At 44.1% G+C, this 138,324-nt stretch overlaps 19 protein-coding genes, 1 long non-coding RNA gene and 1 pseudogene across 27 annotated transcripts; 9 read left to right on the top strand and 12 right to left on the bottom strand.

Annotated features, from left to right (window-relative positions):
- Positions 1-1,112: 1,112 nt before the first annotated feature.
- LOC102711237 (laccase-10) lies at positions 1,113-3,900 on the top strand. The gene is made up of 6 exons (XM_040522761.1): positions 1,113-1,301; positions 1,470-1,621; positions 1,738-1,982; positions 2,100-2,228; positions 2,330-3,292; positions 3,453-3,900. Exons 1-6 carry the CDS (start codon positions 1,188-1,190, stop codon positions 3,581-3,583), a joined length of 1,734 nt encoding a protein of 577 aa, XP_040378695.1. The 5' UTR covers positions 1,113-1,187; the 3' UTR covers positions 3,584-3,900.
- A 9,464-nt stretch (positions 3,901-13,364) lies between these two features.
- LOC102710958 lies at positions 13,365-14,238 on the top strand. The gene has a single exon (XM_040522261.1). The coding sequence runs from the start codon at positions 13,450-13,452 to the stop codon at positions 13,735-13,737; it is 288 nt and encodes a 95-aa protein (XP_040378195.1). The 5' UTR covers positions 13,365-13,449; the 3' UTR covers positions 13,738-14,238.
- Positions 14,239-25,118: 10,880 nt separating this feature from the next.
- On the bottom strand, positions 25,119-29,028 carry LOC102710675. The gene is made up of 3 exons (XM_006649773.3): positions 28,797-29,028; positions 25,686-26,311; positions 25,119-25,573 (listed from the first exon to the last, which is right to left on the bottom strand). The coding sequence occupies exons 1-3, from the start codon at positions 28,952-28,954 to the stop codon at positions 25,509-25,511; spliced, it is 849 nt and encodes a 282-aa protein (XP_006649836.2). The 5' UTR covers positions 28,955-29,028; the 3' UTR covers positions 25,119-25,508.
- Positions 29,029-29,801: 773 nt separating this feature from the next.
- On the bottom strand, positions 29,802-33,365 carry LOC102710385 (E3 ubiquitin-protein ligase SDIR1). Its single transcript, XM_015835790.2, has 9 exons — positions 33,221-33,365; positions 32,799-33,002; positions 32,658-32,712; positions 32,517-32,569; positions 32,193-32,418; positions 31,968-32,100; positions 31,764-31,809; positions 31,287-31,412; positions 29,802-30,249 (listed from the first exon to the last, which is right to left on the bottom strand). Exons 2-9 carry the CDS (start codon positions 32,877-32,879, stop codon positions 30,136-30,138), a joined length of 834 nt encoding a protein of 277 aa, XP_015691276.1. The 5' UTR covers positions 32,880-33,002; positions 33,221-33,365; the 3' UTR covers positions 29,802-30,135.
- A 120-nt stretch (positions 33,366-33,485) lies between these two features.
- Positions 33,486-35,436, bottom strand: LOC102706271 (aspartic proteinase PCS1-like). Its single transcript, XM_006651185.3, has one exon. The coding sequence runs from the start codon at positions 35,377-35,379 to the stop codon at positions 33,841-33,843; it is 1,539 nt and encodes a 512-aa protein (XP_006651248.3). The 5' UTR covers positions 35,380-35,436; the 3' UTR covers positions 33,486-33,840.
- A 3,040-nt stretch (positions 35,437-38,476) lies between these two features.
- LOC107303912 lies at positions 38,477-39,085 on the bottom strand. Its single transcript, XR_001549882.1, has 3 exons — positions 39,025-39,085; positions 38,848-38,951; positions 38,477-38,772 (listed from the first exon to the last, which is right to left on the bottom strand). It is a non-coding gene; the product is annotated as an uncharacterized LOC107303912 (long non-coding RNA).
- Positions 39,086-41,564: 2,479 nt separating this feature from the next.
- On the bottom strand, positions 41,565-43,019 carry LOC102710103 (E3 ubiquitin-protein ligase RDUF2-like). Its single transcript, XM_006649772.2, has one exon. The coding sequence runs from the start codon at positions 42,797-42,799 to the stop codon at positions 41,963-41,965; it is 837 nt and encodes a 278-aa protein (XP_006649835.2). The 5' UTR covers positions 42,800-43,019; the 3' UTR covers positions 41,565-41,962.
- A 3,559-nt stretch (positions 43,020-46,578) lies between these two features.
- LOC102709820 lies at positions 46,579-48,004 on the bottom strand. The gene is made up of 3 exons (XM_040522484.1): positions 47,653-48,004; positions 47,367-47,533; positions 46,579-46,869 (listed from the first exon to the last, which is right to left on the bottom strand). The coding sequence occupies exons 1-2, from the start codon at positions 47,974-47,976 to the stop codon at positions 47,399-47,401; spliced, it is 459 nt and encodes a 152-aa protein (XP_040378418.1). The 5' UTR covers positions 47,977-48,004; the 3' UTR covers positions 46,579-46,869; positions 47,367-47,398.
- Positions 48,005-48,232: 228 nt separating this feature from the next.
- On the top strand, positions 48,233-51,708 carry LOC102709256. Its single transcript, XM_040522059.1, has 6 exons — positions 48,233-48,557; positions 48,671-48,842; positions 49,610-49,643; positions 50,457-50,678; positions 50,770-50,872; positions 50,967-51,708. Exons 1-6 carry the CDS (start codon positions 48,472-48,474, stop codon positions 51,508-51,510), a joined length of 1,161 nt encoding a protein of 386 aa, XP_040377993.1. The 5' UTR covers positions 48,233-48,471; the 3' UTR covers positions 51,511-51,708.
- On the bottom strand, positions 51,677-53,498 carry LOC102709542 (pentatricopeptide repeat-containing protein At5g59600-like). The gene has a single exon (XM_006649770.3). It carries the CDS (start codon positions 53,429-53,431, stop codon positions 51,971-51,973), a length of 1,461 nt encoding a protein of 486 aa, XP_006649833.2. The 5' UTR covers positions 53,432-53,498; the 3' UTR covers positions 51,677-51,970.
- Positions 53,499-54,065: 567 nt separating this feature from the next.
- Positions 54,066-58,727, bottom strand: LOC102708974 (protein TOC75, chloroplastic). The gene is made up of 7 exons (XM_006649768.3): positions 57,408-58,727; positions 56,718-56,939; positions 56,483-56,590; positions 55,809-56,003; positions 55,459-55,707; positions 54,881-55,135; positions 54,066-54,742 (listed from the first exon to the last, which is right to left on the bottom strand). The coding sequence occupies exons 1-7, from the start codon at positions 58,566-58,568 to the stop codon at positions 54,503-54,505; spliced, it is 2,430 nt and encodes an 809-aa protein (XP_006649831.2). The 5' UTR covers positions 58,569-58,727; the 3' UTR covers positions 54,066-54,502.
- A 3,434-nt stretch (positions 58,728-62,161) lies between these two features.
- Positions 62,162-65,649, bottom strand: LOC102705993 (RNA polymerase sigma factor sigB-like). Its single transcript, XM_006651184.3, has 6 exons — positions 65,241-65,649; positions 64,595-65,113; positions 63,810-64,040; positions 63,580-63,720; positions 62,749-62,946; positions 62,162-62,647 (listed from the first exon to the last, which is right to left on the bottom strand). The coding sequence occupies exons 1-6, from the start codon at positions 65,457-65,459 to the stop codon at positions 62,354-62,356; spliced, it is 1,602 nt and encodes a 533-aa protein (XP_006651247.2). The 5' UTR covers positions 65,460-65,649; the 3' UTR covers positions 62,162-62,353.
- Positions 65,650-75,271: 9,622 nt separating this feature from the next.
- LOC121053948 lies at positions 75,272-76,213 on the top strand. Its single transcript, XM_040522626.1, has one exon. The coding sequence runs from the start codon at positions 75,489-75,491 to the stop codon at positions 75,942-75,944; it is 456 nt and encodes a 151-aa protein (XP_040378560.1). The 5' UTR covers positions 75,272-75,488; the 3' UTR covers positions 75,945-76,213.
- A 1,591-nt stretch (positions 76,214-77,804) lies between these two features.
- Positions 77,805-84,663, top strand: LOC102708597 (serine/arginine repetitive matrix protein 1). Of its 7 annotated transcripts, none has more exons than XR_001549903.2 (14): positions 77,805-77,917; positions 78,022-78,111; positions 78,220-78,342; positions 79,220-79,387; positions 79,875-79,961; positions 80,101-80,198; positions 80,889-81,563; positions 81,695-81,766; positions 81,845-81,982; positions 82,084-82,164; positions 82,249-82,374; positions 82,812-83,748; positions 84,288-84,326; positions 84,439-84,662. XR_001549903.2 is itself a non-coding variant. In XM_006649767.3 (12 exons), exons 1-12 carry the CDS (start codon positions 77,897-77,899, stop codon positions 83,554-83,556), a joined length of 2,424 nt encoding a protein of 807 aa, XP_006649830.2. In that variant the 5' UTR covers positions 77,805-77,896; the 3' UTR covers positions 83,557-83,833. The 7 variants fall into 7 exon arrangements, 1 of the variants encoding a protein (XP_006649830.2); XR_001549902.2 differs by having other exon boundaries at positions 84,288-84,330; XR_001549900.2 differs by having other exon boundaries at positions 84,251-84,326.
- Positions 84,664-92,059: 7,396 nt separating this feature from the next.
- LOC102708317 (AT-hook motif nuclear-localized protein 22) lies at positions 92,060-93,268 on the bottom strand. Its single transcript, XM_006649766.3, has one exon. The coding sequence runs from the start codon at positions 93,056-93,058 to the stop codon at positions 92,276-92,278; it is 783 nt and encodes a 260-aa protein (XP_006649829.1). The 5' UTR covers positions 93,059-93,268; the 3' UTR covers positions 92,060-92,275.
- Positions 93,269-97,905: 4,637 nt separating this feature from the next.
- Positions 97,906-101,673, bottom strand: LOC102705421. The gene is made up of 3 exons (XM_040521607.1): positions 100,740-101,673; positions 98,712-99,296; positions 97,906-98,608 (listed from the first exon to the last, which is right to left on the bottom strand). Exons 1-3 carry the CDS (start codon positions 101,640-101,642, stop codon positions 98,507-98,509), a joined length of 1,590 nt encoding a protein of 529 aa, XP_040377541.1. The 5' UTR covers positions 101,643-101,673; the 3' UTR covers positions 97,906-98,506.
- A 4,912-nt stretch (positions 101,674-106,585) lies between these two features.
- On the bottom strand, positions 106,586-109,548 carry LOC102705148 (annotated as a pseudogene).
- Positions 109,549-113,916: 4,368 nt separating this feature from the next.
- LOC102704878 (proline-rich receptor-like protein kinase PERK1) lies at positions 113,917-116,707 on the top strand. The gene is made up of 8 exons (XM_040522630.1): positions 113,917-114,434; positions 114,529-114,999; positions 115,112-115,198; positions 115,301-115,371; positions 115,513-115,589; positions 115,801-115,948; positions 116,067-116,228; positions 116,382-116,707. The coding sequence occupies exons 1-8, from the start codon at positions 113,939-113,941 to the stop codon at positions 116,601-116,603; spliced, it is 1,734 nt and encodes a 577-aa protein (XP_040378564.1). The 5' UTR covers positions 113,917-113,938; the 3' UTR covers positions 116,604-116,707.
- A 375-nt stretch (positions 116,708-117,082) lies between these two features.
- LOC102708039 (tropinone reductase homolog At5g06060-like) lies at positions 117,083-119,796 on the top strand. The gene is made up of 5 exons (XM_040521872.1): positions 117,083-117,227; positions 117,345-117,552; positions 118,074-118,290; positions 118,401-118,507; positions 119,392-119,796. Exons 1-5 carry the CDS (start codon positions 117,139-117,141, stop codon positions 119,578-119,580), a joined length of 810 nt encoding a protein of 269 aa, XP_040377806.1. The 5' UTR covers positions 117,083-117,138; the 3' UTR covers positions 119,581-119,796.
- Positions 119,797-121,865: 2,069 nt separating this feature from the next.
- LOC102707565 (tropinone reductase homolog At5g06060-like) lies at positions 121,866-124,880 on the top strand. The gene is made up of 5 exons (XM_006649763.3): positions 121,866-122,050; positions 122,157-122,364; positions 123,406-123,622; positions 123,790-123,896; positions 124,541-124,880. The coding sequence occupies exons 1-5, from the start codon at positions 121,950-121,952 to the stop codon at positions 124,721-124,723; spliced, it is 816 nt and encodes a 271-aa protein (XP_006649826.1). The 5' UTR covers positions 121,866-121,949; the 3' UTR covers positions 124,724-124,880.
- A 2,470-nt stretch (positions 124,881-127,350) lies between these two features.
- Positions 127,351-131,738, top strand: LOC102707290 (tropinone reductase homolog At5g06060-like). 2 transcript variants are annotated; one of them, XR_001549768.2, is made up of 6 exons: positions 127,351-127,548; positions 127,651-127,858; positions 129,436-129,652; positions 129,759-129,865; positions 129,948-130,019; positions 131,287-131,359. XR_001549768.2 is itself a non-coding variant. In XM_006649762.3 (5 exons), exons 1-5 carry the CDS (start codon positions 127,451-127,453, stop codon positions 131,467-131,469), a joined length of 813 nt encoding a protein of 270 aa, XP_006649825.1. In that variant the 5' UTR covers positions 127,356-127,450; the 3' UTR covers positions 131,470-131,738. The 2 variants fall into 2 exon arrangements, 1 of the variants encoding a protein (XP_006649825.1); XM_006649762.3 differs by lacking the exon at positions 129,948-130,019 and having other exon boundaries at positions 127,356-127,548; positions 131,287-131,738.
- The last annotated feature ends 6,586 nt before the right edge of the window (positions 131,739-138,324 follow it).

Here is a 138,324-nt window from a genome sequence, read left to right as displayed (position 1 = left end):
CTACCAAATGGTTCGTTCATTGGACGTTTCAGCTACACTGGCCGGTACAGCCAAAGAAGCAGACCATGAGGATTGACGGTTGATATGAAGCTGGTTAATCAGTCACAGATGAGCAGAGCATTTTTTGCGCACAACGCACCAAACTTGCTTCTAATTGGAATGTGGATTGCGCTGAGTAATTTAGGGCTATGCATGCTACGACCATAAACGAACTTGTCTTGTATCTTGTTGGTTAGGTGCCTATATTCCAATATATGCTTCCTTTCATCTGATCTTTGTCACTGACCCCATGCACAGAGTCCTATAAGTTGCAATGTTCTAGTCCGTGTTTCGTCAGTCATTTCCGTGCGAGATTTGCTCCGATCCAACAAAAAGTATCTTGAGGTACCGATATCTCGATGTACCAAATCATTTTTACCATTAAATCTAGCTGAGTAGGATGTGCACTATTAGATCGAACGATCAGAAATGATTTGGTATCGCGAGGTACCGGTATCTCGAGATATTTTTTGTTATTTTTTGTTGGACCGAAGCAAATCTCTTTCCATGCACATTGATGAAAGCCCGGGGTTTAACCACCGAGGCGATCCAATCTTTTCCTACAGTTGATAAGGAAATCGTAACAAAGAATGTGAATGATCTGTCTATCTTTCACCCGACTGAAGTATATACTCTGAATATCTCGGATCATACTTAAGCTACAGGCTGCAAATTCCAGTCAGAAATACACTCAAAAGGACTGCATCATGATAACATGATTCGTGGGGTGTACTCCGATGGAACAGTTTTCACTTCCGAAATCAAAAGCTACGAATGAATGAACGCATGACAAAAGGCGACAAACGACATGTATTCGAGAATAAATGTGCTAAACAAATGCCGTGTCAGAAAAAGAAGAATCCCTTTGCCTGCACTCTAAAACCCAGCTCGACCCAACTCTTTGTACATGACCAGCAAAAGCGCCGGGCTGCTGCGACTTTTTTCTCTACTTCAATCTATTGTCGGGAAAAAAGAGCGAAGAATTATCATGTCATCACCTAATAAATTGCAACCACCAGAGGGAGTGTCCTCGCTATATAACTCTTTCTGGAGCATCTTATTGGCACTGGCCGTTCTACACCTAGCTTAACTGTTCCTGTACCTCTTCCCCTATATCATCTGCATTACTGCAGATCGACAAGAGAGAAATGGGAGCGCGCTGCCTCGCACTGCTCGTCCTCCATAGCACGCTGCTGCTGTTGCTGCTGCAGCTGCCACACCTGCCGCTCGCCGGCGCGGCGACGAGATACTACACCTTCAATGTGCGTACCGTATCTGTTCATGGATCTCGAGCAGCTTGATGTGTGCGTTCACGCGCCGGTTTTTGATAATGCGCTTCGTCTTCGAGGCTTGGAGCGTTGATGGAAACAATGGAGACATGGAGCATATATCGTTTTTGTCATCTCATCGATCGTGGTTGCTCTTTGCAGGTGAAGCTTCAGAACGTGACACGGCTGTGCAACACCCGGGCCATCCCGATGGTGAACGGCAAGTTCCCCGGCCCGAAAATCGTCACCAGGGAGGGCGACCGCGTCGTCGTCAAGGTGGTCAACAGCATCAAGGACAACATCACCATCCACTGGTCTGCACCCTGTTCTTGATCAACCCACAGATCTCATAGAGGAGAAACCATTACTGCTGGCTACAAATGCGATCACGCATAGTGACAATTCGTCGCGTCGTCCGCTGCGTGTGCAGGCACGGGGTGAGGCAGATGCAGACGGGGTGGTCGGACGGGCCGGCGTACGTGACGCAGTGCCCGATCCAGACGGGGCAGAGCTACGTGTACAACTTCACCATCGCCGGGCAGAGGGGCACCCTGTTCTGGCACGCGCACGTCTCCTGGATGCGATCCACGCTCTACGGCCCCATCGTCATCCTGCCCAGGGCCGGCCTGCCCTGCCCCTTCCCCAAACCACACAAGGACGTGCCCATCATCTTCGGTGCGATGCGTGCTCCGTTTCTTCTTGTTTTTTTTTCTTTTTTTGCAGCAGATGCACGTGTTTTTTCGGCTAATGTAGTAATGTGTGTGTGTTGTCGTTGCTGTGTCTACGGTGCAGGAGAGTGGTTTAATGCGGACCCGGAGGCGATCATCGCGCAGGCGCTCCAGACCGGAGGAGGGCCGAACGTGTCCGACGCGTTCACCATCAACGGGCTTCCCGGTCCATTGTATAACTGCTCAACTAAAGGTGAGTGCTAGCGCCCGTGAGTTTGGAAGGCCCATTTAGGGTTTTAGTTGTTTTATGGGCTATCGATAAACTGTTTGTGTATGTGGGGTGGTTGAGTGCAGACACGTTCCGGCTCAAGGTGCGTCCCGGGGAGACGTATTTGCTCCGGCTGATCAACGCTGCGCTCAACGACGAGCTCTTCTTCTCGATCGCCAACCACACGCTCACCGTCGTTGACGTGGACGCCTCCTACGTCAAGCCGTTCGACACGGACGTGGTGCTGATCACGCCGGGGCAGACCACCAACGTGCTGCTCCGCGCCAAGCCGGACGAGGGCTGCCCGCCGGCCACGCACCTCATGCTGGCGCGCCCCTACGCCACTGGGCGCCCCGGCACCTTCGACAACACCACCGTCGCCGCCGTCCTCGAGTACGCGCCGCCGGGCCACATCAAGAGCCACCCGCTCTTCCGCCCGTCGCTGCCGGTGCTAAACGACACGGCCTTCGCCACCAGCTTCGCCGCCAAGCTCCGCAGCCTGGCCAGCCCGGACTACCCGGCCAACGTGCCGCGGCGCGTCGACAAGCCATTCTTCTTCACCGTGGGGCTCGGCACCACCCCGTGCCCGGGAAACCAGACGTGCCAGGGCCCAACCAACACAACCAAGTTCACGGCGGCCATGAACAACGTGTCCTTCGACATGCCCACCACGGCGCTCCTGCAGGCGCACTACTCCGCCAACTCGGCCGGCGTGTACACCGCCGACTTCCCCGCCGTGCCGCTGGAGCCGTTCAACTACACGGGCACGCCGCCCAACAACACCAACGTGTCGAACGGGACCAAGGTGGCGGTGCTGCCGTACAACGCGAGCGTGGAGGTGGTGCTGCAGGACACCAGCATCCTGGGCGCCGAGAGCCACCCGCTGCACCTCCACGGCTTCGACTTCTTCGTCGTCGGCCAGGGCACCGGCAACTACGACCCCTCCAAGCACCCCGCGGAGTTCAACCTGGTCGACCCGGTGCAGAGGAACACGGTCGGCGTGCCGGCCGGAGGCTGGGTCGCCATCAGATTCTTCGCGGACAATCCTGGTGAGAAACTCCGCAGCAAATTGTACATGTTGTCCGAGGGTTTTTGTGATCGAATACCTCTCTTACTTTTTTTTTTCTCGAACGCTCAAAACACTTACACGTCAATATATTAGAAAAAAAAAACCTCTCTTACGAACGATACGATTCAATGATGTGGCAGGTGTCTGGTTCATGCATTGTCACCTGGAGGTGCACACTAGCTGGGGGTTGAAGATGGCATGGGTGGTCAACGACGGCCCATTGCCTGAACAGAAGCTGATGCCTCCGCCGTCCGATCTTCCCAAGTGCTAGAGATCGATCTACCGTTGACATTGACCGAGGCTGTGATTCGTTTCTCCCGTTTGGTTTGCTGCGCTTAATTATTTGTCGATGGATAATGCCGTACGTACATACAGCGCGCCAGGATTGAGGTCTTGTACGTTTTCCATTCTTCCAAATGTTAAAAGAGGGTTGTTTATTCTTGTAAGGGGTTGCCATTGCTTTCTTTTATTTCTTCAAAGTAATTTAGTTCGAAGATTTGGGGGTCCAGATCCCCTAAAGTTGGCTGTAACTCCACCGGGTAGATTTGGTTTAATCTATGTCATCTATTGTAGCAAGCTTAATTTCAATTTCGTTTAGGAATAATCTCAACTATAAGTAACCACTAATTAACATTGCAAATAAAATGGCCCGCATATGGTAAATAAGAATAGTTTCACGCTTACAATTTGACACCCACGGCCACGATGGGTTCAATTTCGATGAGCTGATTACTTATATACGCCATATGAAGCATTGCAGACTTGCAGTTGCTGGTTAGCGCTAGTTTTAGAGCGTGGACGATATATGATTCTGACCTGTACAAGAAAAATTCGTAGTCGAAATCAATCGAGAAAGCTGGTGTTATAAAAGTTAGCAACTGGAGTCTACAAGCCCATGTCCACACCGTCATTCTTTCATTGTGTACCTAGGCTACATGGTTATCGCCGTTGCTACATTTACGGTCCCCTTTCTATCTAAAAGATGTCTCGTTTACATAGTTTAACGCTAACTATACCCCTACTACCTAATTAGAGCAAGTATAATACTTCATACCAGTAGATTACAAGTTGACCATAAGCTGACGTGGAAAAAAATAATAAAAAAAAAGTGAGATTGGCTCATAGCTATACACATACTCAAAAAAACATTAAATGTAAACGTGAGAGAAATAGATAGGAGATAGAAAATATAGTCAATCTTATAGCCAATCTATTAAATAAAATATAAAGTTGACTTTACTGTTAGAGCATTTTTTCTATCTTTAAGAAAGTAACATGAAGAACTACCGTTTTCTATGTAAAATTTGGTACCTTCTAGTATCTAAGGTACCAACAGATACCAAATTTTAACTACAAAATAGTGATATCTTATGGTACTTTTTTAAGGATGGGAAAATTACTCTTAAAGTTAACTTGCTCTTACAACGTCATTTCTAATTGTAATTTAAAGAATTAGTATGATCTATTCTAATAAGGTAGTCATGCAATTTGATTGTGCTTGTGCATGTATCACACCGTACTTTGCATCACAGATTTACCGTAGGTGCCTATAAACATGTATCCATGTGTTGGTGCTTTGAGGTCATTTGACGTTTTTGATATTGCTAGTCACCAACCCGTGCAACCCATGGGTTAGCACTGTAATAATAAAAAAATACATTATGTAACAAACGCGTTGCTTATTTGGAATATACTCTTCCGTTCTATATTATAAGACTTTCTGAATTTACCTAGATTTATTCATATATTCATGTATATAGTTTGTATATGTGTCTAGATTTAGATTTATTAGCGTACGTATGAAATCTAGGTAATGACAGAAAGTCTTATAATATGGAACGGAAATAATATACACACTTACGATAAAAGAAGAGAGTCCATGTTAGGCACAATTTTCAAATTTATTACTTCCAAAATATAAAGTTATATAAAAACGAAAGCATCCAAATGTTCTTGATTATAGATATCTACTCCCTCCGTTTCACAATGTAAGTCTTTTTAACATTATCTAAATTCATATACATGCTAATAAATCTAGACATATATATAAATTATATACATTCATCTACGAATGAATTTAGACAAGGCTAGAAAGACTTACAATATGAAATGGAGATAGTATGATCTAATAAATTGAAACTTGGAACTAATCAGTTTTTACTATCGATTTATTCTAGTGTTTTCTCAATTTTTTATTTTCTTAATTTAATATCATAAAATATAATTAATAAGTATCGAGGTATTCTTTTAGATAACGAAAATGCATTACATCTTCTGGCATGTGCCCATTAGACGCACAACCAATGAGTATTTAGTACTAGAAATATAAATAAAGTGATGGGGCAAACACCCAACTCCTTCCAATATCTTTCCAATAAAAGATAGACTAAATAGCGTTTATACGATCACATCTATTCTAGCACGTAATTATGAAGGTGCCACGTTTATTCAAAATAGGATAAAAGATCATCGGCAACCATTCCAGCAGTATAGCTGCATTGTGCATAGTATCATGTTGTTTCACGATAGCATTGTACACCAAGAGTGGAGCCTATTAGAACATAGGTAGATAACTGCATAACGTAGATAACTACAAACAAATTTCACCTGTAGATGGTGTGATAGAGGTAGATAGCTAGACAGATTCAAGCACGTGTAGATGGTGTTCTTCCCTGTGTACATGTGGTGGTGTGTATACGTGTCACCTGTGCTGATTAAGGCTAAAAGTGCTAATGGTAACTACGTTCTCCCGTAATAAATATTTGACGTTTATAAAAAAATAAAATTTAGACCATTAATACATTCTAGGTACCTAATTCAAAAAAATAATATAGCGGTACGCGTAGATTTGGCTCAAAATGTACAGTCGCAGTACTGTAAATTTATGTTTTAAAAGTTTAAATAAATCTTACTCCTTCAGTCTCATAAAAAATCAATATAGTATGATTTTCTGTTTGTGGGCCGCCTTGATGGACCGAGGGTGTAAGAAGAGCTTCAGCCTTTTCACCTGCAGGTGATTGCAAACTTGCGATCACTACCCTCTGGACCTTAAGGATCACTGGGCCGAGATACCAACTACTCCTGTAGGAAGCATAACTAAAGAATTGGCTGTTTGCTTGTTTGTAGTCTTCAGAGTGTCAGTGCTGGGCTTCTGTAAAAAGAATGCCAGGATTGCACACTGGTTTTGAATGTCTAATATGTTATATGTTCTTTGTTTGTTCTAAACAATATTATGTCATATATGTACATGTTCTTTTTTAGATAATGCCCACTTTGTTTATGGTAAATAAAAGCATCTAGTTTCTATATAAAGTGCACTCGGTTAAAGCACCACAAAACACACCAAGAATAAAAATGAACACTACAGAGACACATGTTTATGTTCTGGAGGGAGATGTATTATAATAAGCCGGATGCAATTGTGCCAAGAAATGGATTTTGCAGATAAGTGTCAGTTGCTGCAAGGTTCTGTAATGATTCAGGTTGAATGGACCATAATCGATAGCCAATCAATCCCAACATTAAACTTTGCACAAGTTAGTGCCATATAACATATGGAAATAAAATTATTTCCGTGTGAAAATAAAAACTATTTCCCCCAGTAAGAATTTGGAGTGTCAGCTTGTGATCCGTGGCGCGTGCATGATGCATTCCATCACATTATTCTGGACTCGTCCGATAGGACTAGTAAGTTGCACAGTGTTTTCCATTGATGCAAATTATCACGAAGACTTGCAAAGCACATGGGGATTGTACTTGGTGATAGCGTTACAACAGTTGTTGGCCGCTATATTGAACTTGCTGGAAAGATTCTGCCCAGACCAGGTTTTCGATCGATGGACTTGTTCTTCAGTACAATTTTTAGATAAGGAAGATGGATCACATCTTGGGTCACTCACATCAAGTAAAGATAGGATATGACTAGACATAAAAACTTCAATTAGCCCCAGAACATGCTTAAGCTTTCAAGTTTCAAGTCATAAAGTCGCCATTCACCTCCAAATTAAATGCATTGCTTGAACACGATCAATCTACTCGTCTGTGAATTAATTAATGGGCATGACCTCTGTACGTAAAGGATAAGAAGCTCAGGATCTGTGGTGACCGGAGACAGCATTAGTCGGGGTCAGGCACAGGGAGGACGGTACGCCCGTGCGTAGACACGGTAGATCTCTCGCGAGTTACTCCCTCCGTATTATAATGTTTCTGTTTATAATGTTTAACTACTTATCTTATTTAAAAAATCAAAGTATTATTTATTTTTTATTATTAAAAATAGTTCAAGTATTACTTACAAATTTTTATATTTACACTAAATTTTTAAGTAAGACAAATAGTAAAAAATTATGAGTGAATAGTCTCAATCCGGGAGGGAGTACATCGTCTCCGGTGTGTTCGACCGTGGAGTCCCTCTCCTGGAGCACGGAGAAAGCAGGTCGCTCTCGGGGAGCTCGACCGGCTGACCGAAGCGACCAGGACCAAGCACGAGTGAGTCGGCGTCACACCCTACCAGTCCCACGTGCCGGCGCGTGGCCTCCCGTTTGTACCGAAGATGACACTCTCTCCTGTGTGCCGCTGTCGTGTAACAATGGGCGGATAATGACCGGTGTTGCTCTGGATCGAGTTTTGATCGTGTCGATGACAGCGCAGTTTGCAGCTGTTGTCTGGTGTTGTGTGTGTAGTAACAGCGAAGTCTGGTACTTTGGAGTTTGGACTCGTCTAGCTGGTCATCTCTTCATCCACACATTTGACAGCGGTATATTAACTACTGTTTCCTCGATCTGTAACCAGGTTTGGTAATCAACAGCTCATAATTAGCGACAAGTTGTCGGCACCTACTATAATTAGGGCTGGTTCGGTTTTTGGGAGATAGAATAAGTGGATGAACAGAAATACACACACTAATTTATAGAATTTTTTTAAGAGATTTGAATGGATATAAATTTTTCTTTACTTTTTTTCTCTGCAAGTTATAGAAAATGAAAAATTTTCAATGATTTTTCTATACTTTATTCCTACTAACCGAACTATACTTATAGCATTTATTTCTTAACAACCAAAATTCTTTGGTTTACCTCCAAAATGAATAAGCACTTATTTAGTTGTAGATTGTGAAAGAAATAAGTGGCTTCCAGCAAGTTGTGCTGGTACAAGGCCACAAGGGTGGACATAAAGGGTATGTTAGATATGCTCTGGTATACCATAGTTCCATACACTTCACAGATTATATACCTGGTATATATATACTACAGATTGTATTTAGTATTTAGTGCTAATTTTTAACTTAATTTATAAATTTAGCAAATTGTATACGGTAATTTTTAGACGGGCCTGCACTTACTCACCACTGCGCTGGTGAAAGGCACTGCCTATAGAAGCTGCAGACGGAGAAGCTCGTCCGTTTGGCAGTCCCGCTTTCCGGGAGGGGGAGGAAACGGTGGGATTTTGCTGGTGATCGACTAGAGAGAGAGGGAAGCTGATCAGGGAGGATCAGCGGCGTGCGCACTTGATCAGGGAGGCTGTGGCAACACGCGAAGGGGAGCAGCAGAAGGGCATCCGACGGAGGCCCAACTCTCCTGTGCATTACACGGATGTAACATCGATGTTTTGCTTTGATGTAGAGATGGACTTCGAAATACTGTCGCACGGTCACGTATACGGCAGAGCTTCAGAGAGACGAAAGCGATGGGTACGCATCATGTACGCACCGAATGACAGAAACAATTTCGTCGCGGAGAGGCCATATCATACGCCATGTGGCTCTTGATGGCCCCGGCCCGTCATCCGGACGGGTCGCGCTTGGGCAGGGTGCTTTTGTTGACTCCACCGATCCGACTATTCATACGACGCCATGCATGCATCCGATCCATCATCCATAGCTGCTCTTCTCGAAGAGCATGATCGGATAAGGCTAGGTCACAGGCTATACTCTCCGCCAGCTAGGGTGACGTTACCGACGTGCAAACCTACGATAACGAGGCAACGAGGAGTCAAGGATGCAGGCGCAGCAGCTACGCGGCATGGCCATGACGGGGGGCGTGATTCGGCAGGGTGGCCATCCCGTGCCGCCACGACGAGGAATCCCTCGCGTACACCCACCCATGCACGCACCAGCCGCCGGCCGGTACGTTGATCGATCCCTCCCTCGTGTTCGGGAACCAGCACAAGCCGACGAGGAGGATAATGCTTCCGCATCCATGCTGTCCGCGAGCCCACCTGTGGCCGCGTCCTCGGCCCAGTCCAATGGTCCGTCCCTCCTACCACGATCCCGGCCTCCCGCCGCGCGTCCATGCCGCCGTGCCCCCACCGCGCGGTCCTGGCTGTGGCTGGTCGCTGGTGGCAGCGAGTGCGAGCCGCGGAATCGGATGCCGCAGCCGCCCGGTCACCACTTCTAGCTGCTGAGGTGCGGGCGGCGGGGTGGGCGGCTCGGCGCCGCGACCCGCGACCGCGTGAGATTCGGCCGGCCGAATCCCGATAGGCGCGTGCGGAATCGCGCAAGGAAAAAATAACCGAGCGGACGCGCGTGCACGGCCGGTTGCACGCACGACGGGACGAGGGGCGCACGTCCGTCCACACGGCAAGCCAAACAACTCATCATCAAAACTCAAAAGAACTGCTCTCTTCCTCCTAAAATAAACAAATCTTTACATTTTACCTATAATATTAAACTCTTCGTTTTATTAAAAAAAATATGATTAACATTTTTGTTTTTATTAGATAATAAATCATGACAAGTACTTTATGTGTGATTAATTTTTTAAAATTTTTGAAAAAGTTTAAATAAGACATATGATCAATTGTTAGACACGAAAATCAAAAGTTTTTTTTACTTAGAGACGAATGGAGTACTCTTAAATGATCGAATCATTCGGAGCCAGAAATGCAAGAAGCCAACAATTTGCACAGCGTTCGCTCAAAGTACCATCCCCATTTCCATAAAACTTTCTCCTGTGTTATATCCATTGTCTTTCTTAAATAGTTATTACAGCGAAGTTTGGTAAGCAGAGATAAATGCATTTGTAGTTTCAAAATGTGGAGATCGTTTTAAATTTTAGAACACGCTAAAAATAAAGTTTTTTTGTAAAAAAGAAGGAGGAATAGTGTTTTCAAGCAGTGAAAATCACCACTGTTGGCTGCAACACTAATCCAACCATGCGTAACAGTGTAAGCAAACGTTTGACGGTACTGGACCATAAACAAACGGATCTCTCACGTAGGGCTGGACAGATTCACCGAAAACCGAACATAATAACCAAAACCGAACCAAATAACCAATTTATACTGTTATTTTGGTTTTCGGTTTTAAAAATTAGTTAATTCGGTTTCGATTTTTTAATCGCATTTTATTTTTAAAAAACCGAAATCACCAAATTAACCGAACTCAACTCTTTGACTCCTCGCTGCCTCGGTCTCACGACCTGTGCGGCCGTACCTCCTCATTATTCGATTCTAATCTCCCATGATTCGAGAAGAAGCCCTAGTGCCTCCTTGTCTTCTTGAGTTCTTGTCCACGGTGGACGGCGGCGGCGCGGCACTCCTCACCTCCTCGATGCCGCACACCTCGATTTATAAAGATCTGTTAATAACTTTGGTTTTTAACCGATAACCGAAATAATTCGGTTATTTAGGATCGGTTAATAATTCTTCGGTGTAAATTTCTGTTTTCAATATTAAAAATCAAAATATTAAAAAATCAAATAGATCGAAACCGAACTGACCAGCTCTACTCTCTCGACATGTCTATTGGACGGGAACGAGATGAAGAGACGGCGGTGGTTCCGGGGCTACGCGCCTACGCCACCAAGCGACATGCGCAATAAATCCCCTGCTGACTTGGCCCCTGTGTACGTGGGGGAACAAGCGGGGCCCCGTCTCTAGGCCCATCTGACTCAGCCCAGATTGGACTGCAAAGCCATCCGTAAAGAACACCGCAAAACCGAAAGCATCACGCCTCATCTTCCCTCTCCCTCCCACGGGAGCTCATCTGGGACACCCCGAGGGAGAAAGACACCAAGATGCAGAAGCAATGATCTCGCATGGCCTTTCGATTCTTGCAAGGGGTTGAAGACACCGGCGCTTGACGCCAAACAGTATGGTTGCAATGCCTCCGTATCGCGCACGGGGGAAGCGATCAGCGAGGCAAAAGGCAGCGGCGCGTAGTGCGCTCTCTCTCTCTCTGTCCCGGCGAAATCGGCCATGTATTAGCCTGGGGATTGCATCATGCGTCATATGATTACATGCATGATTGTGTATAATGGCACTACGGTCTCGCGGTCGAGATTGATCGGCCTCTAGAAAGGATCAGGGCGTCATAGTCCTTGCGTTGATTAAACTCACATGGAAATCGGGTCCGCCAAATTACGGGTTTTGACCTCTTTTTACCCGTGCTGACCAAGTGCACTACATGGCGGTACGGCCGTGAAATTGCGCCAATTCTGATACTATCTTCGTCCGAAATAAGTTTTTTTTTAATTTTTAAATATAAAGTTTTGACTCTTCATCTTATTTAAATTCTTTTTGCCATTACTATTTTTATTGTTACTAGATGATAAAACATGAATACTACTTTATGTGTGATAATTTTTTTAAATTTTGCACGGAATTTTCAAATAAGACGAATGGTTAAACTTTGGACAAAAATCAAAAAATGAGATTATTATGGGACAGAGGTAGTAAAATAATTATGATTGATTAAGATGATAGGACATGTGAAGAAATAACTATATTTTAGATAAAGGTGAAGGGGCAGAAATGTCATCGTTTTTTGGGTATATAGACATGACATTCTACTCTTTCATATAAAATTTTTGATTTCAGATTCATTATATTTTAACAGTGATAACATTTAAAAAAATGATGCTTTAAATAGTATAATTAGATTTTTAGGGGGCCATCTTTTGGTTTTTTCAAAAAAATATCAAGTGACATACTTGCAAACAAAAATATTTTACGGATAAAATTTTTATATAATGTTAGTAATATAAAAGTCAAGGCTAGAAAATAAACCTGAAGCTAGTATTTAATATACAGGTGAAATAGTATCAGACGTACATGCATAATTTTTTTTGAGTTTTTTTAATGTTTGTAATAAGTTGGTGTGCACAGTAAGTACACACAAAGTATTTTCTTAACATTTGGGAGCTTGATATGGTTGAAGCATGCTCCCGGTGTCTAAGATGAGATACAAGCAGGGATCATTTTTTGGGTTTTTAAAAAGAAAAGGCAAACGACATATTTACAAATAAAAATAAATTTTAAATAATATTTTTATATATGTCTTTATAGCGATCTAAAAGTCAATGTTCTAAAATAAACTTCAGTGAAAAAACCTTAAAACCAATTCAAAATTTAAGATGAGAAATTCAATTTTGGCTTAAAGTATAAACAAAAGCGAAAAGATTAGGGTGGAGTAAAAATTATGATTTCTTTTAGCTTCGGTCAATCTTGTAAACACTATAATATCATTTTAAAAACAAAGTTTGGGCACATCGTATATAATATCAATAACATGTCTGGACACAACAGTCAGACTGTTAAATTTATGTAAGTAACTTACCCAAAAATAGAACTTGAAGAATGTAATGAGCACAAAACAATTTCAGGCTTCAGCTGGTATATATTATAAAAAACAATTACCACTATTTTTGCTTTTATAAGCCAAAATTTAAATTTTCAACCATAAATTCAGATATGATTTAGATTTTTTTTCAATGAAGTTTATTATATATATATATATAATTCACAACACTATTTTTTTAAATATAACGTTTGATTTTTTATTAAAAACCCTAAACAACTCCCAATCGATTTGGTGGGCAATCTACACCGGATAAAATGATTTCCCGACCATTTGATCAACGCAGCAAATGCCTATAGACAGTGACCAGGAATGACTAGAAATTTTAGGGATGTAAAGTACTCCAGTAGGAACCCAACCCAACCCAAGCCTCCATCAAAATGGTCCAGGCCCTCCATTTCGTCCATCCCCCATCAGTGACCCGCTATAAATAATACGAGAGTCCTCAAGTCTCCCCCACAACCGTGCTCTCCTCCCACCCTTCTCTCTCCCTCTCTCTGTATCTACAGCGTCCTCTCTCTCTCTCGCTCGCTCGCTCGCTCGCTCGGTGAGCCGAATCCATGGAGTTCTACGTGGACGAGAAGTGGAAGTTCTCCAAGAAGAGCCGGAACAACGGCAGCAGGCGCGTCCCCGGCGGCAGCGGCGCGGGCGGCGACCCGTTCCTCAAGAGGTCGGCCAGCTCCAGGGAGCAGGTGATCGGCCGGGGGCGCGTGGGCGGCGGCGGCGGGGCGGCCGCCGCGCCGTCGTTCTCGAGCCGGTGCGCGGGGCTGGTGAAGGAGCAGCGGGCGCGCTTCTACATCATGCGCCGCTGCGTGACCATGCTCGTCTGCTGGAAGGACTGCTCGTAGCCGTACGTAGCCTCCCCTCCCTCTCGCCGCCGGCCGGCGCTGGAAGATCTCCCCTCCTCCACGCTGCTCCGCCTCCAGATTAGCCGCTGGGCAGAAGAATGAGAGGGGGCACTGAGAAAATGGCCAATTAGGTGAAGTATGTATAGATCAGAGTGTTCATTAGGAGCCCTTTCCTTTCCTTTTTTTTTACCTCCCATCAATTCGTGGGGTGTTTCTTGATCATTGCTAGTGCTTGATTAGTTAGTGATTAGTAGAGTGTTTAGTACTACAAGCTAGATGTGGTATTGTGCACAAGTTTTGGGATCTCCTCCTCCTCAAAGGAGCTGGGGATCTGGTAGTTGTTGAGGCGCTGGAAGGGGGAGCTGGGCGGTTAGCAGCTAGCTGAAGTGAAATCTAGTGGATCTCCTACTATTGTACCACGACAAGGCCGAACAGTTGTCAGTCACTACCGATGTATAGCTAAAGAAATGAGACGCAACAAGATACTATGATGTCACGAAATCTTGTTCCTAGCTTCTTACGCGCTATATATTTTCCCCCTTCCTTTTTCTTGGCATGTTCCTTCTGTGCTTAATCGGTGGCGACAAGGATGCTGCCTAAATTAAGAGAGAGATCCAGCCGAACACAATAGAAATGGAATGGACAGAGATGGAGATGATGAGGAAGGCCGACGAAAGGCGAAGAAGAAGAAGAAGAAGAGGAGAAGATGTTTGTGGTGGTGAGCAAATGCGTTGGGATGAGCAAGGAAGGGGCAGGCAGCCAGAGGCAGTAAATGGGGATGGCGACGGTGATGGCATCCTTTCCTTTGTCCTCACCCTTCTGGGACTGCCATTTCCGGCGTGGCCATCTGACGCCCTCCATTATTGCACCTGGTGCTCCCCACTCCCCTCTCCCTCGGCTCGGAGGAAGCACACGCACACATGCGTTGCATCGTGTAGACGGCGAGCTCAAAGACGACGCAGCTGCTGGCTGCAGAGAGCCTCCTTCCCTCGCGTACTAATTAATGTGCAGCACATTTCGTCAGTCATCCTACGCATTGAACCCATTGTTAATTGCAGCGAGCCAGCGAGTGAGCTGGAGCGGTGGTCGTTTGGAGCATCAAACAATGTGCAGGAGTGTGCATGAGAGAGAAGACGACAGTAGGAAGCGAGAGAGAGATAGTGCCACTGCTTTGGCTTTGTTCGGATTTTTACAATCTGGTCCTTTCTTGAAAAATATTTTCTCTGGATTTATTTTTATCCCTGTTATTTGCTCCGTGAAAAACGTTATTTTTAACAACAACTACCTGTCCCAGTGTATATAAGATTCTCACTATTCACTTATAACTTTTAACCATTCATCTTATTCAAAAATTAGTACAAATATAAAAATTTATAAGTAATAATTAAACTATTTTTAATAATAAAGAAAATAATAAACAAAATAAATAAATTTTTAATTTTTTTTAATAAGACGAGTGGTCAAACATTACAAACAGAAAGTCAAAATCCCTTATAATGTGAGATGAAGAGAGTATTACATTAAAATTTATTAAATTGAAGGATAGATACCTTAGGGTTTGAAAAGTCAAAATAATTCCATTGAAGTTTGAACAAATAAATGATATTTTAATATATAGCTTTGTATTTGGTATAGGTGAGGTTGATTTAGAAATACTAACACGGTCTCAAATAAGTTCTACAAATACTAACAGTCTCAAATAAGTTCATTTTTTGTTTTAACTTGTTTATCCAGGAATAAGTTTGAGCAATCATTGGAATTAGATAAAGTAGAGAACGATTCATTGAGATTTAATAAAGTGGGGGATATTTAGTCTTTTTATTTCTTTATTGTTATGATGGGTGAAAACAAAATTATTTTAGAACATATGGAATAGAACTTACAAGAAACTTGTTGAAAAATTGGACCTGAAACTATGTAGTAACCATCATGATGCTAATGTTGAACGCCTCGATACATATGAGTATGACTTTGGCACCAAAACATAGTACCCGTGATATAGGGTGGAGCGTTCATCGACGCCGACCCTATGCACCCTTACCTTAGATGGTCATCGTTTTGTTTTTTTAGAAAAAAAGTAAATATTATATTTAAAAATAAAAAATAATTTGTGAAAATAATTTTATATATGTATTCATAGCGACGAAACAAAGGTTGAAGAATATGCTACGATAAAAGAACTTCAAAATCAATTTCGAATTTAAGGTTGAAAATTTAAATTTTTACTTATAAGTAGAACTGGAAAAAATGGGAAAAAAGTTGTTAGTTTTGTCGGATCAAAAGGAAAAAACGGCAAAATGAAATATGGCATCTGCTTCATGAAATATATACGAAATCAAATGCAAAGTCAATAATTTGATTAAAAAATATTTAGCAATAAATCAAAACACAACAAAATAATTGATATTTTTTTAATTTTTTAATAAGATAAATGTTCAAACGTAAACTATTTGATACCGACTAAACTATTTTGGCGCAATGATATTTGGCGTCAAGCTTATCTCCAGGGATGGAGGGGGAACCCAAGATATCTGTTTGCTTCACCGTTTTTCTAGTCATTTTGTTGTAATAGCGTGGCTACTGGCTAACTAGTAGTAGTCCGAGCGACAAAAATGTGTAGTTAGGCCACGTTCGCCAGTGAGGAGGGTAAGTTAATTTAGCATGTGTGAAAAACGTAGTAATAGATTAATATATGATTAATTAATTATTAATTATTAAAAATATATTAATATGTTTTTTAAAACATATAGAATTTTTTTAAAAAATACCCTCTTTTAAGTAGTTTGGAAAACGTACGTGCGGAAAACGAGAGAGGTGAGTTATCTTATGGGCTCAGACGAACGCGGCCTTAGTATTGTTACAGATGTCCAGGTAGGATTTTTTTTATAAAAAAAGTAAACCTCAGTATATGCAGGGATTAATACTATGGAGTAAGAAAAACATTTCGAGGAGTGAGATCAAGCTAAAATCATGGGAATAAAAATTAAAGTACGTAGAAAATTTCTTTAAATTGACATAGCTTTGCTAAATAAATAAAACTTTAATAATATCCTACATGGTAATGTCTAAGTTCTGTCCCCGCCAATGTGCTTGTGCCAAGCAAGCTGCATATCTATGTTCACAGTAAGTTTTGTGGAGGGATTATTTCTAAATTTTTTTTTAAAAAAGACCAAACTGTAAAAGATCCAATTGGCTCTGCTCCTCCGCGTTGTTGCAGGTGAATTGGGCCACACCACACCCGTCGCTGCGAGAGACGGTGATGCTCAGGCGCGAGCTACTCCACAGAGACAAGGGCAAAGCGCTCGATCGGCGCTGCCATCGCTCGCACGGCGAGGCCCGCCATTGGCCACCGCCCGCGAGCGGGGTACTAGCTAGCTAGCTCCTGCGGTTAGGCGTACGTTCCCCTGCAGTCGCCGTCGCCTGTGCGCTCGTGCAGAGGCGCCTGGCCCCATCGATCGTCCTGTGCGTGTACGGGCGACGTGTCGTCGCAGCCAACCACGACGACGGCCCGTGATGCGGCTGAGGCCAGGCCAGGAAGAGAGAGGGTGCATAGCTAGCTTTACCTAGCTACAGCTTCGAGGCTCTTCAGCTGGTGTTTAGTTTACAAAATTTTTTTAAAAAACATCACATTAAGTTTTCGGATAAATATCTAAAGTATTAAACGTAGTCTAATTACAAAACAAATTTCAGATTTTGGTTGGAAACCGCGAGATGAATTTTTTAAGCCTAATTAATCCGTCAATAGCATATGTTGGTTACTGTAGCACTTATAGCTAATCACTTTCTAATTAGGCTCAAAAGATTCGTCTCAACATTTCTTCCGTAACTGTGCAATTAGTTTTTTGATTTATCTATGTTTAATACTTTATTTAGGTGTCCAAAGATTTGATGTGATATTTTTGGAAAAAAAATTTAGGAACTAAACAAGGCCTAGGGGATGTTTAGTTGGTGAAACGAAAATTTTTACATGTTACATCAGACGTTTGATCGGATGTCGGAAGGGGTTTTTGTACACGAATGAAAAAACGAGTTTTATGACTGGCGTGGAAACGACGAGACGAATCTTTTGAGCCTAATTAATCCGCCATTAGCGCATGTGGGTTACTGTAGCAGTTATGGCTAATCAGGTATTAATTAGGCTCAAAAGATTCCTCTTATGATTTCTCACATAACTGTACAATTAGTTTTTCGATTTATCTATGTTTAATACTCTATTTAAACGTCCAAAGATTTGATGTGATGTTTTTGGGTGAAAATTTTTGGGAACTAAACAGGGCCTTAAATGCACCTGAAATCGAAAACCACCCAGGCGCACTGTGCTCCAATTCGCCAGAGAGTTCTGTAGTCGGAATCTTTGCGAAATCTGATGTTCAGATCGATCCACGCTGTCCACTTATGCTCTCTCGTTTCATTTGGAAACGCACTTACCCAAATCTCAGCAGATCGCTGCTTGTCCAATTAAGTTATTCTCACTACCCCCAAAATCCCAAATCTTCACGGTACTAAACTACTAATTAAAAGGACTTGGTGCGGCGATAGGGGTTAGAAACATGATAAGGACCTAACGATGAACAAGCAGGTCCAAAACTTAGGCTCTTAAGCAGCAAACCGAGAAGGGACAAGCATTAGTCTGCTGTTAGTAGTTGGTGATGGCTGGGGTTAGCGTGGGCATTTGCAACTGTAGTGGCAAATTAAACGGTCCTCCGCTGCACTGCCCTACTCCACCTTCTTCTTTGGATCACGCGAAGCTAATTTCTCTATGCCAGGACCCATGCCAGTTGATCAACTAGTTTACGATATCTAGCACTCCTGCCCCGATTTCCCAAGGGACAAACCGAATCATCTTGCAGAATGTAGCAAAGTCAGGTCAAGACGTGCACTTTTAGGGTTAACCTAGATCAGGGCGACATGCATGGATCCGGGTTCCCTCGGTTATATATACGCCAAGAGTATTGAAAATAGTCTAAGCACTCAAGCAGTTGCAATTGTTATTTTTATAGTTCATTCATGTAATATCTACTCCTAGATAGTATATAATAAGGCTTCTATTTAGTTACCTGTAACATATTGATATATATATATAATAAATAATTTTATTTTATAGATATATCTGATTTAAGCGATATATTAAAGAGATTTGCTTCAGTCAAAAAAAAATACCGGTACCAAATCATTTCTTATCGTTGGATCTAACAGTACATATCCTACTTAGCTAGATCCAATGATGAGAAACGATTTAGTACCTCGAGACAGGGTTTGCGTTACTGCGGTTACCGCCGCGGTAACCGTGTCCTCCGCGGAGGTACGGCTTCGGTAAGCCACGATAACCGAGTTTAAATTTGAGGAGAATTTAAAAAAATTGAGAAAATTTAATAAAAAATACATGTTATATATGTTGATATATAATGTAGTTTTGTCAAAGAAATTAATGAAAAAATGTATTCCCGGCGTAATTAAAAATTATAAACGAGTATTTCGGAAAATAAAATTAAAAAATAACCTATTGCAAGTAATATTTCATAGGAAGATGGTCAAGAATATTTGGTGTTGAGTCATTATTTAATTACACTAGATACTAGCGTACATAATGTTAAAATACAAATATGTAGCGATAGATATATGAAAAGTATGTATTTAGAAAAATTGTACGTGCATCTTAGTACATACATAATAGTTTTATTCGTAATAATGGGTAGTAGGTATAGTTGTGACGCAGCAATCAAAATGAAGTTGTTGTTACTTGTTATTGGAGTGAATTATTTCGTGAAGGGTGATATGCCGGTATATGTTGGTATGTTGCAATATCAAGAATTTAGAAAATGTCACGTGAAGTTTTCTTGTTTTCCCTATAACATGTCCTACTGTCATAAATATAGTCACAAAATATTTTCCTATTTTCTATGTATTATTTTTAGATTTGTTAAAGTTTTTTTTTCATTTGACATCACACCCACGGTAACCGCGGTTTCGGCTAAAAAAACGTGCGGTAAACCGCGGTAACCGCCGTTCTCATGTGTTGTTCCAGCAAGTAGTTACTGCGGTTTTCGCGGCTTACCACGTGGTAACCGCGGTAAGCTGCGAAAACCGCGCGAGTTTAAATTCAATTTTTTTATTCAAATTCATCACGGTTTTTGCGGTTTTTGTGGTTACCGTGCGGGATCCGCGGTAGCGCGGTACCACAGTTTTGGCGGCTTGCGTGGTAAGAGAAACCCTGCCTCGAGATATTGGTACCTCGAGATATTTTTTATTGGACCAGAACAAATCTATGTACTGAAACATCTTTGAATCAACATGCGTCAATCTTATCTCTTTTCATGCTTGCCATTCCACATATTAAAAAATCCTATATATAACGTCCCGTTCTATACATACGCACGGTAACGTCACGCCGTTATTCATATTAGCATCTTCGACTTCAAGAGTGCCTAAAGCAGATTTCCTATATGTAAATTTCATGAATTTAGTTTAAAAAACATGCCTTCAATAGACTCCTAAAGGCCCTCCTAATTTTTATACACGCCCAATCTGGATTCCCAGTCCTGCTAGCCCTATGTGCCGCGCATGCCACCGTGGCAAATCGCAATAATCGTATAGGAGAAATTAGGAAATAAGGTCTTAGCCAACAAACTATTTTTGACTCATTGGATTGCTCCAAGATATGTGTCCCTATTTTACAAACTTGATTTTACCCCCTCTCCCTCACCTTATTCCACTGGTTCACCCAATTCCAATGCCCATGTTAGTTGGACCCATGAGTCGTTCCCTCCGTTCTCCACCTAAAAATTTGATGGGTCTATGCAATCGATCGGATTACGTAGATATCCCTTCAACACAGTATAGGTCATAAAAAGATTTTGGATAACTCATCAAAGCACCTAAGCCAGTTGGAAAATAGGTTCTATGGGCAATCTCACATTAACCCATTAATTTTGGTTCCAGTTCAATATTTTTCTTGAAAAGTTTTGAGAAGAAATTGAAAGAAAACAATGTTAGTTATTCTACAATATTATCTATTGATAATAAAATTATAGAACTAATATAGACGTTTATTTTTCTAATCCAACAAGTTAGATATATTTATACTACTGTCTCATTTACCGATAGTAGAAAGACCTACTAGTAATATAATTGTAAATCAACGTTAAGGATATTTCTACTGATGATAATATACTAGCAATAGAAAGGGTTGTACCAAGCTCCTACAATATAGATTCATACAGAGAAAAGTTCTGGCAGCTTGCCGCATGGATAATTTCACATTAACCCATCTCTGGCATCTTGCTACCAGCCTACCACCGCCCTCACTATCAAGGGAAAAAAAAGTAGCAAAAAAGAGCACGAGAACACGATGCGCCATAAGGAAAAAGGGGGGCATCCTCCGGTAATAGCACGGCTGATGCTGGGACTGTAGGGCTATTACATCGCCATCATCAACTAAGAACACCGTCACCTTGTTTAGTCCACGAGCGTGGAGCAAAAGAGCTCAAGCGCTTCAACACTGTTCTCCCCTGGCCCCTTAACCCCTCTGCTAGCAAGACAGTCCATGTGCCTGCACCAAACACTTGATGTGATGCTCCTCCCTTTTCATGCCTGGTAGGGGGGGGGGGGGGCGAAGGGAGTAAGAAAATATTCAGAAGATGTGTGACGTCAAATATTTGATCAGATATCAAAAGGGGTTTTTGGCCACGAATGAATAAACGAATTTTACGGCTAGCCTAGAAACCGCGAGACGAATCTTTTGAGCCTAGTTAATCCATCATAGCATATGTTGGTTACTGTAGCACTTATGGCTAATTATAGGCTAATTAGGCTTAAAAGATTTGTTCAAGATTTCTTCTATAACTGTGCAATTAGTTTTTTTTGGTTCATCTATGCTTAATGTTTTATTTAGGTGTCCAAAAATTTGATGCGATGTTTTTAGAAATTTTTTTGGAACTAAGTAGTACGTAGGAAATTGTACTGGTAAGCATATAGACGCGTATGCTTCTCACTACTGTACGGTTTTGTCCCGGAAAAAAAGGAGGAGGAAAGCAAGAGAGATTAGCATCAACAAGCCAACAACCAATGAATGGATCATTGGATCAGCTGGAGGATCAATACGACGCAGAGAAGCGCCAACGGCGAATTGGCGATCTTCAGTTCTGGTCACGGTCATTCGGTCATACTATGCGTTCTTGTCAAGTTTCACGATTTGACGGCGTGCGGTTTGTTCTGAAGCCTGTGTGTGTGTGTGCTGGTTAACTGGTTATGGTATGTAAGTTTGGATTAGTTGTTTCACCGTTTTGCTGCTGAGTGGTGCCGACTGCTCGCAGGTCGCAGGTGCGTGCTGCTAATGATCTGATCTTGCCCGCCAGCCTAAAATGCTTTTGGCAATGCTTAAAAATGGCATCCTTTTTTTTGCTTTTGGTAACGGGAAACATTGTCGCCTAGCGTATCAGAATCTTTGAAAATTCTCTAGCCAGAGCCTGAGCAAAATTATGTCGCGTTCATCTTCCTCTGTCAGTGCGTGCGCTGCGCTACGTACGTAGGAACTGTGACGAATTTAACTGCTCCCGGTGAAAAAGACCTATGTATCACTCATTGCAAACACATCAGCGATACATATGAGCATCGATCGGCAGTACGGCAGCCAAGCACGGAGTGCCCATCTGGACGCCGCCAAGTACTACTGAACGGAACGAGCCAACAACCAAACCCGGCCGTGCGCGAGCGAGGAGACCGCCAAGATTTTTCCACTCACTCGCGTTAAGCCGCACGGGGGCCGATCGGCCGGTGGAGCCCGAGACCCCACGAAGCCGTGCGAACAGATCGATCTCCTCCCAAGTCGCAACGACGCGGCGCGCGCGCGCGCGCGGAATCCCCAGGCACGAAAGGCCGGCGCGGGCACATGGACGCACGCATGCGGGCACGTTGCGGTCCACTCCTGGGAGGACTCTGGCCGAGCCGAGTGACCGCGCGCGCTCGGTCGAGTTGTGCGAGAGTTGAGACACCGGGTCTCTCCTCACCGAAAAAAAATATGTATATGTAAACTTTTTATTTATGTAAATTTTATATATAATTTTTATGTGAAATTTGTATAGATGTATTTTTCTAAGATGAATGTTTAATGTAGATATTTTCAACTATATGCATTATACATTAAATTTGTTTCCACGAACAATTTTTTTATATAACTTTTATGCATGTACATGTCTACGCGGGAAAATATGGGCAAGTCTATCTAGCGGACTTTCTTAATTTACTAGCGAACACTTTATTTAACTTACGTATATAAGCTTTATGCATATAAATTTTATACATATAAACTTTAAATATATAAATTTTATGTGTATAAAGTTTAAGTATATAAACTTTTTTAATATAGTTATATAAACATATGGATTTTAAATTAAAAAATCAAATCCTACTTTACATTAGAGTTAAATATGTAAACTCCACACGTATAAGCAATGACGATATAAACTTTATATGTATAATTTTTTTTAAAAAAGTTGTATGAAAAAAAGAAAATAAGGAGTATTCCTGGTCCTGGGAAAGCGAATTGGACCCACGCTCTTCTCTCAGCAAGCTGCACCGGCGCCATTTCTGTTTTGTCGTCGCCCGTGCGCGTCGGGATGCAGTAGGGCCGTAGGGGCCAGCCCAGAGAGCACTGTAGCGCCGTACCACCGGTGCAACTGGAGGCCGAAACGTGCGCGGGGCGCGCGACAGGAGGAGGGATATGAATGGCAACGAGTTCCTGGCGCGACGGCGACCGACGACCTTCCTCCCCGCGGTGGTAGCCCGGCGGCGAGGCAGGCTCGGCACCGCACGTGGGGGTGGCTGGGCCCGGCGCCACCCTTCCCACCGGACCCCGGGTCCATCCCATCCATCCATCCACCGCCGACCTGACGCTCCCCCTCCTCCGGCGAGCATACGTGCGCGCGCGTCTACGTCCTCTCCCGTTGAGGTGTCGCGCGTCCGGACACGGCGACGCGCGGCGTGGGATACACGGCGGCGGCAGCAACAGCAGGTGCGGGGAGCCGGCCCACGTGCGGCGGGTCCCAGCGGCCTCTGTCTCTGTACAGCGGCCGCGGCACACCTGCTCACGCCAACAACGACGTTTTCCTCTCTTTTTTTTCAGCTTTCACACCATCCTGAGCACTATTCCCGTTTTGCTAATTGCGAGTAGTATATCGTTTTCTTGCCTGTTCCGCTTGAAAATCTGCCGGCAGATTCAGAAAAGTAGGCTGCATGACCGTGGAAATCAGCTCAGATACCACACTCCTACTAGTAGTACAGTACTAGAGTGGATCCATACGAGTGTGTGCGAATATAGTTCCTAAAATTTTTTTCTAAAAACATCATATCGAATTTTTAATATCTAAATAAAATATTAAAAATAAATAAACCAAAAAACTAATTATATGGTTATAAAAGAAATCTTGAGACGAATCCTTTAAGCCTAATTAGCCTATGATTAGCTATAATTGCTACAGTAACCAACATGTGCTAATGACGGATTAATTAGGCTTAAAAGATTTGTCTCGCGGTTTCTAGGCTAGCCGTGAAATTCGTTTTTTCATTTGTGTCCGAAAACCCCTTCCGATATCTGGTCAAACATTTGACATGACACTTCTCCCAAAAATTTTCTCAATCTAAGGTGGTGTTTAGATCGAGAAAATTTTTGGGAGAAGTGTCACGTCAAACGTTTGACCGGATGTCGGAAGGGGTTTTCGGACACGAATGAAAAAACGAATTTCACGGCTACCCTCGAAACCGCGAGACGAATCTTTTGAGCCTAATTAATCTATCATTAGCACATGTTGGTTACTGTAGCACTTATGGCTAATTATAGGCTAATGAGGCTCAAAAGATTCGTCTTAAGATTTCTTTTATAACTGTGTAATTAGTTTTTTGATTCTATGTTTAATGTTTTTTAGATGTCCAAAAATTCGATATGATATTTTTGGAGAAAAATTTTAGGAACTAAACAAGGCCTAAACACCACCGTAATACTGCTGCGAATTGCCAGTAACTCTGAAGCCCCTGCAGCTGCAGGCGTGCAGGGCGGTCATACATAGCTGTGGCGATAAGAGGGAAATTGGTGTACTCCTTTGACCATAATAACACCCAACAGGCAAAAGATGCCGCAGCCCGCAGGTGAGTCGAACTTGGGCACACGCACGGGATACGGCTTTGTTTAACGCTTGTTTCTTGTGCTGCACCGTGGAAACTCTCGACGACCATGCGTGCAAGCTCATGCGAGCGAATGGCTGCAAGGCTGGAACCATCGACCGCGTAGCTAGCTTGGAAAGGCCAAAGGGCACACACAGGTTACATTCTGGCAGACTTGCTTGTGCAGTTGTACACGCGGGAAAGAGAGCAGCAACCCGAGTAGAGAGCAAGAAGCAAATTCCCTCTGAATTCCTCCGCACTGCCAAGTCCAGGCACCACAGACAGCACTAATGTGGATGAATTCACAACACCGAGGGGGGAATGGCAGTATGGCACCCATTATTTGCACATACAAACTAGGCACAGGCACCCACATTAAGGAGAGGGATCTTTTTTATGCACTCAAGAGTTGAGAGTGATCAGGCTTCAGAGGGGTACATTTGTCTGTTCAGAAGACATATACATAGCATGGAAAAAGTGTACAAAAATAGGCAACTAGCTCCCATAGCAGCAAACACTCGCATTTGCTTGTGCAGGGCTGAGCTCAAACCGCATGACTGCAGGAAGCAAGCATCTTCGGATGTTCAACAGAGCAGAGAATTATGACATCATCAATGCTAAAGCATGAGCCTTGTAAAATACTGCTCAAACTCTTGATCGATCGTCAGCTTATTCTTCTCATCTGCTCGATCGATCGCCGTCCAGATGGGCACACACAATATATTAGTATCTCTATGACTGTATCTAGCAAGCAATGCAAGAATAAGCAAAGTATGGTACTCTTGAATGCTCACCGTGAATGCTATTCTGGCCTCTTGGCAATATGAGTAAATCCTCTATTCCATTCGAGTAAAGCTTCTCATCCATAATACGAGCTGCAGATTCATCGACATCGCCACTCGCAAGCTCATTTTTCATTACAACATCATATTGTCCAAGTACATCGTATGCCCCCTCTATATCATCATCATATGGTAGCAGCATCAGACCAGGGTGATCATACTCCAGGTGTTGCATATCCCAACTGTCAGTATCTTTGGTGCCGCTGCTACGGGAAGAAGTAAAAGCTTCAGATGAAATGTTGTTGCTTGAGCTGCTGGATGAAAATGCCTGGACCTTCAGCATTTTGTGGTTCTCGATTCCATTTATAGAGTCCACTTCAATACAACCACCAAAAAGGCTTTGAGTGTTATCACAAGATTCCAATTCTTCAACTCTGTTGGCCATATAGATGTCACAGTTCTTGTTGACGAAAATGCTGTTGTGTCCTAAGCTTTCTGTTCTTGAAGATTCTTCTTCCTGCCAAGTTAATCTATTCCGGAATTTGTATTTCAGTGATGAAACCCTAGGATCACTCAGCTCATACTGTGACTTCCTTTTCTTGTGGGGACTCTCATTATAGTAAAATTTCTCTGAAATACTGAAATTAGAACAAACTTTAGCAATAATATCACAAACATTTACCTCAAAAAAAATATAACAAACATGATATTCACTTTACATAAAATTAACAAATAAAAAACATCAAAGTAACAAAACAGGTGTCAGAATTTTCTGTATGCCCACATGAGAAGATTTTGGAGTTTGGTGGTTATATCATAGTCTTGTACATCTCACACCTGATAAGTAACATAGTTTATAATGAGTCATAAAATAAACATAATCCAATGTATCTAAGTGGAACATACCTTAGCTAGTTTCAGTCCAAAACTACTAAAACATATCAGAGGCATGGAATTAGAAGGTTAAGTACTGATAGTTGAAATTAACGGTATATGCAATTCAGTTATGTGTTTCAACTGACGACAACATACTACATATAAAGTACAAAAAAATAGTACACGCCTAAAAAACACCAGATTGAATTGCAACCTACATCAACCAATGTTGTTTAAACAATTTGGCACTAACTTCTTTGCGTGTCCAACAATAACATAATTCCACGCATTGCTTACATGGCATACCTCAATTCCTTTAAAACTTTTGTCAATCTTGTTGTTATAACCGTATAATCTTGCTTACAAATCTATTTCTGTATCCTGTCAGTATTGCTGTTGTTGAATATAACTCAAGGTAGGAAGTAGTGGCTTCAAGGCACGCCTTCACAACACTCTTTGGGTAATAGAAGCAACATTGTATAAAAAGATGAGCCGGCAGGTTGTTATGAATGGTTACAAGGTGGCAGGCAACAGGGTTAGTGACTTAGCCAGGACGATCCGATTATCCAGTTCACAAAGAGGGGATACTTAGTGCCTTCTCCCCTTTCATTTACAGCAATAATTTCATGAGTTTTTCCTTTTGCAAGCAAGTAGATCACCCTAAATTGTTAAACTGGTGGCACTCAGCTAAGATGAGATTCCTCAAATAGCATTGAAATACAAACTCTTTGGGCGATAATAGTTGCATATGATTGTGCCACATCTGGCCAGTGGCCTCTGAACCATGATGACAATATAATATGTCATTTTGACCTTGGCTGATTGCAATAACTTGTGATGATCCTATGATAGATTTAAAAAATATTGCACTAACCATATCACTAGAATTGATTGCAATTGTGTACTCAGGTCAGAAATTAGCACCAGATGGAATGCTTAAAAACATCAGTTCATAAAGTAGCACTAAGATAAGATGCTTGATGTGGTATATGGAGTATCATCATTCCAGACTTGATTTTAACTACATGTGCCAATACCACAATACAAGGTGTATATAAAGGTAGGCCCTTGTGGTAGACATCACATCATAAAACATGGATGGAAGCATGATGTATCACCCCTTTACAGAAAAAGGAAAGAGGAGCGGAAAAAGGAACCAACTAACACTGCAAAACCTTGCTAGCCATCCAACAAGGCAAACTTTTTTTTTTAGATAATGATCCAATAAGGCAAGCCAGCTTACTTTCTTTAATATCACACAAAAGAAGATATAACTTGATTTAACTTCACCCAACTAGTGATAGTGGCGTCCTTTGTTAGCTTACCAAACTAGCAAAGGAGTACCATACCGGCCAGCAATGCAACAAAGATCTTGTTCTGCCAATTACGCAGTTATAAGTGCAAACGCGGACGAACCAGTTTTTATCCTGCAAGTTACTAGAATTAACTTATAAAATTTAATACTCCCTCTGTTTTATTATTTTACGACGTTAACTTTTGGTTATACATTTAACCATTAGTTTCATTCAAAAAATTATAGCATTATATATAATTTTGTTATGATTTGATTTATTACTAAAGTAACTCTAAGCCTGACTTGTAGCTTTTCATATTTGCACAAAATTTTTGAATAAAACAAGTAGTTAAACGTAGATAAAAAGTCAACAAAGTCTATTAAAAAAGAGCAATTTTATCATCCTTAAAAAGGTACCAGGAGGTACCATTTAGTATCTCTTAATACCTTATATACTAAATTTTATATAAAAAATAAAAAACAGTGAAAACTTATAATACCTCCTTAAAGATGGGAAAAATGCTCTTAAAAAAACTGGATGGAGCACTGGTTAGCTCGTCGGCCCACTACCTTAGCAGCAGCGGCTGCAGCGCTCCACTGATTACCCCAAAATTAACTCATGGTTCTTCGATCCTTCGAACGGTGAAATTATGTGCACGACTGGAGGAAAGCATATATGTGAGCTCAGTCTACTTAATTACAATTAAGGTCCTCGTAGCAATTCCCCAATTTTCTGCACAGAGATCTCTCCCAAACTGGTTATCTCGATTGTACTAATCTCTTCCTTAATCAGTACGGCGAGAAGTGATGAAGAACATGGAAATTCTAAGAACCCTAGCCAAACCGATCAGCAACTAACGTCATACAAACCAAAAATGAAGACCACAGGCACTACATACACTAGTACAGCTAACAGCAGAGGCGAGGAGGAAGATTGTAGTACTAGTACTAACCAGCCGTTGAAGCTCTGGGTGCGCTCGTTGGTGGAAGCCGACTCCGCCGCCGCCTTCACCATCATCTTGCCGGCGCCGCCGCCGGCGGAGTGATCCATCGGGGAGAGGGAGCAAAGGAGGAAATGGGGATGGCGAGGAGGGGACGCACGCAGGCACATATGTCGTTATTTTACAGGCGGAACGAACCACATGGAGCGGGTGCTCAGCATGCTCAGCTCACTGGTGAAGCGAAGGGACAACCCCTCCCTTGCTCCCCCCCTATCGGTCCTCCTGCTCCACGTTCCGTTTCGGGGATTCTCTGTGGAGTATGGCATGCAACTGAAATGGCATGCAACTGAAATGGTCGGACGCCTATTTAGTTCCCAAAAGGTGTGTTTTTTAAAAATATCACATCAAATCTTTGGATATCTAAATAAAATATTAAATATAGATAAAATAAAAAACTAATTGTATAGTTATGAAAGAAATCCTGAGACGAATCTTTTGAGCCTAATTAGACTATGATTAGTCATAAGTGCGTTAGGCTCAAAAGATTCGTGTTGCGGTTTCTAGGCTAGCCGTGAAATTCGTTTTTTCATTCGTATCCGAAAACCTATTCTAACATATGGTCAAATATCTGAAAGATTCGTGTTGCGGTTTCTAGGCTAGTCGTGAAATTTGTTTTCTCATTCGTATCCGAAAATCTCTTCTAACATACGGTCAAATATCCGACGTAACCCTTATCCAAAAATTTATCATCTAAACGGGGCTGAAAAGGTCCACACTATCTTGTGCGCACAAGATCCGTTGAAAGCCACGTGCTCGCATCGAAGCCCATCCTGGCACATCAATGAAAGGAAGGCCCACTACTGCTTATCGGGATAATGCTCGGCCCAGGACAAATCCCAGATCCGAAGGCCCAAATTAACGCCGTATATTAGAACTGCACTTTTCGTTTGCTCCTAACGACTGCTGGAATTGCAAGTATGTAACTTGCGCTCCGTATTTTAGAATTTTGGTCAGAGATAAACCAGTGCCATTCACATACGGGATGTTTGAGTTCAAAACAAAGGGTTTAGTTCAAACTTCAAAAATCAACGAGGAATTGACAGATACTTAACTTTGCGAGTAATACATCATTTGGATCTCCTAAACACATAGAAAATGCCAACTTCCCCGACGAAACTGGGTAAAGGATTGCATGTAAGTTCATACTGAAATAGGGTACAGGTCAACCAAAAATACCACAAGTGAACATTTTCCTATGTACAAAAACACTCCTCAAGACTAAACAGCTATTCCCCATTCCGCAGGTTTTGTCAGTAGTTATTAGCTTAAGACCTGCTGGCACTTCAGCAGCCTATACCATATTAGAAGCATCTGCTTCACTATGCCACCCATCGCTTACCCGGTGCTTGCAAACTGGGCATGTTCCCTGTTGGCGCAACCACGGATCGATGCAGTTTGCATGAAACTGCAAAACAAGTAGGAAAGTAAGTAAATTTTGCAGTCCCACCTCATGACAGAGAACCAATAGCATCTGTCAAACCTTCAATGGAAAGCGGAAAACTTAAGGGTATGAATAGGAAGAACATAGGATTTTGAGAGGAATACAAGTGCAAAACAAATAATTGAAAAACACAAGAAAAACAAATGAATGATTGTTTGATTGGACCACGAGAAAACACAAGAATTTGAGAGAGAGACTCAAAAGGAAAATTTCCATGATCTTGGACCTCATGTTAAATTTCCTCCGAAACATATGGAATGAGACATTACATAGGAATTTCATGGGATTCAATAAGATTCAATCCTTTGTTTCAAAAGATATAGGAAATATTCCTATAGGATTGTAATCCTACAAAATTGCTATGTTTTTCCTTCAAATCAAATAGGGCCTTAAAAAGACAAAAGCAAAAAACCATCATATGGTAGTTTAACCCATCTAGGACAAGCCATATCACTACGAAAACACAAACATAACAAAACAAAGTATAAAGTTGTGGCGATAGTCAATCAAAATTCAATTTAGCTTAACATTGTGAGCATGGATCACATTTTAGAATTCAAGACCAGTAGAGATTTGAATACAAGAGAAAGCAGCTAAACCAAATATAAATCACATAGTATAGTGGCCAAAGCTCAACATCAAAGATCATCACAGTTAAAGCTCAAAACCATACCGTATGAAAACAAAAGGAGAGTGTAAGAACTATGCAGACTGGAAAGAAGAGGGATTTCCCAAGGAAAAAGAAACAAGTTCTTTCCAGAACACACATGAATTGCAAATGGCATCAAATGCAGTGATTTCGTAGCATGTTTTGGGGTTTGCTTAACAAAATGTCACGACAGTTACTATGTAAAACTAGTGTTTAACAAACAGTGCGCATTATCATAGTACAATAGATATGAATAGGAACTAAAGCCTGTTGCTGCTGTCACATAAATAAACAAGCTTAAGATGATTCTAGTATACTTGTTCAAAAAATACAATTCTAATACAATTATTACCTGATGCAGGCATGGTAGGCTTCTCAATAGATCACCCACAATGACTTGCTCTAAGCAAACCGTGCATGTCAACTCATCCTCCAGGGTGTTGTCAGTTCCATCAGCCTTGAAAAGATCCTGCTTTTTCTGCACAGCAAAACCAAGTTTGTAGAACAAGGAAAATTGAGACCAAACAACACAGCTGATTGTAACTCTAGGCATGCTTAAAAAAAGACAGAAATAAAAGCATAGGTACTATGGGATTGTTATGGAGCTACCATAGTTGACTAGTATTAAATTCTAAAATACCACAACAATATTAACTAGCCCCAAGTTAACCAAGTAACGTTCAATGATTTCCAGCAATGCAAGCTAAAGAACACAGACAGCACATGTGGTGGCTCAAATCTTAGTCATACCAAAATGTCAACAAGCCTATGCAATGAATAATAGAGATGTCATTGAAAGAATAACTCATGTTAAATATTTCTTTATTACCTCATTGCTAGCTTCAGTAGAAGAAATAGATGGTTGAGATGGTCCACTACAGAACAAAAAGAATCAAATGGTTAGTTATACCCCATATATAGTAGACCAATTCGGAAGTAAATGGTTGGTTACGTGTCAAAAATGGAAGGCAGACTTGGACTCATCATGAGTTTGCTATGCATGTAAAAAAAACGAAGCCAAAAGGACTCTTACCTTTTTCTGGAAGAGGCATTTCCTTGAGCCTGAACTTTGTATTTGAATACAGGAAGTGCATTTATTTCTTCTTCACTCATTGAAGGAGCATGAGGGCTATTGTCTGCATCCAAGGCCCTAAGGGCATCATAATCTGCAAGCAAAGCATCAGCAATAAATTATAATGTAGTGTTTGCACGAAAGTAAAGAGTATATGAATCAACCTAAGTGAATAAAGTGTATCACCTAAATCATCGAACTCACGGTCGAGTAGCGCAAGTTGGAGCCTAAGGCTCTGCAAACGGCCTCGTGTAGCAAGAGCTATGGTTGGAGGGACATGCACCCGCAGCTCGGTGCCAAGGAAGCCATTGGCAGCTGCAGCATGAGCTTGCGCCTGTGCTTGGAGCTGCTGGCACGTGGCGTACATCCTAAGGCTGGTGGCCATTAGGAACACACCCAAAACCAGCCAAAGCTACGAGAAGAGACAATTTTCGTGCAATCCGGTAAAAATGGTGAAATTGTTCCTTCAAGTATATAAGAATAACAATCATACGAGAATTAATAACTTACCAAAAAATTCGGAGACATCTGGTGTGAGTTCAGTACCATGAACAGCATAAGAACTGCCCAAAACGAAGATCACATTAACTACAAAATCGATCCTTTTACAGCTGAATAATATCGGTAGTAGAAAGGACATGCCCACAATACCAGTTACAAGAAAAGCCAGGTTGCTGTTCACCGGCCGGCCACCCGCATGAATCCGCTACACACAAGCCCGCACACAACTGGAGTCAGACCAGAACCAACATTTAAGCAGAAACGCGTATAAAAACGACCAGAAACACTCACCATGGCGCGGCGCTCCGGGGCAAACCCCGGGAAGCCTCCGGCCTCGATGTCAGCCCTGCTCCCCCGGAACACGAAGCTCATGGCGCCCTCCGGCCAACACCGCCGCCACCACCACCACAAGCCTTTATGAATCGCTCTGAATCCCTTGCCGCTCCTTGCAGGAACAAAAACTTGACGTGCCCACGCCCCCGAGGCCCCGAAGCCCTGGAAGCCACCGACAAAAAATGAGGAAAGCGACGGCCCAACCAAAACCCTAACTAGAAATCCCCACGGCTCCATGACCCCCGCGCCGCGGGAAACTGCCGGCTAAACCCCCGAAGCTACACCAGAAGACCAGAACCTTCGCCCAGATTCTAGGGCCTGATCTTAGGAAAACAGTCACCGAATCCGGTAGCAAGCGAGATTTCGAGGAGGGCACCCACCTGATCGGGGCCGAGAGCCCTCCCGAGGCGGCGATTCGCTGGCGCGCGGCGGCGGCAGCAGCGAGGAGGAGTAGCCTAGCCGGTGCGTGGAATGGGGAAAAGGAGCGAGCAGTAGAGACTAGAAGAAGGGGAGGTGGGAGCTGCTAGAAAGAAGGGGAAGGTTTTTGCAGTTTCAGATCGTGCTCGTTGCGTGGCCTCCTACTACTACCTCGGAAGAACACGTGGCTACATCCGCACCGTCCGATGGATGATGGACGGACGGAAATTTTCTTCTCGCCGAGCAGATGCGGTTTTTTTTCTTTTGTGCGATTCAAGCTGAGATGGCCAGCTGACACGTGGCACTTGCAGCAAACATATCATTAGCTCGTAATCTCGTATACAACGACGGACAAATAATCGCCACGTACACAACATTACACACCAGCAGGCGATCGGATCGGAGAGAGAGACCATCTCTAATACTTGGCCTCTCCTCTTACGATTCGCCCCCTGATGCTGAGACCATCTCTAATACTTGGCCTCTCCTCTTACGATTCGCCCCCTGATGCTGCCGCCGGCGGCGGCCGCCATGGCGAGGCATCGATTAGTGTACTACACAGGGTTTGGAGGAGGGCCTACGGCTACGCGCCGGCGCCGAGGCGTTCGGTGGCCAGGTCGCAGCGCGCGGGAGCGAAGCCGACGCGGCCGTTCTGGAGGTCGTACTCCACCCACACGTTCTGCTGGTGGTGGTGCCCGATCACGTACGCCGACATGCCGGCCATGTCCGAGTTGCCGAACGTCAGGCACCACACCGCCTCCGCGTCCCCCTCGCCGCGCCGCTCGCCGGGCACCATGTACAGGAGCTTCTCCCCGGCCACCGCGACCTCCGCGCCGCGGAGGACCAGGCCCACCTCCGGGAGGAGTTCGCTCGCCGCCGCCATCCGGGCCTCCGGCCCGCGGAAGCACGCGTCGAACGCGCCCTGGAAGACGAACTCTGGCTCGCCGAGCGGGGCCAGGAGCAGGCGCGTCTGGTTCAGGAACTCGTCCTTGAGCGCCGCGTAGGCGTCGGCGAGGAGGAAGGTGAACTGCGTGCCGGAGTCCACCATGGTCTGCCCGGCGCCGGTGTGGTCCGGCGTCAGCGCGGACTTTGGGATGGGGAGCAGGGCGTAACCAACGCGGATGCCCTCCAGCTGCACGGAGTAGGCCACCCGGTCGAAGTACGGTAGCGGCTGGGAGATCTCGATGAGCGGCGTGTAGTTCAGCGGCGGCGCTACGCCGCCGTCGTCGCCGAGAAGCAGGACGCCGGGGCCCTCGCCTGGGGAGATGCAGTACGCGAACCGCCGGGTGCCCGTCTGCGTCACGAAGGAGAGGGTACCCCGGTTCATGCCAAGGAGGCCGGTGGCCTCCTCCGTGGTGTCGGTGGCGTTGCTGTTGGTGGCGGTGGTTGACGAGTAGGAAGTGATGCAGCCGAAGTAGTTGCCCACGGGCGGGGCGCCACCGAGGAGGAAGGTGTCGGCGGCCAGGACACCGTCGGCCGACGAGGCGTCGGCGTAGGAGAGCGAGACGCGGCATGCGTTCGACGGCGGCATGCCACAGGACGGCGGGACGGGGAGGTCGCGGCCGCGCCATTCGCACGCCGGCGACAGGCAAGGGACCGCATCGTACGAAGCAGAACCCGACGCGTTGAATGCCGGAGTCAACGGCGGCGCGCAGCTCCCGTTGCAGAGCAGCCACGAGAGCTCGCTACCGGTGTCGAGCACCATCGTCACGTTCTGCGGGGGCGTGCCGACGGCCACCGGCACCGTCAATCTCACATTGTGGCGGAACCGCAGCCTGTTCGCCGCCGGCGCCTCCACCTCCCGCACCCGCAGCGGGAGGACCGTGCCTCCCGGCGACTTCCCTTCTCCGCCACCACCGCCCACGGCGTAGCCAGCGCTCCCGCTCGCCGCCTCCGCCCTCGCGAGAAAGACGTAGAGGCAGAGCAGAACAAGAAACGCCTCCATGACGTCGTGCCCAGCCAGCGCAGCTACCCCTACGTTTCTATACCTCTCATCAAAAGCTCGCGTTTTTCCCGTGCTCTGCGCCTCGGCCTCCGCTCCGGCCGCGGCGCGCAGACGGAACTGCAAAAGTGAGACAAACTCTGCAAGACTGCATATCTGCAGCGCACTGGTTTGATTCATTCACCCGGATGAAGTGCGGCAGCCGGCATTACACCACCACTACACCTTGTCCTCGTCCTCGTGACAACTTCTCATCATCTAGTGCATCTCCATCGTTAGCGTCTCTTTCGCGGGCGTTTTGATCTTTGCAGCATCCATGTGGTTCGTGTTAGCAGGGTGGTACAGCACACTACTGCTGCTGCGCTTACTCGCCATGTTGCTTGTTGCATCCTTCCCTCCGCTGGTCCCGGTGCTTGTGGGCTCTGCAGCTGCAAACTCAGGAGCGATCTCGTAAATGCGCTAGTCCCGGCCGGCATCGGCATGCCTGAACTGAGGCTTCTTCCTAAATTTTTTTTCCAAAAACATTACATCAAATCTTTAGACACCTAAATAAAACATTAAACATACATAAAACAAAAACCAATTACACAGTTACGGAAGAAATCTTAATACGAATCTTTTGAGCCTAATTAATACATAATTAGCTATAAATACTACATTAACAAATATATGCTAATGACGGATTAATTAGGCTCAAAAAATTCCTCTCGTGGTTTCCAAACTAGCCGTGAAATTCGTTTTTTAATTCATATCCGAAAATCTCTTACCTCTTCTAAAAATTTTTTTCAAACAAAACGGTGCCTGAAGCGGCGGGCTGGGGTCTGGGGCAGCGAGGACTTTCGTTTCAGCTGTTCGGGCGAAAGGCGTGTTATCGATGTCACCATCCATCGTTAGATTTGTCAAAGATGGAGATCTTTCTGTGTTAGCTCCAGTTCATCCTGTCTGCGGTTGGGAACTCCCTGGTTGACAGCTGGATTCGTGCCATGGAACACCGGACTCACCGGCCTCTCCATAGCTCCCGTGGAGCAGCGATGGCGGAGTCACCGCCCGGCGACTCAGGCACCGGTTCGTGCTCTACATAAAGAAACTGAAGGTTAAATTTCTGTAACACGTAAACATATTTAGATCAATTGCTGTCCTAAGTAGCTATATTTTAGAACAGCGGGAGAAGCTGACCTGCTTTGCAGGATCCATGCCCTGCATGATTTTTCGAAATTTTTTTATTTTTTAAACTTTTTTTATAAATAATTTTATTACTAATCTCCAGGAAAATATTTTCACATATGAACTTTTTAACTACGCCATCAATATTGGCATGGCAAAACAACGCTATTACGCAGAACTTTTGGTGTGACAGGCTTGCCACGTCATTATCGGCTAACCATATTGTGTGGCAGCCTTATCTTACTACGTCACCAACACTGGCATGCAAGTGGCGGATCCCCCTACCCGATCTGCGCCATTGAAGTCTTTCCTTAGCCCTCGCAACAAAATTTTCAGTATTGCCGAAGAGAAGAAATAGCTAGAAACATCCGGTCCCTCCTAATATTTTTTCTAGATCCGTCACTGCTGGCGTGGACAAAAAAATTCATATGGTGAAAATATTTTTCTTCAAGATTTAGTAATAAAATTATTTATTAAAAATATTTAAAAAAATAAAAAAATTCTGATATTTCCGGGTAGACAAATTACCGTACTGATCATCCTTATGATTCTGGGCGCATGTGGCGTGCTCCGCGACACGGACCGGACTGGACTGGACGGGGTCGATCACTTGGCCTCTCTCTCTCTCTATGTCCTTCGATAATTTTAGCTTTGCCAACTCCGGCTGCCGATGAGCATGTTTCCCTTTCGTGAAAGCAAAGCGAACTCCTTGGAACAGTTGTACTACTACTACGAAGCATTCGCGGATCTGGCCGTCTCCCGGTCTTGTCCTTCGGCGTACGTGGCGCTGGATGCGTCACGCTTGACGACATCGAGATAGGAAGAACATGATACGGCCTGCACGTACAATGAGCCGCTAATTTTGATTCGCATGGTCTATGGATAACAAATGCGGAAAATTCCTTTTCTTTGACTTGCGCATCAACCAAACCTACTGTCACATAATTTATTTGCGTATTCGCTGTGGCTTGCAACTCATCCTGTGGCATTTCCAGCCGTTTTCGCTACGATCAAATATAAGCGAAACAATATATTAGTTATTAAAAATTATACATAAAACTTCTCTATACATGTTCCTAGTATCTAAAAGAAAATATCACAAAACAAACTATGATATAAAACCTTAAAATCCACTTAAACTTTTAAATTTGACTTCTAAGAATAAACACTAGTGAAATAACGAGAACCTTCTTCAAAGCACGTCATGCCTTTTCAGGGTTCGTTTTACTGTTTGGAGAGGGGTTACGTACCCCGCGGTAAAAAAAATCTAGATAAAATTTACCAAAAATAAATAAATCTGTGTTTAGTTCCTTTTAGCTTAATAGGATTATTGGGCCCTAACTTTTACTACTTCTACACCCCACGGTAAGGCCGGGCGCCCTGAGATAAGGAACCCTGCTGCCATCCCAGTTTATGCATCACAAGTCGACAAGAGAGCAAATTGGAAGTCGCCGTGGTTCAGTTCGGCTCCACGAATGATTGATTAGAGACGTACACTGGTCCCAGAAGGATGACTGATATCCTGCTTCATTTGGCCAAAAACAGTAGCCACGTACACGGCAATCATGCACAATTTGTTAAAGCTTCGGTGCATGCCAACCTGGCACGAGGGACATGAAGATGACACAAAGACAAAGGGAGCAAATCATCCAATCTCTCCCTCTGCTTCATATAGATTTTGAGCCCGTAGGCAGCAGCATGATCGAATGGCTTGAGCCACGTACTTTGCACCAATTATTTGCCGCCTCATTTCTGCAATCCATCACTGGTGATTGGAGGATAATTCAATACTTGGACGCTGCAAAACGATGTCGGTACGTTGGAGAGAGAGAGGGGCCAAACCAGCGAACAAAGTGGAGTGAACTTTCAGAAAACATGGAGCCTCATCAAAGCATTCTGCAAGGACACCGCAGGGCGTACGACTATTTGGTTCTGAAGCAAAAACCATTTATTTTGGCCGGGCTGAAGCAAAACCATTTGGAATTAACCAAAAGGCTCGCACTGTATGTGTACATGAGCACCTGTCAGAGTCCGACAGTGTTGAGTACACAGTTGATCACCTAGCCCCAGCCATGCTGCCAAAACAAGCAGAAATTCTTCTTTCGGGCCAAGATCTTCTCTTCCTAATCCTTTTCTGAGAAGATAATATGTACGACAATCCTGGCCTCTCAATGGTTTAATGAGCCCATCACTTCCTGAATTCTGATACAGATTTGACAGATGAGATTGATCTTTCCCAGGTCCTATTATTAAAACCAGGATTAATGTTTTGTCCACAAAGCACATAACTCAGCACAGCGAGCAATTGTTATTTGTTGATCATTTAGCAGCAGTCGTTCTCGTAGCGCACGCGCTCACGGTGAAAAGTTTGTCCAGGTCCACTGATGCATTCCAAGCCATTGAGCCATCCTGCCAGGCATTTGCCTGATGAGTACTTAGTACCAAAGCCAGCCTCAACCTCTTGTACCTAACAGGAAAGCTTACCTCAAAAGAAGATGAACGTCCATAATGGCAGAGAAAGTGAAGGGCGTTCTACTCATTATACATGGCCTGGAATGGGTCCAGTCCCCGCTTGACCTGACAACTGCCTGAATCAATCTTGGTCAGAAGCTCTTATGCTGAGATACTTCTAAAAATGGACCCCCAAGCTTCGACCATTACCTGGACCAGGAGCACTGCAGAATACCTCCATGGATGCACCAGTAGGCTGTTTAATCAACCGACATTGGGTGATGTTGAATGCCCAACGAACAAGAGAACCGCATTTCATCTTGATGATGGTAACAGGCTTCTGGGAAATTCATGTAAGCCTGCAACTGGAATCTGACAGAGCCAGGATGTTAACACACGAACAATTCACAGGTGATACTTCAGAAAATTCTGCGAGATTTCAAATTCTCCCCTGCCGACAAATGCCCCCCACAATGTCATCAAGTAACTGATATTAAATGCACTGTAGAACTTTGCAAACAAATAGGCATAATCCAGAACATGTTAGCCACTCAGCTAGTGAACCTCATGGCCTCATGGGACCACTGAATGTCAACCTACAGTGCAGGGAAGGACATGGAAGTTTTCATGGAAATTATATCAAGAGTGAAGTGCATCAGCGGTCTCTAAACTTGTGTGCATGTGTCATCTAGGTCTCTAAACTCTCAAAATGCAATTTTAGGTCCCTGAACTTGTCTGGTGTGTTATATAGGTCTAAACGGGCTCTGACCCGCTCCATCCGCTGACGTGGCATGCCACGGTGGCGCCTACGTGTTGGTGGGGCCATGTGGGTCCCACATGTCAGTATCTCTCTCCTCCTCCTTATTCTTGTCTCTCTCTTCTCGATTCCTCCACTGACATGTGGGACCCACACAGCCCCACCAACACATAGGCGTCACCGTGGCATGCTACGTTAGCGGATGGAGCGGGTCGTAGCCTGTTTGGACATATATGACACACCAGACAAGTTCGAAGACCTAAAAATATATTTTGAGAGTTCAGGGACCTAGATGATATATACACACAAGTTCAGGGACCACTGGTGGACTTCCCTCTTATATGAAAGTAGCCAGAAATTGATGCAAGAAAAAGTAATGCAAGAAAGGAATCTTCAGCTGGAGAAAACAACCAAACAATCGGTTCCACGAGCAAACATGAAGTACAGTTGCACTCCTGGAATAGCACAGATGAAGCCCAAGTAAAACACAATAACACTGTTAACTCAGAAACCTGTTGTACTAACTGTACAGTCTGTGCTTAAGTAGTAGACATGGACTATGAGCCAAAGTTTTAAGAAATGAAAATCACTTCTATCCTCAAGTGTGAAGAGCGAAGATAAGTGAGTTTCATTTTCTTCTGCGGGGCTGCAGGCAATTCAGATTGATTAGATGTTTCAATATTCATCATGTTATGAGCATGGATTAGCAAGGAAAAAGCTAGCAGATACTAGAATATTGAACTTACGTCGTCTTTTTGAAATCCTTCTGATCCAAGTAACTTTGAAGTTACTCCTCTGTCCAAACAATAATCACAACAGCGCACTATCAGGTATAGAAGTAACAAAAGAGAACACAGGATACAAATTAGTAAGGTAAACAAGTATCTATTGTGCGAAACCAAATCATAAGAAGAACAAAAGCATTCGGCAGTTGCTACATTCACATAAAGCAGGATGTTGAATATATGTTTCTTCTTCCATGACACTAAGCCACTAACACATACACATTAGAAGGTTGGTAAAAAAAGGTTTATTGGGTTGTTTGTATCAATTCAGGAGTATGATTGCAAAATCCAAATAGAGAGCATGATAAATTGCTACAGCATGACCATAGAAATACTTCATTGTATTGTTATCTGTCATAAAAGAATAAGGCAACAGAAACAAGTACATAAGAAACAAAAAGGAAAATCACATAGTTAGGCCAACCACTATGTGTTAGCTTGTATTATTTCTAAAATAGGAGAAAGAAACCACAGGGATGATTGGATGAACATAGACAAAGAATCATTATGTTTTTGCATGACAATACAATTTGTTCAACAAACATGCCAGAGAGGGATTTAGAAAACAATAGCACAATACTCCCATTCTCCCAGTAACTGTAGAAATGCACTGAGTGATGAAGTAGAACAGTTAGAACTGCTGTGATGAAGTTGCACATGAAATATATAGGGAAAAAGCCAAATAACACCTTAATAAGATGCTATAGACGTATTATCTAACCAATCTACAAGGGCACAGCACCATACACCCCAATCCAAATAAACACCACGCTAGTTGAACTCACTGAAGAAACAAACCTACCGTATGGATTTCAACACTACAAAGTACAAGTATAACAGCAGTCGAACTCCATAATGGATTGTTGGTCTCCCTCTTTATCACAACAACGAAAACATTACATTGCAGCATGTGAGGCAGTATACAAAAGAAACGGCAGGCCTGACATAACGTGGTTGGCATCCCTACTCGGCAAAGATACTAGCTCAAGATATGATGAACACATTACAGTGTTTAGATAGCCGATGTTGTGACTGATGCATGATGTAGCAAACCACTATGCCAACAGTATGATCAACATTAAACAGGACATACACATGCTTATATAGCCAATGTTGTGACTTGTGACTGATCCATGATGTATCACTTCTGTTGAAACAAAAAAAACTGTCGCCGGAACAATACCAACATAAAAAAAAAGAAAGGGGTAAAAAGAAAAGGCTGAAATTTTATTAGAATAAGGTATTGCAAATCAGAATTCTTCTTGGCCCAATCCAGTATATACACAAACAATACAGAGGTAAGAACAGCACTTAGCTCTCACTGCCTATAACACTGCAACGACCGATTTACTCAATAAATTCACTGTCATTCCTTTCTTGAAGGCTTGTTCTTCTTCCTCCTAATTTGCTTTCCAAACTAATTTCCAGTTGTTTGCTATTTAGCTCGTGGCCATCTCTAAAATCTTAAAACAAGACGAAAGGGAAAAAAATTGCAAGGTTTTCATTTACATCAAAAGTCCCAAGAACTTATAACCTGGGTTCCCTTATACTAAATCCTACTTATTCACCACTATCAATAGGAGATGAGTTACCGAGAAAACTGTGTTCAGCCACTACGAGACTGCGATGAACTCTCCGGCCGACTGCTCCGACCGAAGCAACCAAACAGATTTCTAAATACACGGCGAATCCGACCTTCGCCGCCATCCACTTGCCCGTCGCCCTCCGGCCACGTTACCCGCCTTGGCCCGACGCCGTTACTGAAGCCCCCATCCAGTTCAGTGTAGACAACCGGGAGCTGCTCTCTTGGTCCACCGGCGAACCTCCCGACGGCAAATCCACCGCGTGGGAGTCGCCAGATGGTGAGTCCCGCATCTGCCTCCGACTCGGGGGGCGCGGCCGCCGGTAGCTCGCGGCGACAGACGGGGCAGGAGTTACGGAGGGAGAGCCAAGGTAGGATGCAGTCCTGGTGGTAGACGTGCTTGCACGGCATCTCCCGCGCGGCGGCGCCAGGCTCGAACGCCTCCTGGCACACCGCACAGTGCGCCCCGCTTCCGGCAACCGCCACCGACGGCATCGACTCCACCGCAGCCTTCGACGCCGGCGGGCGTGGAGCCGCCGCCTCAAGCCGGGAGAACTGGTCGAGGAGGCGATGGAAGCCCGACCCCATCAGGAGGTGCGACACGTCGCCGGGCAGCGGCCGCAGCCCGTCGCCGGAGCCATCGTCGTAGTAGAGCTCGAACCCGGACAAAGACCCTCCCCGGAGCACGATCACCGGGTTCATCGCCCCGCGCCGCCCGCTCCCGCCGCCGCCCCTCGGCGGCTGCTGCGGGAACTGCTCCAGGAAGCCGCCGTCGCACTCCGGGCAGACGACCGCGGACGGCGACACCCTCACGAAGCGGCTGCAGTGGTAGCACCAGTACGACACCGGAGACGACGCCATCCGCGCCGGAACCCGCGCCGCAACAAGTCCCCCACCCCCCAACCAAATCAAACCAGAAACTCCTCTGCCCGAACTCCCCCACAGCCGCAGATCGAGCCGGCCGCAAAGAGCCCGGGATCCGAGAAATCCCCAGAAGCGAGACGCCGAAATCCCCAATCCGAATTCGAATTGGGGTTTCGGGGGAGGAGACGCGACGAAACTAGGGGAGGCGGAGGAGGGGAATTGCGGGGTGGGTGAGTGGGGTGCGCCGCTTTTATTCCGGGCGGCGTCGTCGCGGGGGCGGCGCCGTCGGGGGGGTGACGGCGCCCGCACGTGGGGCTTCGCGATTGGGCACCACGTCCTCACGGCGTTAGCTTCGCGGAGTGACGTGGACTGGTCAGCACGGGCCAGGAGGTCAAAGGGCAGGCAGGTCCGACGGGTTAAGGAGGCGGTTTTGACTTTCGCGGTAAAAAATAGGTTGCGTACTCCTGCGAATTTAATTTGTAGCGCCGGTCACTGTGTTCAAACCAAAATTTTCTAGCGCACGATGACCGTAATTTGGCTGATCATTATCGGAGCTTATGGCAACAGCACATCTAAATTTGGTCATTCATATTTTTATTTGGATGATCATCTAAAACACTTTCATTCTTTATATCCCTTTATACTCCAGCAGATCATCTATATATGACATCTTCTATATCTATTTGAAGGATTGGAGAGAAAACATCTAAATATAGAGTTTCTCTCCTAATATGGATAATATCTAAAAATAGATGATGAGATAGATGTTCTGCTGAAGCTTAACTTTTATTCTTTATTCTCTATTTTTAGGATGGAGGATGAGATAGATGAGCTGTTAGGATGCTCTTAGAATATTGAGTATAATTGAAATTTTTTTGATAAAGCACAGGAGATGGGAATTTCCCTATAATATAGAGTCCTTTTTTTTATAACGAAAGTTTCATTTAACTTAACAACACTACTAGAAATGGGAAAGGAGAGTTACTTTTGTGCGAGGGCTGATTTTACATGTATATTCTAATACCCGTCTTAAAAAATACTTTATTTTTAGTTGCTCTTATTTGTCCCATATTTTTAAGCAATTATTATATTAAAGTTTGGTAAAGTAAACAAATGCTTTGAGATTTAAAAAAAGTGTGAAACAAATACGTTGAGGTTTGCAAAAATGAAGTCATTTTAGTCTCCATAACTTGGTATAGTTATATGTGAAGTGCTAAAAAGGTATTTTTGGGACGCACAGAGTATAAAAGAAAAATAAACTAAAAAGCAAGAGATAAAGAGAAATGGATAACATTAAAGTCAATATAGCGTACGATGGCAGCCCGAATTTGGCCTACAGTTATTGGAGTTTAGAACAAGTACAGCAGTTATTGGAGTATAATGTAAGAGCATGTTTTGCACATGCTGCAAAAAAAGTGCAAATTAATTTCGTAAGGGATCTGTTACGGAGACAGGGTCTCAAGCCACCCTACTCTCTAGGTCCATATAACCCTCTCTAAAATTTTTGTTCATAGGAAGAGGGGCAGTCGGGCAGAGCTGCATTAAAGAAAATGATTTTTAGACAACACTATTTATTTTTACTTGAATCCATCCACGGATTAATTAGAAAGTGAGGGGGAAAATATAAATTGGTAAAACTAATCCAATCTCGTCGAACCTAGGTCACAAAAACAAAGATTATATGTAGCAACTAACCTTGCTATTGAACGCGCTCTAATTCAGTGAAAATATGCTCTCTCGCCATCTCATTAGTTATTTGCAGAGGCTCAAGCATTCATGCGTCCAAAAAATATGGGGTCATGTCGGTCATTGTTGACAGTGTAACATCGGAGAAGTTTTTATAGATTCTTTCATACGCGTTCTTGTATAAAATGTTTCTTCACATGCAGTACAAATACAACTGAAACTGAATACTCATATGAATTTCACTTTTCTGTTCATTCATTCCATACTGCTTTTGTTAGAATAACAACTGACAAATAAGTGATGAACACAGTAGATCAATCATAGAAGACACGAGATTTAACGTGAAAAACCCTCCTAAGATAGGAGAGAAAAAAACCACGGACGCCAGCCAACAAAATATTTTCACTATTTCGAGATAAGATTATAACGTCACACGACAGCTTACAATAGGTATATATAAAGTGACACCCTAAAATCCATAGGGTCCGTATCACGGTGGCTCCACCCCCGCACCCCGGACGTCCCCTAGAACATGGCCCATTGGTGGGCCGACATTCGCTTTTTGAGAAATATGATTAACAGCTACAGATGTCTATGTGAATGGTCACTGTTGCTGTAACTTCGCTTTCTTTACGAGTCAGCGACTCAATGGTGCATGCTCCCAGCTTGGGTCAAATCCTGGCTCATGACCACAGTTTCTTAATCATAATTACAACCTGCTATAAACAAATGAAAGCTAAAGGTAGACGCCAGAAAGTTTGTTCTCTCAGTGCAGTTAGCCATTCTCATCTTAAGGATGATTCATTGCTTTCAGCTTATATGTATGGCGATGTACTAGGGTTTATCCCCCTAAACTGTCTTTTTTTTTAAAAAAAAATTAGTATTAAAGAAAAAAGCAGCCCAGCTGACCATCACACATGGCTCTAAGAGCACAAATCGTACAGAGTGCCCGATGCCAAAACATCAGGGAGGTTTGGCATGCGCTCAAGTCCATGTCAGGAATGAGATCAGATCGTTAGAACCGACCAAGAAACTTCAGATGCTGTCATGTTTCAACAAGACATGCGGCACAACTCCATCATGTCTTTCTGAACAGGGGTGTTAAGAAGCTTCCTCTCCATCCCTTGTGGTCATCTGTATAGTCGCTGTTATTAAACAGGTCTATTAAAAGATCACTTCAATTTTCAACACCAGCAAATTGAGAATTACGTGTGGCCGCTAGGCAGAAAATACTACATGATTCAAGTACCTGTGTAACTGTGTTAGAAATGGGCAGTCACAAGTTAGATGGTGTTTAGTTGGTGAAATAAAAATTTTTGGGTGTCACATCAGACGTTTGACCGAATGTTGGAATGGGTTCTCGGACACGAATGAAAAAACGAATTTCATGGCTTGCCTAGAAACCACGAGACGAATCTTTTAAGCCTAATTAATCCGTAATTAGCGCATGTGGGTTACTATAGTACTTATAGGTAATCATGGACTAATTAGGCTCAAAAGATTCGTCTCACGATTTCTCACCTAACTGTGTAATTAGTTTTTCGTTTCATATATGTTTAATGCTCTATTTAAGTGTCCAAAGATTTAATATGATGTTTTTAGGAGAAAATTTTTAAGAACTAAACAGGCCTTACACAAAATTATTTGACAAGATGCTTTGTCTAGAAAAAATATCACTTCAATCCACCACCAAACTTAAGACCTGTGATGCACCATACTGCATCAATCATTTATACTAGTAGACAACCGCTTTCCACGCTATGCTGAGGCTACAGATGTACACGTACTACTATTCATAATCCAATATACACCAGTGGGTCGTGGATTTGTGGAATAACGTATAAAAGAAAGAACACATTTTTCATCCTTCCAGAAGGATATCAATCAAAGAAACATAGATATTGTTGTGGCTCTCAAGGTTCACTACAAAAGTCAATGCCTAACAAGCCCAAATCCAACCTAACCACAGAAGCAATAATATATAATAACCAACCAGCTTCAAAGGCAACGTACACAATTCAACAATTTCAAGCTGATCTGATGCATAGTGCTTTAGTTTTATCGGTATATTCAGACTGATACAGCCCGTTGAACTTTTGCAACAAGAAAGTCAATAACTGTTTATTAGCCTCAATAGGAGCCACCCCAAACAAAGTAAATGTCCAAAAGGTATATTTGCATTGAAGCGTACCATGTTAACAAGGTAATTCAATCGTGATACAGAATTTACGAAGCATTTCTAGTACAAGAGCCTTTACTCTCAAGTCACAACAAGAAGAATTTATAAGAAATGATATTTAATTTGAACAACTTACAGAAAAAATGACTATCACTCTTCGTAACGCATCAAACCAGCGCAAAGTCACATGTCGAATATTGATCTGCAAGAGCAGAGGAACCTGTGAGCACAAATAAATAGCCTAATGAAAGTAATTACTTAGAATCAATTCGTACACATTCCCTCGTACATCTGAAGAACATCCAGAGTAGATGTATTCCACAGACTTGTTAAAGAAAAGAGAGAAGTTTGCATCTGTTTTATGCAACTAATTACTTAAATAAATTCTAGCATTCCTCAATGTAGCATGTTACATGGTTAAATACTCCATGTATCATGCTCAAGGAACCAAATGTTCAGTAGAAATGGATGCAAAATGGTATCTTATTCTAAATTTAGATCCAATTTTGCTGCTGTCAAACCTGGTTCCAACAAAATATTACTACTGTCAAACAAGGTAACTGGGTAGGGCTCTATTCGGATACAAGGTCCCCCTTCTATTTTCTTGTGTAAGTCACGCGATCGAAAAGCAAGCATGCCCTATGTTAGATTATTCTTTTATTGAAGCGAACTAAGTAAGATAATGGAAGATGTGCTCACACTGGAAGGGAAGTGCTGCACCACAACAGCAATCAAAACTTTCTCTTCCTTCCCCTCGCCTTGGCTCTCTTTTTCCTCGCCTCCTCTTTCTGCCTCTCGGCCTCCTCCCTCTCGAACTTCTCCCTCTCCCTCTTCTGCAAGAAGTCCTGAACCGACAGGTAGATGACCTGCATTGCCAAAACAAACAAAAGTTCATGTCGACAAGAGAATGATCCAGCGACTGAGCAACGCCATGCGCAATTCGTTGTCTAAGAGGCAAGGCTTAACAGCAAAACACGCGGCATACCCCGATGGTGAGGATGGAGAGCCCGACGAACGCGAAGGTTAGAAGCACGGATACCACAGTGGCGGTGACGCTATCATCGTCGGCCGCCACCCTCATCGCGGCCTCGGCCTGCTCCATGTCCACGGGCGCGTCAACCTCCCCCGCCGCCGCTCGGCCGCGGCGCAACCTCGTGAGCCGCAGGGGCCTCGTCGCCCCTCCGCGCCCAGCACCATCCCTGCCACGGCCGAGAGCAGCGTACCTCAGGAGCAGCGGCGTCGCCTGAGCCGGAGACGGCGGGAGGACGGCGAGGGAGAGCGGCTGCGCGTGCGCGTGCGCTGCCGCCATTATCCCCTCCCCTCGCGCCACCCGAAGCGAAACGAGTGGTCGAAAGCGAGGCGGAGAAAACGGCTGGGCCAGGCCAATCCTGCGCGAAATGGGCCGGAGCAGGCCATCATGGGCCGGCCCACGGTGTTCGCGTTCGGCGGGTGGGCCCCCGACGCCCGGCCGAGTAAAATTCCAGAGAGATCCATCCCTATCCCCAACCTTCCTTCGCGAGTCGCGACGACGGGACGTGACGTCATCGCACTTGGCATTTTTTTCGCGTAGCCCTCGCCTTATCTAATCCGTGCACGAGAAGGGGGAGGAGAAGAAGAATATCTCGCGCCGCGCTTCACCCGCAACGGGATTACGAGACGCACGAACTCGACGAGGCGAGCGAACCAACCAACCGTCACCGCCTTCCGAGAAGAGGAAACCGGCCGCGGCGGTGGTTTCGCCGGCAGCGTCGTGGGATCGGAAGGTGTGGGTGGAGGGGAGGAGAAGGTCGCGGTGGTAGGAAGAATGGCCAGGGATCGGCTGAGCTGGGCGGGGCTGCTGAAATGGAGCCTCTCCTACGTCGACGGGACGCGGCCGTCTCGCGCCATCAGGTGAGGAGGATGGTTAATTGGGAATTGGGATGCGCTCTCTTTTTCTCCCCCCGATTTCCTTGTTGAGTCGTCGCTGATGGAGATTTGGTTTTGGCGTATGGTGGTGCGCGCAGCGAGGAGGACCGGAGGTGGTTCGCGGAGGCGATGGAGCAGCAGCCCATGATGGTGGACGTGGTGAGCCGCATGAGGGAGATCGCGCTGCTCATGAGCACCCCGCTGTCCGTCCTTGAGGCGCAGGGCATCACGCCCGACGATATCGAAGGTACGATTCGATTGTCAATACAGGCTGCCGTAGTGGTTGATTTGCACGATTAAGCATCAATTTGAGCGGTTAAATTGCGATTTTGATGATGAATGTACGGAATAGGGGATGAATGTACATCACTTTTTTTTATATGTGCCGGTATCGTACCTGTTTCAAGATTTTTGCTAAGCCCTTCTTGTTGCAACATATCCAGCTTCTTGTAAGGTTTCTTGAATTGCTCAAGTTCCTGCTGAACGTATCATGTCGTTCGGTTTGGTCAAAGCGATAGAATTTGATCTCGTAAAATCGTAGATGAAAAGTGGGAATTCTTCTTGATGATTCTTTGGCTTGTTCTTCTACTCTTCACCCTACAAGAGCCTTGTGGAAACTACTCTGCAGTGATATCCTAGGAAATGAGCTATCTTCTTAATTGAACTAATCAATGGAAAAAATTCGTCGACTGAGAGTAGGTGACTCATTTTAAGATTTGGCAAAGAAGATTGATACTATTGTAAAAAAAAACAGTAAATAAGAAATACTGAATACTCAAACGTTCAACGGGGCCATACCCTAGGATTTCTCAGTACTTACCAAATTTTGGAATCCTGTAAAAGTTACTGTCGATTTTCCCAATCCGTGCCTACTTTTGATATTGCCATATTGGCAGGCAATGTGCCTTTTCCATTGTTCTGAAATTTCTCAAAAAGCATTATCAGAGTGTGTTTGCATGATTGCATCTCTTAGCGAATTCATGATAATTCTTCTATTATCCTGTTGAAACTGACTGGAGTGGATTTGAACATTGCAGGTTTACTGGCTGAGTTCTATCGACATGGCAAATGGTACGTCTAGTTGTAGTCTCTAGAGCATCATCATCTTGTTCCATGCTCCAACTGTGTTGCATGTTCCTTGTTCAAACAAGCTGTGATGCATGATCACCTCTCTACCACTCTGAATCAGCATGGTAGGCATAACCACAAAAGCACCAATGGGCCTTGCCTTCACAACTCTATGTGGTTGCAGTATGCCAAATTCAAGCTAGGATCTGGTCCTTGAACAACATTTTACACGATTTATTTCCCAAACACCACTAGCTGTCCAATATATGTACACCTTCATGAGAACTCTCCACGGGTCCACCATAATGAGTTTGTACTTGTTGCATAATCTATTTTTCTGCACATGTATTACTACTATATTGGTAACATATATGTGAACAAAAAATTATTCATCAAGTTAAGTCTACAATTCCATCTGTAGGAAACAAAAGTAGCACTTGGAGGCATACATTACTGGTATCAAACTGAAAACTTTCACGACATTGGATGATTCAAAGGCATTTGTAGTTTCTGTTGAGGTGGCTAAACAAATGGATGGAGGCAACCTAGTGCTTTTTGCAATAAAACATTGCTTTTCAGGTGAATTCTCAGCTTCCCCTTTTCACATAGCAATAATACTTCCAAGGGGAGCTGACATATAGTTGTTGGATTCCTAGCCTTTGTTTCATGAACTAATTCAATAAGGCAAAAACAAAGTTTGAAATCTGGAAACAAGGAGCATGTGACAGTTAACAACCAAATGTTAACATATTGTCATTGTGATTTGTTTCATATGTTTGTATGCATCATCTGTTGACCTATTTTGTTTCTCTTTAGATCTTCATTCTGTCGGTGGCTTAGTTCCGGTTATCAAGTACCTCAGAAATTCTAATGCTCGTATCCGAGCCAGAGCAGCTGATGTGGTAACTACAGTTGTTCAGAACAATCCAACTAGTCAGCAACTCGTCATGGAAGCCAGTGGCTTTGATCCTCTTTTATCTAATTTTACATCAGATCCTGATCTCACTGCCCGCATAAAAGCTCTTGGTGCACTATCCTGTAAGTATGTTGCCTAACTTTTTGAGATGCTGACAATAATAATATTTCTTTTATGTTCCCCTCATTGACATCGTTCCTATTTCATGTTCAGCCTTGATTCGGAACAACAAACCAGGTGTTTCTGCTTTTCGTCTAGCCAATGGATATGCTGGACTAAGAGATGCATTGACTTCAGAAAGTGCAAGGTTTCAGAGGTACAGTAGTATAATTGATCTGGGCTGAACCATCTTGTTAGTTATTTGGAAATGTTTACTTGCTTGTGACTGACATGTATGCTGTCTCTACCAGGAAAGCACTGAACCTCACTAATTACCTGCTCAGTGAAAGCCATTCCGACTGCTCAGTGTTTGCACAGCTAGGTTTCCCGCGGCTTATGATGCATCTGGTGTCCAGTGATGACTTGGGTGTTCGAGAAGCTGCGCTAGGAGGACTTCTTGAGCTTGCAAGGGACACGACACTGCGAAGTAGGAGTCTACTAGCAGACCATAACAAGCTTCGACGACTTCTCCAGGCACGCATAGAAAGAATAAGGATGATGGCTCCAGAAGACCTCGATGCTGCACGTGAGGAGAGACAACTTGTAGATTCACTGTGGATTACGTGCTACCATGAACCATCCACGCTTCATGAGGAAGGTCTTCTTGTTTTACCCGGGGAGGAATGTTTCGAGCAACCTCCTGACGTTGCTAGTAGATTCTTTGAGCCTCTTAGGCGAGGTTCAGCAAGGAGGGCACCTTCTAATGGCAGATCAGATCCAGGAGATGAACAGGGGAGAGGAATGGTGCTGCTTTTAGGTCCAGCACCAGGCAGCAGGTCGAACTCGGGGAGTTGATCATTCTGGGGTGAGTTACATGGAAAAGGAGACTGGGAGTCTGCTATCCTCCTATGTACAATATGCAAGGCTAGTGCTATAGAGTGTTGTTGTTCAGGGCCTAGAAAAAAGAAAATAAATAACTCTTCCAGTTTGGAAGAAATGTAAGTGCAAATATGTCTGGTGTTTAGCTGTGTACAATATGTCTGATGTTTAGCAGTCTATAGTCTCAGTATGCAATTTAAGTGATGTTTGTGATAATACCTAAACGATGGCAGGTTGAGAGTATGAAATGTATCGTCGGAAATAGACATCATCCTGTACATCTATGTGGAAGAAGAATATGGGGGGAACTTATCTCTGTATCACATATTGAAAATTGCGTTGGATCATCTAACTTGAGGTGGATGGATCATTTCACGATTATTATGCTTTACCCCTCTACAATCTTATTTCTGCCCGCCTCTGGCTGTCATCATCATCACAGAGAAGTCTCCACCCAACTGCAGCTATCAAGCTTCTTTAGACGTCGCCTCTTCACCAACTTCTTGATCATGAAGGCATCGTCTTGCTTGCCAGCGTTCGCCAGCGCGCTCGAGAGCAGCAGGTAGCTCGCCGCGTTGTCTGGCTCCACTGCCAGAAGACGCGACGCCGCCAGCTCCGCGAGCTCGACGTTTCCATGGCTTCGGCACGCTCCCAGCAGCGCACCCCAGACGAAGCGGTCGGGGTCCAGGGGCATCGCCTCGATGAAATCGTACGCCTCGTCGAGCCTCCCTGCTCGGCCAAGCAGATGCACCATGCAAGCGTAGTGCTCCAGCCTCGGCCTTACGCCGTACTCCTCCTGCATGGCTCGGTACAGGCCCTTGCCGAGCTCGACCATGCCACCGTAGCTGCAAGCTGTCAGGACGGCGGTGAACGTCAGATGGTCGGGCTTTGCTCCGTTTCGCGGCATCCGGTCGAAGAGGCCGATTGCTTCTTGGCAGTGGCCAGAGTTCGCCAGCCCAAAGATCATGGAATTCCATGTCACCGTGCTCCTCTGTGGCATCTTCTCAAACAGCCGGCGCGCGTCGAGCACGAGCCCGCACTTCGCGTACATGTCGACGAGGGCGCTGCTGACGGTGAGCTCTTGCTCGACGCCGGCCACGACAGAGTAGCCGTGGACTTCCTTGCCATGCTTCATGTCGGCGACATTGGCGAACGCGGGCAGGATGGTACTGATCGTGGCCGAGCTTGGATGGACATGAGCATCGGCAGCCATCATTGCTCGGAACAGTTCGCGTGCTCTGCCGTACTGAAAGTTCAGCACGGAGCCGGAGACGCGCGATGTCCATGTGACCACGTCCGGCTGGAACCCATCCTCTTGCATGGCGCCGACCATACCGCCGGCCATCAGGTCATCGCCAGCCAGCGCGAAGCCTGAGACAACGATGTTCCAGCTGACCAGGTCGGGACACAGACCAAGGCCCCGCATCTTGACCGCCAGCGCCAGGGCGTGCTCTGGGAGACCGTGTCGCGCGTAGCACGCGAGCAGTGCGTTCCAGACGACGAGGTCCCTGCGCGGCGGCATTTCATCGAACACCTTGCGGGCGCTGGCGACAAGGCCACACTTGGAGTACATGTCAAGGAGCGCGGTGGCGGCGACAGCGTCCGAGGCGAGCGCTGGGCGGGTGAGCACGAGCGCGTGTATGAGGCGGCCGGCGGCGACGTCCGCGAGGTGCGCGCAGGCGCGGAGGGCCGTCGGCACGGCCCCCGGCCAGGGGTCCACCCTGCCGTGGATGCCAGCTTGGATCCTGAGCCCGGTGAAGAAGAGGTGGACGGCGTCGCCGTGGCGGCCTCGCCGGGAATAGCTTGTGAGCTGCCACATCCATGAGCTCGTGTTCCCCGGGCACATTTGTCGATGATCCGAATCGGCGTGACGCTGTAGCCGTGTTGCATTTCGCATCAAGCCTTCAAAAGAAGGCAGCGCTTCCGTATTAATAAGTCAGAATCGTTCGGAGGACTGAACCAAATGGGAAAAAAAAACTTCCCAAATTTCAACTAACAAATCAGAATATGATAGAAATGAATTTGAAATCTTGAAATTTCACTGAAGTGCCAAGCTCAGGATGGGAATGGATATGGATTATGTTAAACCCATTTATCCACTTAACCTATCGATAATATGCTCTAATAGATTTTAAATGATATATCTAGAATTTAAATGGATTAAATGGTTCAAACCTCAAGAAATTGGATCCAAGAAATGATCTTACCCATTTTAGCCACTTCGTTATACTCATCTATAAAAAATTGTCAAATTTAACTAAAATTCGGTATAATGGTCTATTACATGGAAGAGTAAATATGTCCCTTTTCTTGCTAATTGAGTTAGCCATTTGGTTATTCATGTATAACCTACCTGCACAGTAAGCTCGAATTGTTCCTATTAAACCGTAGATTCATGATCCACGAACTCAAGGTTTAAATTGATCCGTATACAAAACATTCCCATCGTGAATACAAGCACGTCAGGTCGTCAACGATGAGCTGAAGAAACAATTGAACACCAGCCGTAGGTTCAAGTATGGATTCAGCGGTGCAGAAAAGATTCGGATAAATAGGTGAAGCTCTGGAGGCTAGAGATAGTAGTTACCATTGTTCAACTAACTACTACAGTTTATAATTCGAGAATGGAACAAAACTGCTAGAACAATTCATCTAAACAATCAAAAAACAAAACAAAAACTTTGGCATTGAAAATGACAGGAGCACATACTTCCGTCAAAGGAGCCCCAGATCGCGAGCAAACCTTGCTTCCTACACAAATACTAAACCTGAAGCTAATTTCTCACTTTTCCATAGAAGCGACAATGCTTCATTATTTCAGCGGAACAGAGGTTCTATTCCAGTTGAATCCAGCAACACCAACGGTTCACACAAAATGTATAGGTGCCTCAGGATTCAGTGCCTGCAAATGAGCTAAACAGCCCACTTGATGATCTTGTTACCCCACAATTGCTTGACTGAGCTGTTCTCAAAATCTCTCACCAAATCTGAAGAAAACGGTTCCGGTACCAGCATTGTGATCTACAATGTACTCTCCTCTTACCAAGCCAAGCTTGATGCCAAGACCATATGATGACCCATGGCCAACACGTCGGAAGAATTCTGTGGGGTTCCCTTTCACATCCTTGGAACTCCCAAGGTCAGTGCCATGTTCAACAAATCCATACACATATGTGTTCCTTACAGGAATACGCAACTCACTAGCAACCTGCAGGAATTAAAAGGCATGAGTTACAAACAAAGCAAAGGCCACCATATGTTGCGAGTAGTTGTGATTGCATCCAGTTCTTTGTTTCAATTTTCTAAGGCATGATAATATATTCCAAATTTCCCTGTTAACACTCACCTCAAGAACATTCCTAGAAGCACCAAGTTCGCCCATACCATAGCCCCTAACTGAGTAAGGCCCTCCAAGTGTAAATGCATCATAGCTTGGCAGATCTCCTACACAGCCTGCATAATGACCATGAAGAACCAAAACAGCTGGAAGTGGCTTGCCAGCACCTTTCTCCTGCTTGTTTAAATTGACGAACTTTGTCAAAGTAAGCTGATGGCGGTTGAAGAGAGGGTTTTTGCTTCCGATGCCAAGACCTTGATCCAACTGCAGAGAGCAAAAGAAACAATCTCAAAGGATTTACATTAAAACAATAACTTGCGCAGACTTTAAAATTTGATTTACAAAGCAATTAAAATAGGCAAAAATAGTTGCTTTCTGTGACTGCAAGTATATAATAAAATGACAAGTACTATGTCTGAATCCTCAGTTTTATGCAATGTATGAAATCATCGAACTGAAAAATATCAATCAAATCATGGGGCTGCCTTGGTCCTTTCCAAATTTTTACACAACTAAGTGTACAGGTGATCCTAAAATTCTAAATCAGCTTTTGGATCCTGTAACCACAAAGGAAGAGATGAGTGTACCTGGAAAATACATCTGTCGCCAATAACTGCACCATTTACAAATTCTGTATTGTCTCTCGTTATATTAGCTTGCAGAAAAGCCATTCGATCTATACCAGTACCACTCAGGGTGGTGGGAGGTCCATCCATACTCAAGCCACCACTAGGCATTGCTCGAGAACCATGCGTGCAGATGCTGTTGGTTTCATCACGAGTTGTAATCTCCTCTACCACAAGCCCATATGTGAATTTGCTCTGGCGTGTGAAGCTCTGAGACCAAGAGCAGTTTCCTCATGTTACTATAGATAATTCTTGGAAATGACTTAGATACAGAATAAAGATGTAAAAGATCATATAAAATCTGTGCAAACCTCTGTTATGTTGGCTTTGAATCCAACTCTGTCAACCCAAACAGGTGGAGCTTCATCCATATTGGGGCCAGCAACAAAGACAGGGCTCAACTTCCTGGTATTGAAGCAGCTAGTTTTGAAGGTGCGGTTTTTACTACGGTCGTCCACACCATCCAGATAAGGATGGACATACTCAAGCTTGAACGAGAGATCGTCCTAAAGACATGAAAAGGCACACAGATGCATATGGAATGTCAGAAATCATAAGCGTTGTACTTGCCCAAAAAAAGTTGAGGTGGCCCAGAAAGTACTATTACGAATATGCTGCTCATATATAATACACATAGAATACATCACCAGTAATGAAACAAGCAATGTTTCTAAATGATGCTAGCAAACATGTAGTAGAGTTATTTTGGATTGTAATCGTTGTAAACTAGTAATTAATGACCACAGTTAAATGAATTTGACTAGAATAGGAAACATCCAAGTTCAACATTTTATGCAAGGCGTAATTGTTAACTAAAATATAATTCCTTCAGGGGGCTATCATAGACAGTTCTGAGAGTAGATTATCAAGTTTTGGTACAATAGTATGATATTATCATGAAATCATCAACATAGCATGACAGGGGTATGCTAAACATTGTTCCTCTGACAACTGATAGCACCATAGGACTTAGTTACGAACTGACCTGAGGGTTGAGGAGGTTGCTGGATGTAACAGAACCAACGATGGATCTGTTTAGACCATATATGTTCCGGTGCTCAAATGACACAGTTCCTCCAGGTTGAATGGATGCCTAACATAATTACCATCAGATATTGGTTGTATGGCAGGATTGGATTGATATTGTGATTTATTCATGATGTTGTTGAAATGTATATTCGAGATAGAATAAAAAGATGGCTGCACAGTAGGTAAATTACCAGGGTTGGTCGGCCTTCACGTCCAGGTACGATACTCCATTCTGTACTTACTTCGGCTGACTTCGGCTCTAATTCCTTAAGTTTAATTTCAACCACAATGCCCCCTTCTTTTGTTTCATCAGGGCGTGGATTCACCTCTATGTTGGAGAATAAAGCGAGTGAATTTATATTCTTCAGAGCTTGCTTCCCTGCTCCAATGTTGAAGATATGACCAGGTCGAAGCTGCAGGATATTAACAGAGGTACAAGTTAAATACTTTAGTCCTGAAAACACTAATATATCACACTCAGAATTAGAATGTTGTTTTTCTTCAAGACCCACATATGGACAACTAACCACTAACAGTGGCAAGAACCAAAAGCATGTAGCAAAACCTTTAACTTCAGGCTCTTTCTTGGCAAACAATCATCAAACCACATGTCATGAAAGGGGTACATGCCACTGCTCTTCTATATAATCAGGACGTCAATAAAATTGTACAGTGGCACTAAAACAATTCTGAGTTACAACGAGAATCCTAACTAATCCCAATGTGGCAGGGTATTCAGATCATCAGTTAAACTTTGTAAACACATAATATAGTTATTAGCCACAATATTTTTTTACAGGTATCGCTATGAGAAAAATCATAGAAATAACAACAAAAGTATACCCCATATTAATTATAGTGGTTAGTGGTATTCAGCATACCTGCTGTGGGAGCTCCCTGTCTATGATAGGAATCTGGGTATTCCCCTCAACAAAATTTCCAAGCTTATCCTGGAACTGGTACTCCACCTTGGTTATATCTCCCTCGACCACCTCGCACACAACCTCATTGGTGTTAAGATTTCCAAAGTTCACCACCTGAGCACACACGAACCCCTCATTGTGGTACCACTTCTGGACATGATCCCTGATCCTCTGAAGGAGCCTGGCGCTGACCTTCTCCTGCTTCTTCATCATTCCTAGGACCTCCCCGCGCACGTTTTCTGGCAATATGCACGGCTTGGCACCACGAACACGCTGCTGATAATCGCGTTCCTGCTTCCGGAGGTAGTCCATCTTCTCCCTCTCTGTCATGTCTTGGTCGAAGTCAACCTGGCCCGACTGCGACATTAGCCCCACATTGATGCACTTGAACTGCTTAGCAGCACTCCACACACTCTCAACAAAGGAGACGGTGAGGCCAAGCGTGCCATCGGGCTTGGCCTTCCCCTCGAGGTCGACCCTCTCGAACATGCCACACGAGACGAGTGTCTCGAGTTCCTTCAGAAGCTGCGACTTGGTGTACACGCCGCCGGGCTGCAGCGTCACCATCTCGAAAAAGGAATCCTCGGGCCCCGTGTATGCGCCGCCCCCTCCCGCGGCGCGGTCGAAGAACTTGAGCTCAGAGATCTTATACCGTTTCAGCCCGCTCAGCTTCGTCAGCGGGACGTTGATGTTGGCCGGGAGCCCGTGCGGGTCCCAATCCCCCGACGACTTCTCATCCGCGTGCGCCGCGCCGCCGGATAAGATCCGCGACCAGAACCCTTCGCCGCCACCGCCGGCACCACCACCTCCTCCTCCTCCGGCACCCCATCCACCCCCGAGGGGGCCCCCAGCGCCACCCCCAAACCCGCCGCCAGACGACGCGAGAAGGAACGCGCCAGAGGCCGCGGCGGTTATGGCGGAGGCGAGGGCGAGGGTCTTCGAGCCCTTGGGTTCGGATTTGGAGCTAGACGATGCGACGGCGAGGGGTTGGCCGTGGGGCTGCGAGTTGTGCCCCGAGGCGGCGGCTGACACGGAGGAGGAGCGCCCCCGCGCCCGGGCTCTCCGGGATGGGCCGGTGGCCAGAGGAGAGAAGAAGAGGCTCTGGGAGGTGAGCGCCATTGCGGCGGCCGCGAGGCTTCGGTCGTGCCGCCGGGGGGAGAATTGTGGGGGAGGAGGAGGAGGAGGAGGAGGCGGATGCGGGAAGAGGGGGGAGGGGCTTTTTCTCGTCTCGCTCTTGGGTAAGGGTTTTCCTCCCCCTATCTTTTCCACGTTCCACCGGCTTCGCGTGTTCTGGTTTGAGGGTTTAGCCGCGCCTTTGCGTGGCCGTGGAGGCGTGGTTGGAGCGTTGAACGCTTCTAAGCTCGATGTGGCTTTTTTTTCTTTTCTTTCTTTTATTTCACCTTTTCAATACTTTCTGCCATAGAATACCACAAATCTCCAAATCAAATATGTTTGTAAGTTCACGTGGACTCATAACTTGCAAGAAATATATATAGGCAGCTTTTGCGTGATATAACTAAATTGATATTATTTTTAGTGGATGTTTTAGTTGTATTCTATACTTATATATGTGAGCAAAAATTTTCGGTTTGATCCTAGTTAAAAAGGTGGAAAAAACATTGGCTTGATGGCAGGTTAGTAATGGATTGAGTTGGCATAGGTTAAGCAAGTTCATGCTTGACCCACTACTTGACTTCGCGCGTTAAACATATACCAGGTAGAGGTTGATGTGTAAAACTCTATGGGAATACGTTTGTTGGGTACAGTTATAAATAATACCATAATAAATAGCTAGGTAATTTAACAAATGGTAACCTAATTGATATGTTATAAAATTATCGTCAATGGCTCAAAGAACAATATGATTTATCAACGGGGTAGCATAATTTAATTTTATCAAAGTTTAAAACATTAAATGGGCCAGATATGAAATGGTACGAGAGATGAGAAAAAACAACCAAGTCATGTATGTTTGGTCAGGTAGAGGTTTACCCACGGATAAGATATCAAATCCGGTTCTTAACCACATGTTTCTTGAATCTCATGTGAGTGTGTCCACAAACAAGCTTGAATCCACGCCTAGGCCTATCAGGTGCAGTGCTCACGGATACCTGGGTCACTTGGCACAATCATCATTCCTATATGGCGATTTTGTCTTAAAGCATTTGTGTTGTGTTCTTTTAATATAATGCATAACATCTTGGTCTTTGCTTCAAACCTTGTTAATATTTATCATAAAACTAGGTTTTGGTTTCATTTTGGACATGGTTAAACCATGTGTGCTGGCGCTCCACCGACACACAGGTTTCTAGAAGATAAGGTACGGTCATTTCCCCCATTTACGCGCCTGGTTTGCTAAAAAAAGAATGTCATGCTCCTTTCCTCCATGCGGCATGTCTCCCTGGGCTGATGTGCAGCCCACGATAACACCACCTTTCGCTCCCCCCCCCCCAACATTACACTCTAACGATACTGTCATTGTTAAAAGTTGATACGAGATAAACCAAATAGAAAGAAAAAGAATAAATCATAAACTAACATGAAAGAATTGAGACTTTGTACCTAAATCTAAATTACAGCTCCATCAAAAGAGCATATCCAAAATTAAAACTTCATATATAAGTTATATCCTCACGGAAGTTGCTTCGTATGATACTTCCATAACTTATCTATGCTATTTTAAAAGATGCCAAGGGTGCCTAGCGGTGAATTTAGCACCACCACTATCACCAACTCTTTACATTTTGTGAAAAGAAAAAATTGACTGTATGACTAGAGGATCCACATGTTAACGGCTCCACCACTAGTTTCATATGTTTTCTTTAGAGAAAAAAGGACATAGAGCGCCCACATGTCAGCAATTATATATACAAAAAACGAGAGTTAATGTATACGTAAAGTGACAATAGTAAGTCCCTGAAAAAACATGTAACAATCGGACATAAATAGTTTAGCTATAAAATGAGTCTAGTTATGTACCCGGATAATGTATTGTGACTATAGACATGTTTTTTCTAAAATTATAATGGTACAGTTATAAATTTCTCTTTGAAATTTAGGGCGTGAAAAACATCTACAACTATGCTTCGCTCGTAGTCACATGTATGATTTGCTATAGTTACATTTTTTGTGTGGTGCGGCTTGATTAGGCCGCTTTGCAATATATAGAAGCTCAAGAACAAGCACTAGATTGAGCATACCATGACAATATATCTATTCCCTAATTATACATATGCGCTACCATCTTTATTAATATATGTAGTTACATCCACAATAGATTATAGTTACTTCTATACCATATGTCACTAGTATTTTTATTGTATATCTACATCAGTTGCATTAATTATAGGTAATTCTACATTATGCAATAGTTACCTAATGCATTACATGAAAATCAATTTCATGGGATGTTTATAGATATGTTCTCACTATAGCGAGGCTCTTGTAATTTCCTCATTCTATAAATTATGAATGATGTTATATAGGGGAAATTACACGTTAACCTATAATTACCCAACCATAACAAAAGTTTTCTCTTTAGACCAGTTAAAGTTACAATTTTGTTGGGATTAGACCAGTTTTGAGGTCACCAACTAGGGATGGACACGGACTGGTCCGTGGATAATTTGTGGCCGGCTCAAGTTACTTCAATTATTTCAACTAGAGTCGGCCACAGGTTATCCGCGGGGCCGGCCCCTGCCCATCCCTATCGCCATTCGCCAACGATGGCCACCCTATTGATGTTGGCGCTTCCTCCCACAACAGGGCAAACAACTTTGTCTGTAAAACATGAATGCATATATGAGTTTAAGGTGGTGTTTAGATTGAGAAAATTTTTGGGATAAGTGTCACGTCAAATGTTTGACCGGATGTTGGAAGGGGTTTTCGGACACGAATGAAAAAACGAATTTCACGGCTAGCCTAGAAACCGCGAGACGAATCTTTTGAGCCTAATTAATCTGTCATTAGCACATGGTGGTTACTGTAGCACTTATGACTAATCATGGGCTAATTAGGCTCAAAAGATTCGTCTCAAGATTTTTTCCATAACTTTGCAATTAGTTTTTTGGTTCATCTATATTTAATACTTTATTTAGGTGTCCAAAAGTTTGATGTGATGTTTTTGGAAAAAAAATTTAGAAACTAAACAAGGCCTAAGATTATGCTTAGTTGGCTTCAATTGCACCAAACCCTGAACCGAGTCATGAGAAGCGGTCTCCTTAGCTAATGGTATTGCGTCTCAAAATTGGTCACCTTTCCATCGATGTTCTGAAGATTCATTTATTTCTCGTGTGGATTCAAAGCATCAGTTGTTGGTTTTTGTTAGTAAGTAATTTCATCATTTATATCATTAGGTAGATATTGAAAACTTAGATATATTTTTTTCATAATTCAGACGCATCATGAGGCCATTGAACCAGCGAGACCACTACAGTGGTTAGCGTGACTAGACTAATATACCTTCCACGGTTACGGCTTGATTTCCTATTACAGCCCTGTTTTGGGGTTGATTTTGTAGCTAGCGTAAAAAAACGCAATAACATTATATATATATATATATATTAGCTATAAAAATTTAAAAAGTAGATTGATATGATTTTACTCTTTTATATTAAAAATTTTTAAAAATATAACATTTAATAGTTTGAGAAACATACGTGCGAAAAACAAAAATATGTAACCGACATAAGACCACGCCCGCATGTGTCAACCGTGAATAAGTATGATCTCAACCGCGTAGGTGATAAAATCATTGCATGCACTCAATAGATTATTTTCCCCTTTCTATACACGTGATTTATATACTCACACTGGAGGATTAACAGTTACTCATACAGGTTAATAACCCTCTCAAAAAACAAGTTGGCAACGTGGTATGTGTGCAACTACACCAACACGAGTGTCTACCAGCTCTCGACTGGCTGCAGATAATGCTGCAGCGACTGCACCGTCTTCCTGCCCCTGAGCTTCCGGAACGCGCCCAGTTCGATCTGCCGGATCCTCTCCCTGCTCACCCCCATCAGCTTCCCGGTGTCATGCAGGGTCCGCAGCCGGCCGTCGTCCATCCCGAACCTGTACCTGATCACCTGCCTCTCCCGCGGGCTCAGCCCGTCCAGCGCCATGTCCACGTCTTTCTTCATCAGCCACCGGTGCAGCATCTGCTCCGCCGTCTCCGCGCTCGTGTCCGGCGTGATCTCCTGCAATACATCGTATGCGATGATGGTTTGATTTCAGCAATTGGCCATGGATCAAATTATCGTAGTATGCTTCAGATAGCGCGGCAGCAAAGGGAGCAGACCTGATATGTCATGTCCGTGCACCCGACTTTGCCGGTGAGGGAAACGCTGTACTTTGGGAGGCTCATCGCCGCCTCGACGCGTCTGAGTGGCAGCCCGGTGTCGGATGCGATTTCTTCGTTGGTGGGTAGCCTCTTCAGCTGCCGGCGGAGCCGCCGTTGGCATTCCTTCACACGGGAACTTGCTTCAGCCATATGTGCCTACAATTAGAACAGTACGAGGAACCCGTGAGATGACAAGCAACTTCAGTGGTGAGCTCAATTCTATCATCATTGAAAAAGCGGAAGTTAGTTCATGAAGGAAGACATAACTGAAAACATTCATCGTTTCAGTTGATCGCTTGTTACATGATGCAAATAATAATCAATTGGGTTTGACTTCGGTGCATTTTATTGGTAGTATAATTTAATTATACCGTTGATTTATTTTTATTGAACGACTATGATTAAATTATACTACCAATAATATTAGGTGTAGTAAATATCGTCCTTTTTATTGTGATCTTTATTGTAAAAAAAACAAAATTATAAAATACCGCTAATCAAGTAATTAATAAAATACAAAAATACCCTTTTTCTCGGTAGTATAGTACTACTGGTAAAATGGACCGGAGAGTTGCCTCAATTGATTATGTTAAGACGAAACATAACTATCGCATGCCAATGACTGTGGCCACTCTCATCGATACCAATGTGCAGACATCAGCACCAAAATAATAAAACTACCAATTGCTTGGCCTAGTACCGATGGTTGCAAGTCTTTCGCGTGTTCTGAAGACGATGCATGACATTATGAAATGACTAAAAGTACAAGGAGCTAGGAGGTGAACATACTGGCAAACGGATTATTTGGGTTTGCTCTAAGACAGATTTGCGTATGGCTTGTTTGATCCACCAGTGGGAGTATGTGGAGAATCGAAAACCCTTTGAAGCATCAAACTTCTCAGCGCCTCGTACAAGGCCCTGTATTCCTTCCTACAGAAGATACAGAAAGAATTGTGAATTGTAAACGTAATTTTAAAAGGCTTATACTACCTAACTGTAGAAAAGTGCAAGCAAAATACCTGAATAAGATCAGAAAACTCCATTCCAGGGCCTTCAAACTCTCTAGCAATTGAGATTACAAGTCTCACATTAGACTTTACCATCGTGTTCTTGCAGTAAATTCCATAGTTCAGACGTTTTCGCAAAGCATTCTCGTCAGTTCCAGCTGCCTCTGCCCATTGGGAGAAGGTTGGTTCACCGCTGCTGTAGTGGGCAAGCTCCTTTTGTATAGCTTCCAGCTTCAGAAGATCCTGTGCCAATACATGGTAGGAGTAGTAATTATTAATTAACCATCCATATAAGCCTAAGTTGGTGGCAACAATAGATAACAGGCAGGAACCCATGGTGAAAATGGTGATGATAGAAGCAGCCAGTACTCTGTACTGATGATGACATGAACTAGAAGAAATTATATTGGGGCTACAAAAGCTACAGCGTTCAAAAATGATATTGGGACAAGAATTGCAAACAGCTTTCTAAAACTTTTCATCTTTAACTATTATATCAGTTTCATATTATTAGTTTTTCTAGCTCTCGATTAATATTTATATAAATACTAATAAATCTAGATACATATATAAAATATATTTATTGATTTAACGATGAATTTAGATAGTATCAAAACATTTTGTAATATAGAGCAGAGGGAGTAGATGATACCAAAACATTTTGTAATATTAGAGCAATATTCACCTTGAATGTTAGTGGGCAACCTAGGGTACTGTAGATGATACCAAAACATGCTTCCTAAAATTTGCATGCATAAGCATAACACCACAAAGGCACTTCAATTTGATAGCCTCACCTGAATGCCTTGTGAGAACTCAACTTCTTGCTTTGCTGTCAGGAGCCTCCGGCCGGTCATCTTATAGAAGCAGCCCAGAGGACTCCGGCAACCTTTCAACCTCTTCTTCCTCGAGGAGGCCGCGACGGAATTCCGGCAGCTGAACGATTTAGCCGACTTCATCGCCGCCCTCACCCTCCGAGCTCTTCTCTCGGACTGGCGCACCGATTTGACGGCCACTCCCTGGATGCACTGCTCATCGTCATCTATCTCGGATTCATCGCTGAAGATACTGGAGAACCCCGCATCCTCCGCGTACCTCGCCCTCGACCCCACCTCGGCGCGGAGGATCTCTCTGGCCAAGTAGTTGTCCTCCGTGTCGCACGTAGTGACGAAGTCCGGCCGGTGCCGTTGGTCGGTTTGCGCCATTCGGGCGACCTCTCCGGCGACCTCCGCTGCCGCCCTTGCCAGAGCGACGGCCTCCGCCGCTGCAGCCGCCACCACGGCGTCTTGGTTGAGAATCGCCTCACCGAAACCTCCCTGACAATCAATGCAATCCAAAAGAAGATTGAGGCCATGAATCCTAGTGCGCCGCGGCAAGATTTGTTCCAAGTAAACAGGGCATGGTCGTGGAACCATTATCCCAGAACACGTGAAAAGACGTTACCGGAAGAGCCGAGCTAGGATGAGGCGGCAGCGCGACGGCTCCGGCGGCCAAGGACTCCGAGATCTCGGCCTCCACCAACGTCGTGGTGGACACCGCACAGTAGAGTCTAACGGCACGGAATCCACCGCTTCCGCCACCGCCGGCGGTGTGCTCCCGGAACGCCGGCGACGCCGCGCGGGTGGAAGGGGGCCACTTGAACTGCGGCGCGAGGCACGCCATCGGCAAAACTCAAATGCGCGACGTGTCCTCACGGGGGGCTGCCTTCTTCTAGGTAGCTAGCAAGTCAGCTCCGGCTGCCGCGGGCGGTAACGGTAGAAGCAGAACGCATGGCGGGGTAGGGGCGCGGTGAGGTGTGCGTGGCTGCACGCGGGGGTGGGAAGAAGCGGGAGAGCCGGAGAGGAGAGTGCACGGGATGACGGAATGACGGGAAGGAAGGAAGAGAGAGCAAGCGGATAAGAGCGGTGGGGTCGGGAGCGTGCGGAAAGGGAGGCGGCCAGGCCACCTCCGTGAACCGCGACAGCGGGGCAGGGGCAGCGCCATGGGCCGGACTGGTAAAGATTGGATTTTTTATTCTTGTCAAGAACGCGGATGCGGCCCATTGAACGCCACTGAACAAATTTCCTCGCCAGTTGCCGTGTATTTTCCCCTGGGCACATCGAACGCCGGAGCTGAAGACCCACTTGTTCCTCCGGAGCTCTCCTCTCCTCTAGAGATGGCAATGGGACCTGTGACCCGAGATCCAATAGATATTTACTTCATTAGGCTATGGATATGAGCAAAATATATTATCCATGGGTAAGTAATTGGACAAATACTTTCACCCGATGGATACGCAGGTATAGAAACGTTCTTATGATGCCTATACCCGTTTACCCATGGGTAATAAATACACGTAAGTTTAAATACATGTCATGGCCTAATATCATATTAGTCTAGCCTAATTAACCAAAACCACAGGTATTTAAATCATCCATACATTTTTCACCACACTACATGAATGTGTGATGTCCTAAGTATCTAGCATATATGCATATACTATATGGAAACTGTGATATTTAGATTGTTTTGAACTTTTGTGGGTATATGGGTAACCCAACGGGTAAAGTTTACCCAAGCGGGTATGGGTATGGGGAAAATTTTTTACCCACGTGTAACATACTAGAAAATTTAGGGTAAAATTTGCGAAATTATTTAAAAAAGTTTCGTTCTTTATTCGTTGAGTTGTAACTTCTAAACTCTCCTATCTTTCTCTTTTATCTTTTCATCCGTCACCATCTACTCTAATATTTACCGTCAAATTCAAATTCTTCCACGATACTCCGATATCAAATCGGCGTCATCAAAATCTCGAGCCATACACATCTACTCAAAATAGCTTCAACCACAGCTCTCATATTCATATTTTATCCAAATATCTCAAATATTTCAAACCTATATCAAACTAAAGTACCGAGTTTATCGATTTCAGAGTATCCGTCAATATTACACGAACCGTTATTCCGGTCACCATCTAAATTCTTTCCAAATTTTTAAACGTTGCCTAATTTGTTTTAGACAAAATTTATCCATCCGATTCATCTAATCCAGCCAGCCAGCCAGCCAGCCAGCCATCTGTTCCTTTCTTTTCTTTGCTCTGCCGGCTGTCTCGCGCAAGCACGAAGCCACCGTCGCCGCCCACCGTTCGGCCGGCCACGCAGCTGCTTGAGCCACATCGACGTCCACGCGTCGATCTACCAAGCCCCTCTTACTGCGTTGTTATCTTACCACCGCCTCTGCTGCCAGCGAACCCGAGCTTTGCCTCTGTCGGTGTGCAACCGACGTTGTCGTCGTCCTAAAATTTCTCCACGCAGGTGCTTCGCCCAGCCACATCATCTTCTATGCCCGCCACCCTGAGCCAAACAAACTGCAAGTGAAGCCTTTTTCCCTGCTCAAACTCTTCGGCCAAAACTCGCCGCCGCCACCGTTAGCATCCATCCTCCTCCCCGGTCCATTTCGCCGGCCGTCGCCAACAGAGAAGAAGGTCGTCGAGGCCTGCTCCACCTTTCCCCTGAACCCACGCCGCCTCCCATGGCTGAAATCATCACCGAAGGGCTCAAGTTCGCCGGAGTTGAGGTTTTGGCCGTCGGCGTTCGCCGTAAAATTCGTCGCCCCGCTGCCCCATCCATGAAATTGACGGTAAAAATGAAATCTTTGTGTTCTCCTTCCCCTTTCCCCTCACTTACCCCATTAAATTTGTCGCCGAAATCACGCCGGCGCTAATGCCGCCGCCGCTGCTCTGTTCGCCGCCGTTGGGCTGCACGGCGTCCAGCCGGCCTGCGCCTCCCCGTGCCCAGCCGCCGGCGCCAATATCTCTGCCTCCCTCCGTAGAATCTCCCCAGTCACCGCGACCGCACGCGGAGTCGCCGGAGCGCTGCCGCCGCGGCAGCCCCGCCGCCTACTGCCGGCCGTCGTCGCCAGGCTCGCCGGCCGCCTCCCAGCCGCCGTCGCTCCATGGGACGGGGTCGCCCGGACCCCTAGGTCACGGATCCGGCGTTCCCTTGGCCGGATTTGGTCTCCCCCTTGCTGCCGGCGCCTTCCATGGCCAGCCACCTCCCTGCGAACGAAACGAGAAAGAAAGAACGAAGGGAGCAGAAAGAAAGAAGGAGAAAAGAGAAAAGGAAAAAAAAAAGAAAAGAGAGGAGGGAAAATAAAGGAGAAGAAAAGAAAAGAAAATTAAAAAAAATAAGAGAAGGAGAAAATAAAAATAATTGAAGTTCATACTAATTTTTTTCTATTCAAAATAAATCCAAAAATTATTTTCTTTGATTTAAATAATTTCTTTGACCTTCAAATCTCGGATTTAAAATCTGAAACCATCATCTTGAGTCATTCCAAATTTCACGTAGATATTTTCGTCGCCATCCGAAACTTCGAAGTCAAAACCAAGTCAAAACCTAATTTTGATCTTATGGTTTATTATTCTTTTAGTATCTTGAATCTATTTAAATTTTCATCCAACCCTTGATCTGATAAACTCTTGTGGCTAACTGTCTTTATCTATCTAAATTATATTACCCAGATCTATAGCTCACCCTAAAATATCAATGTCATTCAGAGCATCGAGTTCATATCATCCATTTCGATCCGACATCATTTGATTCCTAAATTATTTTGTTCTTATACACCAAATCGCATATAATTCGAACTATTGATTTAATTCAATAACTCAGCAGTCTATCATCATTGGCTAATCATTCCTTTGATTTGAGCCAACCATACTTGATCCATTTATTCCCTTCCAATACCTATTTTAATTTTAAATAGGTATGCAATTCACACGGTTAATCTTGTTTCCAATTTAATCATCTATAACCCTCACCAACTATAAACCCATTTATATTCCTTTATCCTTGTCTGTCCATGACAATATTTTGGATTAAACACCAAGTTTGTCCGCTGTTTAACACATGAGATCCTTCACTCATCTTATAAATCCACATATGATCATAGTACAATCATCCCAGCCTATAACCCTAGCCTCTGTTATCATCATTTGCATTTATAAGCCCTAAACCATATCTATTCGGACTTTTAACCCTAATCATATTCTTCAAAACAACCAGAGCCTATTCAAATTCACCCATCTGTCAATTTGTTACGATATCTTTTAGAACCACCGCTTCAAGCTATCATAAGACCATGCCATCACGACTAACACATTGATTCAGTTATCGACAGTCTCCTGACTCCAAGCCTACATTGTTTATCATAAAATAACCTCCTCAGACTTATCGTTTTCTCTTTCGACACACTACCATATAGCCTTCCCATTTATAGTTTAAACTCTTATTCCTATCAAGCTTAACAAGCCCTAAACTTCAACCAGCCACTGTCTATCTGTATTTTCTTCAAATTTCAACCTTCGTCCCGAGTTATACTCAGATTTCCATTTATGTGGTATTTAAATCAATCCCACATTATACAAAGCCACATAAAATCATAACGCAATTCCTTGATATCACTCACTTTCGATATCTATCATCTACCACTCTAATTCTAGATCGTAACCATCTAGCTATACCATCATGATGTTAATCCTAGATCAGTCTAAAAGCCTTCCAAATCTCTCCAATCACCTATTCAGCTGTTATCTCTCTTAAGCTAGCTTCAACTTCTGTTGTTATTTTATCGTTTATTTATAGTTTTTAGTTTTATGGTTTTGTTTATTGCTTGTTCTTGTGTGCGTGCGCTAGATCGTGTGGAAGAAAAGTCTATCAAACCGTTGCAGGAGCTGACGTGGACCCAAACGACTGCGTTGAAGCTCCTAGAAAACCACGTATTGCAAGGCAAGTCACGAAACCATCCTTTGATCATCTTGAGAACATAAGTAGAGAACCACTTAGTTATTTTATGCATTATTTACTTGCAAAGTTATTTTGGGTATTCTTACTTTCAAATAACCATGTTACATTAGTTATCGCCCTGTACTTAATTTACTATTATTGTCGATACCATAAACCATCGTACCCTATTCCCTGATAACCTAGGTATAGGATGAACACTTCATCATATATTAATATTATAGTGGATAATACCACTAAACTTCTACACACATATATCTGTTTTGCCCGTCGTCACCTGATGATGCTATCGGGCTGTATAAGATATTGTTTTGATATAGATCACCCGCCTTGAGTGATGTAGAAGGTGACTCCGAGTGAAGGTTGATGTTGTGGAAATTATGACATGTATTATTGTATGTATATGCTGTGTTAATTTAATTGCTTTCCCGGATATAAGGATAAAAACCCTCTTATGCCATGGAAAGTGATATAGTTCGCGCCCATCCACAGGACCAAGTAATCGGACTTAACCTAGTACGTGGTCCCACTATATGAACGACTGTTAGAGGCTCAAGGAGTATATAGGAGTGGACATGTGTAAGAGGCCGCGGGCCAAGTTGACATGATCTCACAACAGTGGTACCCGTGAAAGCAGCGACCCTACTATGTCTTGCTTGTGGCCAAGCGAGTGCCCGACTGCTAGGACGAACGATATCCCACTGGGCGGTACTAGTAGTAAGTGGGACTAATGAATGGTTCTGTTGTCTCGACTCTGATCCAGTCGTGATATTGTGTGGGTAACGCTGGGCAGACGCTGCAAAGTCGTATTGTATTCGAATACGCCGTTCTCCCGGTTAATGGAGATGTGTCATTGGGTAATTCCTATTTCTTATGGTATGAGTAGATTTTATAATTAAAATTTTGATTGGAATAAGATGAGAATGATGGTGATTAATATTGCTACGTTTTAACTATCGATTTATAAATGTTTGCAAATAAACTGTTTACCAAAATAGGGAAAAACTACTTATAATAGGTTTGTTATCGACCCTTCTTGGTAAACCCTATATCCTTGTACTACTTGCATGTATTCTACTTGTATCTCTTGGATCATGGTTTGCTAGGTACGTTTGTACTCACCCCTTGCATAAAATGTGGTTCAGAAGAGCAGGTCTTCATCAAGGTTGCTCGTGTTAGGGTAGCTCCCTTCGCTCAGGCTTGCCTGTGGTGTTGTTGGGTCTTCTGCTTACTGCTTGGGTGGTCTTTTCAAAAGCTAGGCCGACGTGCCATATTTCCGCTGCTTAGTAAGTATTCTTCGTTGAGCTTGTGCTTTTATACATTTTCTGTGCCCAGCTGCATCCTGGACAGTTGGGCATGTGGGATTCCTGTTTATTTCAGGTTCATCCCCACACCATGACGGGTATGGTTATTTTAATGGTACGAAATTTTACTAGTGAGTATGGGTATGGGATAGCAATACCTGATGGGTATTTACCCGTTGTCATCCCTACTCTCCTCGCCAGAGACGCAGAGCGTGGCAGTGCTCCCAGCTGCAAGAAAAAGATGCAATGTGTAGATGGCATTCACACTAATAATAGTGCGATGTTTGTACGTTACATATGATGTGACAAGTGAGCAACGTAAAAAGAGAGAAATAAACTAAGTTCCTAAATTTTTTTTCCAAAAACATCCTATCGAATCTTTGGACACATAAATAAAACATTAAATATATATGAACATTAAAACTAATTACACAGTTACGGAGGAAATCGTTTGACAATTCTTTTGAGCCTAATTAGGACATGATTAGCCATAAGTGCTAAACAAACATGTGCTAATGACGAATTAATTAGACTCAACAGATTCGTCTCGCGGTTTTTAGGCGGAATCTGAAATTTGTTTTTCATTGGTATCCGAAAACCCCTTCCGATATCCGGTCAAACGTTCGATATGACCCCTTTAGCAAAAATTTTTGCCAACTAAACAACCCCTAAGAACATTCATAGTGCAACTAATTTTATTCATGTGGTTGCCAAATAATGTGACAAGTAAGCAACGAAGAAAGAGAAAGAAACTAAGGTGGTGTTTAGATTGAGAAAATTTTTGGGAGAAGTGTCACATCAAACGTTTGACCGGATGTCGGAAGGGGTTTTCGGACACGAATGAAAAAACGAATTTCACGGCTAGCCTAGAAACTGCGAGACGAATCTTTTGAGCCTAATTAATCCGTCATTACCACATGTTGGTTACTGTAGCACTTATGGCTAATCATGGGCTAATTAGGCTCAAAAGATTCGTGTCAAGATTTCTTCCATAACCGTGCAATTAGTTTTTTTGGTTCATCTATGTTTAATGCTTTATTTAGGTGTCCAAAAATTCGATGTAATGTTTTTGGAAAAAAAAATTTAGGAACTAAACAAGGCCTAAGAACATTCGCACTGCAAGCGGCCTTAGTCATGTGATCTCACACGCCACATAGGCTGAGTTAACTTGTTTAAAAAAATCATGTTTTATGGTGCAAGTGTCTTCAACCATATCTTATATTTTGCATGTCAACCCTTAACATTTTTCAAGTTAGTCCTTAGATTTTCTTATTTTATTTAGAAGTCCAAAATTTTATGCGTTAAACCCTGTAACCTAGATTTATTATATATTTCAATCCATACCCTCACTGACAGCTGTAACCTATTCCCTCCACTTTCCTCCAGCCACAGATCGGGCAACAATCGACACCCTCCCTCCCCTCCATCACGGCGGCCTAGAAGAAGAGGCTGGCGACAACACTATTGCGGGGCATATCGGGCGATGGCGGCGGCAGCAGATCGGATAGCACGTTATCGAGCGACGACGGCGGAGATCGGGCAACGGCAACGAAGCTCGGGCAACGGCAACGAAGCTCGGGCGGACACGAAAGATCTCGGGCGATGGTTGGACAGCGCGACGCGGAGCTCCAGCAACCTGGATCTTGGAGCACGGTGCGGGTTCGACGGGCGGCGACGAGGATGGAGCTCGATGAGGTTACGCGAAGGTGGTGGTGAATTGTGTGCCCGCGTTGAGGCATGTAGAGGTGGAGCCCCAATCTCTATAGCGTGGTTCCCCGTCGTGCCTTTGTGGTACTCACTATCAAGCTCGGGCGCTCTGGAGAAGACGCGAGTGGCCTCCTCAAACTACTCGCCCTGTGCTCTCTCTTCTCCACGGTGGTTGATAGCGGGCGTGGCACGGTGAGACACTTGACACGTCCACTGCATTGTGAATGTCCTAAGACATGTTACATAACCCTTAAGACATGATGAGAAGTGAGTAACATTAAATTTAAATATAAATTAATAGTGTTTGTATTATAAGTGGTATTTAATACTAGTTTTTCGGAACATGGATAATACAGAAATCATGACTAGTATCTTATGTTTGAGGATATAAAAAATCATAACCAGTGTCTTTGCATTAGGATTAATCTAATATCATTCAGTGTGAGCTTAGGACAGCTTTAACGTATAATCCAAGAACACAAGCTATCGTCTGCCCATAGCAGATGGTGTTATCTTATACTACCTCCGTCCGTTTTATATTGTAAGACATTCCAGCTTTGCTAAAATTTATCAATTGGTATATAATTTATATATTTGTCTAGATTCATTAGCATCCATATGAATATAGACAAGGCTAGAAAGTCTTACATTATAAAACGGAGAGAGTTATTTTGCTCCAATGTTTAACAAAAGTTTAGTACCATATTGCATGGTGATAATAGGGCTCTCATCATTTTGCTTTTTGGAGGAATAAGTGAAAACACGTTTTTAAACGAAAAATAATTTGCAGGTAAAACTTTTATACATGTGTCCATAGCGACTCAAAAGCAAAATGTGTAAAACAAACCATGATGAAAAAACCACAAAATCAAGTTCAAAATTAAGTTCTAAAATTTAAATTTTGTTTATAAGCAGTTGCAACTGCGAAATGATGGAGCCCTAGGAATAAAACACTCATATATATATATATATATATATATATATATATATATATATATATATATATAAAATTGTATGCAGGACTGTTTCACTCTAACAACTCAATGGTTCAAATTAAATGTTGTTGTTAAAATAAATTGTTTATTCTTAACACTAAGTGCCAAAGTAAGCCACATGTGCGTGTAGTTTCTAGACTAGTAGCGGGACTCCAATATATCGGACCGTTTCAGTTGTTTCTTTTTTCTCTCCGTGCACCTTCTTATCAAGTACACTGCGCAGCCTCGCAACTTGGAGGACAAAGCTATCCTCTATGACCGCGTTCGGCGATAGATATGTTATTCGGCGTGGAAAACAGTAATAGATTAGTATTTATAAATAAGTGATAAATAGATTACTTAATTTTTTAACTTTTTAAGTAACTTTTTATAGAAAATTTTTATAAAAAACATAATGTTTAGCCGTTTAGCGGTCGGAAAGTGTACGCGCGAAAAACGAGGGAACCAGGTTAGTACGAGGGTATTGCGGAGCACAGCCTACTTTGATACTGTACACTATCCCGTAACGGATGATGTATTATACACGGCTATACGCGAAACAACATCTGTCATGACCAAATATTTTGGCTTATCATGTGGAGAGTACATCTGTCGTGACCAAATATTTTGGCTTATCACGTGGAGAGGACAAAATAACAAAAAGAATCTTGAGGGAAAAAAGAAAGCTACAAATAACTCCAACGAACTCTAATAAAACCAGTTGTTAAATATAGTTCAGTCAAGGAACATACAATGTCCCTTTATTCTCAATAATATATAGTATTTTTTTAAGGTCCACCTCTAAACGTACTGCCAAATTCTTAAACTGTACTAGTAAAACACACAAGAAGGTGCACCTTACTTGTTACTTAAGGGTGTGTTTGGCTGGTGGTCAAGGTGGAATGGGATATAACTATTTATATTTTAGAGATATGGTGATCCAGATTTATGTTTGGTTGGATGGATAGGACGATCCAAAATTTTGTTTGGTGGGATGGATGAGATGAGCATATTTAATTACTAATAAATACTAATATTAATTAATCAACATAAATATTATCCTAATTAGTACAAATTAACAATGAAATATATCTATCATCATTAATTAACACTAATTTAAACTTGTTAACTATTAATTAATAACAAAACACACTAATTATCACTAAACAATCACTAATGAACATCGTTAATGAAAATGGATGAGCTCATCCAGCCAATTTAGTCGGATGGAATATTTCTCTCCTGGGTCACCCTATCCAGCTTCGTCCGCGAACCAAACATATTAAATAATTGAACGGTTATCTCCCATCCAAGAAAATTCAGCCAACCAAACACACCCTAAAGCTGCGGGGTGGGCGCCTCCAAAAATGACCAATGGCATAAACATATATGAAACGAAAAACTAATTGTACAGTTATGTGAGAAATCGTGAGACGAATCTTTTGAGCCTAATTAATTTATGATTAGCCATAAATACTACGGTACTCACATGCGCTAATAATGAATTAATTAGGTTTAAAAGATACATCCCACGGTTTACAAAATTTTCGTTTCACCGGCTAAACACTCCCAAAGTTTGTAACAGGTAGAAGCAGTGAAGTACAGTACTAATTTTTTTCCGATCGGAAGCGGTTGCGTGAAGGTAGCGAAGAATCGGCACCGCCCACGAGTTGAAGCCAAACCCGGAACGAAGCACGCACTGGTCCCTCCCCACCGTCCACGCCACGGGCCATCTCCTCCGACAAACGCGGCCGCCCTCTCCTCGCGCACCGCTCGTTTATAAGCTCTTCGCGCTCCTCCCATGCACGCATGATTTGTTTCCCGCCGCACGAGTCCACCACCGAGGACGACGAACAGGCCGGGCCCGACGCGAGTCGCCACAGTTGAGGGGGTGGAGAGAGCGGCGAGTCCACGCGCGCGCCGATGGAGATGAAGCGGTCCGCCGACTCTGACAGGAAGAAGCGCCCGCCGAGCCGGCTCCAGAAGCACGCCCCCGCGACGCTGCGGCTCGAGCCGCCCGCCGCCCCGTCGCCCACCGGCGCGTGGGGCGACGGAAGGACGCCGATACCGCTCCTGTCCCCGCTCGTCGTGTCGCCGTCGGTGGCGTGGGAGGCGGCCGACCAGCAGGCCGGGGCGCCCAGGAGGGAGGGCGGCTTGCAGCTGCAGCAGCAGCAGCAGGGTCGGGAAGGCAGCGGCGCCGCACGTGCGCACGGATGCAGCAACGGGGACCGCCAGGCGGATGACGCGGCGAAGGCCCCCGCGCCCTGCGGTGGTGGGTGGCGGCACCCGGCGCTTCCGACGCCGGTGGCGGAGCCGGCGTCCCTGCTGCCGTTCTTCCAGTCGCAGTGCGCGCTCGAGGTGCACAACGCGCAGCAATGAGGATCGAAGAGCGCTCGCCGCCGTTTCCTCTCCCATTTGTAGCTTTGTCCTGTATAAATCGGATCGCCATCCCTTGTGTGTACGCCAACTTGGCGGTCATTTTGATCAGTTCGATCGATGGCACGATGGGATTGTTGTTCTCTCTGAAAAGGGCTTGTCACTGCACCAATTATGGCATATTAGTTAGTCGTTGACGACTGCTAATTTGATGTAATAAATCACAGTCATTGACATGCAGATAACACTCTCTTGATCTGTTGTCTTCACGATTGCCATCACTGCTGCTGCTGCTGGTGCAATCTCACGAGATCCACGATGACATCGTACATTCGTACAATAGCCATCAGCACATCACGCAGAAGCCCTGAGAAAGTTTCCAACTGATAGCTGGTTGGCCAGTTCTTGTCTCAGCAGCAAAAGAGTACAAGTCCACTCGAGGACTCTAAACTTAAAATCGAGTTTTTTTCCCTTTAACCGAAATACTAGAAATATATACCCTTAAATTCGGATAATTCGTAGACTTCTTAATAACATTGACTTATGTTTTGACTGATTTTACTGATATGACGACAAGTGGGTTCCATGTGTCAGGCTATTTTAATTTTTCCTCTCCTCTTCTTTTCCTTTCCCTTATCTCCCATCACTCTCGTGCTCTCATCTCTCTCTCTTCTTTCTTCAATTTTTTCTCTTCTCTCCCGGCGCACCTGGCCGCACGCTAGAGGCGCAACATGCGGCGGTCCACGTAGGTGGCGTGCGATGGTTCTCGGCGGGGAAGACGACGACCTATGCAGCGCCCGGGTGGGCGTTGAGCTGTCACCGCCGTCGCCCACCATCCGCAACCCATCACCACCGCCCGCCGATGCCATCACACCTGCCATCTCCACCATATCACTGCCACCCGCCGCCGCCAACCATCCCAACCCCATCTTGTTGGTCGATGCCCCCACCCCTAGCCCGCCGCAATGACCTCGAGCTGCCAGCGCCGCCAACCGCTATCCGTTCCCCGTCGCTCGCCGCCGACCGCCATACACGCCATAGCTCGCCGGCTGAGCCGCTCGCCCCTAGCCTGTCGGCGAGCTGCCAGCCTGCCACTGTTGCCGCCCACCGCTGTTGCCCGCTATCTAAGCCCCGTTGCCCGCTGGCCTCCATCTGCGCATCAGCACCATCGCCAGTGCCGCACGGAAGAGAAAAGAGAGAGTAGTGGAAGGGAGAGAAAGAAGAAGGGAAGGAAATAGAAAAAGGAGAAAATCTAACGTGGGACTCACCGATGCCATGTTAGTAAAACTGGATAAAAATTAAGTTAATACTGTCGAGTGATCTTTTCTGAACGAATTGTATGAGTTTAAGGGTATACTCCCTCCGTCCCAAAATAAACCAATTTTTCACTTTTTACCTACAATTTTTAACTCTTCGTCTTATTCAATTTTTTTTTACGATTGATATTTTTGTTTTTATTAGATGATAAATCATGAATAGTAGACTAATTTTTTTCTAATTTTCTAAAAAAATTTTAAATAAGATGGATGGTCAAACATTGGACATGGAAACCGGAGAATTGATTTTTTTTTTTTGACAGAGAGAGTATATTTCTAGTATTCAGATACGAAAACAAACTTGACTCGACTTTAAGTTTAGGGATCTCCGGTAGACTTTTTTCTTTTTTCACCATATCCATCGGAAAGCTCGTAAAATAAGCCCATGACCATCGAGCGGACGGCGGATGGATCGGCCCACGTCAATTTACCGCTCTGGATCGGGCTACAGCCTACCCAGGCTACAGGCAGGCTACAGCTCTTCCTCCCGTGCCCCCTTCTTCCCTATCACAACCCCCAGTTGTCGTCGTTTTCAACTCTTCCCACACAAGTACACACGCCGCAGCCGAACCCTAGCCACCCCTCCACCTCTTCTCTCTCAAAGCGGCGGCGGCGGAGGCCGCTGCAGCTCCTGCTAAGATGTCGGGCGGCTTCTTCCGGGTAAGTAGCTCCCGAGTCTCCGTACCGATCTAGCTCCCTGGCCCTGTGGCCCCGCTCGCCGGATCTACGAGAGGAGGTGCTGATTCGCCGTGGGGTTTTCGCAGGGGACGTCGGCCGATCAGGACACCCGTTTCTCCAACAAGCAGGCGAAGTTGCTGAAGACGCAGAAGTTCGCGCCCGAGCTTGAACACCTGGTCAGTGTGCTCGTCCGCTCACACCCTCGCTGTCGTTGGGCTTTAGGTGCTGTCCGCTTGTGCTCTAGATGTTTGTTCGACGCAATATATCTGTTGGTTTGGTGACAGGTGGACATGACGAAGGTGAAGATGGACGTGATGAAGCCATGGATCGCGACCCGGGTTACCGAGCTCCTAGGGTTCGAGGACGAAGTGCTTATCAACTTCATCTACGGTCTCCTCGAAGAGAAGGTGAGTTTCTTTAAACTGATTGTTTATTTAACTCGAACAATGGTGGTTGGTTGTTATGTGTTCATTGAACTATGCACATGGTATGTAGGCTGCTATGAATTTGATGAAAATAGGCTTGTTGAGTTGCTAAACCCCATGCTGCCTCATAGGGCATATCTGAACAAGATGGAAAACCAACTATGCGGTGTATTTCAGTATCTGTATTGGAATAATGCAAGTTCAGTAACTAAACTGAAACTCTCACAGTGTTTTGGGTAAAACCCATGGAATTTAAATTTCATTTTCTGGAGCTAAACAAGGCTGTTGCTAATTGCAAGATTCCAACTGTATTTGGTTACTATTGCATTTTTCTTTCACAAATTTGTTAAACAATACCTGGGCTGTGTACTGTTTAATCATGATGGGACAACAGCCTCCTTTTGGAAGTCTTATTTCTGGCATGTCGTCAACTTAATTTTTGTCTTCTCTAGGGCACTCCCTCCACTTCATCATATTATAAGTCACTTTGTGTTTGTCCTAAGTCAAACCTATTTAAGTTTGACCAAGCTCATAAAAAAATGTTCTAACATCCACAATGCCAAATTAGTTTTATTAACTTCACCATCTAATATATTATTATGGTATATTTACTTTGTGTTGGAAATGTTGCTATGCTTTTCTATAAACTTGGTCAAACTTGAGAAGTTGACTTAGGACAAACCCAAAGTGACCTATGCCATGAAACCGGGGGAGTAGTTTTTTTGGTCAAAACCAAAGCTCAAGAACAGTACCACTTTTTGTTTATTCAGTGCTTAACATTGGCGGATTTCTGTACCTGATATATTAGACGGTGATAGGTCTGATATGATTTTTGTTACAACTTCTGTTTGTTTGGCAGGAGGCGGATGGAAAGAAGATACAGATACAGCTGACAGGATTCATGGAGAAGAACACGGTGAAGTTCATGAAGGAGCTGTGGAGCCTCCTGCTCAGTGCACAGCAGAATGCCAGTGGGGTGCCCCAACAGTTTTTAGATGCAAAGGAGGCTGAGATTCAGCAGAAAAAGGTTAACATGAATATAAGTTGCATTATCACTATATGTTTTAGATAACCTGTTTTTGATAAATGCATAGAATTTCCACAAAAAACAATCAAAGTCTTTGGGGCAATTGCAAATTTGGCATCGGATTGAATTGTTAATGCAAAATGGCCACTAGAAAATTGCAAAATTGCTACCAGAACTGTCATTCGAGTGGCATCCTTGCAATAAAAAAAATACTAGTGGCAAATTTCAAAAGCCCCAAGTCTTTTTGGTAAGAACTCAAGGGAGAGAATGCAGTCCAGAAGTTTTGAGTTACCTTTTTCGCTGTACCTAATCTAGTATGGCATAATAATTGATCCTTTTTGTGGCATATATATATTGCTCTTATGGGTCTAATAACAATGTTTCTTAATTTTTTTAGATGGGATCTCTGGAGCCTTTGAGATTTATTTGTTTATCCTGTGAAACTGGAATACATTCCATACCTCATTGTTAATACTTGTTTGTACAGGCGGAGGAAAGTAGAATTGCTCAGGAGATCCAGAAGAAACGGGAGAAAGATGGAAGGGACCAAGAACTAGAGAATCAAAAATTGATGGTGAGTAATTCTCTCTGACCAATTTTCTCTTGCTGTTAATTTTCGAGCTATCTTGTGACACCTTGTGTTTCTGATGACATTCAGATAGCTTCTCCGATTATTTGGGTTCATATCGTTCTTTACCTCAAAACTGCTGTAGGACGGGGATGCTGGTAACTCGAGATTGGGTCCTGATTGTGCTGATGCTGAGGAGGAAAAAGAATTGAACTCTAAGCATAGCTCAAGAACAAAGAGCCGGTTAGTCCTCAAACTGAATCTAGCTTTGAATTCAAGGCATCAGATCAAATAATACTCGGGGAACAACCACATCTAAAACTAATGTTGTTTCTGTTATGAAATGTTTTTATTTTCCATCTTAAAGATTTAGCAATCATGCATTAGCTTGTCACTACTTGCCACAGTAAGATTGTATTTGAAATTTATAATATACTCATAAAGATTTCTGAATCTGAAATGTTTCTAAAGCTAGTGTTTTTCTTGTTTGCGAAAAATTTGAAGTATTAATAACTTGAAACTTCTGTGTACCACTCTTTTCTATTGGTTTGTCTTTTTTAAGGTACCTCAATCACTGATCATTTGGTGATTTTGTATGCGATGCTAAAAGAGCAACTGTTTATTGGCATTTCTTTTTGTTGAATCTTGAACCCTTTGAGGAAAAATCAATTACATTGGAATTGTGAGGATGGCAAACCCTTGATAAAAGGGAATCAGCACTCTCTTTCTTGCACTGATACTTTTTATTAAGCAGCAAATTGTTAGGAGCTGAACTTCTTGAATCCAGAACTCTGTGTTAAGAGCTGTAATTTACTATCATGGCCTGATAAGTAGAGTTTGCATGTTTTCACTTGACCATTGTTATACATGGCAAGAAGCTGATTCTACCAAAAACAAATTTGTGATGGCAAAATTACTGGCTTCATGTTTCAGGGAAAGCCACAGGTCCAGGAGCATCTCCTTGTCGCCCCGTGGTAGGCGGAGATCTATTTCTCCCAGGAGGCGTTCCCCATCTCCTTCCAGGCATTCCATTTCTTTTGAGAGAACACAAAGATCTTCAAGACGTTCAATATCACCTAGACGTTCTTTTTCTCCACGAAGGCGTTCTCCAAGAAGTACCCCTTCAGTCTCCAGGCGAAGGTCCCCATATTCCAGAAGATCACCGTCAGTACCAAGATATCGATCACCGTCACCTCGTCGTAGGCATCATATTCGGAGGAAATCTCCGCCTTTTGGGCGTCGGAGGTCACCATCTCCCCATCATCGTCAGTCTCCAGGTCGTGGACCAAGATCACCATCCCCTGCACGCCACAGATCTTCTCGTCGTAGGTTATCTCAAGACAAACACCGGTCTCCATCTCCAGGAAGACGTAGGCCTCGGCCCCCTTCACCAGGAAGGCGTAGGCCACGGTCGCCTTCACCAGGAAGACGTATGCCACGGTCTCCATCTCCCAGGAGACACAGACCACGGTCACGATCTCCAGGAAGACAGCGATCACCCTCTCCTCACCGCTCTCCACGCTTGAGATCTCCAAAACGACGGAGGAGATCCCCGGTTTCGCCCAGAAGTCGTTGTGCAAACCATCGAGCCTCTCCACAACGAATGAGGTATCATGCTATTGAATTTGATCAGTATCTGTTGTTGCCTTTATGCATGTAATTATTTTCTAATATGTTACTCATGCCAATTTTTAAATGAGTAGCAGTCCACATAATCAGAGTCCTGTCCATTCTTGCAGGAGCTCGAGTAGAGACATTGAGAAAGGAACAAATGGTGTTCCATCCCGTAATGATGTAGATGTGCTTCAAAGGTAATGCATGGAATATTTTGTTGGTCTTTGGTACAGATATTCAGCAAAAGCATTCTCTTACTTCAAGTATTACATCAGGAACAAAGAAAGATCACGTGATGACAACAGGAATGATACAGAAGTGAGTGATCATTTTTCATCAGATTCTGAGCAACGTAAGTTGACAAAATCCACAAGTTCTCCAAACAAGCCAGAAAGGAACTCAGCACGTGATAGGTATCTACTTGTTCAGATTGATTTGTTTATGTTTTTAATTTCTTTTCGACATATTGGTAATTAAATGTGCATACTGAAGGCTTTGCCATCCTTTTTGTCAGTTCTGTGAAGAGGACTGAGAAGCACTTACCCAGTCAGGGCATCACAGATACTAGTGGGGAAGAGGAGGACAGTCGTGCAAGGTTAGTCTTCATTCTACCTGTTTTTTCTATCAAAAAGGTTCTTTGAGCTTCTTATCGTTGATATAAACAATTTTTTATGTGCAGAGAGAATGTACGAAAAGCAAATTCATCACACAGAAAAGTTAAAGATTTCTCGGCAGATCTGCAACTAATGGAAGCCCATGATGATTTGAGCCATGGAGAAAAATCTCCATCTAGATTCCAACAGAGGTAATTTTATTTGCAGCATTTTTTTAATTGAAATTGCTAGTTGGTTTTCTTTAATTTTCTGAAGTTCTCTTTTATTTATTTATTTTTTTGGTTTATCAACATTCGTTTACTGCGTGTTCATGCCTCTTCCAATTGGCCTATAACACTTTCGTGTGTTTTGTTTTCTTATTCATGTTCTAGTTATTACTAGACAGTCATGGATGCATAGTTCACTGGAATTGCCATTTTGAATCTTCGTAGGAAAGCATTTAATTTATTATTTTTCCTCTATGACATACCAAAGTATACAGTAGTGATGGCAATTGTTATGGGCAGATGAATACCTTAATGCGAACTAATAGAATAGTTCATAGTCTGTTGCTTTGTGTCATCGAGCTATAATTGTCAGAAGCACCATTGCTTTTTCCTCGGCTAGCATGACACTGTTTCTTTTCTAGTGGCAAGGAAACATCGAAGAAACTGAACAATCAACTATCAGAATCATCAGAAGATGAGCGTGATGGTAGAAGGAAACAAATGGATGATTCTCCCGATGATTCCCATATGAAACAGCATTCTCCTAGTAGAGCTGGAATGCACAACTCTTATTCAAAGGATGCCATGAACAATGAGTATGCAACAAAAGGTTCTCGTGATGGTATTTCTGCTAAGAAGTATCCTGCTAAAGTTGATGAAGATCCTGAGTCAGAAGATGGAAGTTCTTTCAAGAAAGATAAGAGAAAAGTACATGGTAATAGCCACATTGATTCTGGAAGTTCTGGGTCAGAAGAATCAGGGAAGCATAGATCCCATGCTGAGAAGAGAAAGCATAAAAAGACCCGTAAACATAAGAGACATTATGATGATAGTTCTGATGAATCTGATTCGGAGTCAGATGACAAGGAGTCCAAGCGGAGGAGGAAAGAAGAGAAGAGGTTGCGAAAAGAGGAAAGACGGCGTAGACGTGAAGAGCGGCACCGTAGAAGGGCAGACCGCCATGCCAGCAAACTAAAACTGAAGCATGCTGAAACTGTCGATATGGATTCAGATGCAGAGAAGGACCATGATTCTGACTCAGATGCTGATGTTAGGAAGAAAGGTTTATATACTGGCAAGGAAGAATCAGATCAGCAGAAACTTGAAATTGAGCTTCGTGAGAAGGCACTGGAATCTCTTAGAGCAAAGAAAGCCATCAACCACTAGGCTGAGAAATCTCTTGCTATGCATTTACATCTTTTTAAAACTCTCTTTTGCTTATACCATGTTCTAGAAGTGTGCTTATATGACTCCTATTTAATGTTCTGTATGTTTACGTGGCAGTTAACCTGAGTAATTGACGATTCCTGAGCTGTTTGCTTGATGCAGCTGTATTCAGGCTTAGCTGCTAGTTATCTGGTAATGTTTGCTTTTACATGTCTGTATGAGCCATAACACTGAGAAGGAAATATTTATGTTATGTCATCTTGTGCTCCCTGTTGTTTTATGATCTTAGTCTCAATTAATGTCAATATATTTATTTACCTTAATTCAATGTCATTCTGTCTTCTTGGTTGATAAATTACTTCAAGCTATTTGTTAAATATGTAACCAAAATATAGAAAGTTAACTTATTGTAGTATTTATTTACTGGGAATCAATGAACTGTGCAAACCAAATTGGGATGTCTAGTAGATGTTACTATTGAAAAACTCTGGTATTGGTACTGAAGATTTTGGAAAAGCTTTAGATAAGATAAATTAGTGATCATGTCTTGCGTCTTGCAATGGCGATTGAGGAAGTTTTACTGTGTTATGAGGTTGCTTTTGTAATAGTTATATGTACATTTTGTTTTCACTATCTGCGCATTTATTAATGGAAACTGGTACCACTCTGTTAATTAAATCTGGATTATTGGCAGATTAGCACAATGTGAACGAGCTTTTTATGTTCCTCAGGGTGATTTAATCCACACCTGACACCTCAGCAACAACCAAGTTGGTAACCTCTTTGATTATTGTGAAAAGTCTCGTAGAGTACTCCAGTTCAATGTTTGGTTTCTGTTGCTTAGATTGAGGTTTGTGAAATGTTTGTTCTATTCATGACTAGGTTCTGATCAAGTAACGAAACAATGTAAATATTTCTCTGATGCTTTCTTATTGTACAATGCCGTTGAGACCAGACGGAATGGAACACCCATAATCAAATGTACACTGTCGAGTGAACATGTGATTTCCCCTTCTATTTTTGTAGTTTCAGCCTGAAACAAATCGTTAGTACCTGAGTTGCAAATATTATATTCACATTTCATGTTTTACCTGTAAAAAATGATAATCCTACATAGCTTGCACCAAGCATTTGAGAGTGTTCATGCTTATCTTCGAGCACAATGATTGCTTGTAGTATGTAATGCCATAAGATGGGCTTGAACTTGGTTATTGTTGTTAGAGCAAGTACGATAGCAGGCTATAAGCTGGTTAAATGCTTACGTGGAGGAGATAGGATGAGAGAGAGTAAGCGGTCCGTAAGCTTGTAGCCAGCTCGGACACAATAGCCAAAAAACTTTACAAGAGTGACATGTGGGTCTTACATTAACAGTGAAGAGCTAACTATTATATAGGTAGGCTAAGAGAAAACTTATAGCTAGCTTGTTGGCTATATTATTAGTCTTGCTCTTATTCGTACTTTCTCGTCGGTTGAACTTGGTTTATTTTCCGCACAGAATATCTCAGTTTGTTCGATCGTTCACCGATTAGCAGGAGTTCGTCAAATCTAGCCTATGCCTTCTGCGGTGCGCTAGCTCGCTTTTTACAGCTAATCTAGCAAATTAGTGAAGTGAATGAAGCACAACAAGTTTGCGGCTAGTGAATAGCCCAACAAATTTGACCAGTGTGTATTTAGGGGGTGTTTGTTTACTGAGACTTTTTTTTAAGTCCCTGTCCTCACTAATTAGAAATATGAAATATAGATTATTAATAAAGCACACCTTATACTCTGGACTATTTCGCGAGACGAATCTATTGAGCCTAATTGGTCCATGATTAGCGAATGTGATGCTATAGTAAATATTTGCTAACCATAGCTTAATTAGGCTTAAAAATTTGTCTAATAAAATAACCTTTATTTATGCAATTAATTTTGTTATTAGTTTATATTTAATACTCCTAATTAACTTCTAAACATCTGATGTGATAAAGAACTATAGAAAAGTCCCCTGATCGAAACAGCGGGAGTTTCGGCAATGACAGAAATAGTCCTATGTCCTCTTCACAGTGGTCTAGCTTGCTTTGTGTGTCGAAGCAAAGTCAGGGCCTGTTTGGGGAGCTTTAGATTCTGAGAAGCAACTGCTTGTAGCCAGTTTCTGAGAATCTGGAAAAGCTCCTAAACCCAACTTCTGACTTTTTAGTTTATTTTCCAGAATCTGTAACTACAGATTCTCAAAAACCGTGTACTGTTTGGGATAGTTTTTGGCAGAAACAGCTTTTGGGAGCATATGTTAGAAGCTCCTCTAAACAGGCCCTCAATCATCTGCGTGGTGTACTGCCGTCCGGTTGGTGAGATGTTTGCAGAATGAATAATCAATCAAGTTATCAACCGTGGTGTCGAGTTCTTCCTAGTTGAGCGGGCAAACATTTTAGTATTTGCCGTTCTTAGATTTGTTGTTAGGTCATCATGTGCTAGGTCATCATGGCTCCATTTGATTTGTCAATAAATATATGAGTGACAAATTGTTAAACATCACTATTGTATTATATCTGCTACTGTAGAGGGAGTAGTGGTGATGGTGCATCTGTCACCTACCCCACCATCAACTACATTCTACTTTTTGAAAGAAAAAAATAATTTAGACATATATATCAAATCATTTTATTAACTTTATTTTAATAATATGTTAATAATATTTTTAATAAGATCTCATTGCAATGTATTAGTAGTTAACCTTTGTCTTTGGTGCTTGAGTTGTCCTCCTAGGGGTGTGCTCCTTGGTTTCGGCCTGGGCGTGGAGCTGCATCGTATTGAGATGCCGGTTTCATCCCTGGGTTTGGTTTTCGAGGGTTCGCTCGTCATTTATTCATAGTAACGTCGTATTGCCTATGCAGCTAAATTGATAGGAATAGGATTCTCAAAGGAAAGGGCGGGTGGACATACGTTGCGGGTGTCCAGTTGGCATGGGTCTGGATTCGGGTCATCAACTCGAACGGTCAATGCTGGCCTGATATCAGCATCGTTATATGTCACAAGTTGGGGAGGCTCTAACTATTAGAGGATCTAGTTCACCAAAAGTAGTGGTAAAAGCTTAAATGCCCAGCGGCCGCATTGGGTTAATACCGTGGCCGTCATCGTAGCTTCTGCATTTGGATCCCACCGAGAATTCTCTTTAAGATTGACCACGGAGAAGTAACGGGGGAAAGAACTGTTGGTATGTAAATAGGTCCGACAAGATCTGTCGTTCTTTTAAAATCCGACGTGCTCGAAATGAAAGTTAAAACACCGCAATGAACGCCTGTCTACTTACGGAATTTGACCATGCTGAAAATAAAATGGGGCCCTGTTTAGTTTCTAAAATCCACCCTAAAAACATCACATCGAATATTTGGTTATCTAAATATAACATTAAACATAGATGAAACATAAAATTAATTACATAGTTACGAGAGAAATCGTGAGACGAATATTTTGAGCCTAATTAGTTTATAATTAGTCATAAGTGCTATAATAATCCACATATGCTAATGATGGATTAATTAGGCTCAAGATTGTCTCATAGTTTCCAGACGAGCCATGAAATTCATTTTTTCGTTCGTGTTCGAAAACTCTTCCGACATCCGGTCAAATATCTAACGTGACACCTATAAACTTTCTTTTTCTCCAACTAAACACTCCCCTGTGATTACGTGACAAAAACTTGTGCAGTGAAGATAAAACCTGAACATTTTACGGCGAAAAATGATAGTCAACGGCGCACAATTACTCTGTGGGAAGGGACAAAACATTCCCAAATATTGATGACCAGAAAGTCGTGATCCCCTCTTTAAAATTGTTTCATTGGTCCATCCTTATCCTCTCCCTGTATTTAATGTCCCGGTTTGTCATTTACTGATTTTACAGTCTATCACTTAAATTGATGTCTTCACCCACAGCTCGTCTAGTCTTCATCCAAGACCTTAATTCACCCAATCTTCTTTTCTTTTCTGTCTTATACGCCCGGATTTTTCCTGAATCGCTTTCAAGTTTCCTATTGTTTTCTCAGTCTCAAAATACAATTACAATTAAAATTTAAATCTGACACTATAATATAAATATTTATGACTCTATTCTCAGTTATTACTATTATTATCATTTTCTTATTTTATCCTCAACGACTCTCCTGCACCCATTAATTTTGTATTTATTTAGAAATAATAGTTTCTAAAATATAAGGGCTTATTCGGTTTATATGATTACAAAATTACAGAAATAGAAAAAGTAAAGAATTAGAGTGTCATGACAACTCCAATCTAAAGAAATTTTTCATGAGGTCTAGCTTATACTAAGAATCCTTTGGAATTAACACATCATAACACAATCCTAAAAAACTGACTAGGTTCCATTTCTTTAAAATAAATGGTATTTACTTGAAAAAATCCTAAGGTTTCAATTCGTGTAAAATTCCTTTGAACCAAATATGCCATAAGCTTTTATTCTCAACCCTAATCCACAACAAATAATATAGAAATACTTCTATTTTAAACTAAGAAAATGCTTTTCTTCTCCCCGAAGAATCAGCTTAACACTTTCAGGTTGGAATAATGGATTAGTCGAACTTCCTTTACTCAATCCGCTCTCTTAGTTGTTAGCCTTCTACTAGGCGTCTACTGATACTGATTTGCACCCCTGCGCCCGGCTAGTGGTTTCTCGTGATTGCATCCTACACGCAATCAGCCAGGTGACCGCGTCGCCGAGCGCCGAATGATTGCACAGCAGTACAACACGTCCCGTGATCGCTCCGCTCCTTGCAATCCCGCCCCCTATTTTTGGCGCTGCCGTTGTGAACTGTTATGATTGCCGCCACTCAGATATGGCCAAGCATGCAGTCACCGAGGGCATCATCACGCGTACAGCACCGGCACCGGCGCCGGCCGGCTCGTCGGACGGCAGCAACGTCGCCGTCAAAGGTCTCTTGGGATTTGGTTGTCCGGAGAGAGAGAGAGAGAGTTGTACGTGCATCTCAAGCCATCGACTGTTCCCGCCGATCACTGCGGTCACTGGCACTGTACGTGGCGCGCCACATAAGTCGCGCAACTTGCATGGCCGCGTCGCGCCGGCGACACACGTGCCGTGGCCTCCGGGCGAGTACGTGCCTGCCCTCCACCGGCGTCGTTGTCGCCGTCTACCCTTTGAGCAGCGCAAGTTGGTTAGACTTTGTGATGGCTTGTGTAGTTGTGTTCCTTGCTACTACTAGTATGCCTTATGGATGAGGCACGGCAGACGGAGAGCAGGTTAGACTTGTGCATTAAGAAATTTCGCGGCATTGGGGACGAAGTCAAATCGCTGACCAATGTTACAAAATGTACTGTACCGCTCCTCCTCGCCACTACAGTCCCAAGCTTCTCAGCAGACGGTACAAGTTCACAACTTGTTGCTGCAGTGGTTGAAACTTGAACCAGCCCAACGAAATTAGTACCAATCCGTGCCTGCAAAGTGCGACCGGTCACCAGCCGAAAGCGCCCCCCCCCCCCGGCCCACCTCAAAAGGCACGGATCGATCGTTCACCGGCCGCCTCAGACCGTCCGATCGGCAAATGCGGCCAACGCATGCATTTGCCCTACAATACACGCACGCACGCACGCAACGGCAAATAGTCCGTGGCTTAAATGACGCGACTGCCTCCACGTGGGGAGGTCGGGCCTGTGCGCGGCCATACGCACGCGGGGAAAATGGGCAAATCGCTCGCCCGGGGCCCGCGCGTCCGCGGTCCAGTCCACCGCTCGCTCCACCCACCCGTCCCCCCCGCGCCTTGCTCGCGCCCGCGTCCCGACGCGTGGGGAGGCTTGCACACGCCGCTGCACGGCCGCAGCGGCGCAATCGTACGCAACGCGTTGGGGGGGGGGGGGGGGGGGGGCGCAAAAACAACAGCGGCCGAGACGCATCTACCCAACCGATACACGTCGCTCCGCGCTGCACCGCTGCGGCTTTTGCTGTGGCGGGGAGGGAGGGGGCCAGGGACGGCCGGCACGACGTCAAGTCCGATGTGAATGCATGCTTTGCACTCCAAATGGCTATTCTACCGGTAGTAGCTCTCTCAACGACCAGGGGGCTTGTCAACACGACAGGCCGGGCCGGTATCGCATCCCAATTCCTTCCCGGAGACTCACCCCCACCACGGTGCACTTCAAATCAAACCCAACGTTTTCGCCATCCTCCCCATCCACGCATACCACAAGTCGCACCCACTCTGCGCCGACCCTAGCTAGACGAAAGTAGGGTGGCAATTAGCAAGAGGGAATAAGATTTTGGACACGAAGGTTCGTTTCCACAGCGTCCTGGCGTGACAGAGAGGATATATATATATATTATTTGACTTTTCTAATTGTAATATTTGATCATTCATCTTATTTAAAAAATTATGAAAATATCATTTATTTTGCTTTGCTTGTGACTCACTTTATTATCAAAAGAATTTTAATTATGACTTATTATTTTTTATATTTATACTAAATTCTTAAATAAGACGAATAGTCAAACATTGTAACAAAAAATCACCAAACATCTTCCATTCTGAAAACGGAGGTGGCAGAATGTTCTCCGGACCGGGGCATCAAAAGAGGGGTGATTAGCGAGGAAGATCCCGTTCGTTTCGTGGGATGTATACACGCACAAACACTAGCTAGACACTACCTCCATCATCATTTCGTTTTACCTCACCTCACCTCATCTCATCTTCACCTCATCTCGCCTGCCTGGCAGTGTCCGGTAGGGCCCAGGCACAGTGTCATCGTGTCGCCGTTTCTTCTTTGGCTCCATGCTTCTTTAAATCGGCACTGACAAGCCACAGCTATCTTTGCAGTGTCTGTTATGTGAGGAGAGAATTTCTTTTCCTGCCCAACCGAGCTAATTTGGCCGGGACAAAAGAAAAAAAAGACAATGAAAAGATGGGTGAGCATTAGGCTGTGGTTAGTGGGTGTTATTCGTGATAGAATGGAATTACGCAGGAAAGTGTTTTAATTTGGAGGGCAGACAGGAATGCAAACTTTGATTCCGGGCAGCCGGAATATTGCTGACCATGGAATTCTGTCACTCCCTTTTTAGTGTCATAGTGTCATGCTAAGACATGCATGCACTACTAAGTACCAAATATACACACTACTATCACAAATGGCAAATTGAGTTGTCCTGCACTTGTCCACTCACCAATTCATGCCAAGGTTTGCATGCTAAAAGTAAGGGAGCATGTTTGGGTTGCATTTCAGCGTGTGACGCATGAATTGAAGCTGCCCAACGTAACGCACTTACCCTTATCTGTCAAAGGTTGTTGCTCTCTATCGTAGTGCAATCTATAGCCATTGCGCGGATTGATGGTGTTTGGGACAAGAGACTTATTTTTAGTCTCTTGTCCTATCAAATGTCTGAATGTTTATTATAAATAGTAAACGTAGACTACTAATAAAACTCATCCATAATCTTGGGCTAATTCACGAGACAAAACTATTGAGCCTAATTAATCAATAATTAGCTTATGTGATGCTACAGTAAACATGCTCTAATTATAGATTAATTAGGCTTAAAAAATTCATCTCGCAGATTACCACTCATTTATAAAATTAGTTTTTTTATTAGTTTATGTTTAATACTTTAAATTAGTGTCCAAACATCCGACGTGACATGGGGCTAAAAAATTTAGCCCCATCTAAACAAACGCTCAAGACGAGCACGTATGAGTTTTCGTTGTAGTGCGGCATTCAGAAGTCAGACCTAAATAAAGTGTTCATCTCTCTCTCTCACTAAACTAGAAAATTAATTGATTTGCCAAAATCAACTGAGAGCATTTCCAACCGCTCGATCATCCAAAATTTATCATTTATATTGATGTTTAGATGACAATCCAAAATAGATTCTTTATTCATATAATTATCACTTCAACGGAACATTCATATTATATCACTCATATATATTTTATTAATATTTATAACCATCTGCTTTCATGTTGTTATTACTAATTAACTCCTTTTATGATTGGATGGTGAGATATGAAGAGGGGAGCGGACATCCATATTTAGAGTTCTTCTTTCTAATATGGATGATAGATAGAGCATATGCTGGAGCAATATGTTCCCCTCACATCCTTCCTTTATTTTCAGGATGGAGGGTGAGATTGAGTATCTACTGGGAATGCTCCAAGCTCCAAGCCAACCGATAAAACAAGCTAGATTTTTGTAAGAACAAAACATTAGAATTCATTGAAATCTATTAGACTATTTGAATTGAGATAAAACTAAGAAAGTATTTTAAGCAAAAACATGCATGCATGTACAAAGAACACAACCAATTAAGCATGGCTATGCACAATTCTAGAAAAACGAATGTATCTGAAGGCATCATCCCGCATTGAGCAGTGCACGATTACAACTATAGCAAAAAAATTATAGCGAGTAATTCAAAGTTTGCAAAGTGACCAAGTGAGTCAAGTGACACAAGCGTGACCTGGTGCTTGAGAAGAATATAAGATGCATGGGCTCATGAGCAGATGATTAAGGAGCAAGTGAGCAACCACTGTCGATTTTGATACGCATAGTAATTGTACATTCTTCAAGCTCGGAAGAGAATGAAATGATAAGATCACACGAGTACTTATGCATTACATAGCACATTAATTAACATGGTAAATGATTAACCTACTTAAAACAACTAGGGAAGAGGTGGAAGTCTAACTAGCCAGGTAGAGAGACATTGATTAACCGGTGCAGTACTAGAAGGACGTCGGCGGTGGCCGAGTCACCGCTGCATGCCCCCACTGCCCGAACATGTCGTGCGGGGGCGTCTGCTGGACGGCGGCGTACATCGGCGGGGGCACGACGGCGCCACCGCTGCTCTGCTGCTCCATCTGCGCGGCGGCGCCCTCCGACCCGGACAGCACGGCGCCCTCCTCGCCTTCCTGGTCCAGCGGCAGCCTCTCGTAGGTGGCGTTGCCGAACGTGGCCGCGATCACCATGACGGGGCCGGACGCGATCAGCTCTCCCATGACGCTCCCTCCCACCACCTGCCCCTGCCCGCCGGCGAGGTACACGGCGAGACCAGTGGCCCCCGGCGGAGCCGGAGCCGGGAGGAAGGCGCCAGACATGGAAAGTATCTCGAACCTCCCCCGCAGCGCGACGGCAGCGGCCCCCGTCCCCGCGGGCTGCCGGAGCGTGACGTTGGTGACGGCGCCGCTCCCGCTGAGCACGGACACGCCGCGCTGCCTGCGGCGGGAGAAGCCAGCGATGGCCTCGACGATGTCGGCGCCGCTTGCGATCTCCAGCACGTGTGACCGCATCGCGTTGGGACTCTCCCGCGTCACCACGACGGGCGGCTTCGGCTTGTTCTTCGACCCAGGTGGCCTCCCCCTCGGCCGGCGCCCAGCCGACCCCGCCGCCGAGCCACCAGCCGGCGGCGGCGACGCCTCCTCCTCCTCGTTGCTCCCTCCCGCGCCGACGTGGGAGTACCCTTGCTGCTGCTGATGCCCCTGCAGCGAGTGGCCGTCGATGCTCCCCATCGCCTCGGCCGGATCGCCGGCCGGCCACCGGTTTGCCAGCCCTACTATTTTCGCGGTCGGAAAGTCACACCAATAATCTAGCTTCTCCACGCCAATCGCCGCTGCCCGCGTCGTTGCTCCCGTCTCGCTCCAAGCAAACCACCTAGCTGCTACTGGTATAGTATGGAACGGAACTATGGGCGTTGCTATTCGCGGCTATTTATGCTTAGCTTCCCCTCTAGATTTCGGCTTCCAGATCCACTCGCCGCGCGAAGCCGCGAACCGGTCTCGGCTCGGCTTGTTCCCAATTGCCGACCGCGACCGAAACGCCCTCTCCTACGCATGCACTGCTTTGCTCGTTGCTCGTAGCGCGCGTACACGTAGGCCGTCGTCGTTGCACTGACCAGTGGCCCAGCGATCCACGTGTAGCTGCCTTGCTAGTGCCTACTAGTGCTCGCAGAGAGAGAGAGAGAGAGAGAGAGGAGGTGAAGGTGCGGGGAAGGTGGGCACGCGCGCAGCGTGGCCTCTCTGATCGGGGTCAGGTGGGCTTTGAAAAAATGTCGTGCAAACAGGCGAGGCAGGCAGCTGGTAGCTGTACGCCTGAGTGAGATCGATCGAGATCACAGCGAGACACGAGACCGCCCTAGGTAAAGGCTACCTGCATGCATTGCACCGTTTGCACGGCGCAGCTGGAGCACGTGCGCCTTCGGACTGCTCGTTGTCTCCTCACTCTCGTCAGCGCTGTGTATCCACAGGCCACAGTGGCTAGGGCTGGGATACGGCCGCTGCCGCTGCTCTAATCTTTGCATCAATGCATGCATCGTCCGGAGGCTGGAGGTAGTCACACGTAAGTACACGGAGAAGGGATCTGTCGAGCCCCTCTTTTTATTTTTCTTTGTCCTGACACCGAAGTCAAGTAGATATCCCCATTGTGGGAATTGAATACTGGAGTGCATACCGTATACTTGTACGTAGCTGTACCTGGTCTGTGGCGTTCGTTCGCCATCTTTTTTTCCATGCTATATTTAATCACGAACAGTTCGAACAGAGAGCTCTTTTTTCTGATGGGAAGGATAAGGCCAACGATAATGAGCGAGATAGGGACTGCTGCCTGCCTGCTGATCGATGCTGGGGACACGCACAGGGCCGCTGCCATACCGATCGATGCATATGTTTGCCTCCGTGCTATAATAGCTAGGTTTTGCCAGCCACCTGTTCTTGTCGTTACAGGTTTTTAAAAAGACCGGTCACGAAAGATATAAATGATTGGACACTCCAGCACGTACCGATCATATATTCTACTATCATCCTCCCATCCAGCCTTCCGTTTTCAACTGAATTTCACTCCCACGAACGAGAAAGTTTGGTCTTTTTCTAATAAAACCCTGGAGCTTAATTTTGTTAATTAGTAAACAAACGCACCGATTAAAATGAACCATACAATTCGAGTTCTGTGTGTGCAGTCATTTTCCAGCAGCCAAGCCAGCAGCGGCTACCCAATCGATCGATTGATCGATCATCGTTGTGGGCTACTACACAGTCTAGGGTTGGTGTGATAATGGGCAGATGCTATAGCTTTCGTGTTGGTGTCAGTGTCACGCACAACATGTCCAAACTTGATAGTTGGAGCGTTGCGATCGGCGAAAGCAACGGCCGTGGAACGCCCGGGTGGCCGCAATCGGGATGGGTCCCTCTCGGACCTGAGTGCATTGCATGCAGCCTTCATCCTCCTCTCCCCCGATCCCGTCATCCAGTTGATGCTCAATTCTCGCTGCTGAAATCGGCGTCCCTCGACGTTACGTCTCGACCTTGACTTGCAGGTTTACAGCTCAGCTTTTCTTGGATATATTGAGTGTATTCTTGATCCAAATCGATCGGTAGCAGGGTTGAACTTCAAGCTTGCAGCTCAATTTAATTATCTTCTAATCGATATGGATGGGAAGTTGGGAACTGCTACTCTCCTCTCTAATTAGTCGTTCAGAAAAGAATACTAAACATACTTCAAACACGAATCTAAATAATTCCAAAGGTATTTTAGCAGAGCTAGTACTCGACAAGTATAGTTTAATTTGTGAGCAATAGGCCGGGCCCGTCTTTATGTAGTTGTATGTCCCACGACCCAGCTAGTCCTGGTGGGCCCGTGAGAGACCATATTAAACGCATAGTTTTCCTTTCACTTGACCCAGAGTATAAAGTGATGTCCCCTCGACGAAAAGAAAATTGTTTGTGATATAATCAGATATTAGTAATTGAGGTCTCTCGGCTACAAATCAAATTCTATCTGTATTCTGTAGTACTGTACTAAACCCATGTCTCTCTGTCGACACAAAGAACCGACCAGCTAGCACTCAATTTCCTCATTAAGCATAATCAATGGCTAGTCTCTTCCCTTGCAATCGAAGCAAAAAAAACCTTTTTTTTTTTCTTTCTAAAGCACATACGAGGGTGTTGACAAAACACACTCCGCCGACGTCGGCAGCACGCTGCCTGGAACATAGTCATATACCTTTCGGAAACACAACGAAATCTGACCCGGCAGGCTAGCTATCCTCCTCGATCGACCGCGCGCGCGTATGAACGACTCGAATCCGCCGTGCCGTCCAACCCGGCCCCAACGCCGAACACGCACGCATCCACGCCTGCAGATATATTTACACGCACGCGCGCGCGCGCGCGGGGGTGTATCACCAGACACCAGTTACGCCCGCGCCGCGTGAATGCGACCGCGCGCAACTTGCATGCGTCGGGGCGGTGCCGCGCGCGGTGGCGTCGCGCTCCAACCTATCGGCTACACGGAACTCGACCATACGCCACGCACCGGTCGTCGTCGACCCGGGCGCTGCCCGTATCGCGCCAAACATGTGCTGTTCGGATATACGTAATCCACGTGCACGTAGGGGTGATAATGAGTCTAAACATTTTGCTTATAAAATTTAAAATTCAAATTAAAAATAGATTAAAAATAAAGTTATATAGAGTTTTAAGCTAAACTTTTTTAAAGAATTGAATAAGGTCGTAAAATAACCTACGGGCTTTAGTCCATTCCCTTCCTATATGCACACATGCATATATTTTCGATGCCCGGCCGGTTCCATGGACGAATGATGAATGAGCCGGTTCTTTTGATTGAAGAGAGAGTTTGACAAGATGTGGGCTCCCCGCGTTTTGACTTGGTCAAGCAAGCAGAGCTGCAGAAGGGGCAAATTAGTTAAAGACCGCGCCTCTAGAATGTACTACGAGTTTCACATGAATAATGAATTTCATAGAATCTACAAAAAGAAGAACAGTTAAATTCCGGCTCAGAACGAAAATTTTCAGTAGTGTGCAGATGGTAGTAACAAATACTACTACTCCCAGTTGCTAATTCTTTCACGAGTTGATATTTGCATTGCGCGTGCGATTTAGCGGAAATATCTCATAGGCAATAGCGGACCACTCTTTATGTACGGATCCAACATTACACGTATGCCTTGAGGAATGGATAGATTGGCGACGGCCGGGGCAGAGGAGCATGTGGCCACGATTTCCCCAGACGGAGTTGACTTTCTTTAAATGGATCGGTGCAAGGCTGCGACGAGCCCATGTACCACCAAAGAACTCGTGGGATATTCCACGAGCAATGTGAGCCACACGCTGGCCGGCTGGCCCGGCTCGGCATTTTGGGTGTGTTTGACCTTCCTCTCTCTCCACTGCTCCCCACTTGGATGCTTCCCTGAAAGGCTGAAAGGGATTGGAAGCCTGATAGGCACTGTTGGGTTGTACTTTCGATACTTGTTGATAATCTATCTGTTCACCATCTTGTGCCTTTATCGCGAGATTAATTGTGATAACAAGAATTTGCTGGGAATGTGTCTATCAAAGGAGGAAGAAAAAGGGCAGTAGAACTCTTAATTTCTTGCAAGTTGCATGCTCCAGAGATGGAACTTGACTCCAGAGGAAATTTGGAGTAGTTTCAGTGCAAAAGCTGTGTTACTGATGTTTTATCTTCACTATCCTGTCTGGACCAAATCCAAAGAGGTGTCACCTTTCCCCGCCAAGTTGTGTGGAGTATAACCGTATTTTGGCTGTTCTGAAAAAACTGTATTTTGACTCTTCAGATAATAGTAGACTAGCAAATTCAGAGATGAGGCAGAGGATATCCTACCCTCTCCCCTGTGATCATTAAATATCTCTACGTCCCCAAATAATATTATTTAGGGTTAATTATATTCATACCATTATAAATTTGTTATTTTTAAATATTTTATTACTATTTAACTAATTGCAGGATACCATATAATTTTAGAATTATTTCATATATACCATTTTTGACCAAATTGCCCTTTGCACATATCAAGAATAGTAAACAGCAGAGCAGCAACATGGTCCAACTTTTTAAAAAATACACCGAAAGGGTATAGAGTAACATATTTCGAATAGTTCTAAAATTATAATGATATCCTTATTCAAATAGTAATAACATATTTCAAAATGAATAAATTTATAATGGCATGGATATAATTAGCCCTATTATTTTATAGCTTGTAATTTTCAAAATAAATTCACTCCTATCTCCGAGCCTGTTACCGATCTGTTAAATTGGTTTCCTTAACTAATTTGATAAGTTTTCTATTAATAGAATATCTTTGGTCTTTTTCACTCCATCTTGTCTTCTTAAAAATGGCGACCATAACGTGTGGCACAAAGAATACCCATTGACCTGAATTCACTGTCAATTTTTTTGGTTGAGATTATTGTTGCAAGGAGTCAAGGATTGCTCTTGTGCTCTGTTAAATTTAAAAATGCAAGTCTTCTGAAATTCCTGTTTAGAGATAAACAGGTTAAAAATGTATTTTTTTAATTTCTTATTTAGCGATAAACAGGTCGTGAGTCCGCCCAGGCACTTATTTTATCTGGTAGGCCCACTTAAATTTAAATTCATTCTGGTAGTGTCTTTGTTAATGGGCTATCTGCCGATGGCCCATTATTAGTTTTAACATTTCTTTCTATTCATTAAGCAGTTTTGGTCCATCAAGGATTGAACTAACACAGGAGATAGATTAACCGAACACATAAATCTCTCTTTTTTTCCCCTATTTCCCAAAACACCATCTTTCGGATGCTAGTCCTACTAATTCTTTACACTCGAGATCGATAGCTCAATCTTATCTCCAGGTAGCCAAAACAGCTTGCTCTCTTTACAGAAAGAGTGCATGAACCAAACGGATGGATGTGCACCCGGGTATGCAAGCATGTGTCTGCGGCCTGACAAGCCGTATAGTCACTTGTATGTGCTCGGCGAAGACAAGCGGAATTCGTCCAAAACCCAGCAGCTAAATACGGTCCAGTGCTGCCTAGGGACAAAAGCCTTTGTTCACCCTACCGTCCTCTTCAGCAGTCAGTTGGGTGTCGTGAGGCACAAGCCGCTACCGTATCTTGGCATCTAGCCCTCCGTGCTGTGGCAAAACCGCGGCGCCATCATTGGCAGAGCTACGGCGTGGTGAGCTCTCCTCGGCCGCAGTACCGTATTCGCACCTCCAGCTCCGTGCCAAACCTCGTCCTCTTCGTGCTGCAGCAATGCCGCCGTGGCGCCTGAAACAACCCACAAATTAAGCACGGCCATGGCCCATGGGGGAGAGCCAGAAGGCGTCAGCATTTAGGAAAGCAGCTAGCTAGTAGTAGTAGTTGTTCTTACCCGTGCCCACACGTTTGGGCTCATCTTGGGGGCGAAGACCCTGACCGTGCTGACCGTGGACGCCGCGAGGAAGCTGGGCCGGTCGCACTCCTTGGCCCCCGGCTTCGCGGCGCGCCTGGCATACTCCGTCACAGTGGTGGCCCGGCGGCGGGCACCGCCGCCGCCGGAGGTCTCGTTCCGGGAGCCGGTGAGGAAGAAGGCGGCCGGCTGGGCGCACGCGTCGTCGCGGCGGAGCGGCCGCGTGTTGAAGACGAACGGCCCGTCGGCCCACGACCGCCACGTCTTGAACGTCCGGAGTGGCACCTCCAGCTCGTGCGGCGCCACGGCCCACGGGTACAGCTGCACCGTGTAACCCCAGGCCACCGACACGGACCAGATGTATCGCGGCCCGCGCTGGTAGCAGAACGCCTGCTGCAGCGACCGCGCCGGGTCGAGCCGTGACGCGCCCACCAGCTGCCGCACGGCGTCCAGCGGGCCGCGGCCGCGGGGGCTGATGGGCTCGATGTGGTCGAGGTGGTGGAGCGACACCAGCGGCGCCAGAGGGTGGGCGGCCAGCATCCCGTACGCGTCGCCGCGGATGTCTACCTGTTAGTCGGTCATTGTTGCGGCGACAGTTGTTAAAGAAGATTCTCGATGCCAGGTGGTAAGCTGATGGCGAGGACGACAAGAGACAGAGTGCAGAAAGTGACAAATGGCGACCTTGTTGTGACACGCCACAAAAGCAAGAATTCTCAGATCTGGGGGTGGACATGTGTCCCCAAGAGGCACCGCTTCAAAAAGGTGAAAAGAAAAGCGGCCGGGCGTTCGACGTGAAGAAAAAGGTCTCTCCTCGTCGCTGACCGCACGGCATGTCAAGCACGGTAGAACCACCAAGGAAAAACCGTGGGTTAGTTTGAACCCTCGCAGGCTTGCACTAGTCCTAGAAAATCAAGTCCAATTTCCATATCAGACGGAGTACTATCTCAAGATAGGCAGCGGCGAGCAGGAAGTCAGGAACCACCGAACCACCACCAAAAACTTGAGGTCCTTTCCGCATGGCGCTGCTGCTACTCCTAAACTACAGGACAGCGAGGCACCTGGCACTGCCGGGTCCACGACGTCGCGCCACCGGAAAAAGATATACCTCTGGTCCACCGGCCGCGCCTTTCCACTCCGTAAAATTACACAACTATCAACGACCGAGCCACTAATCGTGCAGCCGTAGCACCACTTCAGCATACGGCCAACTAAATCACCAGGCGGCGAGAAAACCGGCGATGCCTACGGCCCAAATGAAAGATCAGCTCTCCAGCATCGAGGATTTTCTTGGCGCTGCAATCCAAACTAACTTAACTAAGACACGGGACCATCGACGCCCCAGGGGTAACACCACATGGTCTCACTTCTTTCTCACGCCGCCGTGTATCGCGGAGCGGATGAAAGGGAAATGAGTGGGCGTGCCGATGGGGGAGGTGGTGCCCGGCGAAAGGAAAAGCGACGTGCAGGCACCACGGTTGGTAGCTAGGGTCAGTCCCCCTGTGGCATGTAGACGCTTGTCCTGCTAGATACCCGCGCCACATGGGGGCAGAGGCGGTGTCGCCCCAAGGATGAGCTAGGCTTTTTTGTTCCGTGTGCCTCCACGCTGTCCGGCAACTTTAACCGGACTCTACCGGAGCCGGCATTGCCTACAGCCACAGGGGCGTTCAGGTAATCAGGTGGGAGTAGTAGCAAGTTCTAGAAAGGGCAGGAACCAAAGATTCTCATGCTTTTCTCCGGCCTTTGCACGGAGAAACGGTGAAAAGTTGGTCAAAAAGTTTTGATTTTGGCTGTTATCGCAGAGACACCGGTTCGGGAGGAGTAATTGGCAATTGCACCGTACCGTGCTCGATTAAGCTAAACTAATTTTTGCATGGAATTGAGAGGTCGCTGAGAATTGCCTTTTCCCAGATTCCTGGGAGGCTGGACGATTAAAGCAAACATTTTTTGTGGCTTGTTAGAGTTGTGTTCGGTAAAATGGAGAAATAATTGGAGGTGCGGATGGATATTCACCTGGTGGAATCCGAGCTCGCGGGTGAGAGGGACGCCGAGCTCGCTGAGGCAGGCTTGCACGCGCTGATCGCTGCCGTAGAACAGCGAGTACCGTTCCAGGCAGCCGTCGATGGCCTTGGCGAGCCCGGCGGCGGCCGGGTAGCTGACCGCGAACCCACCGCCGCCGAACGCCATTCCATAGGAATGCATCACGTCCTGCTCCACGCTCTCCGACGGCGCCCCGACGTAGTACATCTCCTCATGGTTGTACTTGTTCAGCACGGCCACCAGGTTGTCAGGGAAGAACACCGTGTCGTCGTCGCCCATCACGAACCATCGCGCCTCGGGGGAATCGGTGGTGCCGTTCGCCATCTCCGCCATGACGGCCAAGAACGAGTCCGCAACGATCCTGGCCATCCGCGACGCCGACGCCCGGTCCCCGAACCGGGACGCGTCCGCCGAGACGCGGTACGGGGGGCACGTCGCCGCAGGCCAAATCCGCACCGGCTGCTCATCGAGCCAGACGTGACCGCGCATCTCCCCGGGGCGCCACCACAGCTCCGCGTACCCGCGCCGCTTGTCCCACGTCCGCGCCGAGGCGCCGATGCCGAACACGATGTGCGACAGCGTCGTCGGCGAGCGGCCTCCTGCGCCACCAGGCGTAGGGCCTTCTGCCGTAGCCTCGTCGTCGAAAGCGAGCCCGCCCGCCGCGTCGCCGCAGCCCTCGCATCTCCACCACCGGTACAACCCGCCGGAACCGTCATACGGGAAGAAGGCGACGTAGGCAAGAAACGCCAGGGTCCCCGCGATCAGCATGGACAACGACGCCGTCACGCACCGCCGCCGCTGATCTCCCCCGCCACCGCATCCTCCTCCTCCTCCGCCACCGCCGCCACCCTCCGCCACCTTCCATTTGGGCTGCATCCGTCCTTGCCACGATCACCACCACCACTTTTCCCCCACCCCCACCCCCACCCCCACCCTCCCGCCCGCGACTGTTTCACGGGGATCTCGCGGGGAGAGCGAGATGGCCGCTCCTTCCAGGGAAAAAACAACTGATGCGAGATGGTGTTCGGGACCGGGAGGGGGACGAGAGCGATGCCTCTTTTGGGCCACTTCTCTGAGAAACGGTGGGAGAGGGAAATCTGGAGCACGCGTGGGTGCGTTGTGTCGGGCGCGATCTATTATACTACTCCTCGCGGAGGCGAATTGGACGGAATTCACCGAATCAGATCGACGGCGACAACCGTGCGGCGAGGCTTCCTCCTTTAATGGCTCACCAATCTGCTCTTCGATCGAATATGTATGTCAACTTCTGAACTTTCCTCTCTACGAGTGCAGTAGTAGGCCATGGCACATGCACCAATACATACATATTCACGATCGACGCAATAAGCGGATGGCTTTTACCTTTTCTCTCGGTGGATATGTAGCGGCATCGTGCATGTGATCTCTGCATGTTGACTCGTTACTGCTCCAACTAGTCGTGAATACCCCGGTTAAATCTCAACGGACCGTCGGACCCAGCGCGTACCGTGCTAGGTACGTATGCCTCGTGACGAGGGGATGGAGCTACGTGTGCGTGTGGGGTGGTGTGCCGGGCGCGGCTTGCTTCGGTGCGAGGCGATGCCCAAACCACATACGTGGAGCCACCGGAGGTTTTTCTGGCCGGCTAAACCTTCTACGTGGCTTTGTGCTTTCGTCTCCGCCGTATACTACCGGTTTGAATCTTCTTCATATTAGCAGTGGCATGACATCTGCATGCCGACGAGGCGGCGTTCAACTTTGTGAATTGTGCCGCTTCGGTTGAAAAACTGTGGCGTAGTTCATCTGGCAGCCTGCAACTGAATCACGTATTCACGTGTACACGGACAAGAGCAATGGCATACGGTTGTGCTACACATGACCAACTGTAGCGGGAGAATTATACGAGTTCACCAGCGTGTTGCTAGATCCCATTGACATTCAGGCTCGCATGGCATTGGACTCCATTGGCAGTTAATTGGGAGTATATAATTAACACAAGGCACACGACATTAATATCACGAGCACGGTTTCATTTCATGGGCCAGCGTTCATTCCGGGTCAATACTCGCTAGCCGAAGCACCACCCGGCATCTTGTGCTTCGGATCACGCGGCTATGCCGGACATGAACGGACACAATTGTCTGTAAATGGGTGAGTGTTTGGATTTTCCATGAAAAAAAATCAAATGATATATTTATAAATAAAAAAATAATTTTTGAATATAACTTTATATGCATATTTTTAGCGACGTAAAAATAATGCTGAAAAATAAACTGTAGTAAACCCCCAAAATCAACTTTAAATTTAAGGTTGAGAATTCAAATTTTGGTTTATACGCAAGCAGAATAAAAAATATGTGGTGAAAGACTGAAGAGGAAGGTTTTTGGTCGGACGAAAAGAGTGGAACAGAGATTAAGCATATGTCTCCGAGCCCTTTTTTTCTAGAAAAACACTTAAAATCCACCGGAGGGGACATCGGCGTTGTTCGCCGAAATCCAGCGCTGATTATATTCTGTGTGGACACCTGTGTGTAAAAAAACTCCATTCATCCAAAAATATAAACATTTTTAATATTTAAGTTTTATAAAAAAAGTAAATAATTGTAGCACTATTCACATTATTACTCATTTCATCGATCACTTAATGTTCAATACTCTCCCATTTTACCCCGCCTAGCCCTTTCTATTCATTGTTATTAAATGACATGTCATTCTTTTCTTTTTAACATTAATACCCGCTAAACAACTTAAAAATGCTCATAATTTAGAACAAAGATACTAGTGTAGATGTAGATGAACCCTATTTGTGCGTGTTGTAAAGAAAACCCGACACAAATAGATAGCCTACCTATCTATATTTATCTATACCTGACCCCGACCCGACACAAATGACCACCATCTATGCGGGGTATGTCTCGCGTCTCAAACAACCCAAGAGAACTATTATTCGTGTCAGTTCTTAGTCCAATCTGATACAGTTAATGACCCCAAACCAAGCGAAATGATGTAGAGGCAACTACACGAGTAGGGCTGGATAACGAGCCAGCTCGGCTCGGCTCGGCTCGTTATCGTAACGAGCTAAAAACCTGGCTCGGCTCGGCTCGTTACAAAGCTCGAGCTGGCTCGTTAGGCTCGTGAGCCATGCATTGAAAGTGAATTTAAACAATTTTTCAATAGATTATACAAGTAAATTTTTAGTTCAAACATAAAAATCATATGAAATTATATCTAAATATTAAAGTTTGAACCAACATATCACATGATGAACCTATGAAGTACTGAACACATGTATTCTAGGGTGAAATCTATGAACGCCGGCTAATCGTGTGTCTTTGATCTAGCCCGTTAGGCTCGCGAGTAGCTCACGAGCTAGCTCGGCTGGCTCGTTATCTCTAACGAGCTAAAATGCTAGCTCGGCTCGTTAGAAAAATGAAACGAGCCGAGCTGAGTTTGTCACGAGTCGAGCGAGCTAACGAGCTACGAGCTTTCTGTCCACCCCTATATACGAGTCCAAACCACTGGTTTTTAATATCCATAATCACCTCCATAAAGCACCTCCTTATGCTTATATCCATTAATAGTAGCTAGCCATGGATAAGCTTGTCTCTCCTTCATGTTGTTTGCTACCCTTCTTCTACTTCATGGGTCTGCTTCATTGTGGCCAGATCCGTCGAGTCCCTCCTGGTCGATGTTGCCACCTACACTGCCAAGTTGCACCGCCGCATGGAGCAGCTTGAGGCTGAGGCCACCTCGACGAGGAAGGCGATGCCCTTCAGGGCGGACGTCGTCCTTGGCCGGTATGACCTTGAGGTGAGGATGGTCGGGCGTGATGCATCCATGCTATGCGATGTCGTCACCTACACTACCGAGGTGCATCGCTGCATGGAGCAACTTTAGGTCAAGGCCACCTTGGCGAGGAAGGCGATGCCCTCCACATCTGACACCATCCTCGGCTAGGATGACCTTGAGGTGTGGATGGTCGGGCGTGATGCAACCATGCTATGCTTGATGACTATGATTGCGACGACAACGACACGCCACACCCTTGTGACCTTTGGACCCACCTATTAGTGTCCCTTTCATTATCTTCCACATCTCTCCCCAATCTTCTCTCTTTCCTTATGAGAATGACGCAACTACTCTAATCTACCACTGTCATCAAGCTCATGCCGAGCAATACCATCGTTAGTCTCCTCCCCTAGCAACGTTGCCACTATCGCCCAGTAAGAAAAAAGAAAAGGGGATTGTGGAATGCGTCCAAGGGAGATTGAGGTAGCGATGTTGAATAGTGTAACCTGCTGCAACCATCCCTTCCCTACCTCATTGGCAGTAGTGAAGCCCAAGGTTGGTGTGATGAGGAGCAGTGATGCCCCCACCTTGGACATGCATATCCATTAGCACCCCTGTCCACCGCCGCCACCCTCAGATTTGGGCTACCGATGCCCCTTTTCATCACTACCAAGAAGAGAGGAGATATGAGAGTCGTCTTCATCACTGGTGAGGCATACACTATCGTCCTTAGCCACCGTCGTCTTCCTCAACCTGCCTTCTCAAGACAACCACCATTGTCACCCCTAACACACCGCATAACGACGACGACCGCCGTCATCCTCAGTCCCACATCAATATTTTGGCTCACTGATAGGTTGGTCCTCACGATAGCGGTGTGGTTGATGGTGGTCGTTGGTGGTGCCCTTCCCCCCAATTACCGCTTTCTCTCCTCTCTTTGCTCAAGTTGGATATGAAAGAATGCACTGATAGCTACCCTAGGGGCTATTCCAATGTGGGGGCTCCAACCCTCTCTACACACTGGATATCTATGGAGACAAAGAAAAAAGAAGTTGGGAGAAGAGGGGGAGGAAGATGAAGAAAAAGAGATAGGCTGGAGGAAGGAGAAGACGATGAGCCCCCCGCTGCATCCAAATCATGCATCCGTCCCTAAATTGCCCCAATGGGTATTAGTCTTTTCACAATTGCTTCCATATTAAAAGGACCAATTTTCGAAAATAAATGGTATGTGGAAAAAAAGAAGGCAAAAGTAGCACCCGACGATATAGTAAATAAAATAGGGCAAATTTAAAAACCCGACGGTTCACCAAAAACCAATCGGTTCACCGTTTACAGGTTCGATTGCGGAGATGGTTTTTGAGTAAAACCAAGCCGCCAAGATCACTGGTTCAGGTTTTTTCTAGTTCAACCGTTGGTTTGGTCTTTTTTACTATGCGCGAGAGAGATATAGTGGGGATTGGGTGGGAACGAAAATTCAGAAGAGTAACACTTAGGAGGGGGCATGGTTTCGGCTTCAACTTCATCTCTCTTTGATTTAGAGCCCAATCAAATGGTTTTAGCTGCACATAAAGTGAGAGTGCACCAAAGTGGACTGATCTAAAAAAAATAAACTAGAGAAGGGGAGTTGGATTCAAGCAGCTCTTACAACTACACTGTATATTTCGCTCACAGAGTTAAATTTACAAGTGAGAAACATACCGACCAGTCTTTTTGGAACCAACGCTTTGGGAGGGTGGCAAATACTTTAGCCAAACCGTTTATTAGACTATAGCTTAAAAAATAAATATAAGAGCTGAAATTCCACCAAACAGACATCCTGAAATCCGGATCGAGACCTCCATGAAGCTATGCCTATAAATGAAACCAAAAAAACACCTCCATCTTTTCGCTTATACTTATAGCTAAAATTTAAATTTTTAACTTTAAATTTAGAGTTGATATTGATGTTTTTCTAACGAAGTTTGTTTTCTACCCTTAGCTTTTAGATCGCTCTGAATATGTATATACAATTTTATTTATAAATTATTTTTCATTTGTAAATATACCGTTTGGCACGGTCACCCAAAATAGTTCTTCATCTGTTTTTTTTAGATTTGTTTTTTCTTCTTCAACAATCGCTAAGCACTAAACAAAGACATACACATACACGACCTCTCTCATTTAACTATACCCAAGTTCCCGCCTCGTCAGGCTTACACTCGTGTATCTTGACGATCAACTTGTCCTCTTCATTTGCGTTCTGAACCTTGCAGCATTGTCTCCGTGGAGCCTTGTCCAATCCCAATCAAGTAATCACCGCCGAAACGTGAACAACTAAAGAAAGTTAGCACCGGAGCAAATTTAGGCTATAAACTAAACAGAGTATGTGTGAAGAAAATAAAATAAATAAATAAGTAACGTTGAGTCTTATTTCATGCTAGAGTTATCTCTAGATATGTTTTAAAGATATATTCATTAAAAATATATAGGAGAGAAATATGTTGATGAAAAATAATGGAATGTCAAACCATTCGTAATATTAAAATGACTTAAGTAAATATTCACTCTGTCGTAAATAAGTGACTGCTTTAATTAATTTTAGTTAAATTAGTACTAAAGTAAAATGGTTTCTATGCCCCTATTTACTTATTTTGGAGCAATGAAAAGGCATGCTAACATTATTCTCCAACAGATATATAATTATCCAAGCTCCTATGTACTATGGATTCTTTCCTTCTAAGTTCCAAATGTTTTTGGGGAACATTTTTTTTATCAAAATGGTCACTTCTTTTCGACAGAGGAAATATATATCATTTATTTTTAATTAGAATTTATCACTGAATATATTTTAAGTATAACTTATATTTTCTATTATTTGCACAAAATATCTATATAAGATAAATTGATCCCATGTATGATAAAAAGTCAACAACGTGCTCTATAAATATATTTATTAAATATGAAGGCGGTAGATTGCGAATATGACTGGGTGCGTGTATACGTACCCGTTTCCAAATAGCAGGGTCCATCTTAAGCGCAATCACCTGGATCGTCTGCACCTTGGTGGCCGCGTCGAAGCCGGTGGCGTTGCAGTGCTCGCCAGTCAACGCCTCCGGCACGTACTCCGTCAAGGTCCAGTTCCCGCCGGCCGGCGCCGGGGTCGACGTCGACATCTCCGTGACGCGGTCCAGGTAGAACATTACGGGCTTCCGGTGGCATGGCAGCGCCGCCGTCGCGTTCGGCGTGGCCTCCGGGCGCGTGTTCACCATGAACGGCCCGGCCGGCGAGCCCGACCACGCGCGGAAGGTGCGCAGCGGCGTCTGCAGCTCGTGCGGCGGGACGGCGGCCGGGTAGAGGTGCACCATGTATCCCCAGGAGACGGACACGGACAGCGTGAACCGCGGCCGGCGCCGGCGGCGGCCTCCGCCGCGGGAGTGGTGGTAGCAGATGGCCTGCTGCAGCGTGCGCGACGGGTCATGGCGGGACGCGCCGACGAGGGACCGGACGGCGTGCAGCCGCTTGAGCTAGTTGGGGGAGATGGGGTTGAGCCGGTCGAGGTGGTGCAGCGACACCAGCGGCGCGACCGGGTGCGCCGCGAGCAGCCCGTACACGTGGCCCTTCAGGTCCAGCTGCCGCGGTGCACGTAACAACACACAGATGTGAAGGAGATAATCAGTGAATCGCGTTTGTTCCTAAGCACTTGCACATTTTCTTTGTGGTCCAGTTCCTCCTTGTGCACGTCATACAGCAGTGTGTAGTGCACAGTGTCCTCACATCTACCGGCGTCGTTTTTTCTCGGTTAATTACTCTCGTGCATTATTCCACTCATCCACATGATATGGGCATCTCATGAGCTGGGTGGCTCAGGTAGAAAGAAGCAAAGACCGTCCTGATACGTTCGCTTTGCCAGCAAAACTGACATGAACATAGCAACCGCTTGGATTTGGGAAACCAGCAGCTTACGTTTCATTTTCTTTCCTCTCGAGATTTTTTCGGCCGCGACAAATTTCTCTCTCAAGTCTCAACAAATGACAAGGCGGATGAGACGCGGAGCCGGGAAAGGCCCACGGCGTGGTGAACCCACTGATTTAATTGCCGGGTTAATGCGATTGAATTGACGGACGGCCCAGCTTCATTTAAAAGAATTTGATTGACGGCTCAGATCTAGGGAGATGGCTGAATGGATCTGCTGTTACCTGGTGGAAGCCGGGCTCCGTGGTGAGCGGCACGCCGAGCTCGGCGAGGCAGGCCTGCACGCGGTGGTCGCTGCCGTAGAACTCGTTGTAGCGGTCGAGGCACCCGTCCATGATCCGGGCGAGCGCCGCCGCGGCCGGGTAGCTTATGGCGTAGCCGCCGCCGCCGAACGCCATACTGTACGAGTGCACCACGTTCTGGCCCACGCTCTCGGAGGTCGACCCGACGTAGTACATCTCCCGGTGGTCGTACTTGTCCAGCACGGCCACCAGGTTCTCCGGGAAGAAGACCGTGTCGTCGTCGCCCATCACCAGCCACCGCACCTCGCCGTCGCCCTCCCGCCCCGCCTCGGCCGCCTCGAATGCTTCCGCCACCGCCCGCGCCATCCGCGCCGCGGCCGCGTGTTCCTTACCGAACCGCGGCTCGTCCGGCTTCAGAACGCGGTACGGTGGCCAGGACGGCTGCCACTGGCCGGAGGGCTCGTCGTCGAGCCAGACGTGGCCCCGCATTGCTCCCAGACGCCACCATAGGCTCGTGTACACCCGGCGCTTGACCCAGGTGGCGTTGGACGCGCCGATGACGAAGACGATGTGCGCAAGGGTGGTCGGCGAGCGGGCGGCGGCAGCAACAGCGACGACGGAAGCAGAAGGAGGCTCGCAGAATGGACAATGCCGGACGGCATCGTCCCCGGAGAAGAACGAGAAGTAGGCGAAGTAGGAGGCGGAGAAGAGCACAAGCGCGAACAGCGAGCGCCTGAGCCAGCAGCACCGCTCGTTCTTGCCATCGGCGTCAGAGAAGACATTCGCCATGGCAGGGACGTTGCGGCTGACGCCATGGGGCATCTCCGATGACGATGAAAATTTTCTTGTGGCCTTTCTCGTCTCGCTGACTGTAGGACAGGGACGTACTCCACGCAAACACGCTGTCCAGAGACCAGATTGATATGTCTATTGCCCACCTGATTTATGTACTGCCGCATACAATTCGCAATAAAACGTGCCCTCTAACCCCAGAGACATCTTTAAGGAAACTCATAGTAATACTGGAGTATGTTCTAAGTAAACTTGAGTTTTGGTTAGTAGATTATTAGTCAATCAGTTGAAGTATATTTGGCCACTATTTGACAATTAACGTACCAATATATTAAAACTAGTTAGTCGTATAAAGAGAAGAACTCCGCTCTTCATAAGAATATAGGGATCAGTATACTGTTTCATGAAATCTGAATAGAAATTATTGAATGGATAGTAAAAACTAAGCCTTTGAGGGCGTAAGCTTTTCGTTCGGCACCTACAACCCAAATCATTATCAAAATTTTTGAATTAATTTAGTAACATATATAGACTATTGTATCATCTCACACTCAAAAAATATATAAGGTGGTATTATGATCTACAAATAAAAGAAACAAAAATATTAAATACAATATTTAACTGCAACCGAGAACATACTTCTTATACTTTTTATTAATTAATTGCCTCCCTTAATGTGGCAATGCTAACATTGAGAAGTCATTGACCCGACCGTAGCACGCCCTATGCACAGCAGCGGGATATTGCTGTGGGTACTGTTCATTACCCGTCTATGCGATGGTATGGTCTGATCTCATTCTCATAAAACATTGTACTTGTTGGGTAAAATGCCAATATATAGGCAACCCATGTAAATAGGTTGATCGGTACCATCTCAGAAAAAAAATAACGAAGTTGAAAAATACCATCATACGTATCATTGACATGTATGCTAAGGCCCACATCTTATTATCACGTATTACGGTATTTTCTAACATGCGCATCTCCATGATTGTATTTTTAATTTTTCTTTAAAATAAATACCATCTTTAGTGAAAACAATTTGTTGCTCCAAGGAACTCCTACGTTAAGGCCATGTTTAGTTCCTAAAAAATTTTATCGAATTTTTAAACACCTAAATGGAGCATTAAATATACATGAATATTAAAACTAGATACATGGTTATAGGGGAAATCATGAGACGAATCTTTTGAACCTAATTAGTACGTGATTAGCCATAAGTGCTACACTAACTAACATGTGCTGATGACGTATTAATTAGGCTCAAAAAATTCGTCTCGTAGTTTTTTGGTGGAATCTGTAATTTATTTTGTAATTAGACTATGTTTAATACTTCAAATATATGTTCAAAGATCCGATATGATGTTTTTATAAAAAGATTTTGTAAACTGAACAAGGCATAAACAAACATAGGATCATTGATCCAATGGACATGACACGGTAGAGTGTATTGCGAATTAGTGTTAAATAAACCATGCAATTAGAAAGGGCATGTACTCTAATTTACTAAGTCTGAACTTTGTAATTAAATATGATAATGCTCTCAATTTGGTGTTATATTCATTTCAAAATTCAAAATTAATAATTTATATCCATCCGTCCCAAAATAACTTTGTTTTTCACTCGTCACACACCTACCAATGCAAAAGCTAAAGATTAACGTACTCTCCACTTTATTAAATCTCAATATAATTATCCCATACCTCGTCTATTTCCAATGTATTTACTCTTTGCTTTTATAGGCTCTAATCTAATGATTACTCAAAAGTAAACTTATTTTAGGACAAACTAAAATAATTAAAATTGACCTTATTTTTGAATGGAGCAGTAAGTTGGCACCAACCTGGATTTTTTTTTAAAAAAAATATAACATGCATGGTACTATAATTCTAATATCAACCGGGTCAATGATAACAACATTTACACGGGCTGAGGCTATATATGATGAAACTAAAAATGAAAAACCTTTGATCAGTTGAGCTATGTTTGATAACTGTAGATAAATAAAAGAAAAGTGAATATAAAACCAAATAATTTAGGAATAACACTATTATATACTTACATATTATTATCAGTTTAAAGCCAATGATAGAAAATATACAAGATAAAAAAACGAATATCACTACTAAAATTAAGTTTCAAAATTTATATTTCACTCATGGATTAAAATCAACAAGAAAGCATGCAGTACTCCTGGTTATGTTTGATATGACTTTTATCTTGGTCCGTCACGTATACATGTTTGAAATTTTGACTGAAGTTAGACTAATATGTGTAGAATTGTAGATTAGCCAATATTGAGGTTCATCCAATCGAAGCTTAAAGATCATTTAACTTATTGTCACCATTTTCTATTTTTCATGGTGAAGGAGAATAGATGGTGAGATTAGGGTGCCCAAAATCCGATCGGGGCGAGGACCAACCCCAACAGGGCCAGGGCCAGGGCCAAAATCATCCATATAGATATTTAGGTTTAGGGCCCCGGAATTTTCGGGGATGGGGGCAGCCCCGAACTTTTTAAAAGATATTTTTTTTGGGCTAGTGCTGTTGAAAGTCTATTGGACCCAGTAAACCCCAGTATCAACTTCAAATGTTACATTGCACACAGACTGTGCACTGTAGCCGCCGCCCTCTTCGTCACACGCGTGCCTCCGCCCACACAACGCTGCCTTCTTTGGCTCTGGCAACCGCCCTCACCATCTCTGGTTGCCGCCAAGTGAGCATCTTTAACTTTTTTTTTAGATCAACGGGGTCTCGTTTGGAGTTGGGGATGGGGACGAGGAGAGCTTTTCTCCTGGTTTTTGTTCGGGCCAGGGCCAGGCCCAGGGATGTTTTTAGGGGGCGGGGGCGAGGCCGAGGCCGTTCATGCCATCCTTGGCCTCGCCTCGCCTTGTTGCCAAGCCTAGGTGAGATAGAATAGGGGAATGGATGGTTAGTTCACTTTGAGATTTGAGTAGCTTTTGAATGAGGTTGGAGCTGAGCCGGTTATAACATGTAAATGTGCGTGTCATTTTTAAATAATCAAATTTGAATTTTTAGTCTCATTTTTTCGTTCATGCTTATACTTATGCACCAAAAATTGAAATTTCAACCTTAGTTGATTTTGACGTTTTTTCGTTGTAATTTATTTTTTAGAATTTGCTTTTAGGTCGCTAAAAACACGTATAAAATTTTTATTAACAAAATATTTTTTATTTATAAATACGCCGTTTCATTTTTTCCTAAAAAGCCAAAAGATCACTGCCTAATTAAATGCCCCTCTATCCTAAAATAAACTAGAAAGATGGAGTTATTCTATGACAAAGTATTATAAGTATTACAAACATAATAATGTATTTATTTGATTTTTAAAATACGTATAAATTATGTTATTGTTACACATGGTCATGAAAAATGATGGAGTAGCTCGGCTGAAAAGCCAAAACGAATGTTGCCTAGGCCCGTTGCCTAGGACGATTAGTTTGCTGGCTTGTCCTCATTGACTTTCCGCTATTTTTCACCTAATAGTAAATTGTTTCAGCGCACTGGAGATTGCAGAACGATGGGCTACTCCAAAAGATATATTACGGATAATTGTACGAGGTATAAACACATGCTCCAATGTATGCATGTATCTGATCTATTCCCGCTACTGGCCGGGCTGACAATGTCCATGTAGTTATTTTTTGCAATTTTGACTTGTCAGCACCTTCACCGTCGCACGATTGATTAACATAATTACTCATTACATGCTCGGAATGAGATCCTCTGTAGCAGAAAGCAACAGTAATGTGAATTTGGTATATCCTATGACCTTTGGATCGAAACGAAGGGATAAAATTTAGCGCTACAGTATTTGCTACGGTAATAAACAGTATTCCAATATTACTGTTGCTACAGTATTATATCACTATTCATAGCATTGATTCTCTGTGCTACTCACATGAACAGTGTTGTCTGCGTTACTGCAGAGGAACCGGACCTGCATGCGCTGATGTTCAATGCTTAGAGAAAAAAAAATGACCGCCAACTCATTGTTCTGGATAGCGATAACTGTTCATTCCCATACACACTAGCTGCCCAGCACGTTAGACCTAGACGTTGGATGGAACAAGTCCGGTCCTTGCTGCCGTCCGGTCCACGGATTTGCCACTCGCATTGCTGTTATTGTTGTTACCAATACATACCGGTGGAAGGCTGAAGCCTCCTCCAGTGGAATTCTGCTGCAGAGCGCAAGTCCAAAACCGTGTGGTTGTCTCGCACTCTCGCTCTCGTGTGCCGCTCGTTTGCACTCTGTTTCGCGCGGAAACAGGGGCAACGGGCGCCGCATGGTTAAGAACCGGCTCGAGACAACAGCCAGCCAGGCGAGGCGAAAAGTTTATAAAAGCTTCCGTTTCGCGCGTGGCTCGAGTCGTGCACATGCAGAACGGCACAGGCTGAGATGTGGGCGCGCTTCTGGTATTCCAAGCCGGCCGAGCGGGCACGGCCGGCGGCGTTCGTACCCCCGCCGCCACCGCCGACGCCTCCTCAGTATGTGCCTCCCGAGGAGCCGTCGGCTTTCGCGAAGCTCTACGCCGTCGCTGGCGACGTGGTCGACCGTGCCAAGGCCCTGCTGACCACCGGCGGGCCGCCGGTGCAGGGCGTCACCCCTTCCGACGACGGGCCGAGAGTCCGCCGTGCCTTGGCCGTGCTCACTGCCCCGGCCTCCGACCCGGCGCCCGCGGCACCCCAGAAGGACTCGAGCTCGGGCTTGAGTTCCACGGCGGTGGTCTGGATCACAGTGGCGGCCGGGGTTGCCGGGGCGGTTTTGGTTTTGTGTGTGCTCGCGCTCTGGATCCAGCGATGCCGGCGGATAAGACGGCGGCGGCGGCGGCAGCAACAGGCACAGCCGCCTCCGCTACCGCCGCCAATATACAACCCCAACCCCTACTACAAAGGTGCGCTCCGGCACAGCTTGTCACGTTCGCTGTCGTGCACAGGCCTACCGGCCATGCCGTCGTCACAAACATTCACCACACTTGGTTCTTGCAGGTGACCTTCCGCCGCAGCCATTCGTTGCCCAGCAAGCGCCGCCGGACCACTACTTCATGCAGCAGCAGCAGCACCCGACGCCGCCACAGACGAGCGGCACGTTCTCCGACGCCGGCTCGGAGCGGCCGCACTCCGTCGACATCCTCACCGAGCTGCCGAAGACCGGCGGCTCGCTCTCGTACGACCAGCTCGCCGCCGCGACGAACGGGTTCTCTCCCGACAACGTCATCGGGCAGGGCGGCTTCGGGTGCGTCTACAGGGGGAAGCTGCAGGACGGCACCGAGGTGGCCATCAAGAAGCTCAAGACGGAGAGCAAGCAGGGCGACCGCGAGTTCCGCGCGGAGGTGGAGATCATCACCCGCGTGCACCACAGGAACCTCGTCTCGCTGGTCGGATACTGCATCTTCGGCGACGAGAGGCTGCTCGTCTACGAGTTTGTCCCCAACAAGACGCTCGACACGCATCTACACGGTGACATAATTTAGTTTTTTTAGTCAAATGCACGTTGACTTCCGGTCAACGTTTTTTTAAGCCTTGGTTTTTATTCTGATCATGTTGATGTTGATGTTGAAACTTTATACAGGGAACAAGGGGCCACCTCTGGATTGGCAACAAAGATGGAAAATTGCGGTTGGATCTGCAAGGGGTCTGGCCTATCTACACGACGACTGTTAGTTCTACTATATACCTATCTGTTTCGCAGTTGTATTCAGTTTCTTATCTTAGTGCTGAACGGTGGTGTAATATGAAAAAAGTTTCATTCACTATGCAGGTGCTCCTAAAATTATACATCGTGATGTCAAGGCATCCAACATTCTTCTGGATCATGATTTTGAACCCAAGGTAGTTTCAAGTGCGCTCCTTGGAACAAACCTACTCTGCACAATATCGCAAGCAGCTGTGTTTTTTTTTTTCAGGACGAGTTTGAGTTGCGAAAATATGCCATTGCACGGTCCTATACTTAGTATGTATTGATCCTTGCAGGTTGCAGATTTTGGTCTAGCAAAATATCAACCAGGAAACCACACACATGTTTCTACAAGAATAATGGGCACTTTCGGGTCAGTTTTTCTTCAGCATTCCTTCTACATTTCGAGATTCTTTTTTTTTTTTGCCGGGTTGACCCGAAGGGGGGCCAACCAGATTTCATTAAGATTTGGAAAATTACAACCTAAGAGAGAAACATTTCGAGATTCTTCGTTCTAATTTCTTAACCAGAATATCTGTAGGCACAAACATTACCATATTCATAGCATATCCTCATTTCTGCAGGTACATAGCTCCAGAGTTTTTGTCTAGCGGGAAACTTACTGACAAAGCTGATGTCTTTGCTTACGGTGTCGTCCTCTTGGAACTGATAACCGGAAGGCTGCCGGTTCAGTCATCTGAATCTTACATGGATAGCACGTTAGTTGGTTGGGTCAGTCTCTAACAACAACCTTCTTCATAAATTAATGCCCTGACACCCAAGACATGTCCTTCACTCCAACAAATCTATTTAGCCTGAAACATCGTATCCTTTGAATTTGCTTCTGCAGGCGAAGCCCTTGCTTTCGCAGGTTACGGAGGAAGGCAACTTTGATATCCTTGTTGATCCGGATATTGGAGACGATTATGATGAAAACATAATGATGCGAATGATCGAGTGTGCCTCCGCTGCCGTGCGCCAATCAGCTCATCTGCGCCCATCCATGGTTCAGGTTCGTCCCCTGAAAAGCTGAAACCGCCAAAAAAAGAAAGATAGAAAGAAAAGAAAAATGTTACTCGTACTAAACTGCGTAATCAAAGAGCTGTAATTTGTCATGTGATACATAAATGTGACAGAAGTTTCTTTTCTATTTTTTCCTCTTCAGATCCTGAAGCACTTGCAGGGAGAAACGCATGGAGAAGATGCACATTCTATATTTAGATTTTCATACGAAGACGACACGTACAGTTCCATGATGGAATCCGGTGAGTCCATCGGGCCACGATCAAGGAGAGCGCCGCGGAGTCAGGGAAACACAAGCAGCGATTACAGCAGCGAGCAAGCTCTTACGGACAAGGCCAACCGTAGCCCAGCCAAGGGCTGGTGAACTGCACATCTTTTTATTGCATTTAAGTGTTTCTTTGTTTTGGGATACGGAACAAATATTGCTGTACATGAAGACGTGAATGAGTGGCTGTGGATTGCATTTAGAATTTCTGATGCTGTTTCGCGCGCTCCAAAATGTTGATGGGCCGCCTCGCCGAACTCACGAAAAAGCGTAATAGGGTGTTTTATTTTCAGTTTTATTTTCTCGAAAACCGTTTGAAAATCATTGGCTACCAATAAAATCTGATCATTTTTTTGTCAAAAATTTAAAATTCAGTTTGATTTTTCTAATTTACAACTAGAAAAACGAGCTGTTTGCGTCCTAAACCAACTCAGGAAGTCCGATTTTCACGATGAAAACCATTCAGATAGGATGATGAATCGCCGAATCGGTGGCTTTTTTTTTTCCAAATAACGCCAAATTTGATCACCGTGCTAAGCAACACGAATCAGGAAGTTTTTCCAGAAGAGCAGGTCTGACATAGGGACTTCTTCGCAAAAACAGTCACAAACTGATTGGATTAGCCGGGTAGGCGATGGCGGAAGCGACCACCAGCGGCGCAGCGGGGAGATGGTCCCTCAGCGGCAAGACGGCCCTCGTCACCGGCGGCACCCGCGGCATCGGGTACTGGCTCAGCCGCAGCCTCCTCCTTCCCTCTCGCTAGCTAGTGGCACCTCCACCGCAGGGCCTTTCTTGCTTGATTGCTTCTTACGATCAACACGGGGAGGAGTTCACGCGCAGGCGTGCGGTGGTGGACGAGCTGGCGGCGCTGGGGGCGGCCGTGCACACCTGCTCCAGGAAGGAGGGTGAGCTGGGCGAGCGCCTCAGGGAGTGGGAGGGCAAGGGCTTCCGCGTCACCGGCTCCGTCTACGACGTCTCCGTGCGGGAGCAGAGGGAGCGCATGCTCCGGGAGGTCGCCGGCCTCTACGGCGGCAAGCTCGACATCCTTGTAATAAACCACTTCACTTGGTTTCTCTTTTTCATTGCTTCCCGTTCTGATTGGCCTCTAGGTATTGCAATTGATCGTCACTGATCCTAATTTTGATTAACTCTGCATGGTCTGCTGCTTAAATATTATAAGATTCATGGTTGTTGATGAACCACTATGCTAGTTGCCACTTGTGATGTTCAATCGGTGAATCAGAGTTTGAGGGGACAGATTTTGCATAGCATCAAAACTTGGGGGCGCTTTAACACTGTAAAGTTCATCAAACATTGCCCAGTAGTATTGGTAGTGGAAGAGGTGGTTGCTTGATCGTGTACGTGCTTTGTGGATGTAGAGGCCGGGCTTTAATCCATTTTCTAAAAGAAAAAAAGTGGCGCTCATCAAAATGCTTGCACATTTTAGCTACTTTTGAGTCATCGACAAACAACCCACTTCATAGGAATCATATCCCGACTCCTGAGTCTCCTGACTGTTTGTAGACCTGGTGCTGATTTTTTTTCTTATTTTCGCATTTTGGTGTGCAGGTAAACAACGTGGGAACAAACATTTCAAAACAAACTACTGAATACTCTGCGGATGATTACTCGTTCATAATGGCCACTAATCTTGAATCTGCGTATCATCTCTGCCAACTTGCACACCCTCTTCTCAAAGCATCTGGGGCAGGAAGCATTGTTTTCATATCGTCAGTCTCTGGAGTGGTAGCTGTATGTAGTGGCACTGTCTATGCGATGACAAAAGGTTACAATTAACTACTGCAATACGCTCTGTTATTTTTCATGAATGGCATAGCGAAAATGTCGACATGAACTGTTGATGATTCTTTTATGATATCCTCTGGTGTTGTTTAGGTGCCATGAACCAGCTGGCCAAGAACCTGGCATGTGAGTGGGCGAAAGACAATATAAGAACCAACTCTGTTGCACCATGGTATATCAAGACTTCACTTGTGGAAGATGTAAGGCACTACCTCTTCTGTTGCTCATCTGAATGTTATGCTTGACTGCACCATCAATTTCTGGATCTAGTGTTCTAATTCCTTTACAGGCTTATCGCTCTCCTTAATTTGTAATCCGTCCGTATTAAAAAGGTGTGCTTGTCAATATTTGTAATATTTGACTAATTGTTAAGCTAATATATATGTGGTGTTATGCATGTCATATAATTAGTTCAGTAATTTTACAGTACTTGAGAAAGTACCAGGAGGTATCTTTTTTTCTATGTAAAATTTAGTATTTTATAGTACCTATGGTACCAAGTTTTATAATAAAATTTTAGTACCTTTTAGTATCTACTCAAGGATTATAAATTGTTTTAATTAGTTTCGGTTGTTTATATTGTAAAAATGATTACCGATCAAATCAAACTATAGCACTGAAGACCGTATTAGCAATATGCACGTCTTATATTTTTGGATACGCAGGGAGCACATCACAACCTTTAGCCCCTCGCCTGTTCTGAGGGGTTGTTTAGATGGAGCTAAACTTTTTAGGTTCATATCACATCGGATGTTTGGACACTAATTTGAAGTATTAAACATAGACTAATAAAAAACTAATTTTATAAATTAATGGTAATCCGCGAGACAAATTTTTTAAACCTAATTAATCTATAATTAGAGCAGGTTTACTGTAGCATCACATAGGCTAATCTTGGATTAATTAGGCTCAATAGATTTGTCTCGCGAATTAGTCCAAGATTATGAATGAGTTTTATTAATAATCTACGTTTACTATTTATAATAAGCGTCTAAACATTCGATGAGACAAGAGACTAAAAATAGATCTCTTGTCCCAAACACCACCTCCTGGATCATTTCGTTTCCCCCGTTTGGCTCTGCAGGAATTGGCAAGGGAGGGCTTCGCCGACAGCGTCATGCGTCGAACTGCGCTGAAGCGCGTGGGAGAACCAGAAGAGGTGTCATCGTTGGTCGCGTATCTGTGCATGCCCGGGGCTTCCTACATCACCGGCCAGACGATCTCCGTCGACGGGGGCATGACCATAAACGGGTTGTACCCAAATCAGGACTAGCAGCATATATACAAGCCGGTGGTCTGTCTTCTGAGGTGAACCATAGTTGTCTCAGAATTCAGATTTCGGTCAGACGCAAAACGTAAGAAGCTCAAATTACTGTGTTTGGAGGGGTGAGGTCTGAACCGTATGTAAAACCCAATATCGCAAACAGATGGCTATGAGCATAGACCAAAACTATTCGGTATGAACCTATGACAAAAACTATTTGGTTGATTGGTTTGCATTTGCATATGCATTTGATGCCAGTACTAAATTACTCCACCAAACACGTTCGTTGTTAGCTACACGAACAACAAACGGGATGCCCTTAAGTAATCTATATCTACACGATTTGTAGGAAAAAGAATAAATGAATTTTATAGGATTTAAATCCTATAGAAAATTTTCAATTTTGGTCCTTTGAAACAAAGGATTGAGACTTCAACAATCCTATGATATTCGTATGGACAAGAAGATTTTGGAGAAAAGTTAGTATAAGATCTAGCCTCATGGTTTTTTTCCATGTATCCATCTCTTCCTTCTAATTCATGTGTCTTTTTCTTGTGGTTCATTCAAACAACAACAATTACTGTATTTTCTTGTGTTTTTTAATCTTTGGTTTTACACTTGCATCCTTATCAAAATCCTATATTTTTCCTATTTATGTGTTTTTCTAATTTTGTGTTTCAAATGGACATTAAAGGTCTAACACACTATTATTGATCTCATAAGTTTGTCGCTTACCTTTAATAGAACGAGCGAGAGAGGGGGATAAAGCTACCAACCCTAGCTATTGTGCAACCACCATGTGGGTGCAAGGAGAATGGTGATGAGGTTGTTTTTGCCAAGATCAGATCAATTCCGTGCAACACACTGACGGGTAGAGCCAAGATAGAGGTGTATATGAGACATGTGAGGTACGACTGTTGTCCATGGGCAAGCTGGTATGAAAGGACACATGACGTCAAAGTGAGAATGGTGTGGGTATAGATCAAGGTGAGCTCTAGCGATTCCCCTAGTCTTCATGGCAACATCAGTCAAATCTAGTGAGCAGTCTAGGGAGGCAACGACTATTTTATGGATGGTCCTCTTAGTCATTGCTGCAAGCCTGCAATAGCGGTAGCGACCCCTACGACCAGCAAGCTTGGCGTGTTGAGGCGGTTGGGAGAAAAGAAGGTGATAACTATGTGCTACTCATCAAGTCACTTCACCTTCTTTGCCGTCATCAAATATGGACCATGGATGTTTGGGCACTTCAACGCATAGGAGCTAGGAGGTCAAACCACCCTTGATATGGGGTCATGGTGGTCAATTCTACCAACATCGGCGATACATGTGGTGGTCATTGATGAACCTTCCCTCACATCCGTGTCTCAAGGTGACTCTTTAATTAGGTGAAAACTTAGTATCAGATATACATAATAGTAACGATGATATCATAAATGTCATGAATTTTTCAGAGGCATCGCATTGACAGTTTCATGTTGATGTGACACCTTGGCAGTTGTGTCATCGTCGGATCAACTTCGATGGATAGATTAGGGCGAATGGCTATTTACAACCTAGTTGATTGTTGACATTGTTTTTCATTTTAATTCAACATTAGTTGCCAACGGTAATATGTACGAAATTTGACCGACACAATAACCAATCATGATTTTTGGAGATTCTGCTTTTTATTTGTGAAACCAATGACTACATATAACTTATGAGCCATTAGAAAGTAACAATGCTTATATAGATTCTAACCAATTATTGATGAAAAATATATGTTTTTGAGGTGGTATTTTTAGTAGTTAGTTTTTGTTTTTAGTCAAAGTTGTGATCACGTAATTTTGCAACCTTTGTTTTGCAATCTTTGTGGCAGTAGTTTCTCTAAAGCAAAGTTTGAAATAAATTTCATCGACAAAAATAAATTACATATGATACTTAAAAAAACTTAGTGGTGGTGGTAAAGGATGAATCTACACATCTCACCACCGACTCTTTAAAATTCTAATACATCTTCAAACAGAATATACGATAGAATAACCATAGATAGATCATAATTTCTCCTGGTGCATGAATAGAATGACACATTAGACCCCTCTTATGTTTGTCTCACCTTTAAAAAAAAAACAGAAAGATTTATTATTTTGTTTGTTTAGCCAAATGTGCGTAGGCACATCTTGGCTGTTTTGATTGATTGGCAAATTTTAACTAGAGATTTTTGTTTGTTACGTTTCTACTCCACTTAATAAAAAATACTCCACCTAATAAAAAATAGCTTGTGAGGATGATTACTACTCAGAAGTATATGGGATGGATGCACACGTCGTCGTTCTGCCGTGTTGCGAAACAGAAGATAAAGCAGAGGGGACAAACCGCGACCGGCGGGAGGCTCGGAGATGGCCGCGGCGGCGGAGGCGTCGGCGAAGGTGAGGACGCCGGGGAGGTGGTCTCTCCAAGGGAAGACGGCGCTCATCACCGGTGGCACCCGTGGAATCGGGTAACCTCCCCTAGCACCTCTCTCATCCTCTCTCTTCAGACTTCAGTCCCACGAGTCTGCAAGATTCCCCGATGGTTGAGCTGTGTGGAACCCATGCCTTATGCAGGCGTGCGGTGGTGGAGGAGCTGGCAGCGTTGGGGGCCATCGTGCACACATGCTCCCGGAAGGAGGCGGAGCTGGGGGAGCGCCTCAGGGAGTGGGAGGCCCGGGGATTCCGCGTCACCACCTCCGTCTGCGATCTCTCCGTGAGGGACCAGCGTGAGCGCCTCCTCCGCCAGGTCGCCGACCTCTTCGGCGGCAAGCTCGATATCCTCGTGAGACGACCAAGTCACTCACTCCCTTCCTTTCATATTTCCTTTATAGATTGCAATTGAGTTGCATGTTCGCGTCAAAGTTTGTTTGTCCCTAGAACCCCTGTACCATTCCCCATCCAAACGAAGAATGCTGGTATAGAACTATAGATAACTCAAAAGGCAAATATAGCGGAAGATAAAAAGAGGCCTTCAAATTGTTAGAAAGACTCGTCCTGCCTGTTTGCGCAATTTGATCTTCATTAGAGTTGTTTTCTCATCATTTCGATCTCAAATGTGTCCAAACAATAGATAATGGCTTTATGGCTGTAACTTATTAGTTGTATTTAAAGCACATAAAACTAGCCTGTTGGATAAAATACATTTGGAAATGGCCGATGTTTTTACTATTATGCTTATAAATGCAATGTCAAACTCAGCAACATGGATTGCCTGGAGTTCTTTTCAAATACTACTTCCCTTCGAAGAGTGGTGGGAGGCACTGGCAACAGAGCAAGGAGTACCTAAGCAAGGGATGAGATCCCTTCCCTGCTACTCCTAACAGGAAATTTGGAAGGAGAAGAATAAAAGTGTATTTCACCATACAGAACGACTGGCAACAATGCTCATAGCAAAAATAAAAGAGGGAGGGAAAACCTGGATGCTGGCTGGCACCAAGAGATTAGCACAAATGTTCCCTAATAAACAAAATGTACAGCCTTAGTTTTTTTCGTCTGTACATACTTCACTATTATTTCAATGAAATTGGCACGCCCGCGCTTGGTTCTTGACCAAAAAAGAAAATCCTAAGGAACATTGAAATGCAAATTTTCTATTTTTATATGGTACTAATACACCGCATAGTTGAATTAACAGCTTTGATTGATGTGGAATTTTACAAGCTGACCCTGCAGGTTTTGTTTGCTTAATTTGCATACCATGTACATCTTCTCCTAAATGTGTTCCTTTTTCTGCCTTTACTTTTTGTAATTTTGATTGTCACTGTTTGATCATTCAAGATCTGGATGGTACTTCAATTTATTCTAACTTCATTTGGTCTTTTAGGTAAACAATGTGGGGACAAACATAAGGAAACCAACTACTGAATTTTCTGCAGAGGAATATTCTTTTATGATGGCAACTAATCTTGAATCTGCATATCATCTGTGCCAACTTTCACATCCTCTTCTGAAAGCATCTGGGTCCGGGAATATTGTTTTCATCTCATCAGTCTGTGGATTGGTAGCCGTTTTTAGTGGTTCTCTCTATGCTATGACAAAAGGTAACTGTTTAAACTCATCAGTGAGTGTGCATTTTTGACCTGCAAACCCTATAATAATTGGTGGTAGCTTCTTTGAAGCAAAGGCTGGAGTGAACTCCATTATGTTAGAAAAGTGAATGTGTATTCAATTTGTTGAGCATTCCTAAACTGTTATTGGTGTTGTTTAGGTGCAATCAACCAATTAACCAAGAACCTAGCATGCGAATGGGCGAGAGACAATATACGAACCAATTCTGTTGCCCCGTGGTACATCAGGACTTCACTTACACAAGGAGTAAGGCTGTTGCTTATCACCCATCCTAATTTATCATGTTTGGGTTGGGTGCTTGTCATGTTGTCAATTCAGAACATGTAATCAAGCAGGCAACTGCAATAGCATCAAGGCTGCCTTCTTATCTGCTTGTTTCTGAAACTTAAGCTATATTTTATTTTACCATTCTGTTGATGCAAAAAGTCAACAGAACTCAGAAGCTTAGGTTGGAAAAATGTCCAACCGAATCTAACTAGCTCAGCCTCACTCTTTTTTCCACCTTTATTTTCTGTTTGACTTCAGTTTCATCTTGAGGTTGTTTTAAAATTAATTATAACTGCTTTACCACTCATGTTCATTAATATTTGGATAGCATAGAAGCACACCATAAAGTATGATTGATCAATTTTAGTTTTATGCCCATGATTACCTCATAATCCAGCGCACGCCCTACTTGTTTTATTTATTAGTCCAAAGCTTGCCTCTTACTTTGTTCATATAATTGACAAATAAAAAGACTGTAGCACAGCTACAAGCGCAAGTGTCCTGAGCACTGCATGCTGAACTTTTCTTTTACTCCAGTTTATCTATTTATCCTTCCCTTGGGAGCGCTAGAAAAAGAAATGTGCTGACCCTGAACCCTTTCCCTCTTTTATTGTTTTATGCAGCTTTTGGCAAATAAGGAATTTGAAGATACTGTCGTGAACCGAACTCCACTTAAGCGTGTTGGAGAACCAGAAGAAGTATCATCGCTGGTTGCTTTTCTTTGCATGCCTGGTTCCAGTTACATTACTGGCCAGACTATCTCGGTTGATGGAGGTATGACCGTCAATGGGCTCTATCCAAACTAAGGACTAATTGACTGTCAAGATGACAATTTCCCGCTGTCCAGAAACGACCAGTCTGTTTTTTCATGGACTTCGCAACTAGAACAAATGTTCTGTAAACTGACCTCAACATGAATATATATGTTTCTCGTCTGATTTGAAGAAATCGTCGAGTCGTCCAGCTTTTTTTGTCCAACAAGGCCTCTTTTGTCGGGCGACCTGTTCAAGTCAAGAACACGCTCGTAGCAGCATTTCCTCTAGCTCTAGCTTCTCCAAGCTTTTCCCATGGTAGCGATCATAATGATTTCTTATCCATAGTCCTTGAACCCTTGTTGAATCCATCCAAGCAAGTGTTTCGTAAAGAATCCAGGAAGCACCGGATGCTCCGGTGTCAGCACGCATCCGCTGCCGCTAGCGGTGTGCCTCCAGCTGATTGTGCATACAGGCATACAGCGGCAATAGACGCTCCAGCAGCCGCCCCCCGGCGGGCCTGCCCTCGGCCACCACCTGCCACTCCGGCGTTCGCTTTACTTACTGATGTCTTTCATAATGCCCTGCGACGCTTTCTTCTTTTCACATATGCTTATGAATCAAAATTTAAATTTTCAACATTAAATTTTGTGGTTTTTTCACTAAAGTTTTTAGATTTAGCTGTTGTCATTGCTTATATAAAATTCTATTAAAAATTAGTTTTTATTTATAAATATGTCGTTGGCTTGCGAGCACCCCTACATTGGCTGGGGAAATTTTCGTCGTCAGTTGCCACCGATGGCCGGATGGCCCTCAAAATCTCTTATCGCTTCTCGGCTCAGCGAGGAGGGTGGCGGAGGACGAAGACACGCCAAAGTTGATATTACGCCATCGTCGAAAACAGATTTCACTATAGGTTGCGTTCGTTTCAGCTCGTTACTCCTCGTTCCTATTAGCACGTTTTTCAAACTACTAGATGATATATTTCGTACGAAAAATTTTTATATAGAAATTATTTTAGAAAATCAAATAAATCAAAATTTTAAATTTTTAATAAGTAATAATTAATCATATACTAATTACGTTTATTATTTTTCGTATTGCTAATCAGCTTTTACAACGGTCTGCTTCGAACGCAGCCATAATATCATCCCGCAATTGGGATTCGGAACACGTCACAACACAAGGTCTTCTCTTCCATCCTTTTTCGGAATACCCCGGGCCTTGAACCCGTATCTCCCTGTCTCGTTCCCGGTTCAGTGCCCACACAGAAGTACATCTCAGTTCAGATCACCCTAGCAAATAGCATAGTCTCGGTTTCAGTTTGTTCCTCAACCATTCCAAGACCAATACAGCAGGATGATCATGGGGCTTACTGTTGGGGCATTGTTACGGTACATCGAGTAGGAAGGTAATAGTGTAGTAAAATTTAATTTTAATCATATATTTTTATAAGTATTTTAAAAAATTTATTCAAAACTTCAATAAAATATATTTAGCAATTCATCTATTTTAATATAAAATATTATACACAAATTTATTGTAATATTATATATTAGTTTAAATTTTATCCCTATAAAATTTCTACTATACTATTATAAAAAAATCAGATCCATTAGATCTTAAGTTACGGACGACTCATAGTTATCGAATGGTACCTTAATAAAATCCTACCGTTAAATACCAACAAAATTTGTCATACTCACAGTAATCAGGCCACCAAAATCAACCAGAACTCATTTCTTGTTTCCTTACTGCGGAACACAAACACAACGGCGATGGTAGGCGGACTCGAGCACTTGAACTGGACATGCAAGCGGTAATAAATTCCAGGCTTCCAATAGGTAAAAATGATCACAGAAGTTGATCGACCGAGCATCATTTCTTATCTTTTCTATTTCTAGCCATATATCTATCCAGCGTCGAATTACGGTTGATACTGAATAGTTAATATGATAAATACGATACTTACCGCCTGACGTCATTTTCATACATATACCGCCAATTCCGACCGTTTTGACCTTTCGAGTTTACGTCATCTATGTCAGCTAGGCCGCGTTCGGGGCAACATAAGTTAACTTACCTGACACGAAAAACATAATAATAGATTAGTACTGATTAATTAATTATTAATTATTTAAAAAATACAAAATATATTAATATGATTTTTTAAAACAATTTTTCTATAGAAAAATTTTTAAAAAATATACCGTTTAACAGCTCGGAAAGCGTGCGATGCGAAAAACGAAGGGATAAGTTAGGTGGTGTTTAGTTGCCAAAATTTTTTTTGGCAAAAACATCACATCAAACATTTGACCGGATGTCGAAAGGGGTTTTCGGACACGAATAAAAAAACGAATTTCACGGCTAGCCTAGAAACCGCGAGACAATCTTTTGAGCCTAATTAATTCATCATTAGCACATATTGGTTACTGTAGCACTTATGGCTAATCATAGACTAATTAGGCTCAAAAGATTCGTCTCAAGATTTCTTTCATAACTGTGCAATTAGTTTTTTGATTCATTTATGTTTAATATTTATTTAAGTGTTCAAAAATTCGATGTGATGTTTTTTAAAAAAAGTTTTGAGAACTAAACGACGCCTTTAACTTACATACGCTGGCCGAACCGAACGCGGCCCTAGTACCGTCATCAATCTCAAAGCAGCCTTCCTTCCTCCCCGCTCTTTCTGCTCCACTAGTTACGTTATCGTGAACAGATAAACGGAAAGCAGAAACTTCGGCGAGTCTCGACCGGCCGTGACCGGGGAGTCGGGGGAAGATGGCCGCGGTAGAGACCTTGGGCACGGTGGGGGCGACGAGGAGGTGGTCTCTCAACGGAAAGACGGCCCTCGTCACCGGAGGCACCCGCGGGATTGGGTACATTCTCTCTCCCCGGCGATTTGCATCTTCCCTAGTACTGTAACACTGCAAGATTCTCGACGGGTTGACGCGAGGGGGGTTCGTGCGATGGCGGCGCAGACGTGCGGTGGTGGAGGAGCTGGCGTCGCTGGGGGCGGCCGTGCACACCTGCTCCCGCAAAGAAGCGGAGCTAGGGGAGCGCCTCAAGGAGTGGGAGGCCCGGGGGTTCCGCGTCACCTTCTCCGTCTGTGACCTCTCCGCGCGGGACCAGCGGGAGCACCTGCTCCGCGGCGTTGCTGACCGCTTCGGCGGCAAGCTCGACATCCTCGTGAGTTGGATATTGGAACCCCCCTCCCCCTCCCCCACACTCACCACCACCTTCCCATTTCTCTTGGTATATCTCAAATAAATGAACACTTCTGCACTTCGACTATGTATTTCCCTGTCACGGAGGAAATGTAGTATCAAACTCTATTAGGAAGCTTAGAGATTTACATCACTTGAGGCAAGGGCACGGACTATAAACTGGCAACTCCAATTTTCCAATTTATACTTTGCAAGTATTACTACCTCCTGAAAAATGAGGCAACATTTTCTAGTATTAACTTAGATTTGTATAGATGCTAATGAAATCTAGACATATATATACACACAATATATATATATTGATGAATCTAGACATAACCAAAACGTCTTACAATATGAACCGGAGAGAGTACATCACAAAACGTCACCAAAGGAAACTAGGGAAGCAGTTTTTTAACACACGGGTGTATATACACCCGTTGCTTGCATGTCATCTAAATAGCTTTAAAAAATATGAAAAAAATTAATAAGATAGTTTAATATGAGTTATATCACTCCACTAACATGCAAGTTTAAATTCAACTTCTTCAAGTTGTAGCAAAAATAACAAAAACAATTACGAATATGCGTATACTTAGTTTCAGTTTTGTTTGTTTTTTTTGCTACAACTTATAGAAGTTGAGTTTAAACTTGTATATTTGTAGAGTGATATAACTCATATTAATTTATTTTGTTAAATTTTTTTATATTTTTCAATGACTATTTAGATGACATGCGCACACGGGTGTATACACCCGTGTGCTAATAACTGTTTCCCAGGAAACTAGTTGCAGTTCATAAAAATCATTTTGTCAGCTGAAACATTTTTGATCATACTATTCTAAAAAAAACATTTTGGTCATGGCGCTGACCTGCATCTTCTCTTCAGTAGTACCTTCGACCGTGCTTAGAACGTACTTTATTATTATCCGTGTGCTGCTCCCACTTTGAACCACCAGATTACCTGCTTGCGCAAATAACCCACTAATTGACCTTTTGAGGTTTTGATGGAACCATTTCCCAAGAAAGCACCTCCGTTCCTGGAGAAATAGAGATTTATGCATACCCTTATGTTCAGAATGAAGTCCCAATTCTTATTCAAAAAAAAAAGAGAATAAAGTCCCAATTGAATGTCTTGTTTTCACACTTCACAATACAGCTCGTAAGAAAAGTTAAGCACGGGGTTGAAAGGAAGTTTCTGACCGCAGCACTACTCGTAAGAAATTGATAGCTGATCAACATTTTGGAGTACCGCTGAAGTGATGATCATATCTGGTACTATATTCAGTTCTTCACCAAAGCATAACTCAATACTGCTCAAAATATTCGTTACTAGCCTATAACTGCCTGGAGCAAATGTATTTGAATATTTGATGTATGTGGTATTTTTCACACAATAAATTTAACCCAGAGTTGAATTTTAGCTACTCACTATGTCTGTTCTCTCCTTGCAATACCTTGATTTGCTAATTACCTGTTATGTTTACATGTTTATTGTGCCTACTGCAGTACGTTGGTTCATTGATTATTTATATCAGCGCTTTTCGTTTGCTCTTTTAGGTAAACAATGTGGGGACAAACATAAGAAAACCAACTACCGAGTATTCTCCAGAGGAATACTCATTTTTGATGGCCACAAATCTTGAATCTGCTTATCATTTGTGCCAACTTGCACATCCTCTTCTAAAAGCATCTGGATCGGGTAGCATTGTTTTCATATCATCAGTTGCTGGAATAGTAGCCCTATTTAGTGGTACTATCTATGCGATGACTAAAGGTAACAGCTGTACCTCAGTATTAATGTCCTGTTTATTTACCAACATATAGGAACATAACTTTCTTCTGTCATCTATCATGAATAACTAACTACAAGTTCTGTATAGGTGCCATGAACCAATTAACAAAGAACTTAGCATGTGAGTGGGCAAAAGACAACATAAGAACCAACTGTGTTGCCCCAGGGTACATCTTGACTTCTCTTTCAGCAGGAGTAAGTGTCTTGCTTCTTTTATTTATCCTATTTAGTTTCACTATATTAATAAGTTGGAATATAATTTGGCTCTACTGTTTAGGTGTAGTGTGCTGTTAAGTGATAGTCTGCAATTGATTCAGGGTTATCTTTTACTCCAGATAGTTGTTTGGAGGTTAGTTCTTTAAAATGCATTTCTTTAGAAATACACAAAGTACTTGTATACATTAAGATTAGAACAAAGGTTTTAAGCAACAAAACATGAACCAAGACTCCTCTGCAATCACTTAATAAACTCTCATGTCTTATGAATAGCTGCTTTGCTACCCATCAACTTGTCCAGAACAGTATGGATATAAAAGCTCAAAACATAAAAATATTTTGCCCAGTGTCTTGCTTCCCGTTGTCAACAACCCTATCTTTTTGCTTATGCTTATATTTATAAGCCAAATTTTGAATTTTTACTCTTAAATTTGGAGTAGATGTTATGGTTTTTTCAACGTGGTTTATTTTCCAGCCTTGACCTTTAGAGTGCTAAGAACACGTATATAAAAGTTTATTCATAAATTAATTGTTATTTGTAAATATGTAGCCAAACAATCACAATTTAGACCCCCTAAGTTGTGTGGACTGGCGGACACAGTTTTAAAATAAAGATGGGGCGGAGATACCCGATGAATATAACCGAACACAACACACACCTACCATATTTGTATTGCAATCGCATAAAAAAAAGAGAGCACAAACAATACATCTATGCACAAAAGAACATCCAAATACAAAATAGAGTACAGTTTTGAGGTCTCCTAACCCCTGCTGGCTGTTGGCTAGGGCACCGTGTAGAGGGGTACCGCGTAGAAAGTCGCAGGGCAGACCAACAGAGGGGTGGCCACGAGCCCATGCACAGTACAGTGTTAGCACACACACAGACTGACTGACACTGATGGCTTGCATAGTCTCCATCGTGGCAAAGGGGGCGAGCGTTGAGTGACAAGCAACGAAGACACAACAAGGCGCATTGTCATGAAATTGAAAGATGAAACAACAACCGATTGTCTTGCAGATGATGGCTGTTTATTGATTTCATCTTGGCAAAGGGGATGAGCCTGGAAGTAATTTATTGGTTTGATTTGGCTGTTTATGGGCTGGTGGATGATGGCTGATATGGGGTCAGTACTAGGATGTGGGTACTAGGGGTCAGGGTGTACCACGATACGGGCCGTAGCTGGGCTGGCTGACCCACGCTGCGTTACTGCCCAATGGGTAGGTTTAAACACGGATGATAAGTATCGATTCTTCCCTACTCAGCTCTCCTGGATCTGTTCCTTGTGGGGGCTAGTATTTGGCCTCAAATATCACATTGTTAAATAGTTCTTTTTTTTCGGTTGTGATGTCTTGAGCACGCTGAACCTTTATCTCAAATAATTTTCTTCTTTGAACAGATTTTGTCAAACAAGGAGTTCGAGGACTCTGTTAAGAACCGAACTCCTCTTAGGCGTATTGGAGAACCAGGAGAAATCTCATCGCTAGTTACCTTCCTTTGTATGCCTGGCTCAACTTACATCACTGGTCAGACAATCGCCGTGGATGGAGGTATGACTGTAAATGGGCTTTATCCAAGTTGAGGGAGGCATGACTGTTAGCCTGTTGCTGGACTTCACCCAGCAAAGAACCGGTAGGCAGAACCTGTATGTTTCTTGTTACCAAGGGAACAGAGGTGTCTGATGTTCGGGGCATTGCTCGTTAGGAACTAAAGAAAAGGCGAACAAAACTTGTGTTGTTGCGGGGAAACAATTTTTAGCACACGGGTGTATAGTCATCAAAAAATATAAAAAAATTAATAAGATAGATTAATATGAGTTATATCACTCCACAGAGATGCAAGCTTAAATTCATCTTCTACAAGTTATAGTAAAAAAACAAATAAAACTGAAACTAACTATATACATATTTATAATTGTTTTTGCAATTTTTGCTACAACTGGTAGAAGATGAATTTAAACTTGCATGTTGGTGGAGTGATATAACTCATATTAAACTATTTTGTTAATTTTTTTTCATATTTTTTATGACTATTTAGATGACATTTAAGTATCGGATGTATATACACCCGTGTGCTAATAAACTATTTTTTTTAGTTGTGTGATAGTGAATTCATCAATCATCATGGTTGTTGCTAGCCTGTTAGTGCCCATTGCACCAGTCCTGCAGAACCACATGCGATGATATGAACTATGAAGGCGATTCAGGTGGTTGGTTGTTAATATGCCTTTCATCAGTGACCCGGCGATGTTTCTAGATCGTTTGTTTGGATGCACACCCGTTGCGTAGAGCGCTGGTAACCGGTAAGAACTGTTGGTGAACAGAGGCCAAAAAGGCTTCACTTCAGTACTTCACCTCCGGCGTATTAACAAAACGGGGTTGTCCAACTGTCCACTTGGAGATGCTGCCGCCTGCCGCCTCGACACCATAGCCCATAGGCTGTCTCGCTCGCATCCGGGAAAGCGAGGCCTACGTGCACCGGATAGTCGTCGTTGTCGCCACCACGAGGCAGTAAAAAGGGCATCTCTCCCCGGCCGTCCCCCCGACCGAAAAGTCTCGCCGTCGAATCCGAACAGCCCAACGGCGTGATCTCCGTGACAGCGAGGGTCTCGGCCCGGCGCCGCGGCCACCGAACACGTTGCGTCCCTCGTCGCACCCCCGCCCGCACCCGGCGCCACCACCATCGGCTCATCGCGGCGCACGGATTCCAGCGCCCGCGTCGAGTCGCGTGGCGTGCCGTCGCTGTGAGGGGGCCGGCACTTCTATACCTGGCAGCGTGCGGGCGCGCCGTGTCGAGCCGTAGTCCTAACGCAAGCCTCGTCGCCGCGCCCGCGCGTGTTGTGTGTGGCGAGAGCGGACGATGTGACGGTTGGGACGGGTTTGGACGCTGCGTCATAGGATAGGAGTAAGCATCTGCATGACTAGAAAAATGTCCCGAAAGGGTCAAAATATCTCCTCTGTGATTGATCATCCGATCCGTGGCAATGACGATGCCTTTTTGGGTGAAAAGGTCTGATCTGATTACGGATAGATTCGACTGAAAAGACCGACATCGGAGCCAATCTATTACGTGTTAAAGCCCCACGAAAATGCTCGGCCCCGTGGCGACCACATTGTAAAAAACTCGACGATACGCAACTAATTTTGACAGGTACTTCATTTCATTACGACGAAAGATGTTTAACTTTTCTACTGGTAATGTTTGACTATTTGTCTTATTTAAAAATTATAAAAATATTATTTATTTTGCTTGTGACTTACTTTATTATCAAAAAAATTTTAAGCGCGGCTTGTCATTTTTTATATTTGTACTAAATTTTTAAATAAGACGAATGATCGAACATTGCGATAAAAAAGTTAAACATTTTGCATTATGAAATGGAGGTAATACTTATTCTTTTTCTCTTTTCCCTTTGGATAATTCGTTCTCTTTTCCTTTGTCCCAAAATAATTGTATTTTTAAAATTTAAATTTATCATATAAAAGTATATGCATGCAGTACTAATTATCTCATATTTAAATATTTATTCATTTTATCTTTACCTACGTCTCACTCTATACAATTTACATGTTTAATGAGGAACAACTAAGTCATTTTTATAAACACTACACTTATATTAAGACGAATCTACTCAGGGCAAGCGGTGCGGCAACTCTAGACCCCCAAATCACGGAGATCTCTATCTCTAAATTTGTTAGGTAACATATATATATATATATATATATATATATATATATATATATATATATATATATATAATTTTTTAATATAATTTAAATATTTATGAAAATAATATATATATATATAATATCTATTGATTATTATTATTATATATCATGATAATAAACTCTATATTTAATTTCGCATTGGAACCCTAAAATGGACTGGGCCCGAGTGCACTTAAAGGTACCAGAGCAATTCTAACGCAAGAAAGCAGTCATGATTTACTCATGTCATAAAAAAACTAGTATTAAACATTACTATTACAATACAAATAATACTAATTTATATATGAATTTAATGTTACGTCTCTCTCATCATGAATTTGTGTTGTGTAGAAACTGTCTCAAGCAAGATATGATTTTCTTCTCTTTCTTTATTAAATTACTTGCCACGTTATTTTTTATCTAATATGATAACTTATGTAATTTTATAGATATTATTATAGGTATTGCATTGTGAATGCCGTGAGGTCATCACCTGGTTGAGACATTGGCCAACCTCTACGTCAAATCAACTACTACGACTCTGTTTTGTTGGTGTTGTGCTAATGTCGTGTCTTACGTTAAAAACGGCTTTGATTGTCTCATAACCCTTATCGTTAACCCAAGATCCAAAGTTCCAAAACTACGAGAGAATAAACTATCTTCCATCGCTTCAGTATTTTAGTAACTTATTAGCAAATGAAGAATTATTGCGAATAATTTTGATATGCGTATCTATAGTAACTGAAGAACAAATGTTGTAAAATAAGTAAATAACCATCATTAAAAATACACAAAATCAATTTTAAAGTTTGGTTTTAAAATTTAGAATTTAGCTTATAAGTAAAAGATCAAGCAAAAAGATTGAATCCTTTGCTTCAAATCTTGCAGGATGCAACATATTCAGTTGCATTATATCAATGAACACTTTTGGTATTGATCAAACATTTGATTTTTGTTTTTTTTGTCAAATACGCGCGTAATGCATGGGGACGAAGAAGAGCGCATTTATGGGCTTTTCTTTTTTTTACTAGTGTGCACGTCTTTAGATTATCATCTAATATCAGTGATCGGAATTGATTTATGGAATTAAAATTTTTAAATATTCGATCACTATACGGACCAATCAGACCAATCAATGAAACATCGTGTCTGCTACTATAAGCACCATCCTATTGATTTTCTGACAAACCACAAAGAGCAGCCCATTCGTCAAAGCTCAATGATCAATAAGTGAAGGCCCTTGAAAAGCCTCATGTTTTGGTGTGTGCAATGGACACCCTAAAATATGGGAACGTAGTTTTCGTTCATATAAAAATAACTACAAACTTCAGTTACTTTTGAATTGTCTGTGTTGCTCTAAGATTCATGAAGGTAATTACAACTATAACCCTAGCCCCATGCCCACATCCCCACCCTCCTCTCTCTCCTCTCACTTCCTCACCATACGCACAAGCACAGTCACTTATGCCCTCTAGCCGATGCCCTGCCAGCAAGGCATGGTTCATTGTCCAAGCACTAACTATCACCTCCCTCCTCCTCTAAATTCATTATTTTCGGTTTGTCATCTTCACCAACTTCTCCCTTAAAATCTAGCCGCCTCAATTCATTTGTCTTCAATAGCTCCCACTTCAAATATGACATCGTCGTCTTTGGTCTCCTAACCACATCACCTTTCTTGCCCCTACCGCCGACTCTACCAACCCCTAGCTTTCATCCTCTTAACGCACTCTCATATTATCTTGTTGCCTACCCATCATCGCCTCTCACCGTTGGGCTTCCTCCTCCTGAATCATCGTATAAAAGTATAAAACCATCCTCACCATCTCTCAATCATAATACCTTAATTGTAGGTTATGTGCATAGTCTCGATGTCTCCACCCACCATCATCGAGAAGCATTGTTGTTGTCGTCTTAGCGGGTGAGATATCCTTTTCTCCTCTCCCATGCCTAGGGGTTAAATATTACCATTAGTCTATAAGAACATGAAAAATCTCAATCACCTAAAATCCAACACTTCCCGTATACAACTTTGGTTAAAGCTCGCCATGAATTTAAATTTAGATTATGTCCATATTTAGGACAGGGATTTGATTCTGTTTACGTATATAACAGCTGGCTCTTCTGGTACGAATGGAGTTTTTTTAATTCTTGTTTGTCTATATAATACGCGTTCATGTGCATAGACCATATAAGGAAGTTGGAAACAATTCACCTGAGTTCTGAAATGCAGGGCCGGTAGTATTCCACGTCGACGTAAGTAAGCTAGTCAGTACATCAACTTGCATAATGTCAGCCCAGAATCAATTCAACGTGCTCTCACTACTCATACTGCTCCCTGCCAAAGAAAGCTATAGACAAAACGAAGTGTATTTTCTTAATCCGTTGCCGCGTCAGCTGGCCGTGCGGCCAATCACACATGGGGAAAATATCGCGATGGAGAAGAGATGTATGGACCACATGGCTGGCCTGGCTGCCGCTCCTGCTCCTATTTTAAAGCCGCGGCCCGCCGCACGAGGCACCGAACCATTGAACCTGAGGACGCCTACGTGCTTACGTGCCGCCCCGCTGCTTCCAAACAAGTACGTGCCGGAATTATCCAGCCGGAGACGTGCGCCAGCCGGGGACCATATGACACGGCGAGAAGACAAGGCTACTACTAGAAGCCGGCGTGCAAGGGTCTCCTGTCCTGGGGCGGCCGTCTCAGGCGCATACATTCTCCGTTTCAGGTTTCGTGTCGTAAGATGATTTGTTTTTACTTATTTATATATCAATATATATTATAATATGTTTATATTTATTAATAAGTAATTAAAATGTTGTATAATCTAAAATGAAGATAATATATACATACTTCGCTACTTGTTATCTCCGCTTGTTTTTGTTTTTGCTTCCAATACACTGTACGAGTATGTACTTGGCATCTATCGGTGTGATCCGGTGAACTGCACCACGAGATTGTGTGCACCGTGCGAGCGAGATTGAGTTCACTGGGAATGGCTTTTCCAATGGAGCAGAAAAATCGCCTCTCCAATAAAACAGAACAACACAATACTTGTGTTTGTGTTTGTCGCACGCTTGTATAGTACGGAGTAGTATTTGTTTACTGCTATTTTTGCACAAGTTCCGTGCATCACCCTAACAGCAAGTAGGTCTCTGAGTTTTACAGCATGCATGAACGGCTTCGTTGCCAGAGGCAGGACAGTAAAAAAAAAAGGCTAGCTCATGAGCTGCTTGAGCTCGGCTCACCCCAGGCTCGGCTTGAGCTCCTAACGAGTCGAGCCCAAGCCTGATCCGAAGCTCGTGAGCTTTCTCGAGCCAAGCTCGAGCTTCTCACGAGCTTACCCATATGTGTTTTTTTATTTTTTATTTGATAAGATAGTATATTAAGAATAAAATATTATATATTTAAATGTTAAATTAATTTCTATTGGTATTAAATATTGATTTTAAATTTTATTTATAATTTATTTAATATGATTGACTTAAAATTACTGTTTTTGTTAAAAAATTATTATCATCAACATAACTATATCATATACTCAAATCGAGCTCGAGCCGAGCCTGTCTAAGGGCTTGAAGTTTTAGTAGGCTCGATTCGAGCTCGGCTCGAGCTTGTGTCGAGCTCGAGCCTAGACAGGCAGGCTCGCTCGAGCTCGGCTCGTTGACAGCCTTAGCCAAAGGGGACAAATATATCATGACAATAGTGTGGTCGAGTGTAATTTGCCTTTTATAGACGGATAGAACACCCAACTAGCCAATGTACTTGTAAAAATAAGGTTTTTCACAAGTAGGCCTTGAAACCGCATGTGAAAACAGATTTTCTCATGCAAGTGCAGTAAGATGCTCGTTTGCACTATTTTTGGACAAAAATGAAAATAAAAATTCCAAAAATAGTTCCCAGTACCTTAGCTCCGATTGTCATCGTCTCAGTCTACTGCTATTGTTATTGCAATCTTAACCCTTGTAATGCGCAAATCCGGAGCCACGAGGTTGCCCTCGAGACTCTACTCCATTGGTTCATGGCTCGACCATGTGGCTGGTCACCGTTGGATCTACCCCGTGCCTTCAGGAAGTCGCCAGTGCCTGATCCACTCCTTCCATCGTCATATCCTCACCTCCGATCTGCATTAGGGGCGCTGAAACCAGACCTCTATGTTGTCATAGTGGCAGATCCGCACCTCCTATCGCTAGCCACCCTCTCGAGGACTGTGCCATCGTCGTCGCCATTGCTATGCCCAGGGGCAGCGGTTTAGCCTGTTAGAGATATATATGTATTCTTGTATTTTCCCTATTGTATAAGGGGTTTTTATGCATATTTTCCCACACCTGTACCTGTATATATTTGGGCCTAGTGCCCCTATAACGAATATAACCGGTATTCATAACATGGTATCAGAGCAAAAAAAACTAGGGTTTTTCTTTCTTACCATACCGTTCGTCGTTGCCGATTCATTGTCATCGTCGTTGTCGCCGAGTCGTCAGCACCTCTTTGTCCTCGCTGGCGCCTCTCCGTTGCTCCGTCGGCGCCTCTCCGCCCCGCCTGCTCGGCTGTCGCCGCCACCTCTCACCGCTGCTCTGCCGTGGAGACAGGCAGCCCGTGATTTGCTAGGTTTATAAAAAAAAAGTAAAAAAAAAAAGAGTAAAAAAACTATCTAGAGGCTGAGGATGGTGGATCTAGCACTCTCGAGGCCACCGCCTCTAGCCGCTCACACCCATCACCGTTGCTCTTG

This window comes from Oryza brachyantha, chromosome 3, assembly GCF_000231095.2.
Source record: "Oryza brachyantha chromosome 3, ObraRS2, whole genome shotgun sequence".
Lineage (NCBI taxonomy): Eukaryota > Viridiplantae > Streptophyta > Magnoliopsida > Poales > Poaceae > Oryza > Oryza brachyantha.
The sequence above is the reverse complement of the archived record's forward strand: the minus strand, read 5'-3'. Positions and strand labels throughout refer to the sequence as shown.

Coding starts and splice junctions, on each gene's coding strand:
- LOC102711237 (XM_040522761.1), top strand. CDS start 1,188: ATGGGAGCGCGCTGCCTCGCACTGCTCGTCCTCCATAGCACGCTGCTG. Junction 1,983..2,099: donor GGACGTGCCCATCATCTTCG/GTGCGATGCGTG, acceptor TCTACGGTGCAG/GAGAGTGGTTTAATGCGGAC. Junction 2,229..2,329: donor GTATAACTGCTCAACTAAAG/GTGAGTGCTAGC, acceptor GGTTGAGTGCAG/ACACGTTCCGGCTCAAGGTG.
- LOC102710958 (XM_040522261.1), top strand. CDS start 13,450: ATGGAGTTCTACGTGGACGAGAAGTGGAAGTTCTCCAAGAAGAGCCGG.
- LOC102710675 (XM_006649773.3), bottom strand. CDS start 28,954: ATGTGCCTGCGTGCGTCCCCTCCTCGCCATCCCCATTTCCTCCTTTGC. Junction 26,312..28,796: donor ACCCAGAGCTTCAACGGCTG/GTTAGTACTAGT, acceptor TTCTAATTTCAG/TATTTCAGAGAAATTTTACT. Junction 25,574..25,685: donor AGGCCAGAATAGCATTCACG/GTGAGCATTCAA, acceptor TCGATCGAGCAG/ATGAGAAGAATAAGCTGACG.
- LOC102710385 (XM_015835790.2), bottom strand. CDS start 32,879: ATGAGCTTCGTGTTCCGGGGGAGCAGGGCTGACATCGAGGCCGGAGGC. Junction 32,570..32,657: donor CCTGGCTTTTCTTGTAACTG/GTATTGTGGGCA, acceptor CGTTTTGGGCAG/TTCTTATGCTGTTCATGGTA. Junction 30,250..31,286: donor GCCTACCATGCCTGCATCAG/GTAATAATTGTA, acceptor CTTGTTTTGCAG/TTTCATGCAAACTGCATCGA.
- LOC102706271 (XM_006651185.3), bottom strand. CDS start 35,379: ATGAATCAAACCAGTGCGCTGCAGATATGCAGTCTTGCAGAGTTTGTC.
- LOC102710103 (XM_006649772.2), bottom strand. CDS start 42,799: ATGGCGTCGTCTCCGGTGTCGTACTGGTGCTACCACTGCAGCCGCTTC.
- LOC102709820 (XM_040522484.1), bottom strand. CDS start 47,976: ATGGCGGCAGCGCACGCGCACGCGCAGCCGCTCTCCCTCGCCGTCCTC. Junction 47,534..47,652: donor TCTCCATCCTCACCATCGGG/GTATGCCGCGTG, acceptor TTGGCAATGCAG/GTCATCTACCTGTCGGTTCA.
- LOC102709256 (XM_040522059.1), top strand. CDS start 48,472: ATGGCCAGGGATCGGCTGAGCTGGGCGGGGCTGCTGAAATGGAGCCTC. Junction 48,558..48,670: donor CGGCCGTCTCGCGCCATCAG/GTGAGGAGGATG, acceptor TGGTGCGCGCAG/CGAGGAGGACCGGAGGTGGT. Junction 50,873..50,966: donor GAAAGTGCAAGGTTTCAGAG/GTACAGTAGTAT, acceptor TGTCTCTACCAG/GAAAGCACTGAACCTCACTA.
- LOC102709542 (XM_006649770.3), bottom strand. CDS start 53,431: ATGCGAAATGCAACACGGCTACAGCGTCACGCCGATTCGGATCATCGA.
- LOC102708974 (XM_006649768.3), bottom strand. CDS start 58,568: ATGGCGCTCACCTCCCAGAGCCTCTTCTTCTCTCCTCTGGCCACCGGC. Junction 56,940..57,407: donor ACAGGGAGCTCCCACAGCAG/GTATGCTGAATA, acceptor AATATCCTGCAG/CTTCGACCTGGTCATATCTT. Junction 55,708..55,808: donor TCAAAGCCAACATAACAGAG/GTTTGCACAGAT, acceptor TCTTGGTCTCAG/AGCTTCACACGCCAGAGCAA.
- LOC102705993 (XM_006651184.3), bottom strand. CDS start 65,459: ATGGCGTGCCTCGCGCCGCAGTTCAAGTGGCCCCCTTCCACCCGCGCG. Junction 63,721..63,809: donor AGTTTTCTGATCTTATTCAG/GTATTTTGCTTG, acceptor TATCTTCTGTAG/GAAGGAATACAGGGCCTTGT. Junction 62,648..62,748: donor GCACGGACATGACATATCAG/GTCTGCTCCCTT, acceptor GATGTATTGCAG/GAGATCACGCCGGACACGAG.
- LOC121053948 (XM_040522626.1), top strand. CDS start 75,489: ATGGAGATGAAGCGGTCCGCCGACTCTGACAGGAAGAAGCGCCCGCCG.
- LOC102708597 (XM_006649767.3), top strand. CDS start 77,897: ATGTCGGGCGGCTTCTTCCGG. Junction 81,767..81,844: donor GATGTAGATGTGCTTCAAAG/GTAATGCATGGA, acceptor GTATTACATCAG/GAACAAAGAAAGATCACGTG. Junction 81,983..82,083: donor AGGAACTCAGCACGTGATAG/GTATCTACTTGT, acceptor CCTTTTTGTCAG/TTCTGTGAAGAGGACTGAGA.
- LOC102708317 (XM_006649766.3), bottom strand. CDS start 93,058: ATGGGGAGCATCGACGGCCACTCGCTGCAGGGGCATCAGCAGCAGCAA.
- LOC102705421 (XM_040521607.1), bottom strand. CDS start 101,642: ATGCAGCCCAAATGGAAGGTGGCGGAGGGTGGCGGCGGTGGCGGAGGA. Junction 99,297..100,739: donor GCGAGCTCGGATTCCACCAG/GTGAATATCCAT, acceptor ACCGACTAACAG/GTAGACATCCGCGGCGACGC. Junction 98,609..98,711: donor GCCCAAACGTGTGGGCACGG/GTAAGAACAACT, acceptor GGGTTGTTTCAG/GCGCCACGGCGGCATTGCTG.
- LOC102704878 (XM_040522630.1), top strand. CDS start 113,939: ATGTGGGCGCGCTTCTGGTATTCCAAGCCGGCCGAGCGGGCACGGCCG. Junction 115,372..115,512: donor ATCATGATTTTGAACCCAAG/GTAGTTTCAAGT, acceptor TGATCCTTGCAG/GTTGCAGATTTTGGTCTAGC. Junction 115,949..116,066: donor ATAGCACGTTAGTTGGTTGG/GTCAGTCTCTAA, acceptor TTGCTTCTGCAG/GCGAAGCCCTTGCTTTCGCA.
- LOC102708039 (XM_040521872.1), top strand. CDS start 117,139: ATGGCGGAAGCGACCACCAGCGGCGCAGCGGGGAGATGGTCCCTCAGC. Junction 117,553..118,073: donor GCGGCAAGCTCGACATCCTT/GTAATAAACCAC, acceptor TTTGGTGTGCAG/GTAAACAACGTGGGAACAAA. Junction 118,508..119,391: donor AGACTTCACTTGTGGAAGAT/GTAAGGCACTAC, acceptor TTGGCTCTGCAG/GAATTGGCAAGGGAGGGCTT.
- LOC102707565 (XM_006649763.3), top strand. CDS start 121,950: ATGGCCGCGGCGGCGGAGGCGTCGGCGAAGGTGAGGACGCCGGGGAGG. Junction 122,051..122,156: donor GGTGGCACCCGTGGAATCGG/GTAACCTCCCCT, acceptor TGCCTTATGCAG/GCGTGCGGTGGTGGAGGAGC. Junction 123,897..124,540: donor GGACTTCACTTACACAAGGA/GTAAGGCTGTTG, acceptor TGTTTTATGCAG/CTTTTGGCAAATAAGGAATT.
- LOC102707290 (XM_006649762.3), top strand. CDS start 127,451: ATGGCCGCGGTAGAGACCTTGGGCACGGTGGGGGCGACGAGGAGGTGG. Junction 127,549..127,650: donor GGAGGCACCCGCGGGATTGG/GTACATTCTCTC, acceptor ATGGCGGCGCAG/ACGTGCGGTGGTGGAGGAGC. Junction 127,859..129,435: donor GCGGCAAGCTCGACATCCTC/GTGAGTTGGATA, acceptor TTGCTCTTTTAG/GTAAACAATGTGGGGACAAA.